A 144,179-nucleotide genomic window follows, 5' to 3' on the forward strand; every position below is an offset into this window, starting at 1 on the left:
CAGCAACGATCACCTCTGCGCATCAGGCGCGGTCACCAGTAGTAAGAGCTGCTTATGATGAATAAAAATCCTCCCCAGCCACTAATGTTATTAGAGATATAATAGTAACCGCATCAGACAAAATTACATTAGTGGCCACCATATGCAAGATGATCAGTAACGATCACCTCTGCGCATCAGGCGCGGTCGCCAGTAGTAAGAGCTGCTTATGATGAATAAAAATCCTCCCCAGCCACTAATATTATTAGAGATATAATAGTAACCGCATCAGACGAGATTACATTAGTGGCCACCATATGCAAGATGATAAGCAATGATCACCTCTGCGCATCAGGCGCGGTCGCCAGTAGTTAGAGCTGCTTATGATGAATAAAAATCCTCCCCAGCCACTAATATCATTAGAGATATAATAGTAACCGCATCAGACGAGAATACATTAGTGGCCACCATATGCAAGATGATCAGCAACGATCACCTCTGCGCATCAGGCGCGGTCGCCAGTAGTAAGAGCTGCTTATGATGAATAAAAATCCTCCCCAGCCACTAATGTTATTAGAGATATAATAGTAACCGCATCAGACAAAATTACATTAGTGGCCACCATATGCAAGATGATCAGTAACGATCACCTCTGCGCATCAGGCGCGGTCGCCAGTAGTAAGAGCTGCTTATGATAAATAAAAATCCTCCCCAGCCACTAATATTATTAGAGATATAATAGTAACCGCATCAGACGAGATTACATTAGTGGCCACCATATGCAAGATGATCAGCAACGATCACCTCTGCGCATCAGGCGCGGTCGCCAGTAGTAAGAGCTGCTTATCATGAATAAAAATCCTCCCCAGCCACTAATATCATTAGAGATATAATAGTAACCGCATCAGACGAGATTACATTAGTGGCCACCATATGCAAGATGATCAGCAACGATCACCTCTGCACATCAGGCGTGGTCGCCAGTAGTAAGAGCTGCTTATGATGAATAAAAATCCTCCCCAGCAACTAATGTTATTAGAGATATAATAGTAACCGCATCAGACGAAATTACATTAGTGGCCACCATATGCAAGATGATCAGTAACGATCACCTCTGCGCATCAGGCGCGGTCGGCAGTAGTAAGAGCTGCTTATGATAAATAAAAATCCTCCTCAGCCACTAATATTATTAGAGATATAATAGTAACCGCATCAGACGAGATTACATTAGTGGCCACCATATGCAAGATGATCAGCAACGATCACCTCTGCGCATCAGGCGCGGTCGCCAGTAGTAAGAGCTGCTTATGATGAATAAAAATCCTCCCCAGCCACTAATGTTATTAGAGATATAATAGTAACCGCATCAGACGAAATTACATTAGTGGCCACCATATGCAAGATGATCAGTAACGATCACCTCTGCGCATCAGGCGCGGTCGCCAGTAGTAAGAGCTGCTTATGATAAATAAAAATCCTCCCCAGCCACTAATATTATTAGAGATATAATAGTAACCGCATCAGACGAAATTACATTAGTGGCCACCATATGCAAGATGATCAGTAACGATCACCTCTGCGCATCATGCGCGGTCGCCAGTAGTAAGAGCTGCTTATGATGAATAAAAATACTCCCCAGCCACTAATATTATTAGAGATATAATAGTAACCGCATCAGACGAGATTACATTAGTGGCCACCATATGCAAGATGATCAGCAACGATCACCTCTGCGCATCAGGCGCGGTCGCCAGTAGTAAGAGCTGCTTATGATGAATAAAAATCCTCCCCAGCCACTAATATTATTAGAGATATAATAGTAACCGCATCAGACGAGATTACATTAGTGGCCACCATATGCAAGATGATCAGCAACGATCACCTCTGCGCATCAGGCGCGGTCGCCAGTAGTAAGAGCTGCTTATGATGAATAAAAATCCTCCCCAGCCACTAATGTTATTAGAGATATAATAGTAACCGCATCAGACGAAATTACATTAGTGGCCACCATATGCAAGATGATCAGTAACGATCACCTCTGCGCATCAGGCGCGGTCGCCAGTAGTAAGAGCTGCTTATGATGAATAAAAATCCTCCTCAGCCACTAATATTATTAGAGATATAATAGTAACCGCATCAGACGAGATTACATTAGTGGCCACCATATGCAAGATGATCAGCAATGATCACCTCTGCGCATCAGGCGCGGTCGCCAGTAGTTAGAGCTGCTTATGATGAATAAAAATCCTCCCCAGCCACTAATATCATTAGAGATATAATAGTAACCGCATCAGACGAGATTACATTAGTGGCCACCATATGCAAGATGATCAGCAACGATCACCTCTGCGCATCAGGCGCGGTCGCCAGTAGTAAGAGCTGCTTATGATGAATAAAAATCCTCCCCAGCCACTAATGTTATTAGAGATATAATAGTAACCGCATCAGACGAAATTACATTAGTGGCCACCATATGCAAGATGATCAGTAACGATCACCTCTGCGCATCAGGCGCGGTCGCCAGTAGTAAGAGCTGCTTATGATAAATAAAAATCCTCCCCAGCCACTAATATTATTAGAGATATAATAGTAACCGCATCAGACGAGATTACATTAGTGGCCACCATATGCAAGATGATCAGCAACGATCACCTCTGCGCATCAGGCGCGGTCGCCAGTAGTAAGAGCTGCTTATGATAAATAAAAATCCTCCCCAGCCACTAATATTATTAGAGATATAATAGTAACCGCATCAGACGAGATTACATTAGTGGCCACCATATGCAAGATGATCAGCAACGATCACCTCTGCGCATCAGGCGCGGTCGCCAGTAGTAAGAGCTGCTTATGATGAATAAAAATCCTCCCCAGCCACTAATATTATTAGAGATATAATAGTAACCGCATCAGACGAGATTACATTAGTGGCCACCATATGCAAGATGATCAGCAACGATCACCTCTGCGCATCAGGCGCGGTCGCCAGTAGTAAGAGCTGCTTATGATGAATAAAAATCCTCCCCAGCCACTAATGTCATTAGAGATATAATAGTAACCGCATCAGACGAAACTACATTAGTGGCCACCATATGCAAGATGATCAGTAACGATCACCTCTGCGCATCAGGCGCGGTCGCCAGTAGTAAGAGCTGCTTATGATGAATAAAAATCCTCCCCAGCCACTAATATTATTAGAGATATAATAGTAACCGCATCAGACGAGATTACATTAGTGGCCACCATATGCAAGATGATAAGCAATGATCACCTCTGCGCATCAGGCGCGGTCGCCAGTAGTTAGAGCTGCTTATGATGAATAAAAATCCTCCCCAGCCACTAATATCATTAGAGATATAATAGTAACCGCATCAGACGAGATTACATTAGTGGCCACCATATGCAAGATGATCAGCAACGATCACCTCTGCGCATCAGGCGCGGTCGCCAGTAGTAAGAGCTGCTTATGATGAATAAAAATCCTCCCCAGCCACTAATGTTATTAGAGATATAATAGTAACCGCATCAGACAAAATTACATTAGTGGCCACCATATGCAAGATGATCAGTAACGATCACCTCTGCGCATCAGGCGCGGTCGCCAGTAGTAAGAGCTGCTTATGATAAATAAAAATCCTCCCCAGCCACTAATATTATTAGAGATAAAATAGTAACCGCATCAGACGAGATTACATTAGTGGCCACCATATGCAAGATGATCAGCAACGATCACCTCTGCGCATCAGGCGCGGTCGCCAGTAGTAAGAGCTGCTTATGATGAATAAAAATCCTCCCCAGCCACTAATATCATTAGAGATATAATAGTAACCGCATCAGACGAGATTACATTAGTGGCCACCATATGCAAGATGATCAGCAACGATCACCTCTGCACATCAGGCGTGGTCGCCAGTAGTAAGAGCTGCTTATGATGAATAAAAATCCTCCCCAGCCACTAATGTTATTAGAGATATAATAGTAACCGCATCAGACGAAATTACATTAGTGGCCACCATATGCAAGATGATCAGTAACGATCACCTCTGCGCATCAGGCGCGGTCGGCAGTAGTAAGAGCTGCTTATGATAAATAAAAATCCTCCTCAGCCACTAATATTATTAGAGATATAATAGTAACCGCATCAGACGAGATTACATTAGTGGCCACCATATGCAAGATGATCAGCAACGATCACCTCTGCGCATCAGGCGCGGTCGCCAGTAGTAAGAGCTGCTTATGATGAATAAAAATCCTCCCCAGCCACTAATATCATTAGAGATATAATAGTAACCGCATCAGACGAGATTACATTAGTGGCCACCATATGCAAGATGATCAGCAACGATCACCTCTGCGCATCAGGCGCGGTCGCCAGTAGTAAGAGCTGCTTATGATGAATAAAAATCCTCCCCAGCCACTAATGCTATTAGAGATATAATAGTAACCGCATCAGACGAAATTACATTGGTGGCCACCATATGCAAGATGATCAGTAACGATCACCTCTGCGCATCAGGCGCGGTCGCCAGTAGTAAGAGCTGCTTATGATAAATAAAAATCCTCCCCAGCCACTAATATTATTAGAGATATAATAGTAACCGCATCAGACGAGATTACATTAGTGGCCACCATATGCAAGATGATCAGCAACGATCACCTCTGCGCATCAGGCGCGGTCGCCATTAGTAAGAGCTGCTTATGATGAATAAAAATCCTCCCCAGCCACTAATATTATTAGAGATATAATAGTAACCGCATCAGACGAGATTACATTAGTGGCCACCATATGCAAGATGATCAGCAACGATAACCTCTGCGCATCAGGCGCGGTCGCCAGTAGTAAGAGCTGCTTATGATGAATAAAAATCCTCCCCAGCCATTAATATTATTAGAGATATAATAGTAACCGCATCAGACGAAATTACATTAGTGGCCACCATATGCAAGATGATCAGTAACGATCACCTCTGCGCATCAGGCGCGGTCGCCAGTAGTAAGAGCTGCTTATGATGAATAAAAATCCTCCCCAGCCACTAATATTATTAGAGATATAATAGTAACCGCATCAGACGAGATTACATTAGTGGCCACCATATGCAAGATGATCAGCAATGATCACCTCTGCGCATCAGGCGCGGTCGCCAGTAGTTAGAGCTGCTTATGATGAATAAAAATCCTCCCCAGCCACTAATGTTATTAGAGATATAATAGTAACCGCATCAGACGAAATTACATTAGTGGCCACCATATGCAAGATGATCAGTAACGATCACCTCTGCGCATCAGGCGCGGTCGCCAGTAGTAAGAGCTGCTTATGATAAATAAAAATACTCCCCAGCCACTAATATTATTAGAGATATAATAGTAACCGCATCAGACGAGATTACATTAGTGGCCACCATATGCAAGATGATCAGCAACGATCACCTCTGCGCATCAGGCGCGGTCGCCAGTAGTAAGAGCTGCTTATGATGAATAAAAATCCTCCCCAGCCACTAATATTATGAGAGATATAATAGTAACCGCATCAGACGAGATTACATTAGTGGCCACCATATGCAAGATGATCAGCAACGATCACCTCTGCGCATCAGGCGCGGTCGCCAGTAGTAAGAGCTGCTTATGATGAATAAAAATCCCCCCCAGCCACTAATGTTATTAGAGATATAATAGTAACCGCATCAGACGAAATTACATTAGTGGCCACCATATGCAAGATGATCAGTAACGATCACCTCTGCGCATCAGGCGCGGTCGCCAGTAGTAAGAGCTGCTTGTGATGAATAAAAATCCTCCCCAGCCACTAATATTATTAGAGATATAATAGTAACCGCATCAGACGAGATTACATTAGTGGCCACCATATGCAAGATGATCAGCAATGATCACCTCTGCGCATCAGGCGCGGTCGCCAGTAGTTAGAGCTGCTTATGATGAATAAAAATCCTCCCCAGCCACTAATATCATTAGAGATATAATAGTAACCGCATCAGACGAGATTACATTAGTGGCCACCATATGCAAGATGATCAGCAACGATCACCTCTGCGCATCAGGCGCGGTCGCCAGTAGTAAGAGCTGCTTATGATGAATAAAAATCCTCCCCAGCCACTAATGTTATTAGAGATATAATAGTAACCGCATCAGACGAAATTACATTAGTGGCCACCATATGCAAGATGATCAGTAACGATCACCTCTGCGCATCAGGCGCGGTCGCCAGTAGTAAGAGCTGCTTATGATGAATAAAAATCCTCCCCAGCCACTAATATTATTAGAGATATAATAGTAACCGCATCAGACGAGATAACATTAGTGGCCACCACATGCAAGATGATAAGCAATGATCACCTCTGCGCATCAGGCGCGGTCGCCAGTAGTTAGAGCTGCTTATGATGAATAAAAATCCTCCCCAGCCACTAATATCATTAGAGATATAATAGTAACCGCATCAGACGACATTACATTAGTGGCCACCATATGCAAGATGATCAGCAACGATCACCTGTGCGCATCAGGCGCGGTCGCCAGTAGTAAGAGCTGCTTATGATGAATAAAAATCCTCCCCAGCCACTAATGTTATTAGAGATATAATAGTAACCGCATCAGACAAAATTACATTAGTGGCCACCATATGCAAGATGATCAGTAACGATCACCTCTGCGCATCAGGCGCGGTCGCCAGTAGTAAGAGCTGCTTATGATAAATAAAAATCCTCCCCAGCCACTAATATTATTAGAGATATAATAGTAACCGCATCAAACGAGATTACATTAGTGGCCACCATATGCAAGATGATCAGCAACGATCACCTCTGCGCATCAGGCGCGGTCGGCAGTAGTAAGAGCTGCTTATAATAAATAAAAATCCTCCTCAGCCACTAATATTATTAGAGATATAATAGTAACCGCATCAGACGAGATTACATTAGTGGCCACCATATGCAAGATGATCAGCAACGATCACCTCTGCGCATCAGGCGCGGTCGCCAGTAGTAAGAGCTGCTTATGATGAATAAAAATCCTCCCCAGCCACTAATGTTATTAGAGATATAATAGTAACTGCATCAGACAAAATTACATTAGTGGCCACCATATGCAAGATGATCAGTAACGATCACCTCTGCGCATCAGGCGCGGTCGCCAGTAGTAAGAGCTGCTTATGATAAATAAAAATCCTCCCCAGCCACTAATATTATTAGAGATATAATAGTAACCGCATCAGACGAGATTACATTAGTGGCCACCATATGCAAGATGATCAGCAACGATCACCTCTGCGCATCAGGCGCGGTCGCCAGTAGTAAGAGCTGCTTATGATGAATAAAAATCCTCCCCAGCCACTAATATTATTAGAGATATAATAGTAACCGCATCAGACGAGATTACATTAGTGGCCACCATATGCAAGATGATCAGCAACGATCACCTCTGCGCATCAGGCGCGGTCGCCAGTAGTAAGAGCTGCTTATGATGAATAAAAATCCTCCCCAGCCACTAATATTATTAGAGATATAATAGTAACCGCATCAGACGAGATTACATTAGTGGCCACCATATGCAAGATGATCAGCAACGATCACCTCTGCGCATCAGGCGCGGTCGCCAGTAGTAAGAGCTGCTTATGATGAATAAAAATCCTCCCCAGCCACTAATGTTATTAGAGATATAATAGTAACCGCATCAGACGAAATTACATTAGTGGCCACCATATGCAAGATGATCAGCAACGATCACCTCTGCGCATCAGGCGCGGTCGCCAGTAGTAAGAGCTGCTTATGATGAATAAAAATCCTCCCCAGCCACTAATGTTATTAGAGATATAATAGTAACCGCATCAGACGAAATTACATTAGTGGCCACCATATGCAAGATGATCAGTAACGATCACCTCTGCGCATCAGGCGCGGTCGCCAGTAGTAAGAGCTGCTTATGATGAATAAAAATCCTCCCCAGCCACTAATATTATTAGAGATATAATAGTAACCGCATCAGACGAGATTACATTAGTGGCCACCATATGCAAGATGATAAGCAATGATCACCTCTGCGCATCAGGCGCGGTCGCCAGTAGTTAGAGCTGCTTATGATGAATAAAAATCCTCCCCAGCCACTAATATCATTAGAGATATAATAGTAACCGCATCAGACGAGAATACATTAGTGGCCACCATATGCAAGATGATCAGCAACGATCACCTCTGCGCATCAGGCGCGGTCGCCAGTAGTAAGAGCTGCTTATGATGAATAAAAATCCTCCCCAGCCACTAATGTTATTAGAGATATAATAGTAACCGCATCAGACAAAATTACATTAGTGGCCACCATATGCAAGATGATCAGTAACGATCACCTCTGCGCATCAGGCGCGGTCGCCAGTAGTAAGAGCTGCTTATGATAAATAAAAATCCTCCCCAGCCACTAATATTATTAGAGATATAATAGTAACCGCATCAGACGAGATTACATTAGTGGCCACCATATGCAAGATGATCAGCAACGATCACCTCTGCGCATCAGGCGCGGTCGCCAGTAGTAAGAGCTGCTTATGATGAATAAAAATCCTCCCCAGCCACTAATATCATTAGAGATATAATAGTAACCGCATCAGACGAGATTACATTAGTGGCCACCATATGCAAGATGATCAGTAACGATCACCTCTGCGCATCAGGCGTGGTCGCCAGTAGTAAGAGCTGCTTATGATAAATAAAAATCCTCCTCAGTCACTAATATTATTAGAGATATAATAGTAACCGCATCAGACGAAATTACATTAGTGGCCACCATATGCAAGATGATCAGTAACGATCACCTCTGCGCATCAGGCGCGGTCGCCAGTAGTAAGAGCTGCTTATGATGAATAAAAATACTCCCCAGCCACTAATATTATTAGAGATATAATAGTAACCGCATCAGACGAAATTACATTAGTGGCCACCATATGCAAGATGATCAGTAACGATCACCTCTGCGCATCAGGCGCGGTCGGCAGTATTAAGAGCTGCTTATGATGAATAAAAATCCTCCCCAGCCACTAATATTATTAGAGATATAATAGTAACCGCATCAGACGAGATTACATTAGTGGCCACCATATGCAAGATGATCAGCAACGATCACCTCTGCGCATCAGGCGCGGTCGCCAGTAGTAAGAGCTGCTTATGATGAATAAAAATCCTCCCCAGCCACTAATGTTATTAGAGATATAATAGTAACCGCATCAGACGAAATTACATTAGTGGCCACCATATGCAAGATGATCAGTAACGATCACCTCTGCGCATCAGGCGCGGTCGCCAGTAGTAAGAGCTGCTTATGATGAATAAAAATCCTCCTCAGCCACTAATATTATTAGAGATATAATAGTAACCGCATCAGACGAGATTACATTAGTGGCCACCATATGCAAGATGATCAGCAATGATCACCTCTGCGCATCAGGCGCGGTCGCCAGTAGTTAGAGCTGCTTATGATGAATAAAAATCCTCCCCAGCCACTAATATCATTAGAGATATAATAGTAACCGCATCAGACGAGATTACATTAGTGGCCACCATATGCAAGATGATCAGCAACGATCACCTCTGCGCATCAGGCGCGGTCGCCAGTAGTAAGAGCTGCTTATGATGAATAAAAATCCTCCCCAGCCACTAATATTATTAGAGATATAATAGTAACCGCATCAGACGAGATTACATTAGTGGCCACCATATGCAAGATGATCAGCAACGATCACCTCTGCGCATCAGGCGCGGTCACCAGTAGTAAGAGCTGCTTATGATGAATAAAAATCCTCCCCAGCCACTAATGTTATTAGAGATATAATAGTAACCGCATCAGGCAAAATTACATTAGTGGCCACCATATGCAAGATGATCAGTAACGATCACCTCTGCGCATCAGGCGCGGTCGCCAGTAGTAAGAGCTGCTTATGATGAATAAAAATCCTCCCCAGCCACTAATATTATTAGAGATATAATAGTAACCGCATCAGACGAGATTACATTAGTGGCCACCATATGCAAGATGATAAGCAATGATCACCTCTGCGCATCAGGCGCGGTCGCCAGTAGTTAGAGCTGCTTATGATGAATAAAAATCCTCCCCAGCCACTAATATCATTAGAGATATAATAGTAACCGCATCAGACGAGAATACATTAGTGGCCACCATATGCAAGATGATCAGCAACGATCACCTCTGCGCATCAGGCGCGGTCGCCAGTAGTAAGAGCTGCTTATGATGAATAAAAATCCTCCCCAGCCACTAATGTTATTAGAGATATAATAGTAACCGCATCAGACAAAATTACATTAGTGGCCACCATATGCAAGATGATCAGTAACGATCACCTCTGCGCATCAGGCGCGGTCGCCAGTAGTAAGAGCTGCTTATGATAAATAAAAATCCTCCCCAGCCACTAATATTATTAGAGATATAATAGTAACCGCATCAGACGAGATTACATTAGTGGCCACCATATGCAAGATGATCAGCAACGATCACCTCTGCGCATCAGGCGCGGTCGCCAGTAGTAAGAGCTGCTTATCATGAATAAAAATCCTCCCCAGCCACTAATATCATTAGAGATATAATAGTAACCGCATCAGACGAGATTACATTAGTGGCCACCATATGCAAGATGATCAGCAACGATCACCTCTGCACATCAGGCGTGGTCGCCAGTAGTAAGAGCTGCTTATGATGAATAAAAATCCTCCCCAGCAACTAATGTTATTAGAGATATAATAGTAACCGCATCAGACGAAATTACATTAGTGGCCACCATATGCAAGATGATCAGTAACGATCACCTCTGCGCATCAGGCGCGGTCGGCAGTAGTAAGAGCTGCTTATGATAAATAAAAATCCTCCTCAGCCACTAATATTATTAGAGATATAATAGTAACCGCATCAGACGAGATTACATTAGTGGCCACCATATGCAAGATGATCAGCAACGATCACCTCTGCGCATCAGGCGCGGTCGCCAGTAGTAAGAGCTGCTTATGATGAATAAAAATCCTCCCCAGCCACTAATGTTATTAGAGATATAATAGTAACCGCATCAGACGAAATTACATTAGTGGCCACCATATGCAAGATGATCAGTAACGATCACCTCTGCGCATCAGGCGCGGTCGCCAGTAGTAAGAGCTGCTTATGATAAATAAAAATCCTCCCCAGCCACTAATATTATTAGAGATATAATAGTAACCGCATCAGACGAGATTACATTAGTGGCCAGCATATGCAAGATGATCAGCAACGATCACCTCTGCGCATCAGGCGCGGTCGCCAGTAGTAAGAGCTGCTTATGATAAATAAAAATCCTCCCCAGCCACTAATATTATTAGAGATATAATAGTAACCGCATCAGACGAGATTACATTAGTGGCCACCATATGCAAGATGATCAGCAACGATCACCTCTGCGCATCAGGCACGGTCGCCAGTAGTAAGAGCTGCTTATGATGAATAAAAATCCTCCCCAGCCACTAATATTATTAGAGATATAATAGTAACCGCATCAGACGAGATTACATTAGTGGCCACCATATGCAAGATGATCAGCAACGATCACCTCTGCGCATCAGGCGCGGTCGCCAGTAGTAAGAGCTGCTTATGATGAATAAAAATCCTCCCCAGCCACTAATGTCATTAGAGATATAATAGTAACCGCATCAGACGAAACTACATTAGTGGCCACCATATGCAAGATGATCAGTAACGATCACCTCTGCGCATCAGGCGCGGTCGCCAGTAGTAAGAGCTGCTTATGATGAATAAAAATTCTCCCCAGCCACTAATATTATTAGAGATATAATAGTAACCGCATCAGACGAGATTACATTAGTGGCCACCATATGCAAGATGATAAGCAATGATCACCTCTGCGCATCAGGCGCGGTCGCCAGTAGTTAGAGCTGCTTATGATGAATAAAAATCCTCCCCAGCCACTAATATCATTAGAGATATAATAGTAACCGCATCAGACGAGATTACATTAGTGGCCACCATATGCAAGATGATCAGCAACGATCACCTCTGCGCATCAGGCGCGGTCGCCAGTAGTAAGAGCTGCTTATGATGAATAAAAATCCTCCCCAGCCACTAATGTTATTAGAGATATAATAGTAACCGCATCAGACAAAATTACATTAGTGGCCACCATATGCAAGATGATCAGTAACGATCACCTCTGCGCATCAGGCGCGGTCGCCAGTAGTAAGAGCTGCTTATGATAAATAAAAATCCTCCCCAGCCACTAATATTATTAGAGATAAAATAGTAACCGCATCAGACGAGATTACATTAGTGGCCACCATATGCAAGATGATCAGCAACGATCACCTCTGCGCATCAGGCGCGGTCGCCAGTAGTAAGAGCTGCTTATGATGAATAAAAATCCTCCCCAGCCACTAATGTTATTAGAGATATAATAGTAACCGCATCAGACGAAATTACATTAGTGGCCACCATATGCAAGATGATCAGCAACGATCACCTCTGCGCATCAGGCGCGGTCGCCAGTAGTAAGAGCTGCTTATGATGAATAAAAATCCTCCCCAGCCACTAATATCATTAGAGATATAATAGTAACCGCATCAGAAGAGATTACATTAGTGGCCACCATATGCAAGATGATCAGCAACGATCACCTCTGAGCATCAGGCGCGGTCGCCAGTAGTAAGAGCTGCTTATGATGAATAAAAATCCTCCCCAGCCACTAATATCATTAGAGATATAATAGTAACCGCATCAGACGAGATTACATTAGTGGCCACCATATGCAAGATGATCAGCAACGATCAACTCTGCGCATCAGGCGCGGTCGCCAGTAGTAAGAGCTGCTTATGATGAATAAAAATCCTCCCCAGCCACTAATGTTATTAGAGATATAATAGTAACCGCATCAGACGAAATTACATTAGTGGCCACCATATGCAAGATGATCAGCAACGATCACCTCTGCGCATCAGGCGCGGTCGCCAGTAGTCAGAGCTGCTTATGATGTATAAAAATCCTCCCCAGCCACTAATATTATTAGAGATATAATAGTAACCGCATCAGACGAGAATACATTAGTGGCCACCATATGCACCATGATCAACAACGATCACCTCTGCGCATCAGGCGCGGTCGCCAGTAGTAAGAGCTGCTTATGATGAATAAAAATCCTCCCCAGCGACTAATATTATTAGAGATATAATAGTAACCGCATCAGACGAGATTACATTAGTGGCCACCATATGCAAGATGATCAGCAACGATCACCTCTGCACATCAGGCGCGGTCGCCAGTAGTAAGAGCTGCTTATGATGAATAAAAATCCTCCCCAGCCACTAATATTATTAGAGATATAATAGTAACCGCATCAGACGAGATTACATTAGTGGCCACCATATGCAAGATGATCAGCAACGATCACCTCTGCGCATCAGGCGCGGTCGCCAGTAGTAAGAGCTGCTTATGATGAATAAAAATCCTCCCCAGCCACTAATATTATTAGAGATATAATAGTAACCGCATCAGACGAGATTACATTAGTGGCCACCATATGCAAGATGATCAGCAACGATCACCTCTGCGCATCAGGCGCGGTCGCCAGTAGTAAGAGCTGCTTATGATGAATAAAAATCCTCCCCAGCCACTAATGTTATTAGAGATATAATAGTAACCTCATCAGACGAAATTACATTAGTGGCCACCATATGCAAGATGATCAGTAACGATCACCTCTGCGCATCAGGCGCGGTCGCCAGTAGTAAGAGCTGCTTATGATGAATAAAAATCCTCCCCAGCCACTAATATTATTAGAGATATAATAGTAACCGCATCAGACGAGATTACATTAGTGGCCACCATATGCAAGATGATCAGCAATGATCACCTCTGCGCATCAGGCGCGGTCACCAGTAGTTAGAGCTGCTTATGATGAATAAAAATCCTCCCCAGCCACTAATATCATTAGAGATATAATAGTAACCGCATCAGACGAGATTACATTAGTGGCCACCATATGCAAGATGATCAGCAACGATCACCTCTGCGCATCAGGCGCGGTCGCCAGTAGTAAGAGCTGCTTATGATGAATAAAAATCCTCCCCAGCCACTAATGTTATTAGAGATATAATAGTAGTCGCATCAGACGAAATTACATTAGTGGCCACCATATGCAAGATGATCAGTAACGATCACCTCTGCGCATCAGGCGCGGTCGCCAGTAGTAAGAGCTGCTTATGATAAATAAAAATCCTCCCCAGCCACTAATATTATTAGAGATATAATAGTAACCGCATCAGACGAGATTACATTAGTGGCCACCATATGCAAGATGATCAGCAACGATCACCTCTGCGCATCAGGCGCGGTCGCCAGTAGTAAGAGCTGCTTATGATGAATAAAAATTCTCCCCAGCCACTAATATCATTAGAGATATAATAGTAACCGCATCAGACGAGAATACATTAGTGGCCACCATATGCAAGATGATCAACAACGATCACCTCTGCGCATCAGGCGCGGTCGCCAGTAGTAAGAGCTGCTTATGATGAATAAAAATCCTCCCCAGCCACTAATATTATTAGAGATATAATAGTAACCGCATCAGACGAGATTACATTAGTGGCCACCATATGCAAGATGATCAGCAACGATCACCTCTGCGCATCAGGCGCGGTCGCCAGTAGTAAGAGCTGCTTATGATGAATAAAAATCCTCCCCAGCCACTAACATCATTAGAGATATAATAGTAACCGCATCAGACGAGATTACATTAGTGGCCACCATATGCAAGATGATCAGCAACGATCACCTCTGCGCATCAGGCGCGGGCGCCAGTAGTAAGAGCTGCTTATGATGAATAAAAATCCTCCCCAGCCACTAATGTTATTAGAGATATAATAGTAACCGCATCAGACGAAATTACATTAGTGGCCACCATATGCAAGATGATCAGTAACGATCACCTCTGCGCATCAGGCGCGGTCGCCAGTAGTAAGAGCTGCTTATGATAAATAAAAATCCTCCCCAGCCACTAATATTATTAGAGATATAATAGTAACCGCATCAGACGAGATTACATTAGTGGCCACCATATGCAAGATGATCAGCAACGATCACCTCTGCGCATCAGGCGCGGTCGCCAGTAGTAAGAGCTGCTTATGATGAATAAAAATCCTCCCCAGCCACTAATGTTATTAGAGATATAATAGTAACCGCATCAGACGAGATTACATTAGTGGCCACCATATGCAAGATGATCAGCAACGATCACCTCTGCGCATCAGGCGCTGTCGCCAGTAGTAAGAGCTGCTTATGATGAATAAAAATCCTCCCCAGCCACTAATATTATTAGAGATATAATAGTAACCGCATCAGACGAAATTACATTAGTGGCCACCATATGCAAGATGATCAGTAACGATCACCTCTGCGCATCAGGCGCGGTCGCCAGTAGTAAGAGCTGCTTATGATGAATTAAAATCCTCCCCAGCCACTAATATTATTAGAGATATAATAGTAACCGCATCAGACGAGATTACATTAGTGGCCACCATATGCAAGATGATCAGCAACGATCACCTCTGCACATCAGGCGCGGTCGCCAGTAGTAAGAGCTGCTTATGATGAATAAAAATCCTCCCCAGCCACTAATATTATTAGAGATATAATAGTAACCGCATCAGACGAGATTACATTAGTGGCCACCATATGCAAGATGATCAGCAACGATCACCTCTGCGCATCAGGCGCGGTCGCCAGTAGTAAGAGCTGCTTATGATGAATAAAAATCCTCCCCAGCCACTAATATTATTAGAGATATAATAGTAACCGCATCAGACGAGATTACATTAGTGGCCACCATATGCAAGATGATCAGCAACGATCACCTCTGCGCATCAGGCGCGGTCGCCAGTAGTAAGAGCTGCTTATGATGAATAAAAATCCTCCCCAGCCACTAATGTTATTAGAGATATAATAGTAACCTCATCAGACGAAATTACATTAGTGGCCACCATATGCAAGATGATCAGTAACGATCACCTCTGCGCATCAGGCGCGGTCGCCAGTAGTAAGAGCTGCTTATGATGAATAAAAATCCTCCCCAGCCACTAATATTATTAGAGATATAATAGTAACCGCATCAGACGAGATTACATTAGTGGCCACCATATGCAAGATGATCAGCAATGATCACCTCTGCGCATCAGGCGCGGTCACCAGTAGTTAGAGCTGCTTATGATGAATAAAAATCCTCCCCAGCCACTAATATCATTAGAGATATAATAGTAACCGCATCAGACGAGATTACATTAGTGGCCACCATATGCAAGATGATCAGCAACGATCACCTCTGCGCATCAGGCGCGGTCGCCAGTAGTAAGAGCTGCTTATGATGAATAAAAATCCTCCCCAGCCACTAATGTTATTAGAGATATAATAGTAGTCGCATCAGACGAAATTACATTAGTGGCCACCATATGCAAGATGATCAGTAACGATCACCTCTGCGCATCAGGCGCGGTCGCCAGTAGTAAGAGCTGCTTATGATAAATAAAAATCCTCCCCAGCCACTAATATTATTAGAGATATAATAGTAACCGCATCAGACGAGATTACATTAGTGGCCACCATATGCAAGATGATCAGCAACGATCACCTCTGCGCATCAGGCGCGGTCGCCAGTAGTAAGAGCTGCTTATGATGAATAAAAATTCTCCCCAGCCACTAATATCATTAGAGATATAATAGTAACCGCATCAGACGAGAATACATTAGTGGCCACCATATGCAAGATGATCAACAACGATCACCTCTGCGCATCAGGCGCGGTCGCCAGTAGTAAGAGCTGCTTATGATGAATAAAAATCCTCCCCAGCCACTAATATTATTAGAGATATAATAGTAACCGCATCAGACGAGATTACATTAGTGGCCACCATATGCAAGATGATCAGCAACGATCACCTCTGCGCATCAGGCGCGGTCGCCAGTAGTAAGAGCTGCTTATGATGAATAAAAATCCTCCCCAGCCACTAACATCATTAGAGATATAATAGTAACCGCATCAGACGAGATTACATTAGTGGCCACCATATGCAAGATGATCAGCAACGATCACCTCTGCGCATCAGGCGCGGGCGCCAGTAGTAAGAGCTGCTTATGATGAATAAAAATCCTCCCCAGCCACTAATGTTATTAGAGATATAATAGTAACCGCATCAGACGAAATTACATTAGTGGCCACCATATGCAAGATGATCAGTAACGATCACCTCTGCGCATCAGGCGCGGTCGCCAGTAGTAAGAGCTGCTTATGATAAATAAAAATCCTCCCCAGCCACTAATATTATTAGAGATATAATAGTAACCGCATCAGACGAGATTACATTAGTGGCCACCATATGCAAGATGATCAGCAACGATCACCTCTGCGCATCAGGCGCGGTCGCCAGTAGTAAGAGCTGCTTATGATGAATAAAAATCCTCCCCAGCCACTAATATTATTAGAGATATAATAGTAACCGCATCAGACGAGATTACATTAGTGGCCACCATATGCAAGATGATCAGCAACGATCACCTCTGCGCATCAGGCGCTGTCGCCAGTAGTAAGAGCTGCTTATGATGAATAAAAATCCTCCCCAGCCACTAATATTATTAGAGATATAATAGTAACCGCATCAGACGAAATTACATTAGTGGCCACCATATGCAAGATGATCAGTAACGATCACCTCTGCGCATCAGGCGCGGTCGCCAGTAGTAAGAGCTGCTTATGATGAATTAAAATCCTCCCCAGCCACTAATATTATTAGAGATATAATAGTAACCGCATCAGACGAGATTACATTAGTGGCCACCATATGCAAGATGATCAGCAATGATCACCTCTGCGCATCAGGCGCGGTCGCCAGTAGTTAGAGCTGCTTATGATGAATAAAAATCCTCCCCAGCCACTAATGTTATTAGAGATATAATAGTAACAGCATCAGACGAAATTACATTAGTGGCCACCATATGCAAGATGATCAGTAACGATCACCTCTGCGCATCAGGCGCGGTCGCCAGTAGTAAGAGCTGCTTATGATAAATAAAAATCCTCCCCAGCCACTAATATTATTAGAGATATAATAGTAACCGCATCAGACGAGATTACATTAGTGGCCACCATATGCAAGATGATCAGCAAGATGATCAGCAACGATCACCTCTGCGCATCAGGCGCGGTCGCCAGTAGTAAGAGCTGCTTATGATGAATAAAAATCCTCCCCAGCCACTAATATTATTAGAGATATAATAGTAACCGCATCAGACGAGATTACATTAGTGGCCACCATATGCAAGATGATCAGCAACGATCACCTCTGCGCATCAGGCGCGGTCGCCAGTAGTAAGAGCTGCTTATGATGAATAAAAATCCTCCCCAGCCACTAATATTATTAGAGATATAATAGTAACCGCATCAGACGAAATTACATTAGTGGCCACCATATGCAAGATGATCAGTAACGATCACCTCTGCGCATCAGGCGCGGTCGCCAGTAGTAAGAGCTGCTTATGATAAATAAAAATCCTCCCCAGCCACTAATATTATTACAGATATAATAGTAACCGCATCAGACGAGATTACATTAGTGGCCACCATATGCAAGATGATCAGCAACGATCACCTCTGCGCATCAGGCACGGTCGCCAGTAGTAAGAGCTGCTTATGATGAATAAAAATCCTCCCCAGCCACTAATGTTATTAGAGATATAATAGTAACCGCATCAGACGAAATTACATTAGTGGCCACCATATGCAAGATGATCAGTAACGATCACCTCTGCGCATCAGGCGCGGTCGCCAGTAGTAAGAGCTGCTTATGATGAATAAAAATCCTCCCCAGCCACTAATATTATTAGAGATATAATAGTAACCGCATCAGACGAGATTACATTAGTGGCCACCATATGCAAGATGATCAGCAATGATCACCTCTGCGCATCAGGCGCGGTCGCCAGTAGTTAGAGCTGCTTATGGTGAATAAAAATCCTCCCCAGCCACTAATATCATTAGAGATATAATAGTAACCGCATCAGACGAGATTACATTAGTGGCCACCATATGCAAGATGATCAGCAACGATCACCTCTGCGCATCAGGCGCGGTCGCCAGTAGTAAGAGCTGCTTATGATGAATAAAAATCCTCCCCAGCCACTAATGTTATTAGAGATATAATAGTAACCGCATCAGACGAAATTACATTAGTGGCCACCATATGCAAGTTGATCAGTAACGATCACCTCTGCGCATCAGGCGCGGTCGCCAGTAGTAAGAGCTGCTTATGATAAATAAAAATCCTCCTCAGCCACTAATATTATTAGATATATAATAGTAACCGCATCAGACGAGATTACATTAGTGGCCACCATATGCAAGATGATCAGCAACGATCACCTCTGCGCATCAGGCGCGGTCGCCAGTAGTAAGAGCTGCTTATGATAAATAAAAATCCTCCCCAGCCACTAATATTATTAGAGATATAATAGTAACCGCATCAGACGAGATTACATTAGTGGCCACAATATGCAAGATGATCAGCAACGATCACCTCTGCGCATCAGGCGCGGTCGCCAGTAGTAAGAGCTGCTTATGATGAATAAAAATCCTCCCCAGCCACTAATATTATTAGAGATATAATAGTAACCGCATCAGACGAGATTACATTAGTGGCCACCATATGCAAGATGATCAGCAACGATCACCTCTGCGCATCAGGAGCGGTCGCCAGTAGTAAGAGCTGCTTATGATGAATAAAAATCCTCCCCAGCCACTAATGTTATTAGAGATATAATAGTAACCGCATCAGACGAAATTACATTAGTGGCCACCATATGCAAGATGATCAGTAACGATCACCTCTGCGCATCAGGCGCGGTCGCCAGTAGTAAGAGCTGCTTATGATGAATAAAAATCCTCCCCAGCCACTAATATTATTAGAGATATAATAGTAACCGCATCAGACGAGATTACATTAGTGGCCACCATATGCAAGATGATCAGCAATGATCACCTCTGCGCATCAGGCGCGGTCGCTAGTAGTTAGAGCTGCTTATGATGAATAAAAATCCTCCCCAGCCACTAATATCATTAGAGATATATTAGTAACCGCATCAGACGAGATTACATTAGTGGCCACCATATGCAAGATGATCAGCAACGATCACCTCTGCGCATCAGGCGCGGTCGCCAGTAGTAAGAGCTGCTTATGATGAATAAAAATCCTCCCCAGCCACTAATGTTATTAGAGATATAATAGTAACCGCATCAGACAAAATTACATTAGTGGCCACCATATGCAAGATGATCAGTAACGATCACTTCTGCGCATCAGGCGCGGTCGCCAGTAGTAAGAGCTGCTTATGATAAATAAAAATCCTCCCCAGCCACTAATATTATTAGAGATATAATAGTAACCGCATCAGACGAGATTACATTAGTGGCCACCATATGCAAGATGATCAGCAACGATCACCTCTGCGCATCAGGCGCGGTCGCCAGTAGTAAGAGCTGCTTATGATGAATAAAAATCCTCCCCAGCCACTAATATCATTAGAGATATAATAGTAACCGCATCAGACGAGATTACATTAGTGGCCACCATATGCAAGATGATCAGCAACGATCACCTCTGCACATCAGGCGTGGTCGCCAGTAGTAAGAGCTGCTTATGATGAATAAAAATCCTCCCCAGCCACTAATGTTATTAGAGATATAATAGTAACCGCATCAGACGAAATTACATTAGTGGCCACCATATGCAAGATGATCAGCAACGATCACCTCTGCGCATCAGGCGCGGTCGCCAGTAGTAAGAGCTGCTTATGATGAATAAAAATCCTCCCCAGCCACTAATATTATTAGAGATATAATAGTAACCGCATCAGATGAAATTACATTAGTGGCCACCATATGCAAGATGATCAGCAACGATCACCTCTGCGCATCAGGCGCGGTCGCCAGTAGTAAGAGCTGCTTATGAAGAATAAAAATCCTCCCCAGCCACTAATATTATTAGAGATATAATAGTAACCGCATCAGACGAGATTACATTAGTGGCCACCATATGCAAGATGATCAGCAACGATCACCTCTGCGCATCAGGCGCGGTCGCCAGAAGTAAGAGCTGCTTATGATGAATAAAAATCCTCCCCAGCCACTAATGTTATTAGAGATATAATAGTAACCGCATCAGACGAAATTACATTAGTGGCCACCATATGCAAGATGATCAGTAACGATCACCTCTGCGCATCAGGCGCGGTCGCCAGTAGTAAGAGCTGCTTATGATGAATAAAAATCCTCCCCAGCCACTAATATTATTAGAGATATAATAGTAACCGCATCAGACGAGATTACATTAGTGGCCACCATATGCAAGATGATCAGCAATGATCACCTCTGCGCATCAGGCGCGGTCGCCAGTAGTTAGAGCTGCTTATGATGAATAAAAATCCTCCCCAGCCACTAATATCATTAGAGATATAATAGTAACCGCATCAGACGAGATTACATTAGTGGCCACCATATGCAAGATGATCAGCAACGATCACCTCTGCGCATCAGGCGCGGTCGCCAGTAGTAAGAGCTGCTTATGATGAATAAAAATCCTCCCCAGCCACTAATGTTATTAGAGATATAATAGTAACCGCATCAGACGAAATTACATTAGTGGCCACCATATGCAAGTTGATCAGTAACGATCACCTCTGCGCATCAGGCGCGGTCGCCAGTAGTAAGAGCTGCTTATGATAAATAAAAATCCTCCTCAGCCACTAATATTATTAGAGATATAATAGTAACCGCATCAGACGAGATTACATTAGTGGCCACCATATGCAAGATGATCAGCAACGATCACCTCTGCGCATCAGGCGCGGTCGCCAGTAGTAAGAGCTGCTTATGATAAATAAAAATCCTCCCCAGCCACTAATATTATTAGAGATATAATAGTAACCGCATCAGACGAGATTACATTAGTGGCCACCATATGCAAGATGATCAGCAACGATCACCTCTGCGCATCAGGCGCGGTCGCCAGTAGTAAGAGCTGCTTATGATGAATAAAAATCCTCCCCAGCCACTAATATTATTAGAGATATAATAGTAACCGCATCAGACGAGATTACATTAGTGGCCACCATATGCAAGATGATCAGCAACGATCACCTCTGCGCATCAGGCACGGTCGCCAGTAGTAAGAGCTGCTTATGATGAATAAAAATCCTCCCCAGCCACTAATGTTATTAGAGATATAATAGTAACCGCATCAGACGAAATTACATTAGTGGCCACCATATGCAAGATGATCAGTAACGATCACCTCTGCGCATCAGGCGCGGTCGCCAGTAGTAAGAGCTGCTTATGATGAATAAAAATCCTCCCCAGCCACTAATATTATTAGAGATATAATAGTAACCGCATCAGACGAGATTACATTAGTGGCCACCATATGCAAGATGATCAGCAATGATCACCTCTGCGCATCAGGCGCGGTCGCTAGTAGTTAGAGCTGCTTATGATGAATAAAAATCCTCCCCAGCCACTAATATCATTAGGGATATAATAGTAACCGCATCAGACGAGATTACATTAGTGGCCACCATATGCAAGATGATCAGCAACGATCACCTCTGCGCATCAGGAGCGGTCGCCAGTAGTAAGAGCTGCTTATGATGAATAAAAATCCTCCCCAGCCACTAATGTTATTAGAGATATAATAGTAACCGCATCAGACAAAATTACATTAGTGGCCACCATATGCAAGATGATCAGTAACGATCACCTCTGCGCATCAGGCGCGGTCGCCAGTAGTAAGAGCTGCTTATGATAAATAAAAATCCTCCCCAGCCACTAATATTATTAGAGATATAATAGTAACCGCATCAGACGAGATTACATTAGTGGCCACCATATGCAAGATGATCAGCAACGATCACCTCTGCGCATCAGGCGCGGTCGCCAGTAGTAAGAGCTGCTTATGATGAATAAAAATCCTCCCCAGCCACTAATATCATTAGAGATATAATAGTAACCGCATCAGACGAGATTACATTAGTGGCCACCATATACAAGATGATCAGCAACGATAACCTCTGCGCATCAGGCGCGGTCGCCAGTAGTAAGAGCTGCTTTTGATGAATAAAAATCCTCCGCAGCCACTAATATTATTAGAGATATAATAGTAACCGCATCAGACGAGATTACATTAGTGGCCACCATATGCAAGATGATCAGCAACGATCACCTCTGCGCATCAGGCGCGGTCGCCAGTAGTAAGAGCTGCTTATGATAAATAAAAATCCTCCCCAGCCACTAATATTATTAGAGATATAATAGTAACCGCATCAGACGAGATTACATTAGTGGCCACCATATGCAAGATGATCAGCAACGATCACCTCTGCGCATCAGGCGCGGTCGCCAGTAGTAAGAGCTGCTTATGATGAATAAAAATCCTCCCCAGCCACTAATATCATTAGAGATATAATAGTAACCGCATCAGAAGAGATTACATTAGTGGCCACCATATGCAAGATGATCAGCAACGATCACCTCTGAGCATCAGGCGCGGTCGCCAGTAGTAAGAGCTGCTTATGATGAATAAAAATCCTCCCCAGCCACTAATATCATTAGAGATATAATAGTAACCGCATCAGACGAGATTACATTAGTGGCCACCATATGCAAGATGATCAGCAACGATCAACTCTGCGCATCAGGCGCGGTCGCCAGTAGTAAGAGCTGCTTATGATGAATAAAAATCCTCCCCAGCCACTAATGTTATTAGAGATATAATAGTAACCGCATCAGACGAAATTACATTAGTGGCCACCATATGCAAGATGATCAGCAACGATCACCTCTGCGCATCAGGCGCGGTCGCCAGTAGTAAGAGCTGCTTATGATGAATAAAAATCCTCCCCAGCCACTAATATCATTAGAGATATAATAGTAACCGCATCAGAAGAGATTACATTAGTGGCCACCATATGCAAGATGATCAGCAACGATCACCTCTGAGCATCAGGCGCGGTCGCCAGTAGTAAGAGCTGCTTATGATGAATAAAAATCCTCCCCAGCCACTAATATCATTAGAGATATAATAGTAACCGCATCAGACGAGATTACATTAGTGGCCACCATATGCAAGATGATCAGCAACGATCAACTCTGCGCATCAGGCGCGGTCGCCAGTAGTAAGAGCTGCTTATGATGAATAAAAATCCTCCCCAGCCACTAATGTTATTAGAGATATAATAGTAACCGCATCAGACGAAATTACATTAGTGGCCACCATATGCAAGATGATCAGCAACGATCACCTCTGCGCATCAGGCGCGGTCGCCAGTAGTCAGAGCTGCTTATGATGTATAAAAATCCTCCCCAGCCACTAATATTATTAGAGATATAATAGTAACCGCATCAGACGAGAATACATTAGTGGCCACCATATGCACCATGATCAACAACGATCACCTCTGCGCATCAGGCGCGGTCGCCAGTAGTAAGAGCTGCTTATGATGAATAAAAATCCTCCCCAGCGACTAATATTATTAGAGATATAATAGTAACCGCATCAGACGAGATTACATTAGTGGCCACCATATGCAAGATGATCAGCAACGATCACCTCTGCACATCAGGCGCGGTCGCCAGTAGTAAGAGCTGCTTATGATGAATAAAAATCCTCCCCAGTCACTAATATCATTAGAGATATAATAGTAACCGCATCAGACGAGATTACATTAGTGGCCACCATATGCAAGATGATCAGCAACGATCACCTCTGCGCATCAGGCGCGGTCGCCAGTAGTAAGAGCTGCTTATGATGAATAAAAATCCTCCCCAGCCACTAATGTTATTAGAGATATAATAGTAACCGCATCAGACGAAATTACATTAGTGGCCACCATATGCAAGATGATCAGTAACGATCACCTCTGCGCATCAGGCGCGGTCGCCAGTAGTAAGAGCTGCTTATGATAAATAAAAATCCTCCCCAGCCACTAATATTATTAGAGATATAATAGTAACCGCATCAGACGAGATTACATTAGTGGCCACCATATGCAAGATGATCAGCAACGATCACCTCTGCGCATCAGGCGCGGTCGCCAGTAGTAAGAGCTGCTTATGATGAATAAAAATCCTCCCCAGCCACTAATATTATTAGAGATATAATAGTAACCGCATCAGACGAGATTACATTAGTGGCCACCATATGCAAGATGATCAGCAACGATCACCTCTGCGCATCAGGCGCGGTCGCCAGTAGTAAGAGCTGCTTATGATGAATAAAAATCCTCCCCAGCCACTAATGTTATTAGAGATATAATAGTAACCTCATCAGACGAAATTACATTAGTGGCCACCATATGCAAGATGATCAGTAACGATCACCTCTGCGCATCAGGCGCGGTCGCCAGTAGTAAGAGCTGCTTATGATGAATAAAATTCCTCCCCAGCCACTAATATTATTAGAGATATAATAGTAACCGCATCAGACGAGATTACATTAGTGGCCACCATATGCAAGATGATCAGCAATGATCACCTCTGCGCATCAGGCGCGGTCACCAGTAGTTAGAGCTGCTTATGATGAATAAAAATCCTCCCCAGCCACTAATATCATTAGAGATATAATAGTAACCGCATCAGACGAGATTACATTAGTGGCCACCATATGCAAGATGATCAGCAACGATCACCTCTGCGCATCAGGCGCGGTCGCCAGTAGTAAGAGCTGCTTATGATGAATAAAAATCCTCCCCAGCCACTAATGTTATTAGAGATATAATAGTAGTCGCATCAGACGAAATTACATTAGTGGCCACCATATGCAAGATGATCAGTAACGATCACCTCTGCGCATCAGGCGCGGTCGCCAGTAGTAAGAGCTGCTTATGATAAATAAAAATCCTCCCCAGCCACTAATATTATTAGAGATATAATAGTAACCGCATCAGACGAGATTACATTAGTGGCCACCATATGCAAGATGATCAGCAACGATCACCTCTGCGCATCAGGCGCGGTCGCCAGTAGTAAGAGCTGCTTATGATGAATAAAAATTCTCCCCAGCCACTAATATCATTAGAGATATAATAGTAACCGCATCAGACGAGAATACATTAGTGGCCACCATATGCAAGATGATCAACAACGATCACCTCTGCGCATCAGGCGCGGTCGCCAGTAGTAAGAGCTGCGTATGATGAATAAAAATCCTCCCCAGCCACTAATATTATTAGAGATATAATAGTAACCGCATCAGACGAGATTACATTAGTGGCCACCATATGCAAGATGATCAGCAACGATCACCCCTGCGCATCAGGCGCGGTCGCCAGTAGTAAGAGCTGCTTATGATGAATAAAAATCCTCCCCAGCCACTAACATCATTAGAGATATAATAGTAACCGCATCAGACGAGATTACATTAGTGGCCACCATATGCAAGATGATCAGCAACGATCACCTCTGCGCATCAGGCGCGGGCGCCAGTAGTAAGAGCTGCTTATGATGAATAAAAATCCTCCCCAGCCACTAATGTTATTAGAGATATAATAGTAACCGCATCAGACGAAATTACATTAGTGGCCACCATATGCAAGATGATCAGTAACGATCACCTCTGCGCATCAGGCGCGGTCGCCAGTAGTAAGAGCTGCTTATGATAAATAAAAATCCTCCCCAGCCACTAATATTATTAGAGATATAATAGTAACCGCATCAGACGAGATTACATTAGTGGCCACCATATGCAAGATGATCAGCAACGATCACCTCTGCGCATCAGGCGCGGTCGCCAGTAGTAAGAGCTGCTTATGATGAATAAAAATCCTCCCCAGCCACTAATATTATTAGAGATATAATAGTAACCGCATCAGACGAGATTACATTAGTGGCCACCATATGCAAGATGATCAGCAACGATCACCTCTGCGCATCAGGCGCTGTCGCCAGTAGTAAGAGCTGCTTATGATGAATAAAAATCCTCCCCAGCCACTAATATTATTAGAGATATAATAGTAACCGCATCAGACGAAATTACATTAGTGGCCACCATATGCAAGATGATCAGTAACGATCACCTCTGCGCATCAGGCGCGGTCGCCAGTAGTAAGAGCTGCTTATGATGAATTAAAATCCTCCCCAGCCACTAATATTATTAGAGATATAATAGTAACCGCATCAGACGAGATTACATTAGTGGCCACCATATGCAAGATGATCAGCAATGATCACCTCTGCGCATCAGGCGCGGTCGCCAGTAGTTAGAGCTGCTTATGATGAATAAAAATCCTCCCCAGCCACTAATGTTATTAGAGATATAATAGTAACAGCATCAGACGAAATTACATTAGTGGCCACCATATGCAAGATGATCAGTAACGATCACCTCTGCGCATCAGGCGCGGTCGCCAGTAGTAAGAGCTGCTTATGATAAATAAAAATCCTCCCCAGCCACTAATATTATTAGAGATATAATAGTAACCGCATCAGACGAGATTACATTAGTGGCCACCATATGCAAGATGATCAGCAAGATGATCAGCAACGATCACCTCTGCGCATCAGGCGCGGTCGCCAGTAGTAAGAGCTGCTTATGATGAATAAAAATCCTCCCCAGCCACTAATATTATTAGAGATATAATAGTAACCGCATCAGACGAGATTACATTAGTGGCCACCATATGCAAGATGATCAGCAACGATCACCTCTGCGCATCAGGCACGGTCGCCAGTAGTAAGAGCTGCTTATGATGAATAAAAATCCTCCCCAGCCACTAATATTATTAGAGATATAATAGTAACCGCATCAGACGAAATTACATTAGTGGCCACCATATGCAAGATGATCAGTAACGATCACCTCTGCGCATCAGGCGCGGTCGCCAGTAGTAAGAGCTGCTTATGATAAATAAAAATCCTCCCCAGCCACTAATATTATTAGAGATATAATAGTAACCGCATCAGACGAGATTACATTAGTGGCCACCATATGCAAGATGATCAGCAACGATCACCTCTGCGCATCAGGCGCGGTCGCCAATAGTAAGAGCTGCTTATGATGAATAAAAATCCTCCCCAGCCACTAATATTATTAGAGATATAATAGTAACCGCATCAGACGAGATTACATTAGTGGCCACCATATGCAAGATGATCAGCAACGATCACCTCTGCGCATCAGGCGCGGTCGCCAGTAGTAAGAGCTGCTTATGATGAATAAAAATCCTCCCCAGCCACTAATATTATTAGAGATATAATAGTAACCGCATCAGACGAGATTACATTAGTGGCCACCATATGCAAGATGATCAGCAACGATCACCTCTGCGCATCAGGCACGGTCGCCAGTAGTAAGAGCTGCTTATGATGAATAAAAATCCTCCCCAGCCACTAATGTTATTAGAGATATAATAGTAACCGCATCAGACGAAATTACATTAGTGGCCACCATATGCAAGATGATCAGTAACGATCACCTCTGCGCATCAGGCGCGGTCGCCAGTAGTAAGAGCTGCTTATGATGAATAAAAATCCTCCCCAGCCACTAATATTATTAGAGATATAATAGTAACCGCATCAGACGAGATTACATTAGTGGCCACCATATGCAAGATGATCAGCAATGATCACCTCTGCGCATCAGGCGCGGTCGCCAGTAGTTAGAGCTGCTTATGGTGAATAAAAATCCTCCCCAGCCACTAATATCATTAGAGATATAATAGTAACCGCATCAGACGAGATTACATTAGTGGCCACCATATGCAAGATGATCAGCAACGATCACCTCTGCGCATCAGGCACGGTCGCCAGTAGTAAGAGCTGCTTATGATGAATAAAAATCCTCCCCAGCCACTAATGTTATTAGAGATATAATAGTAACCGCATCAGACGAAATTACATTAGTGGCCACCATATGCAAGATGATCAGTAACGATCACCTCTGCGCATCAGGCGCGGTCGCCAGTAGTAAGAGCTGCTTATGATGAATAAAAATCCTCCCCAGCCACTAATATTATTAGAGATATAATAGTAACCGCATCAGACGAGATTACATTAGTGGCCACCATATGCAAGATGATCAGCAATGATCACCTCTGCGCATCAGGCGCGGTCGCCAGTAGTAAGAGCTGCTTATGATAAATAAAATTCCTCCCCAGCCACTAATATTATTAGAGATATAATAGTAACCGCATCAGACGAGATTACATTAGTGGCCACCATATGCAAGATGATCAGCAACGATCACCTCTGCGCATCAGGCGCGGTCGCCAGTAGTAAGAGCTGCTTATGATGAATAAAAATCCTCCCCAGCCACTAATATTATTAGAGATATAATAGTAACCGCATCAGACGAGATTACATTAGTGGCCACCATATGCAAGATGATCAGCAATGATCACCTCTGCGCATCAGGCGCGGTCGCTAGTAGTTAGAGCTGCTTATGATGAATAAAAATCCTCCCCAGCCACTAATATCATTAGAGATATAATAGTAACCGCATCAGACGAGATTACATTAGTGGCCACCATATGCAAGATGATCAGCAACGATCACCTCTGCGCATCAGGCGCGGTCGCCAGTAGTAAGAGCTGCTTATGATGAATAAAAATCCTCCCCAGCCACTAATGTTATTAGAGATATAATAGTAACCGCATCAGACAAAATTACATTAGTGGCCACCATATGCAAGATGATCAGTAACGATCACTTCTGCGCATCAGGCGCGGTCGCCAGTAGTAAGAGCTGCTTATGATAAATAAAAATCCTCCCCAGCCACTAATATTATTAGAGATATAATAGTAACCGCATCAGACGAGATTACATTAGTGGCCACCATATGCAAGATGATCAGCAACGATCACCTCTGCGCATCAGGCGCGGTCGCCAGTAGTAAGAGCTGCTTATGATGAATAAAAATCCTCCCCAGCCACTAATATCATTAGAGATATAATAGTAACCGCATCAGACGAGATTACATTAGTGGCCACCATATGCAAGATGATCAGCAACGATCACCTCTGCACATCAGGCGTGGTCGCCAGTAGTAAGAGCTGCTTATGATGAATAAAAATCCTCCCCAGCCACTAATGTTATTAGAGATATAATAGTAACCGCATCAGACGAAATTACATTAGTGGCCACCATATGCAAGATGATCAGCAACGATCACCTCTGCGCATCAGGCGCGGTCGCCAGTAGTAAGAGCTGCTTATGATGAATAAAAATCCTCCCCAGCCACTAATGTTATTAGAGATATAATAGTAACCGCATCAGACGAAATTACATTAGTGGCCACCATATGCAAGATGATCAGTAACGATCACCTCTGCGCATCAGGCGCGGTCGCCAGTAGTAAGAGCTGCTTATGATGAATAAAAATCCTCCCCAGCCACTAATATTATTAGAGATATAATAGTAACCGCATCAGACGAGATTACATTAGTGGCCACCATATGCAAGATGATCAGCAACGATCACCTCTGCGCATCAGGCGCGGTCGCCAGTAGTAAGAGCTGCTTATGATGAATAAAAATCCTCCCCAGCCACTAATGTTATTAGAGATATAATAGTAACCGCATCAGACGAAATTACATTAGTGGCCACCATATGCAAGTTGATCAGTAACGATCACCTCTGCGCATCAGGCGCGGTCGCCAGTAGTAAGAGCTGCTTATGATAAATAAAAATCCTCCTCAGCCACTAATATTATTAGAGATATAATAGTAACCGCATCAGACGAGATTACATTAGTGGCCACCATATGCAAGATGATCAGCAACGATCACCTCTGCGCATCAGGCGCGGTCGCCAGTAGTAAGAGCTGCTTATGATAAATAAAAATCCTCCCCAGCCACTAATATTATTAGAGATATAATAGTAACCGCATCAGACGAGATTACATTAGTGGCCACCATATGCAAGATGATCAGCAACGATCACCTCTGCGCATCAGGCGCGGTCGCCAGTAGTAAGAGCTGCTTATGATGAATAAAAATCCTCCCCAGCCACTAATATTATTAGAGATATAATAGTAACCGCATCAGACGAGATTACATTAGTGGCCACCATATGCAAGATGATCAGCAACGATCACCTCTGCGCATCAGGAGCGCTCGCCAGTAGTAAGAGCTGCTTATGATGAATAAAAATCCTCCCCAGCCACTAATGTTATTAGAGATATAATAGTAACCGCATCAGACGAAATTACATTAGTGGCCACCATATGCAAGATGATCAGTAACGATCACCTCTGCGCATCAGGCGCGGTCGCCAGTAGTAAGAGCTGCTTATGATGAATAAAAATCCTCCCCAGCCACTAATATTATTAGAGATATAATAGTAACCGCATCAGACGAGATTACATTAGTGGCCACCATATGCAAGATGATCAGCAATGATCACCTCTGCGCATCAGGCGCGGTTGCTAGTAGTTAGAGCTGCTTATGATGAATAAAAATCCTCCCCAGCCACTAATATCATTAGGGATATAATAGTAACCGCATCAGACGAGATTACATTAGTGGCCACCATATGCAAGATGATCAGCAACGATCACCTCTGCGCATCAGGAGCGGTCGCCAGTAGTAAGAGCTGCTTATGATGAATAAAAATCCTCCCCAGCCACTAATGTTATTAGAGATATAATAGTAACCGCATCAGACAAAATTACATTAGTGGCCACCATATGCAAGATGATCAGTAACGATCACCTCTGCGCATCAGGCGCGGTCGCCAGTAGTAAGAGCTGCTTATGATAAATAAAAATCCTCCCCAGCCACTAATATTATTAGAGATATAATAGTAACCGCATCAGACGAGATTACATTAGTGGCCACCATATGCAAGATGATCAGCAACGATCACCTCTGCGCATCAGGCGCGGTCGCCAGTAGTAAGAGCTGCTTATGATGAATAAAAATCCTCCCCAGCCACTAATATCATTAGAGATATAATAGTAACCGCATCAGACGAGATTACATTAGTGGCCACCATATACAAGATGATCAGCAACGATAACCTCTGCGCATCAGGCGCGGTCGCCAGTAGTAAGAGCTGCTTTTGATGAATAAAAATCCTCCGCAGCCACTAATATTATTAGAGATATAATAGTAACCGCATCAGACGAGATTACATTAGTGGCCACCATATGCAAGATGATCAGCAACGATCACCTCTGCGCATCAGGCGCGGTCGCCAGTAGTAAGAGCTGCTTATGATAAATAAAAATCCTCCCCAGCCACTAATATTATTAGAGATATAATAGTAACCGCATCAGACGAGATTACATTAGTGGCCACCATATGCAAGATGATCAGGAACGATCACCTCTGCGCATCAGGCGCGGTCGCCAGTAGTAAGAGCTGCTTATGATGAATAAATATCCTCCCCAGCCACTAATGTCATTAGAGATATAATAGTAACCGCATCAGACGAGATTACATTAGTGGCCACCATATGCAAGATGATCAGCAACGATCACCTCTGCGCATCAGGCGCGGTCGCCAGTAGTAAGAGCTGCTTATGATGAATAAAAATCCTCCCCAGCCACTAATGTTATTAGAGATATAATAGTAACCGCATCAGACGAGATTACATTAGTGGCCACCATATGCAAGATGATCAGCAACGATCACCTCTGCGCATCAGGCGCGGTCGCCAGTAGTAAGACCTGCTTATGATGAATAAAAATCCTCCCCAGCCACTAATATCATTAGAGATATAATAGTAACCGCATCAGACGAGATTACATTAGTGGCCACCATATGCAAGATGATCAGCAATGATCACCTCTGCGCATCAGGCGCGGTCGCCAGTAGTAAGAGCTGCTTATGATAAATAAAATTCCTCCCCAGCCACTAATATTATTAGAGATATAATAGTAACCGCATCAGACGAGATTACATTAGTGGCCACCATATGCAAGATGATCAGCAACGATCACCTCTGCGCATCAGGCGCGGTCGCCAGTAGTAAGAGCTGCTTATGATGAATAAAAATCCTCCCCAGCCACTAATATTATTAGAGATATAATAGTAACCGCATCAGACGAGATTACATTAGTGGCCACCATATGCAAGATGATCAGCAATGATCACCTCTGCGCATCAGGCGCGGTCGCTAGTAGTTAGAGCTGCTTATGATGAATAAAAATCCTCCCCAGCCACTAATATCATTAGAGATATAATAGTAACCGCATCAGACGAGATTACATTAGTGGCCACCATATGCAAGATGATCAGCAACGATCACCTCTGCGCATCAGGCGCGGTCGCCAGTAGTAAGAGCTGCTTATGATGAATAAAAATCCTCCCCAGCCACTAATGTTATTAGAGATATAATAGTAACCGCATCAGACAAAATTACATTAGTGGCCACCATATGCAAGATGATCAGTAACGATCACTTCTGCGCATCAGGCGCGGTCGCCAGTAGTAAGAGCTGCTTATGATAAATAAAAATCCTCCCCAGCCACTAATATTATTAGAGATATAATAGTAACCGCATCAGACGAGATTACATTAGTGGCCACCATATGCAAGATGATCAGCAACGATCACCTCTGCGCATCAGGCGCGGTCGCCAGTAGTAAGAGCTGCTTATGATGAATAAAAATCCTCCCCAGCCACTAATATCATTAGAGATGTAATAGTAACCGCATCAGACGAGATTACATTAGTGGCCACCATATGCAAGATGATCAGCAACGATCACCTCTGCACATCAGGCGTGGTCGCCAGTAGTAAGAGCTGCTTATGATGAATAAAAATCCTCCCCAGCCACTAATGTTATTAGAGATATAATAGTAACCGCATCAGACGAAATTACATTAGTGGCCACCATATGCAAGATGATCAGCAACGATCACCTCTGCGCATCAGGCGCGGTCGCCAGTAGTAAGAGCTGCTTATGATGAATAAAAATCCTCCCCAGCCACTAATATTATTAGAGATATAATAGTAACCGCATCAGATGAAATTACATTAGTGGCCACCATATGCAAGATGATCAGCAACGATCACCTCTGCGCATCAGGCGCGGTCGCCAGTAGTAAGAGCTGCTTATGAAGAATAAAAATCCTCCCCAGCCACTAATATTATTAGAGATATAATAGTAACCGCATCAGACGAGATTACATTAGTGGCCACCATATGCAAGATGATCAGCAACGATCACCTCTGCGCATCAGGCGCGGTCGCCAGTAGTAAGAGCTGCTTATGATGAATAAAAATCCTACCCAGCCACTAATGTTATTAGAGATATAATAGTAACCGCATCAGACGAAATTACATTAGTGGCCACCATATGCAAGATGATCAGTAACGATCACCTCTGCGCATCAGGCGCGGTCGCCAGTAGTAAGAGCTGCTTATGATGAATAAAAATCCTCCCCAGCCACTAATATTATTAGAGATATAATAGTAACCGCATCAGACGAGATTACATTAGTGGCCACCATATGCAAGATGATCAGCAACGATCACCTCTGCGCATCAGGCGCGGTCGCCAGTAGTAAGAGCTGCTTATGATGAATAAAAATCCTCCCCAGCCACTAATGTTATTAGAGATATAATAGTAACCGCATCAGACGAAATTACATTAGTGGCCACCATATGCAAGTTGATCAGTAACGATCACCTCTGCGCATCAGGCGCGGTCGCCAGTAGTAAGAGCTGCTTATGATAAATAAAAATCCTCCTCAGCCACTAATATTATTAGAGATATAATAGTAACCGCATCAGACGAGATTACATTAGTGGCCACCATATGCAAGATGATCAGCAACGATCACCTCTGCGCATCAGGCGCGGTCGCCAGTAGTAAGAGCTGCTTATGATAAATAAAAATCCTCCCCAGCCACTAATATTATTAGAGATATAATAGTAACCGCATCAGACGAGATTACATTAGTGGCCACCATATGCAAGATGATCAGCAACGATCACCTCTGCGCATCAGGCGCGGTCGCCAGTAGTAAGAGCTGCTTATGATGAATAAAAATCCTCCCCAGCCACTAATATTATTAGAGATATAATAGTAACCGCATCAGACGAGATTACATTAGTGGCCACCATATGCAAGATGATCAGCAACGATCACCTCTGCGCATCAGGAGCGCTCGCCAGTAGTAAGAGCTGCTTATGATGAATAAAAATCCTCCCCAGCCACTAATGTTATTAGAGATATAATAGTAACCGCATCAGACGAAATTACATTAGTGGCCACCATATGCAAGATGATCAGTAACGATCACCTCTGCGCATCAGGCGCGGTCGCCAGTAGTAAGAGCTGCTTATGATGAATAAAAATCCTCCCCAGCCACTAATATTATTAGAGATATAATAGTAACCGCATCAGACGAGATTACATTAGTGGCCACCATATGCAAGATGATCAGCAATGATCACCTCTGCGCATCAGGCGCGGTTGCTAGTAGTTAGAGCTGCTTATGATGAATAAAAATCCTCCCCAGCCACTAATATCATTAGGGATATAATAGTAACCGCATCAGACGAGATTACATTAGTGGCCACCATATGCAAGATGATCAGCAACGATCACCTCTGCGCATCAGGAGCGGTCGCCAGTAGTAAGAGCTGCTTATGATGAATAAAAATCCTCCCCAGCCACTAATGTTATTAGAGATATAATAGTAACCGCATCAGACAAAATTACATTAGTGGCCACCATATGCAAGATGATCAGTAACGATCACCTCTGCGCATCAGGCGCGGTCGCCAGTAGTAAGAGCTGCTTATGATAAATAAAAATCCTCCCCAGCCACTAATATTATTAGAGATATAATAGTAACCGCATCAGACGAGATTACATTAGTGGCCACCATATGCAAGATGATCAGCAACGATCACCTCTGCGCATCAGGCGCGGTCGCCAGTAGTAAGAGCTGCTTATGATGAATAAAAATCCTCCCCAGCCACTAATATCATTAGAGATATAATAGTAACCGCATCAGACGAGATTACATTAGTGGCCACCATATACAAGATGATCAGCAACGATAACCTCTGCGCATCAGGCGCGGTCGCCAGTAGTAAGAGCTGCTTTTGATGAATAAAAATCCTCCGCAGCCACTAATATTATTAGAGATATAATAGTAACCGCATCAGACGAGATTACATTAGTGGCCACCATATGCAAGATGATCAGCAACGATCACCTCTGCGCATCAGGCGCGGTCGCCAGTAGTAAGAGCTGCTTATGATAAATAAAAATCCTCCCCAGCCACTAATATTATTAGAGATATAATAGTAACCGCATCAGACGAGATTACATTAGTGGCCACCATATGCAAGATGATCAGGAACGATCACCTCTGCGCATCAGGCGCGGTCGCCAGTAGTAAGAGCTGCTTATGATGAATAAATATCCTCCCCAGCCACTAATGTCATTAGAGATATAATAGTAACCGCATCAGACGAGATTACATTAGTGGCCACCATATGCAAGATGATCAGCAACGATCACCTCTGCGCATCAGGCGCGGTCGCCAGTAGTAAGAGCTGCTTATGATGAATAAAAATCCTCCCCAGCCACTAATGTTATTAGAGATATAATAGTAACCGCATCAGACGAGATTACATTAGTGGCCACCATATGCAAGATGATCAGCAACGATCACCTCTGCGCATCAGGCGCGGTCGCCAGTAGTAAGACCTGCTTATGATGAATAAAAATCCTCCCCAGCCACTAATATCATTAGAGATATAATAGTAACCGCATCAGACGAGATTACATTAGTGGCCACCATATGCAAGATGATCAGCAACGATCACCTCTGCGCATCAGGCGCGGTCGCCAGTAGTAAGAGCTGCTTATGATGAATAAAAATCCTCCCCAGCCACTAATGTTATTAGAGATATAATGGTAACCGCATCAGACGAAATTACATTAGTGGCCACCATATGCAAGATGATCAGCAACAATCACCTCTGCGCATCAGGCGCGGTCGCCAGTAGTAAGAGCTGCTTATGATGAATAAAAATCCTCCCCAGCCACTAATGTTATTAGAGATATAATAGTAACCGCATCAGACGAAATTACATTAGTGGCCACCATATGCAAGATGATCAGTAACGATCACCTCTGCGCATCAGGCGCGGTCGGCAGTAGTAAGAGCTGCTTATGATGAATAAAAATCCTCCCCAGCCACTAATGTTATTAGAGATATAATAGTAACCGCATCAGAAGAGATTACATTAGTGGCCACCATATGCAAGATGATCAGCAACGATCACCTCTGCGCATCAGGCGCGGTCGCCAGTAGTAAGAGCTGCTTATGATGAATAAAAATCCTCCCCAGCCACTAATATCATTAGAGATATAATAGTAACCGCATCAGACGAGATTACATTAGTGGCCACCATATGCAAGATGATCAGCAACGATCACCTCTGCGCATCAGGCGCGGTCGCCAGTAGTAAGAGCTGCTTATGATGAATAAAAATCCTCCCCAGCCACTAATGTTATTAGAGATATAATGGTAACCGCATCAGACGAAATTACATTAGTGGCCACCATATGCAAGATGATCAGCAACAATCACCTCTGCGCATCAGGCGCGGTCGCCAGTAGTAAGAGCTGCTTATGATGAATAAAAATCCTCCCCAGCCACTAATGTTATTAGAGATATAATAGTAACCGCATCAGACGAAATTACATTAGTGGCCACCATATGCAAGATGATCAGTAACGATCACCTCTGCGCATCAGGCGCGGTCGGCAGTAGTAAGAGCTGCTTATGATGAATAAAAATCCTCCCCAGCCACTAATGTTATTAGAGATATAATAGTAACCGCATCAGACGAGATTACATTAGTGGCCACCATATGCAAGATGATCAGCAACGATCACCTCTGCGCATCAGGCGCGGTCGCCAGTAGTAAGAGCTGCTTATGATGAATAAAAATCCTCCCCAGCCACTAATATCATTAGAGATATAATAGTAACCGCATCAGACGAGATTACATTAGTGGCCACCATATGCAAGATGATCAGCAACGATCACCTCTGCGCATCAGGCGCGGTCGCCAGTAGTAAGAGCTGCTTATGATGAATAAAAATCCTCCCCAGCCACTAATGTTATTAGAGATATAATGGTAACCGCATCAGACGAAATTACATTAGTGGCCACCATATGCAAGATGATCAGCAATGATCACCTCTGCGCATCAGGCGCGGTCGCCAGTAGTAAGAGCTGCTTATGATGAATAAAAATCCTCCCCAGCCACTAATGTTATTAGAGATATAATAGTAACCGCATCAGACGAAATTACATTAGTGGCCACCATATGCAAGATGATCAGCAACAATCACCTCTGCGCATTAGGCGCGGTCGGCAGTAGTAAGAGCTGCTTATGATGAATAAAAATCCTCCCCAGCCACTAATATTATTAGAGATATAATAGTAACCGCATCAGACGAGATTACATTAGTGGCCACCATATGCAAGATGATCAGCAACGATCACCTCTGCGCATCAGGCGTGGTCGCCAGTAGTAAGAGCTGCTTATGATGAATAAAAATCCTCCCCAGCCACTAATATTATTAGAGATATAATAGTAACCGCATCAGACGAGATAACATTAGTGGCCACCATATGCAAGATGATCAGCAACGATCACCTCTGCGCATCAGGCGCGGTCGCCAGTAGTAAGAGCTGCTTATGATAAATAAAAATCCTCCCCAGCCACTAATATCATTAGAGATATAATAGTAACCGCATCAGACGAGATTACATTAGTGGCCACCATATGCAAGATGATCAGCAACGATCACCTCTGCGCATCAGGCGCGGTCGCCAGTAGTAAGAGCTGCTTATGATGAATAAAAATCCTCCCCAGCCACTAATATTATTAGAGATATAATAGTAACCGCATCAGACGAGAATACATTAGTGGCCACCATATGCACCATGATCAGCAACGATCACCTCTGCGCATCAGGCGCGGTCGCCAGTAGTAATGGAAAACCGCTTTGCCAATATGGCATGCCTCTACATCGGTAATGCTTTAACAGGTGTAGCTGCAATGCCCCTAGGACCGAGTCAATATAAGTGATGGCGAGGGGCGCTGCCCTAGACGAACCCTGGTACTCTCATGCCATAACATAGCACCAAAGCTATGTAATTAGAAAAGCATTGCCAACTCAACAGCGCTTTACCACACCACACCAACATACATTCAATTCCTGTTAACTTAAACATATGGCATCATCATGTGCACATCATATCAAAACTATATGTTTGGTCACTGTGTGGCCAATAAACTGGTGACGCAGTTTTATCAACAAAATATATATACATATTTTTTAAACACACTTTATTAGTCTTTTAGTTACGTTCAGTACAACGGATCATAATATAATGATGTTTACAGTATTCCACATCTTGTTTGAGGATTAAGCATTCTCTAATTGCAGTGAACAGTAAACAGTTGTGCAGTCTGTGCAAATTGCAGCTAGCGTACTAGTACATAGGATTACCCAAGCGGTCTGGATATCTGAATTATAGAAAAACTCTTAACTAATGCAAACTAACTAAACCCCGGCCCCCCTCCCACTAACGTTCTTTCCCACATCAACGTGTTGTTCACGTCTTGTGTCATTGACATGAAATTGCAGAATCTTGTGGGCGTGGTCCCCAGCTCGGTCATCCATGCTCTGTCATCTTGCGTGCCAGTGTACCAGAATGTGTCCGGGGTATTTTATCAACAAAACAGTCTTCAGTGTTGTTTAGTGTGTGACGTCACTTGTACGGTACTTGTAGGAGCATCTTTGGCCTCGCATCCCGCAGAGGCTCGGGGTAGCAATGCTCTGCCGCTGGCCCCATGGCCTGCAGGGCGACACACAGAGGATGGACTCTTAGCGCGGCTTCCCTGCGAGATAGGATCTGGGACGTTCCCCCAAAAAGGTTACTATAGGTAGAGGGCGGCTCCGCCTCTGTTCATTGCCTTACTGTGTCAGAAGTGGCAGGGTGAGGCCATGAGATTTTATATGGGGTCGGGAAGTGGGGCAGAACCTCTTTTGTGGTTGGGCTCCCCACTCAACCCACCCTATATAATAAAGAAAAAGAAAACTAAAGAAAAACAAAAGAAAAATACATTTTGTTTTGAATGTGTTCTTTTAGTGTTGCAAGGAGGGCTAACAGGGGGACCCTTAAGCTTTCTACAATGACAAGGACCTCCAGGTAGTGGATCTTGGAGCCAAAAGTAAATTCCACTGGAAGTCCTGACAGCGGGGCCTGGGAGGTAGTGACGGAGCTCTTTAGCCCTCAAGGGACTGCTGGATTCCTGAGCGCCTGTGGAGACTGCCCTGGCCTCGTCCTGACTTGTCAGGAGCATCACACAAACATATGATGAGGGGGGCAAACTACGTTAAGTGAATGCTCTGTAAAGAATTGAAGTGCATTGGGGCCGATACCACCAAAAGGATGGGCGTCAGCTGGGAGGAGGTGTGGCGCAGCGGCCAGGGCAACTGACTCCGGAGACCGGGGGCTCACGGTGCTGTGGCAGATCAGCCCAGCCCCAGGTGACTCTGGGCAATAGCTCCTTTAATCTTCCCAACGGACCCCAGCGCCTTGACACCCTCCGGTAATTATTCGCGCTTTACAAATACAGGACACCTATTCGATGAACTCGTCAGTTTCACCTGGATAGTCCGTAAACGAACCCAAGCTGCGTGATCAATAAACTTACTTGAAGTGGCGTAACACAGGCCCCTGCAGTGCGGGGGGGGATGGGGGGAAACCATTAGGGGGCCCCCACAGCACAGTACTCTGGCAGGAGAGCTCCCAAGTTCGTCCAGAGGGGGCCCCTTCACGTACCTTAAGGGGGGGCTCAAGTTTCGTTTGCCAGTGCTTACTTGCAGCACAGTTATATCCAGAAGCGAAAGAGTTGTCAGTGTCATTTATTGTGTGACTTGTGTTGTATTTAGTTGTACGATCACCTTTGTCCTCAGATGCTGAAAGGGCCAGGGGTAGCAGTGCTAAGCCTCCGAGGCAGTCTGTGTGATTTGCTTTGAAGGTCATTCTCAGACGTTTTGGGGGCACTGATCTCTTCTGAGGTCATGCACCGACCTCATTGGGTCACTGATTCCGCCCCCCTGAGGACAACCATTCCAACACACAACACGTGGTGAAGTTTAGCATTGTTCAGACCTAGAATGCATGTCAGTTCCCGCACCTCTTACCAGATGTATGGTAATTAAAGCTTGTTTTTCTCTGCAGGATTTGTTAACCTCACTCTTGTGACAGCACTTCCTCTTCTTGAGGACAGGGGGAGTTCCCAGTGCGGGTAGAGATTACGATATAAGCGGGAGGGGGGCTGGGACATGGTAAACCCATCTGAGCAGACACTTGCCTGAGGCAGAACACACCTGAGAAGCCGCTCGGTGACAACCCTCGGATACGACTCACAGACCCCTCGTTGCAGGTAAGGAATGTTGCTCGCCCAAGTAGACATATTTTACTTTGCCCCCCTTTGAATGAATGTTTGCTATATAAATGAGTGAAGCAGTCAGTGGTGCAGCCGGTGCAGTGGCACCGGGACAGCGAGGTTGGAAGGTCCTCGCCTGCCCGGCATTGTTTCCTGTTATTTAAGAGGCTTTTGGGTCCCATTTTCAAAAAAATACAAAGCTTGTCTTGAGCCTGGCTCTGTGTTTATCCCTTGTGAAGTTTGGGTGGGGCACGAGGAAGTAAGTGGATAAGGGATAAAATGAGATGACAGAGAAATGGTATGAAATGAGTGGGTGAAAAACAAAAAGGAGAGGCGGTAAGCAAAAGGTAAAAGAAGCTAAGGACGAACAAAAGAGGCAGCATTAGAGAATGAAGAGGCCAGAAAAAACAAGATGTTAGGAAGGAATGAGATAAAGACCAGTGAGAAAAGAGAGACGGGAAGAAGAGGTGAGGGTAAAAGGAAGAAAAGGGATGAGTGGAGAGAAGGATCAAGAGAGAAGAAAAGAGAAGGAAACACAGGTACAATAAATAATGTAGAGACCCGTAAACAGGGACGTAGCTATCATTAGTGAGACAGGTGCAGTGAGACTGGAGTCCACAGTGTGAGGGACCAACTGAACCCCAGATATGTCTGGCTTTTAATTGCAGACTCGGTGGGGTGTGGGGTATTTTTGTTGCTTGAATTAGGACCCCTGACCTCTAAGCTACAGGCTACATCCAGGCTGTATGCCTAGATATGTTTCTTTAAGGGCTGCACATATGTTACAGACCTCCCCTCTGCTAGCTGGAGTGATGTTACAGGGTTCCATGCCAGTGAGGTATTTAGTGCTAGGTGGACTGGGTCTCCTAGGGCTGCTTTGTAGCCACACCTTAGTTTGCGCTTGTTGGCTGTGTGCGTATATGATTAACTTATTTGGACGGAGGAAGGGGAAAGCGACAAGACATATATACAGGATGCAATCCCACAACCCACCAGTACCATCTTGATGCCCTTAACAGGAGGGGAGAGAGGCAGCACCACTGGAAAAGGGTAATGAGCCTTGGTACCGCTTCAAGGAGCTGCAGATTATGCAGTCCGAGACGGGTGTGGGAGCTGCTGGCAGAGAACATTGGTGTATACCCTGCCTCAAGAAGTAAAACAGCTGTGCTGGAGTCAGGATATAGTCTGATAACTTCCCTCTAGGTGATAAAGGACACTGTTTTCAATTCTGGACCTTTGTATGATAACCTAATGCATTCTGGGTGGTGTAGTCTTGTTACACTTCCATTAAACAAGTTAGACTAACACCCCTGCAAGGAATGATTTGTACATGGAAAGTTCAGGGCTAGAGACATCATCAGTAATGACCTACAGTGAAGTGGTCGCTCTGTGGGGATGTCGCTGCTGTCTGATGAATGAGCAGTCACATCATCTGGAAAAAAAAGTGCAAGAAGAGAAACCGAGTGAGCTAATGGTCTCTTTTATACAGTGCTTTCAACTCAGCTCCCCTAATCTGCCAATGTGTATCAGGCCTCTCTTTTGTGTAGTGGTGACTTTGGGAAATGGAGGAGCCCACACATGTCACATGAGCTTCATCAAGGCTCAGTGTCCAAAATAAAAAGACCCAGCAATGACTCCACTCCGCAGACCCCTGCCGCATGCAAAAAACACGAACTTCTTCATTTTGTATAGCACCAGCCAACGAGCACCAGGCACCCAAGCTTGTTCACCTTCAAGCCAGACAGAAGTGAAAAAGCCTCAAAATATCTGGGGGACTAATTATCCTCGACTACTTGCAATCATAGCACTTGCTCGGAGGAAGAGGGGTCACAACCTTCTCTGACCTTCACTTGAAGGGCAATGGCTCTATGTCTACTCAAAGCTGTAGTACAAACCTTCCTAAATATATGTTACATGGTGTTTAGACAAAATGTAGGAACCAAAAATATTGTGGGACAAAATATCATATCAAGGACACAAACATTGTGAAGACACGTTTCTACAGGTAAGTAAAGTTTTACTGCATATAACTCCACATATATGTACCTTGATGATATATGTATCTTCAACGCATGTACATGTGGAGTTAACAATAGTACATCTATAGTTACCTATTTGCACTCACCTTCTCGATTTTTTGGTCCTCCCTACTTTTGACATGATATTCTGTCCACACAATATTTTGGGTTTTAATTAACATATACATTTAAATATATGCACAGTACATTTTCTTTTATGTTATTTTTGAGTTTTATAGAGCACAATCCATCTCAATCACAACTACAGAACTCTTGCCACAGAAGGCAGACATACACAAATCTGTATAATTCACAATATCATAGGCACACATGGGGCAATAATAAACAGGTAGACTAACACGAACAACACACAAACATATACCTAAAGAGCGACCATCTTATCCTAGACTAGCAGAAGGAGCAGAGTGATGGTAATAAAGGAGAAGTCGATTTGCATATCTGTTTTTTCATAGTGTTAACACATGTGACCCCACGATAATGTTAATAAACATAGTCTTCTGGACTTCAGGCTAGTTGGGGGTGTGATTATATAAAGGATATGCTGCACATTATAAGGATATTGCAAGTCACTGTGGACTTCCATAACCATATAGAGGAACGAGGCCGGGTTCATTTGTAAAGTTATGGACCTCCGAGGGGACTTGCAATATCCTTATCATGTACGCCATGGGGTACTTTATCCTAAATAATACATGGTCACACCATCACCTTTCCCACAAACCACTTACAACCTTGGTTTGTAGCTCTTTCATATGAAAGAGCAAGCATGTTTGCAAACATGGAGAATAAAAATAAAACCTTTAGTGCAAAATTAAACACATCAAAAACATGATAAATAACAGACAGTGTGCCTTCCTCACAAGAATTAACATCAGACCTTAAGACCTCACATATGTTTAGCAGCTCTATAACAAGTTTATTTGGGCACATTACAATATTTAACAAATTACATTTTGCATTGGGGTTGTGGCAAAATATTGACAACCAACAAGCAAAATCTGGGCCTCAACTTATACAATAAGTTGTGTTTTTTTAACCCTTCCACAAAGAAATTGTCAACAAGGAGAATTGTGGGAGTATATCTGTCCTGCTTAATTGGTTCAAATGTCTGTATTTTAAAATATCTTATGGGGTGAGGGCACCTGCTGCAGGGATATTTCTGTGCCAACTAAATCTCAGAGAATAAGAATAATGGTAAAATAACTATGGAGGACAACGTATTTGCTGGAGAGATCTCCGTTTTGCCTAATCCTAGTTTTAAATCATAGTAGCATAGAGGGTTAATATGTCTCCTGCAAAGCACATTATGTAACACACAGATGACAGATTTTTATTTTATGTAAATGGGTAAGTGGGTTACTGCTTTTAAGACAGAGATCATGTTACTTGCAGTTCATAAATTGTAATCCTCCTAATATAACACAGTGAGGTATGAAGGGCATGTGGCACCCACACCTCGTAACCCTCACTGTCTCATGTAACACATCATTTATACTGATATACACACATCTGATTTATTGTCAATGTATAATCTGTATGTGTGATGTAAAACGCTCTGACACCCTGCATTGGGATGAGTCGTGCCAGTACTCATCCCAACGAAGGCTGTCAGAGCGCATTAAATCACATCTACAAAAAAACTATTTATTTTGTTTTATTTCTTTTATAACACTTTAGCACAACTGTACTGCTAAAGCGCTATAAAAGAAATAAAACGTATTGAAATTGTTATTTGGGTAAATACCAGGGTGACCAACACATCTGATATTCTTAGAGTGCATGCATATATATCTCTTGTATACAGGCCAGGGACTGAACAAAGTCAAAATAATGTCTCTCTTAAGTGCCTGTAAAGTGATGTCTTTGTTTGCACTGCATTGCATCTAGGTGTGAAGCTCCCGAAATCTGCCCACCCCCCACCATGATACTCCAACAAACGGAGGCCTCACGGCCCCTTAACCTCGGCCCTTGTTATGGGTCTATCTTGCATCTGAGAAGCAGGGCACAAGTCCTAAACAAGCATTTACAATGCAACGGTCTCGGCATTGTTAAAGTTAGAGCTATTGGCATTGCTCGTGACATTATTTTTGTTTATGTTTTTAAAACATTTAAAGAAACAGCATTGTTATTTACAATGTCAATAGCTTAATCACTCTCAAAAGCGAGATTTATTATGCGAGCATTATTTGGGAAGTTTGGCAAATCCATAATTATGAGGAAAACGCTGCAGCATCGCAAAATGCCAGTGGCCCAGACTAATATGCATGATTAGTATGTGGATTCCATGCCCATTCCATCTTTGTCCTCTCTGCTGAAACTGCTGTCTGAAGTGTCAAATTTTATTAATACTAAACAAAAATCGCACTACCGTGCCAGGGCCAGACTTGGCGTTGATAATGATTGTTTGAAAAGGGAACTTTGAAAGGATACGAACTTGACCAATTCTGGTTTCAAAATATAAGAGAACACTGTAGAGGCATGCGTTTACCGACTGTTATATATAATTTGGGATATATTTCTTAATCTGTCGAGTTCAGCCACTGCATGATTATATTGTTGTCTCTTTTTGAAACTCATGAGCAGTAACATTGTCGTGGTGTCACTAGGGCTTCAAGTGGATGCTTTTTCAATATTATATACAAGCCACAGTTACTGCTAATTTATCTTATGCAACTAACAACGATTGACAAAGCCAATAGTCCTAACTTGTTGTAGGTATCATGTTACTTGTTGTATCATTATGCCTGGATGCAATGACAAAAGAGACAGCAAAATACAAGTCGTATAGACCCCGCGCAACACCGCCCCCCACCCCCACCCATTTGTTTGTATCCCACTTAAAGCCCTGGGTAGGATACTCAACAACAGGGCCGAACTGGAACCCCAAAGTAGGCCTGGCAATTATGTCGGACCAGCTGGAGGGTCATGGGGGAGGTTAACTGTGAAGCACTTTTGCTACAGGAAACGCCCGATGCCCGGGCAAGCTAGCCCGGCCCTGCTCAACAACCCCGTTCTCTCCCGCATTTACCTGTGATCAGGCGCGCAACACCCATTGAACTCAAAGGGCTTCAGCCCCCCCCCCCCGTGGTGTGTGGCAGCCCGGGATGAGACCGCTTCCCGGGCAGACACAAAGCCGCGCCTGAGCAGTTCACAGGTCTTTAAAAAGACCATTTGCATGTTAATGAGGCCTCGCTGTTGCTTCACCCCTTCTAAGAACCCCCGCAGCTCCACTCAGCCTAGATTCAGCCCCCCCCCACCCCCGAAATCAGCGCCACTCTGCCTACTGTTTAAAGATTCAGCGCCCCCCCCCAAATGTTCGCTTATCCCCCCCCCCGAACATTAACTAGCAAGTGATTTCGCTGGTCGCTTTTTCACAAGCTCTGAACTTTGGCAGTGATGTTTCCCCTTGATAGAGAAGTTTCAGTTTCTGTATTTGGATTCCATGCCCATTCCTTCTTTGTCCTCTCTGCTGAAACTGCTGTCTGAAGTGTCACATTTTATTAATACTAAACAAAAATCGCACTACCGTGCCAGGGCCAGACTTGGCGTTGATAATGATTGTTTGAAAAGGGAACTTTGAAAGGATACGAACTTGCGAGTGCTTGCGGCCTGAAACAACAAGCGAAGTACCAGCAGCAACCCCAGAGGTCCGAAGTTGCTGCGGGACCTGGAGAGCAAATTACCCGAGTCACCTCGAGGTGCAGGCATTCAACGCTGACTCTACAGCCTCGAACGGCCGAATGTAAAGCTATCGGCTGGGCCTGCCGATTCCGGACCCGGACTGCGGAGCTTGTCGGATCCGCACTGAAGTGCACTAGGGGACAGTGCGGGGACGTGCTGGTCCCGAGTCATGTAATAACCCGGACAGATTGGCCATTGCACTCGGAGGCTGTGGTGGAAGTACGCGGTTCGTCGCAAAATGGCGCCGAGTTGTAGCACCACAACATAAAAGGAAGTTAAGGAGGTCGAAGTACTGTTTGCCAGAGCGGAGACCATAGTCCAAGCATGGTTCATTGTGGCAGAGAAACCAGAGTTCTATAAAATAAATGTTCGTGAGGGAGGGGGTGGTTTTCGTAAAACGTGCCTGGCGCTCGGTAAAACATCTTGAATTGTGTAACGATGACCCGCGAGCCGAGAGAGCGTGTACAAATGTTGATGTGAGAGACTGAAGACATTGAGAGTTAAAATCTGCAAGCGACAATTACTTTTATTTTCTTTGCTACATAAATGATCGAATTTAATGGAGGGCACCGAAAGACACCACCGCCTTTCTCCGAGGCACAGCAAAAATGCCTCGGAGAAAGGGAGCGTCCTTTTCGGATTCGGGGGCGTGTTTTGCTGTTGTCTCCTCCCTGAGACTTCTCGCAAAAAACACGCCCCCGATCCGAAAAGGACGGGGCATAATCTGAGTGACTGACCTCTTCTCCAGTGGCTGGCCAGCATTTAAGAGGCCAGCCAATGGAGAACAGGAGAGAAGAGGGGCGGGTGCAAGCCCCTCTTCTCAAAGACATTAAATCTCCGGACTTCCGGTCTGCCGACCGGATGGTCCCGAGACCTAAAAAGAAGTGGGGGGACGCTCGAGTTAGGTTGTGTCAACGGAAGTGACGTCACGACAGGAATTGATGTCACGAAATTTGCTGGTCTACGTCTGAAATGCGTGAATACATACAAGATACAAGTAGAGGTATAATACATAAGTGGCAGTCACTCAAAACACAAGAACACACTATACACAGGACCCATTCCTCGGATTACACGGTTATTACAGACTCGGGCCGTAGGCAGTAGGGCATCTGAGACTGTCACAGAAGTGACATGCTCGGCGTGTTGATAGCGCAGCTCCTTGAAACCTTCGCGCCTCGGCTTGGCTCTGAGAAAGGCTGGCAAGGGGAGGGCGCGAGGTGGAAGGGGAGATTATTCTGAGCCTCGGGTGCATTTGAAAGGCATTCATTCGCACGCAGGTGCAGACTCGGACACCGGCTACATCTTTTGGGCAGGGGGGACGGCGTTCACCCGGTAAAAACCCAGTAAAATAAGTGGGGGGACGCCGTCCACCCGCGTGGTACCCCGACTCGAGCCCTGCTGAGAAGCCCCTTCTTCCTCTGCACATTGCTGCTCAGAACAAAAGCAGACAACTTGCAGGCACTCCTGGCCGGGGATGAGTTTGGCATATTTCTGTAAATCCGGTTAAGTAGGAGGAACGTGGCACTCCGCTGAAGTAGACAATGCATGAATGTTTACCCTGTGAAAATAGTGGGTAGATGGCTTCTACCCACAACTCGGGCCTTGCTTATGCCACATGGCTCTTTCACCCATTTTTTGTGTTTTTCTCTTAAGATCTGTGAATGCTTTGTCGCACCAAAAACTGAGACAAAGTTAAAATATTGAGTAAAATGAAGGACAAGCATTTTGCGAACACTGGCGTAATTTCCTGATATTTCACATAATTATGCAAGAGCAAATTCTGAGACTATTGCACACCTCTGATGGTAACAGAAGTGCAGGGCCTCCAGTAAGTGCGGCGTCTGGGGCCCTCTGTGACTGTCCTGCCTCAGGTAAAATCTACAACAGTTTAGTGCAGTGCAGTCGAACCCCATCCTTTTTAGGTTGAGCCCAGCAGGCAGCAGCGCGCATGCGCTAACTCTGCGAGGCTTCTTGTCTACTCCGTGTGGGTCCCATCTGTTACTCCGAGCCCTCCACATCTGGTGTGCACTTTGCAAATCTGTCCAGTTACGCCAAACAGCCTTAGTTGGCACATATAGACCACCTACTGTGTTCATGTACGTGGCTAACGCCATTTATAGGTGTTATTTCATGTGTCTAAGGCGCTTCAACATGATGAACAGCTGACTCGGCCAGGTTGAATTTTAACCTCCCGGCTACAACTGATTTTAAATGTTCCTATATCAGGTGTAAGCAGCTTGTCCACGTCTGGATAATTATATACATTCTGCTATGGGTGTTTTCACCTTTACCTTTGTACGCGATTAACTGCTAGCGCCAGGATGCCGCCTCATGTTGGATATATTCACACCTGATGTGGTTACTTGGCAACTCTGGCTAGTAGCGGCTACTCGACAGAGTGAAATAAATCCCTTACCGGCAGGCTTTCTATGGCAGTGTCTCTCAAGGTAGAGTAAAATGGCATTTTCCTGCATTTGAGCTTCGTCCATCTTAAATAATATTTCTGTCCACATCGCTTTCACCGCTTATCTGGGGAATGCTCACCTTTTACCTTCTAACGCGGAAACATACTAATGGCTTTTATGTGGTAAAATAATTCATTGGATTATTATACGCGGTGCAGACATATGGGTGTAACGTGCATATCACAGGTTCGGAGTTGACTCAGCTTTCACGATTACTAATTGAATTTGTAGTAATCAGACATATTGTTCGTAGAGGTCAGAAGCCGCAGGACTCTTGGTGGAAGCGGCATACACATTTTTTAAGTCACCTTCCAGATTAATGATTTCAGCAGGTACCAAAATAACAAAAAATGGGAGTAGAATGGTAGGGAAAAAACGAATTGTACTTTCGACGTGTAGCAAAAGTTGAATAACGGCCAGCTGCAGCGTGGTGAATGGACAAGGCGCATTTCAGTTGTAACTAAGGAACATATGCAGTCAGTTTTACACTGTGCAGTGAGTGCACCACAGCAGTCCTCCTTCTCTTATTTTATCCGGTTTCGTTGCCACTCAAGGCCACCCTGCACTCCAAATATCACTGAGCTGCAGAGAATCTCGATTTTCAAACCATCCCGTAGTTGCTAGAAATGGAGGGAACGCACAGAAAAACAGAGGGCGCTTTATGCTTTTACATCCTAAATGTCAATGCCTAGTTTGTTGTATAGTCCTTCATACTCAGGTTAGCCTTTTTCAGTGCACTTTCAATCCTGTCAGCTGAACGGCGCAGAGAGGAGACATGATTCGCCCAGGAGCACAGCAGCAAGATAAATGAGGACGCTAGGATTAGGATCTTGGGTTAATTAATCAACAGACCAGGCTACATCTCTTCCCCTCACTCAATGTGTGTAGGCTTAACTATCGCACAAGGGGCTTTTAAATCCTTTTAACTACCTTCATACTGTTTGTCAGTGGGCTCAAAAGTTTCAGTTCCTTACACATGGGTACTACGTTGGTCTCGTATTTGTATGAGGTTGAAACAGTGGGGTGGCAAGCACTTTGACCCCCGTGGCGGTCCCTGTGTTTGCCGCCCGTCTGCGGCCGCATCAAAGAGCAGAGATATGGGTGTGGGGGGAGGGGGGGACTCGTGCCTCCTGGGGCGCACCACCTGCCCCCCCATTGCTATTTATATTTTTAAAGTTTTATATAGCGCTAGCTTGACCCGTGGGTATCAGAGCACTTTACATACACAAAGGAAATAAAATTGCATTACATAGCAGGACATAAGGAAGCCTAAAGATATAAGCAAAACATAATGATTAGGTATACAGTGAAGGGGGGCAGAAAAACGCAGGTGGTTGAAACAGTCAAATAACCACCCATCCTTGATGGTCAACTAGGTTATTGAAGTCTAGGTTAGTTGACTTGTTCTGTAAAGTATTTGTTGAGGAGAAGGAGTTTCAGGTCCCTTCCGAAGCAGGAGATGCATCTTAGGTCTATAGGGAGTGCGTTCCACATCCTGGGTACGTTACCAGAAAAGGATCGGCACCGAGTGGTTTTCCTTTTCAATTTCGGGGGGATGAGAAGAAGTGAGTTGGAGCTTCTCAGAGTTCTGGATTTTCCTGCTCTTACCAGTTTGCCGTTTAGGTAGTTGGGGGAATGTGAGTGAAGGGTTTTGTGTGTGATGCAGGCCAATTTGTAAATACATCTACCTTCCATGGTAAGCCAGTTCAGGGAGTTAAGGGTTGGTGTGATGTGTTCAAATCTTTTTACACCAGTTATGAGTCGAGCTGCCATGTTAAGGACTGACCTTGGTGGGGCTAGGTGAGCTTTTGGTGTCCCTGATAGGATGGCGTTCCCATAGTCCAGTTTAGAGAGGACTAGTGATTGTACTATTGTCTTGAGATCATCCTGGGGAATGAAAGGTTTCGTTTTCTTGAGGTGTTTTATTGAGTAAAGGGCACCTCTTGCAGAGTTTTTGATGTGGTCCTTCATTGATAAGGGTAATGCCTAGTGACTTTACCGAGTCGGATAGGACGAGGGAGCAGTTTAGGGCATCAAGATTCTTAAGCCAGCCTTGGATTGGTCAGTGGTTACTTTTCGGAGAGAACAGTGTTAATTACGTTGTGTCCGGGTTCAGCTTTATATGGTTTGCGTTAAACCCAGCTTGGATCTTGGTTAGTGTGACATTGAGGTTTTGGATGTCACTGGGTGATTTGATTTTGTAGTAGATTTGTGTGTCATCTGCATATAGGTGGTATTTAACTCCTGCTTGTTTCAGAATGAATGTAAGGGGTTCCATGAAGAGATTGAAGAGGGATGGTGAGAGGATCGAGCCTTGCGGGACCCCAAGTGTGACTTGTGTTGGCATAGAGAGACAGGAGTTGATTTTAATTTGTTGCGAACGGTGCTGAAGGAAGGAGGTGAACAATTGTAGTACTATGCCATTAATGCTAGAGCACCTCTTCAACGTCTCAAGTAAAGCTGGATGATTTATTGTGTCGAATGCCGCTGATATGTCAATAAGGATGAGGAGACAAGCTTCACCTTCATATAAGGCTGTGGATATTGTCTGAAATATTGAGCATAGCTGTTTCGGTGCTACAACCTTCCCTGAATCCCGATTGAAAGGTGTCGAGGAGGTTGAAATCATCAATATGTTTGTTAAGTTGTTGGAGAATGCACTTCTCCAATGTTTTAGCTAGGAACGGGAGGTTGCTACACCACTGGGTCGAAATCAACATACTTGGATTAAAAAAGAAAAAAGTGCCGAAGTCGGTAGAGTATCAATGGTAATAGCCAGCGCTTGAAATGGGAAAATAGAAGTGCAGGTACTCTGTACCAGAGTACCTGCTCTGCTTGCTTCTGAGAAGTGCCAGTACTCTCCAATTAAAACTATTACGTCTGTCTTGAGAAGTGCCGGCACTCCCCCTCTCGAAATAAAAAAGTGCTGCTACTCCGTACCAGACTGTACCGGCCCATTTAAAGCACTGGTAAGAGCCCCATTTTCCGGAAAAAAAAGGGTCATACACGACATGTAGCAAGTCACAGTAAAGCGTCCAGGATCCTTGGGTTCCTCAATCGTGGGAAGCTTTGCCCAGGGCCCTAGCACCTTTCACCGTTTGTAAATTGGTCCCCAGACTTTATTTAATATCTTCCAAGTGTGTCTCTCTTAGTGCAAAAAGTGCACAACGTCTGTGGCCTTTGTTTCTTTCTCAGCTACATTCTGAGCGGTGGGGGGAGGCTAACTGGGAGTGGGGGAGAACACAATAGGACCCCCTTCTTCAACATTCATTTTGGGTTCGCAGGTGATATCAGTTTGCTCTGGGAGGCTGTGGCTACATTTCCGACTGTGGAGTGAGCTAAGATAACTTGGTTGTATTCTCAGCTTCTCACTTTGATAACACTGTGTGGTCCTGGGCAAATTCCTCAACTTCCCTGTTCTCTTACAGACCAGTATTGGGAGCACTTAGGAGAGGGTTAAATGACACTAGTAAGCACCATGTAAGCAAATAGGCCTACATCACGCCAGCTTGCATCAGCATGGCCTACTTAAGTGATAAACCACGAACAACCCCTGCCCTTCCTCCCAGGGCAGTCATTCACCAAGCTGAGAAACACATATGCCCTTTACATCACCCACTCTATACCGTATCTACCTTCCTGACAGAGCACCTGATGAAAATATTCAACCGCTCCAAACTGGACCACACACCTTCAACAAATATCTCGAAAAGACAACCCTGTCCAATAACCGTAAGTGGACTATGGGAATAACTAATACCGTAAGGGGGCCCGCAGAGCTATTCAAAGCAATGAAGATTCGTAGGAAGGAGCGCCAAGTTCACAAAAGTTTGTATCAGTCTAATACTGAAGTCCAAAATGTTTATTAATTTTCAAGATTTTTTCTAAAAATTCAAAATTCCAAGAGAATCCAATGTTTTCTAAGAGATTTTTGTCACAAAATTCAAGTTCCGTCAGAGTCCAATATGAACATATGTTTCCTCCAAATTCGATACTTTCTTGAAAGTGAATAATCACAACTCAGAAACAGCCTACGCGTTTCGTCCTTATAGGACTTCATCAGGGCCAAAAGAATCCTGTTATTTCACTTTTCCTGGTCCCAACATGTTTTGTAACTTGTTCCAATATCTGCAATCTTTAAAATCCGTGTGAGTATATTGAGTCAAAAATCTCCGCACCGACAGCAACAGATTATGATAAATACACAGCGGTTTCATCATGATTTGTTGCTGTCGGTGCAGAGATTGCAGATATTGGACTCTGTCGGAACTTGAATTTTGTGACAAAAATCTCTTGGAAAACATTGGATTCTGTTGGAATTTTGAATTTTGTGAAAAGATCTTCTTGAAAATTAATAAACATTTTGGACTTCAGTATTGGACTGATAAAAACATTTGTGAACTTGACGCTCCTTCCTACGAATCTTCATATTTTGGAATAATTTGGTCTTGACGGTAGACCATTGGAAGAGGAGCGCCCGAATTATACATATAATCTTGTACTATACATGTATATCTCACCAGTGCATACCTAGCATTACCCTTACCATTGTTTGTAAGCTATTCAAAGCAGTCAGCTTTTCGAAACCCATAAGCTGCATGTCTAACTCAGCCTTTCACACTTCTTCACCCATCACCTGCTAAGCACTGCATCCCGGAACATGATAACTGCACCTTAGTAGTCGTCGCGCTTGACATGGAAGCAATTCCCACATAGGATCAAAACAAAGTCTGCAAACTTCCAAACCAGACACCTTACACGGTGTAGAATGCTACCCATGTAGGCTAGCACATCTGCACGCACACATGGGTATGAAGATCTATATAAATATTGCAAATACAATATTACTGCAACACTCCACTGCTATGAAAGCTGAACATACATATGGAGCTCTCTCCTGTCACAGTCACCCTGACCACCTTCTCTCACCACAACCACTGTTTTTCTGCGCGTATCTACAATTTTGACTGTGCTGATGTTAGAGACCCCTAGTTGTTTTTATGGTCGAGCACTCCAGTCCAAAACAATCTGCTCTGCCCCACTCCAATCCAAAACAATCTGCTCTGTCCCACTCCAATCCAAAATAATCTACTCTGTCCCACTCCAATCCAAAACAATCTGCTCTGTCCCACTCCAATCCAAAACAATCTGCCCCACTCCAATCCAAAACAATCTGCTCTGCCCCTCTCCAATCCAAAACAATCTGCTCTGCCTCACTCCAATCCAAAACAATCTGCCCCACTCCAATCCAAAACAATCTGCTCTGCCCCACTCCAATACAAAACAAGCATTGGCATAGCCAATAGGTCTTGCCTTTGGGACCTTATAAGTGTTTAGTTATGCAGCACAATATCCTTGGTGCAACAACATCAAGTGTTGCATGGCTAAACACTTATAAGGTTCCAAAGGCGAGACCTATTGGCTATGCCAATGCTTGTTCTGGCATGCTGTAATCCTACCAACAGACCAGCTTTGCTTTTAATAAGAAGATTTGCCACCTTAAACATGAGTCTCCCCAGGCGATCAAATAATGAAACACATGTTAATACTTGCACCTAAACTTGCAGATTCATTTCTTCGAACAAAATACTGACAGTTTCACATTTCTCTCTACATGTTGTGCACTATTTTGATTTTTAAGATGGAAAGGTAGTAAATGCCCAACAGCCACTGGATGTATCTCAATACAAGAGAGTATTATATGCCTCGACCTGAACAGGAAACGTAAACTGTAAAAACATTCAAAGACCTACATTAAAAAAAAAACAGGACAATTCATTTAGCAAATGTTCAATGTTCGTTCAACAAATGGAGAAGGTTGCAGACCACCTCTGCAGCTTTCAGAAGGAGCAGGTTTGTTATTTTCTTGTGGAGATACAGAAATGCCATCTCTTGTGCACTCCTTGCTTTTGCTTGCACGCTTCACCACTGTGCTTGCACTGACAGAAGTACAGGTTGAGGGACTGCAGAGCTGGCGCAAGATTTGGTCAAACAAACCTTTAGAACTGTGTCACAGCTATAATACACAAACATTACTTTATATGAAGTGTCTGAACAGGACTCATTGGTTCAGCATCTATACGTGTGACAAAAGACCTAACCCATTCTACTTTTGTGAGAATGCATATGGAGTTTGAAAGCATTCACCCACCTCAGCAAATACTTATTCATTCAAAGTGCTGGGTATCCACTACAGGTCCAGAAGGTTTGGACCGATGATTACAAATTTCCACTCTATATAAGTTTACATTAAAAGAATATAAAAACAGCGCTTATTTACGTGGAGAGGATTTCCTGAAAACAACTGGAATAATTTGGCTCTCCTGGACAGCCTGGCTCCAGAGACCTGAAGCTGTAGCTCGCAAACCAACTTTGGCTTCACAGAAGACCGAATAAAACCTATCGCGCCGGGTCATCGCTCATAAAACTTTACTTTATCACGCTCATGGTATAGCTTACAAGTCAAAACAGTCACTCTATCAACAAAAATACGTTTGAAATATTCATAGAATAAGCAATATTTGAAATCATAAATTTTCAAGGAAAAACCTTATGGAAGGGTAGTAATGACGGTATCGTACTCTAATTCTACTTTCCTTTAGGTCTTTGTGTGGAGACAATCTGCTATGTACAGGGTCGAAACCTTTTGTTCGTCACCTGACACAATAGAAGCATGTGAGAACCGTGCAACACTACCGCTGCCGGCCAAACTCTTGCTCGAGGACAGTGTTCAGCACGCGTTATGCAATACATGCCACAGTAAGTGTGTGGGGAAGTACAAAGCCCCATTGACAATATCCCCCAGTTTCTCTGCCCAAGAATAATAATATGCTTAATGTATTCCCAAATAGCAGGGGGAAACATCCTTTACCACGAAACCGTTACAACGCGGTATGGTTACATGTGGTTTTAACAACGAAAGTCGTTACGTCAACTTGCACTGGAGGGCGCTCTAGACTAAGGAATAGTGTGAATTACTGTTCCAACACCTTCCCTACTGTACATAGACTGGAGTTGGAATAGTAATTCACACTATTCCAAAATCCAGCGTCCTCCACAGCGCAAGTCGATGTAACGACTTGTGTTGATAAAACTGCGATGGAACATACCGCGTTGTGATGGTACGCGTTGTATCATCATACATCCCCGACAATGAAATAACTTACACACTAGGCTGTTAAGAATCCACACCATTGACCAACGTATCTAAAATGTGTATACACAGTAGTATTTAATGTTGTATTAGCAACTTGTGCCACAGATCAGAAGGGCGCATGTTACCCAACATTGAATGAGCAGGTTATGAGCAAGATAAGGTTGCCTGCAAAGGGCCAAACTTCTTTCATTTGACACCAGTCACAAGACCGAAGGAAACAACAGGTCTTTGTTCATACTTCACATGCCCCTTGTCTCCGTTCTCATACTGATCAAAAATAGGCTGCACTTTTGTCTTCCGGTGTCTGGAAATATCAAACAGTCACAACCCTAAAACTGTGCGGTGAGGACAGGATCCTATTTGCTTCTAGCGTTCACAAAGCGGTAACTTACAGTATTTGAGGGACATCCAAAAGGGGACGACTGCTTTCCCCATCCACCACTCAAAGTGCAATTCGAGTGTCTATGTCATTCAACGCCATGATAATTCGTGCCAGGCGAGCTCTTTGAAAATGCCAACACAGCAAGGCTTAAGGAGTGACCAAGGCACCAGGCAACCAATGCACTAGTAGGCATGACCGTGTCTACTGATGTGGCACCGCAAATGCTTCGATAACCAGCAAAGCCACGCTTATAACCCAGATACGCTGCTGCGAAATTGAAGTTTTTGTGCAGACAGACCATGCACATCTCAGATCAAAGACTTTTTAAACTTGTAACTAGAGGTACCGAATTATTCAGTAAACAAGATAAAATACATAAAAGAATGGGGAACTGACAAAATATACTAGGTGTAGACACTCCGTTCTGTTACAGGTTCTAATTCATATTTTTTTAATAAAAAAAAAACAAGTATTTAGGAAAAGTCGATTAGAAAACCAAATGGTGCTGACAAAAAGAGTATGTGTCTCTCCGCTTGGCAGAGTATGCTGAAGGTCGACAGTCCAATTGGCGCCGTGCTCCCAATGACGCATCCAGACTGAAAGCTTCGAGTAAGGGCTGGACCTCTCGCTCTTTGGGTCCGGACCTCTCTAGTCCCAACTACTCAGGCACTGCTGCTTCTTTGGCGCGCCTTCTATCGGGCGGCAATGACAAATTATTTGTGTTTTTTCCCCCACCCCCAAAAGTGTGCGCACACAAAAAAAAGTATAATTTGTTGATAAATTCCAGTTCAATTCTGATAAACAATTTCTAGCCACAGCAATACAAGTTTAAATGTTGAGGCGATTTGAACCCGAACAGAAGCAGTTAGTCTGCATCTTGAGGTAAACACACAGGCTCACCTCAGATAATAGTTATTAAACTATAGTACAGGATATAGATTGCGTATGATGGCATACAATTAATTTACGAGTCTACGAAGTGGGATCAAATCGGAAGGTGAGAAAGTGCAATTAAGCTGTAACATTCCTCCTTGGGAGCCCTTCAGTTCAAAACTACAGGTCGCATCAGAGGCCTACTAGCATAGAGCCAGCACTACTGTCCCTCCTTGGTAAAAGCGGACATTAGCATCCCACACTAAAAGCAATAGTACTTACCTAGTAAGGCTTGGCATTTTACACTCCAACGGTGAATTCTAGTGCTCTCTCCTGTCTTGACAATACCTGGCCTTTCAGCCCTTTGCAAGCCCCCGAAGCTTCAGCAGCAGTGATCTGTGTATTAACAAGCATTGGCCGCGCGGGAAACAAGCATTGGTCGCGAAAGTGAAACTGATGATTGCCGCGAAAGTGAAACTGATGAAAGTCATTGCGTGGCCAGCTGCAGTATAGAGGGAGGGGGGGAGTGGAGGCAAGCAGAGTGACGCGATCTGTGGTGGGGGAGTGGGAGGGAATTGAAGCACAGAGAGAGGCACTCAAGGGGGGGAGGGAATTAAAGCGCAGAGAGAGTCACGCAAAGCGCATGCCCGCGCACATGCACTCAAGCTCTAGGCCGGCCATGGCAGCATTTGGTAGCACTTTTTTTACCCCTTACTAAAAGTCGAGCAAGCAGCGCATGCGCTGCTCTAGGCTCGACCTAACAATCTGCTCTGCCCCACTCCAATCCTAAACAACCTGTCCCACTGCAATCCAAAACAACCTGTCCCACTGCAATCCAAAACAACATGCTCCACTCCAATCCAAAACAACATGCCCCGCTCCAATCCAAAACAACATGCCCCGCTCCAATCCAAAACAACATGCCCCGCTCCAATCCAAAACCACATGCCCCGCACCAATCCAAAACCACCAGCCCCACTCCAATCATAAACAACCTGTCCCACTCCAATCATAAACAACCTGTCCCACTCCAATCCAAAACAACCTGCCCCACTCCAATCCAAAGCAACCTGTCCCACTCCAATCTAAAATAACCTGCCCCACTCCAATCTAAATAACCTGCCCCAATCCAATCTAAAACAATATATCCCACTCCAATCCAAAACAATATATCCCACTCCAATCCAAAACAACGTGCCCCACTCGAATCCAAAACAACGTGCCCCACTCCAATCCAAAACAACGTGCCCTACTCCAATCCAAAACAACGTGCCCCACTCCAGTCAAAAACAACGTGCCCAACTCCAACCAAAAACCACGGGCCCCACTCCAATCCAAAACAATCTGCTATGCCCACTCCAATCCAAAACAATCTTCCTACTCCAATCCAAAATAATATATCCCACTTCAATCCAAAACAACCAGCCCCACTCCAATACAAAACAACCTGCCCCACTCCAATACAAAACAACCTGTCCCACTCCAATACAAAACAACCTGTCCCACTCCAATCCAAAACAACCTGCCCCACTCCAATCCAAAACAATGTGCCCCACTTCAATCCAAAACTATCTGCCCCACTCCAATCCAAAACTACCTGCCGTACTCCAATCTGCTCCACTCCAATCCAAAACAATTTGCCACACTCCAATCTGTCCCACTCAAATCCAAAACAATCTGCACCAATCGAAAACATTCTGCCTGGATCCAGTCCGCCTGAATCCAGTCCTCTCCACTCCTATGCACCCTACTCCAATCCAATCCACCTCACTCCAATCCAATCCACCCCACCCCACCCCACTCCACCCTACTCCATTGTAATCTATCCCATTCCAAACCACCCCACCCAAATCCAATCCACCCCATTTTATTCCCCCTACTTCAATCTAAACCAGTCCACCGCAGTCCAATCCACCCCACTCCAATGCAGTCCAATCCACCTCACCCCACCCCATCCTACCCCAAGCCACTCCATTCTAATCCACCCCACTCCAACCCACCCCCTCCAGCCAATCCAATCCACCCTCTCCAATCTAATTCACCCCACTCCAAACCACCATACCCAAATCCAATACATCCCACCCCAAACCAATCTAATCCACCTCACTCCAATGCACTCCACTCCACCTCATCCCATTTCAACCCACCCACTCTAATCCAATCCACTCCATCCTGTCCACCTGCTCCACTCTACCCCAATCCAATACCCCTAATCTACTCTAATCCAATCCATCCCCCTACCTCAACCCACTCCACGCCACGCCACTGTACTCTACGACACACTCGGCCACAGAATCACTAAACTTTACTCCCTTCTACTCAATGACACTCTACTTTCCCTACTCCACTGTACGACATTCTACTACAACAAATCCAGTCTACAACACTACTCCACCCACCCCACTCTAGGACACTACACACCACTAACATTTAGCCATGCTGAACAGCAGCCACACTGGTGTACAACATAGCAAAACCACATTGCCAAAGCCAATTGCTCTTGTAAAGGCGAGACCTATTGGCTCTGCCAATGCTTGTTTCTCGAGTAGTTAGGAGGGTAGTATGGTGTGCCATATCAAGTATCTTCCTGATACAACCTTACAGGTAGCCCCATTGTTTTGAGCCTGAGAGGTCGTTTTCTGGATATGGTTTTTTTTGTCAGGTGACTGCTCGCAACATTTTCCAACATTAGATATCTTCATATATAAGTTACACATTCACATCTATTGCTTTTTTTGTCCATCACTACAAAGCAGCAGCGTATCTGGGTGGTGATCAGTATTTAATTTAAAAAAAAAAAAAAATTGCCAGGTCACTTGCAGAAGGCCACTGCAGCTTGCACCACCCATTGCCCATGCCAGTGCTGCTATAACAGTACCAACAAAACTCACCATCACACTCCTACAAGTGAGAATATTTAGACTTTAAATATACCCTAAAAGTGACAAACACCTGCCGTCCAAGCTATTCTTATAGTTTTGGGTGGCAGGTATGAGTCACTTAAATGTTTATTGAATTATTAAAAACTGTTGCTGTGCTCGTCACAAAATTAAACAGCGCCGTCATATGGCAGGCGTTGTAAATGCCATTGTTGACAAGAAAGTGCTGCTGCTGAGCACCAGAAACCACAGCCTCAAATTAAGCACTGGCGATCATGCATGACCCAACAATAAAACACATGAAGGCAATATATATATAATATATAATACATATATAATATATATAATATATATATATATATATATATATACACATACAGCTTTGGGTCTGGGACTTGTTCTTTTACAAATTAGGCACTGGATTTAATATATATATATAGTTATTTATTTTTAAATCCAGTGCTTAATTTGTAAAATAGCTATATATGAAAAACACAGATTCAGTCACACAATAGAACCAATATTAGGGATTGCAGAGGCTTGAGCAACAAGCTACACATTCTTATGTTATCTAGGATCCAATCAAATGAACATGACTTAGCATATGACGTTAAATGCATGTACTTGTGTCAGAGGTTTGTGATCATGTTCAGTTTTTATTAGTGCTCTGACTCCGCCCTCTCATTACGTAAGCGCTATGCAAAACAAACACATTAGGTGTTAATGGACACTATAGCTGTTTGTGTTACTCATCATTCTGGTGTCCAGGCTGCAAGAAGATCACTGAAGTGCTATTTTCATATAAGGGACGTTGTTGGAGACCTTTACAGAGTGTTCAGAGAGCAACACTGTAAATAGATGAGGTCTCACATGATTGAACTGCTCCCATTTAAAACAAACATTGAAAATGCAATAGGTCTCGCCTTTGATTAAGTTAAAGCCATTTTCTTTGCTAATGGTATTGTATAGCAAAGCAAATGGCTTTAACTTAATCAAAGGAGAGACCTATTGCATTTTCAATGCTTGTTGCTATAATGCCTTTAAACCTTAAAAAATGAATTTCCCTTGTGACATCAAACTGATTCCTCCTAAATGCCCAGTGGTAGCCCCATCACTGATCATGTATTTCCCGCCCCTTGTGCCCAAGGAGTACCATCCATTGTGACGTCACACAAATAGGCTTGTTTAACATCCAACCAATCATCCCTGTCTCGCAACTCACCTGGCTATCTGGTTTCGTCGGATGTGCCTCACAAAGCCGTGGCTCATGTCCAGCCTGCCCCCGGGGCCAGTCTTTTCCAATCCGCCTGGCTCCTCCCCCTCTTCCATGATCCGCCCTTGTCGGACAACCATGGCCTAAATTCACGTGAAGACCAACTGTCCCCAACCCGCGTGCAGTTTCTCTGGAGAAGCAGGGTTGTGCGGGGGCGGAACGTCTGCATGCTGAGTGGCAGCACAAACTGTACTGCTAACAATTAGCAGATGGCGCTGGCCACCACCTTGTCAGCGAGCCTTAACCGTAGCTTCCTGAAACACTATACCGCTCGTGTCTAAATAAAGAAGAGCGTTGTGGTTAACAAAAAGATAAGACAAGACATGTATGTACCCTGCTCTGGACTGTCATTTTGTGATATTTCAGCTGTACTGACTGGGTCTCAGTGACACGCAAGAATCTAGAATTAATAATAACATTTAACTGTGGACAATGGTAAAACTATCAAGCGGATACAAGTTATGATTCAACAAAGAATTTTCAATCCCATGTTTTTTTCAAACTCCTTCGCTGTAGCGAATAAAATTCAAAGCCTTTTCGCTGGGTTTCAAATCATTCAATTTCATCGAGGTACTCCTGTTCTCTATATAATCAGCACATTTAGAAGAAACCCACCGTAACAGCTTCTATCTGACATGGATATGGCTGATCATGGCGTCTTCCGGAGTTTTTGATGCTTTGTAGTATTGGGGTCCGGCAGCCAATCAGCTTTGTCAACTTTTTGTGTCAAGCCTCGTTCTTGCAGTCTATCCACCAATCAGATTCAAGCAATCAGTGTGCTTACCGAGTGAGGCTTGTAACGCAGACGCGCAGTGTTCGTAACCTGGACCTATAGAGCCACTGACCGGGACATGGCGACCAGGCTACGAGTAAAACGCGAACGGGAATTGGAGGATGATGATGATGAGGAAGGTGAGTGTTCCTCAGCAGGTCAAAATGGCAATAACACGTTAAACGCCCAGGAATCTGCAGGGTAGTAGAATCCGAGCTGTGTCACCGGGTTATCCCTATTTGGGCTGGTAGCCTCAACCAGTGACCTATACAGCACGTCATAAGCAACACAATTAACATTTTCAATGCATTCGCATCTTCGGCGGTTATGACGTCGAGTCATGTTCAATGGCTGCCTGCAGGTGGAACTTTCTTTGTTACCACCAGATTTTTCGGCAATGAATGAGTGCAATTTTGACAAGCTGTGACCAGCGTGACAGAAGTTTGAAATAGCTGCATACACGAAGCGGCATTTTCGTTGCCATGACAATGAAAGCTTCGCAAGATGGCGTCGAACTGTAAGCTTTGGACAAACGGCGAGAGCAGCCATCTTTGTCCATCCCTACGCGTGCCTGTAAGCCTTTGAGAGAATTGATTACAAAAGGCACTCGCATGGCGAGTGCAGCGCATGCGCTGCTATCGCCAGGCGAGACCTAAAAAAACCTAGACACTTTAGTCTTTGAAGTGCAGTATGCATTCTCCCTCCACTGAGCTATAAGGGTTGAAAAGAGATCTGAGGACCAAAAGGAAGCAGGGATGCATGGATCTCACACTATCTCTACGAGGTCTAACTTGATGTCATTAATTATGCTATGGTGTGGCGCGGTGTGGCTTGTTGGGTGAATTTCTTTTACACTGTAGCAAATTGCTGCAGACTTGCCCCCAAGCCTGTCGGAAGCAGAGTCCACGGCACACTGACACTCCAGACCAAGAAACCAGCTTTAGTTTAAATAGTCACTAAGGTGCATCATGGTTACAGCGCCGTTGACGAAGCGCTATTTTGCGTAACTTCGCATTTCAGTGCAGTGATGGGGACCACCGCACAGAAATGCATTAGTCTAACGCCTGATGCGTGGTACTTGACAGGACTGCTCATTGCTCACAATCCTGAATTTACAATCTGGCAAGTGCATTAAAATGTAACTTTGCAGCCAGAACTGGCCATGCGAGCTAAGAAACAAATTCAGGCTGAACATGTCACACATGAACAGGGACACACTGAGGTCACTGAGGAGGCATACTTGTCTGGCAAGTCAAATCTTGATTTATACATTATTTTCAGAGCTGGCAGGGGCTTGTGCATCTGTGTTCACTGACATGAAATCTGGGGTAGGTTACAGGTTGCATCCTGTGTTTGGTAAACACCAGTTAAACTGTGCTCACTCACCACTACAGTTCCCAAAATGCATCTCTGCGCCATATTGAAGGAGCAGCGTGGGCTTTAGTTTAGAAAAACTGTCATTCGAGTACTGTTTTTGAAGGATCCTGCTTGGTGCCTCTTCTTATGTTTTTGTGTTTTTTCCTCAGAACGCCGCAGATTTCGTTGGTGTATGCGATGGAGACTGGAGCGATGCAGCTGTACAGGAGCCCAGGCCCTTTTGACTGCCTCGAACCGGCCATGTTACTGACCAGGTAACTGTTCACGCTTGCCAGGACCTTGGCACTTTAGTGAAAAGGCCCCAGGCTTTCGCTCGCGCCAGTGACAGAAACAGGCTTTTTAGGGAGCAGGTGGCAGGTACTTATGTATACCTAGGACTGGCCTCGTTAGAGAACAGCGGCCAGTTTCACCCCTGCCAAGAACTGGACTTGTTACAGGACAGGTACCAGTTTCACCCAGTGGCGGCTGGTGACATTTTAAAGGGGTTGGCGTATCAGTGCCTAAATTAGTGTAATAGACAAGACAGAGAGAGTATGGAGATAGAAGTGCATACATGGAATATACTAGCACTGAAGAGTTGGGTCCCCACTGCCCATAGCACAAAGCTGTTTTAACACATGCACTGTGTGAATGTGTGCAGCTCCTGCTCTGGCCCTATCCATACACAATCCCCGCCCACTCTGCCTGGAGCTCCTGGACTCACCCTGCTGCCTGCCTGACAAGGGTGTTAGCGTAATGGTCGCAGCTGACACCGTTTATATAGAAATGCCCCCTCACCTTGGAATCCGGTCCGCCAGAAACTCCAAACCCGCGTTGAGACTCTTAGGCTCATGGAGATGAAGGAATTTGTAAGGAGTCCTTTCTTTTGACCCACAGGCTCTATGTCAACCAGCCTTGATCTTTATGCCCCAGCACTGCCTGCCGCCTTGATGCATGCTGCGGTCCCGGCCCAGAGCTGTGTACTAGTGTTGCCCGCTGGCGACAACTATACACCAATCCTGATGCTGCTGGCGCGAGTGTGGCAACTCTTCTCAGCCAATACAGACGCTGCTCCAGCAGCGCCAGGATTGGCTTAGCAGGGATACTCACCGCCCATTAGGAGACTGAGGGCTGCGGCATTGATCAACCCTCGCTCTCCTAATGCGCAGCTGCCAGCCACAGCAAACACTAGTGCGCATGACTGGGCTGGTCGGAAAAATTCTCCGACCCAAACCCAACATGCGCACTGCTGCCTGCTGTGCGCTCCGTGCCACCCCCTGGCCTGCTGAGTCTGACAATGACATGTCAGTCAGCATGACGCCAGGTGAGAGTCAACCTGCTGGCTGCCCCGCCCACCCTCTTCAGACAGAGCCGCTGAGGGAACTGAGCCTCTGCTAAATGACTGCCTTGGGAGTCGGCAGGCGCGGCTTGAGGGTAAACGCCCCAGCGCCCTAATGGACAACAGCACAGGGTTCGGTTGAAGATTTACACAGCAGCCAGTAATATGCTTCAAGGGTACATGTGCATGCTGTTGAGATCTTTGTGTGATCTGCAGATCCGTGACCCCAAACCGCATAAAACAGCTGCGTGTTTTCAGCCTGGGGGCTGCCCCTAGGAGCTGCCCCTAGGAGGCCTGAACAGCGGTCCGTGGTTGCACGAGGGTGGGTCAAGGAAAAGAACTGAAGCGCCTTGATACTCCTCAAGGGCGAGTAGCCATGCTATACAAACTCCTGATTGATTGACTAAGGCAACGCAGCGCAAATTGCTATGTCGCCTTATTCTGCGCAAGGGATGCGTTCCATGGGTGTTGCACTGGGTATTCCCACACAACTTTCATGGGTTGTGACGCATTCCCAGATTTACAAGGACTTGTAAACCTGGGAATGCGTCAAAGTCTTACGCCTCCCCAGGGCAGGCGTAACAAAGAGAAATGTCTTTATTCTACAGCACACATAGAGGGAGGAACACGTCTCTATGGATTGTTTTCTTGCAGGAAGGTGCCCCTTCCTGCACAAAAACAATCCTGCCTACAACACAGTCACCCTTGCATGGTGCAAAGGTGCCTGCGTTGGCGCTAGGCTGCCGAAACAGCGCCAGCGCTGAGGGTAAGTACAAGAATACACTATATTGGATGCATATGGTGCACTCCTGCCCCTTCACTTTGATGTAGGGCAGCGCAGCAAGGTGACTTGCTGCGCTGCCCTACGCCAAAACCCCATTAATGAGGCCAAACATAATTTGATGTAGTCGTAGGCCGTCCATAAAAAAATGGAAGACAAACTAAGCACACTCGAGTGCTTACTCAGCCTGCTGCTAAAAACTACACATAATCTGGAAATCACTAATAACAAACGTAGCCTGAGCCACACATGTCTGAAATGCTCACGAGCCACCAGCAGAGATCTGGGGGCAACTTTGTGATCATGTTAAATTCCCTGCTGGGCTGGCTCAGCCTTTCATCTTTTCAAAGTCACTCTAAATCCGGTCCAATTGAGCTGGATAGTACTAACAATAATACCTGTTGTTTTGGCTCCAAGAGAGAGTTCACTTTGAGGTGTGCTATATAAATATAAATGGTCATTATTATCCAGGCTGTCAACCTACTGCAAGATGTTCAGAATGGGTGGAAGGTAAAGGGCCGAGGGTGGATGCATCCTTTTACACCTGCCCTGTCCCATTAAATAGCTACCATCAGTACTTTACATAGAAGTAAAGAAATTCATTGGGGTGGGCCTGAAGTTGGGTCGCGTCTTAGGGGGCGGGGCTTGTGGCTGCCAGCCAGATATTTAATAACATCAGCCTTTTCTTGGCGTCTTTGAGAGTGTGGCGATCCTTAAGCTGAGTAGTGCATTTTGCAGCAACATTTTCACATACATTTGCAAAAAAAATGCTATCGTTTTTGAAAGGGCGCAAAATAAACATCTTGTAGCATACACAAAAGTTAAAGAGTGTTGCAGTGAGGATGCAGTCTAAGAAATGACTACAAACTTGTCACCAGGAGACCCACACTTTAATTCCAGTTGCCTAAGTACACCAAATGTATGTTTTCTTTAGGCACAATTAGCCAAAGGAGCTTATCTCGCAGGCTGCCAGATTTCTTTCTACCCACCTGACACTGGTACTGTGCAGCCTTCATGTCCTACAGCCACACCTCAGGCTCCTGAACTGTGGCCTTCTATGCCATTAGGATGCTGAGATAGTGCAGCACAAGCTGAGACGCTTCATTGGGAGATCTCTGTATGTGACAGAATAGAAGATTCATCCTTTCATCCAGCATTTTGTGCAATGGTAGCCATCATCTGTGTATTGATGGGTTGTCTATATCAAATATTCTGTACAAAATGCAATACAGAAGAAATATTACCCATACTCTGGAAATGGAGGTGCACATTTGCCCTGTGCAAAACTGCTCAAGCCATTGTGATTTGCCTGAAAACATATCGCCAATTGTTTATTTGCATTTTATAACTCAATGTTTCTCTCTCTGATCTAGAAAAACTTTTCCTTAGTTGCAGTAAAGTAATTTGCACTATGTAGAGTATGTGAGCACCAAAGCATATTAAATCAGTAAGCATTCAGACATTTTTAATAATAGTGCATTTACTAAGGTCTTACGGTTTCTCAGCGCTTTAACGAGGTAAGGATGTAATCAGACTGGGACAAATTAGAGGCTTAAGCTATCCTATCAGGATTTTAACCCAGTGGCTGAAAGCAGATCTCTGCAGCAGGTGTGCACTTTTGAAATGTGTGTAGACAGTCTCTCTCACACACACAAAAAGCTCTGAAAACGAACCGCTTCCCCCACCCCAGACCCTCGATGCCTACTACCAGCAGTTTAAGAACAAGTATTGGCATAGCCAATAGGTCTCGCCTTTGGGACCTTATAAGTATTTAGTTATGCAGCACAATCTCCTTGGTGCAACAACATCAACTGTTGCATGGCTAAACACTTATAAGGTCCCAAAGGCGAGACCTATTGGCTATGCCATAATTGTTTTTATCATTGTTTTTAGGTATGATACACAGCAGCGCTAGGTGCTGTGCAGCATGTCTTAAAGTTACATATAAAACCACTATGGCGCGGTCATCATTGTCCACATTCTAGCTCTTTTTTTAAACGTTAACTCATGTTGTACAGCAGCTAGCGCTGCTGTGCAACATTGAAAAAACAATAGATTTTGCAGAGGCAAAACCTATTGGTTTTGCCAATAGCTGTATAATCTAGACAACAGAGGATGTGGTGTAACGGCTAGAGCAGCAGACTTTGAGGCTAGGGAACCGGGTTGGTGTTGAGGTGGGAGGCTCAACATCCCGTATTCTGGGCAAATCACTTAATTTTACCGTGCCTAAAATAAATGTGTCTTTCACTAAAGCAACTGGTGCTCATGTAAACGCAGCGCTCCAATACCTTCGGGTCGAGTATACGCTATGTAAAACTTCAAAAATTAAACTCATCAAAAAATGTGTACTCTTTCTCAGCCATTAAAAAAGAAACGTGCATGGTCTTAACCAGCAAAGTAAAGTAAACGTACAGTTTGTATTCAATTATAAAAAGGTAATCTGCGTCATTTTATACAATAATGAAAGGAAATGACAGTGTTCATTTATTAAAGAAACCATGCATTTTTTCCATTAACGTGCTGTCATTAAAGTGATAAAATGAGCAACTCCAGAAACAGAATGCTCTGCTCTGTTTATTCAGCAACGAAAAGGAATGCGCACATCATTGGTCAACAACATAGAGGAATCTCCACGGATGAAAACAGCCCGAAGTGAAATAGCTAACTCGGGATCCTACCTCCGAGCTTCGGACGGGTCTCCGGAGCCAGCTGGAAGTAAACAGTGATGAGCGGAAGTGGAGCTGCCTGGCCCACAGATGTGTGGGTGGAGTACAGGGCGGCTCGACTTCACTCCATACGAGTAAAATGATAAACACATTACATAAAGATTAATGCTGTACCACAAAACATGTAGCAAACTGAACACGCATTGGCCGCGCGGCAGTAAAAGTAACGCCGCGCGGCCGTAAAAGCGAAAGTCATCGTGATCGCGATCACTCTGAAAGCACAAGTGATTGCGATCGCGATGACGCGCTAAAGCACGCTAGGGATGCGCGCGCTTGTGCGAGTGACAGTAAGCTGGTGGCCGCTTTGGTAGCACTTTTCAAAGCAGCTACTAAATGTCTCGGCCAGAGCAGTGCATGCGCTCGATCAGGCGAGACCTAAAAAAGGGATTTAAACTAACGAGTATAGAATTTACTCTTGACACATTCAACTGGAACTTCTTAAAGAATGTTTAAAACTATTAAAGCAAATCTGAATTAGCAAAATGAAGCTTAAATTTAATGTTTTTTTAAAATTATATAAAATAAAAACAAATTTAAAAAAAATACTTTGAAGTACTTCAACGTAGCCACATCGCTGTCTCAAGGCATGTGCTTTGGCTGTAGCCGAGGTCCATATATTATCGCGAAAAAAGCACCTTTTAAAATAAAATCTACAAAGAGAGCCCGTAAAAGTCAACTCTGTCACTCCATTCTATTAGCAGCCATAACGTGCACACTATTTATCGGGTGTCTTGGGTAACACTGGTTTTCCTAAACCAGGGTATATGTATCTGTGCCTTATTGTTGGGAAAGGAACCTGTTAAAAGCCAGACAACATAATTTCACTCTACCTTAGCTTTGATAAACTACTTCTCCTTTACTTACTCGAAAGTAGCATTTTGCTAAACGGTTTTTGCATTTCATTAACTTTTCTTGTGAAAATGAGCTTGCCTTACTACGTTTACACTGCGAGTGACAACTCTAATGAAGGTTCGAAATGAGGGGAAAGTTATGGAACAGGCAGGTCCGTGTTTTTCTAAACCAGCAGGGCGAGGGGGCCTCTTCTATGGCTCATGTGCACTAGTGAATGAGGGCATAAAAGTCAGAAAGGCCCTCTGCACCATGCTACGGGCTACTATTTGACTGTGTGACTGATAATTAAAGACGAATTGGTAGGGAACCCACCTCCCTACTATTTTTTGGGGCAGAGGGGATTCTGGGACTCTCAAATGGACACACGTGTGTTCCATTCTAGCGACTGATGTCTCCTGCTACCTGGAAGCAGTAGCGATTTTAAGGGCTCTCAGTGAACACAGTAAAGGGCGCCATGCTACTGGCGTTACAAAACGTGAGGAGTGAAGTCTGCTAAGTCCATAAAATGGTCACTCAAGCCATGACAGACTGAGTGCAAAGTGGCTCATAACGCATGACTAGGAGACGGAAGGCCCCCTGCACGGGTAATGCTACGTGTACAGTGTGCAAACATTTAAAATACATTGTCTTTTTTGGAAGTTAAACACTTTTCAGACTTGTTCCACTATTCACTGACGTTCATAGGCAATCTCAAAGATCCAGAGTAATAAGAAAACGCGGGGAGAATCTACTGTCATTTACTGCGAGGTCCAAAAGACTGGAACGCGCACGCCCACAAGCCACACAGCTCCATGGACATTTTATCAAAAACGTTTCACATCAGGCTAGGCACATATGCCATCCGTTGGCATGCCGATTTTCCCTGGGAAACTCCACCATTTCCTCAAAACATGTCGTGACTAACTGCATAACGATGCTCTAATTTACAGGCAGCCTCACTTTAAACATTGCTAACATCAAGAATGTCACCTCTCAAAGACACTCAACAATCAGATGTTTCCCGATGCCGAGAGCTCAATGTAATGTAGTTGGCACATTTTTTTTATTTGTTTGTGTCTTAAGGCCTTGATTGGCTCTCTGACACAGAGGGTCGTGCGTCTATGATGATTTAATGGGTGGTGTCGAATCGGGGATGATTTGCCGCAGCAATGCACAAAGGGCAAATACTGCGATTCGGAAATCATTTTAAATTGCATTATACTTTTGGCTTCTACTATTAAACACGTCAATGCAATATTTATTCACTCGGATTTAGTTTCCGCATTTCGGTGTCCTGCATCGAGTTTGTTTGTATATAAGCAGATTTCTCAGTATGTTTCAGTCAATGCAGTTTTTTGTATGCCCAACAGAGTGTGCTGCTTTCACCGCTGTCGGGAGAAAGTATATGAACAGCGGGCGACCCGATCATTAAGCTGTGTTATGGCAAACTATACACATTTGAAGCTCCCTTCACTAAACACCTCTCTTAAAAAGTAAGAAAACAAGCAAAATTCATATCTGGCATGTGGGCATCTCCAGAAAATTGTCATTTGCTCGAATTTCGTGGTTGTCCAGGCACGCATTTACTGCAAACCAGCCAGCATGTAGGCGCGGGCGCTGACAAGGACACTCTTAATCGAATAAACATTTGAAATCTTTGCAGGTTTCTACAGCCTTGCTTTGCTGTACTGTTCGTGCCAAAACACAAGAAAGAAGAACGCGCCCTTCAGCAAATACTTTTGCAGGGAATGAGCTCAGGCAAAGCCCAACAACAAGTTTGGAAGCAGGCTACTTATGAAGCAGATGTTCTCGAAAGAGCCAAACGCTCCTGGCAAAACAATTTCATCCGGACTAAACAACGTGTAAATCTTTATTTTTTGTAAAGTAAGTTACTCTTTATCAGTACACGTTATACTTAATTTTTAATTAAATGTGTCAAAAGTACTACCTCACGTCTATATGAAGTTTAAGACGACAGAAAGCAAACGTGTGGGTCACTTTAGTGATCTGCTAAATAAAAAATTAAATAAAAACGGTAGGCAAAATGAAACGCCATCTGTTGAATGGGTCTTGCTTCTTCCTTATTAAGGTAAAGACAGGCCTGTTCCGTTTCTCAAAACACTAATGACAGCGGTAAAGCTAATTAGGAAACGCGAGAAATCATTAATGGCGCGCGCACAGGCTCTCAGAGAAACGCTCTAGGAACCAGGCCCGACGCTTCACTGAGAAGCAGGACACATGCAGCAAAGAGATTATATAGGGAGGGGGTGGAGAGAAACGGTTAAAAATGAGGGGAAAGTGTTAAAAAATGACAGTCCATGCTGCACTTACCAGTGTCTGAAGTGTCCCATTCTCTTCAACGTTGCGCCTCTTCTATGCACTCTGTATACAGTTTTTACTTGGTTTAAATTACTGGAAGTTTATAAGCATTCATAAAATGGCTGCATTGTTCAGTCAGAAGAAACGTGATATTAAGTTGAGCTGCAATTGTTAAGAACATTAACACACAAGCATGGTCCGCTTTAACTTTCGTCTGTTGTGAAAGCTTTCTTGTCTTTATCGGGCCATATGTTTGAACACATGGCCCCATAAAGATAAGAAAGCTTTCACGACGCACGGAAGGCAGACGAGACCGTCCAAATGGGACGGCTCAAAAAACCAAACAAAAACGTAATGAACAGCTCTTTTCCAGTGGCTGGCCACTGTTTAGTATAAACGGAGATGCCAGCCAATGGAAAAGAGGGGTGGGGCTTAATGCCCTTTACAGAAAATAACCAAAGTCATTAAATCTTGCCAGCAAGACTGCGCATGTGCGCTGCCCTCGCCAGGCGAGACCTAAAAAATTGTCTTCAAAGGTGGCAGGCAGCGAGTGACTCTGCAGGGGTGCCGAGACCTTCAGAAATGGAGCATGAGGGAGTATCTGCCAGTTTGTCTCTTCCACATCTGTCACTACATGTGGGCCTTTGCCAGCATGGATGGGCACATACACACACATACATGTAGACCTCTCAAATGGGCACTTGCAGCAACGTTCAATACTTTTTTATTTGTACACATGGTTGGGGTCTCGATTAGGTCTGCTGTACCTGCTCACTGCCACCTGGCTCTCCTTTGCCACACAATGCTCACAACACACACAAAACACAAATGTGCATGATGCTATCCAAGTATTGTGTGGCCATTGGCACAGGGATATTAAGTGATTTCTCCAGAACCAGAGGATGTTGAGCCAACGCCAGGATTTGACCTTCCCATGACATAAAAACAAAAAAGTATGGTTTAATGTAGATGTTCTGCTCAGTGGTGTAGCAAGGAGGGGGCGGGGCAAGTTTGGGGGGTGGCAGCCTACCCGCCCGCTCTTACCGGCGGCCAGTGTGGGGCAGCAAACACAGGAATCGCCAGCACCCCCCCCCCCCCCACACACACACACACACACTCTTCTATGTGGCCGCCGTGGAGCAGCAAATGCAGGGACCACCACCGGCAGCCAAAGGTCTAGCTACACCGCTGGTTCTGCTGTTTGGGTACTCAAAAGGAGAACACCGAGGAATGGCTCATTACCGATTAATACTGCCCCATTTAAAGCACTGGCTACAATCATGTTAAATATTTCAGCAGTAAATGTGCAGATTGTGTCACAAGATACAATTCCACAGTTTTGCAAAGTACTGACATACAATATGTTTATGTATCAACAGTGTATCCCATGAAAGCGACTATGAAATGGTCTGCACGTGTGAAACGAAGGTGAGCGCTTTAACAGTACTACGAGGTATCTGGGGAAAGGGGTTCTGGAGGCAGAAACCTTGAAAATGCAAGAGTGCATGTGTAAGAAAAGGGGAGCACCTGTTATGGTCAGTCTCATGAAAAAATGTAGGGAAAGACAGCTAAGTCATTCACCGACTGCTTCAGGACAGTCCCTTCATCTCTACTGACATTTACTTAATTTTTTGCGTGTTTTAAAACACCACATACCACCTTACAACAGCTGTGTGTGTAAAATGAACTCTTATCCTCACCCTAAAAAATCCACAGAATGTTTACCCTTGAGGAAGAGGAGCTATGTTCAGTGTGTACGCGACTAGCCCCCTCACTATGAATGGTCTGTAAAGGGCTACTGAGCACTGGCAGGGGGTGTTAGTGGAGCTTCGAAAATGGACCTTGAGTCTCCCTTTTGGAATTAAGGAACAACAGGAGGAATCAGAAATTCCTTCTTGCATACCCAGTAATTCAAGCTTAACTGATATTGTTAATACCAAAGCCATCCTACCCCACCCCTATCCCTTAAGTGACCTACCACCTTGAGTCTACTAGCCCCCTCCCCCGTCCGTCAAGTCCAAAAATGCAACCTGCTCCACCATTCCTCGAAGCCCTCATTAGACTGTCACCTCCCTTTACATACTGTTCCTAGACCCTTCTCAACACCTACCTAACCTTGATCTCCTAGATCCTGAACCTATCCATCTGGTCTTCAATCCCCAATGACCTCCTGCACGCTCCTCCTCTAAAACCACTAGACCTAGAGGTCCTCGCAGCCTACCAGGTATCCATGCTCCCTCCTTCATGAACCGTTCTTCACAGTTTTCAGGCCAGACCCCCTTTGCCATCTCTGTTCGCAAGTCAACTGTATAATCTTCAACTTACAAACACCAAACTCTGCGCCCTGAGTCTAGCAAAAACATCTAACATCCTAGGTAGTTGAATTCCGATCGACTCCCTTCCACCAACATCACCCCACCAGTGGCAAAACTGCATCTGTGACCAAACACAAATATTCTGTTTCACAGAGATATCTCCAAAACAACTACAAAACATATGTATGTGGCCCATAGCTTAATTTTTTAAAGAGTGCTGGTACCCTAAGTTCTGCTCAGAAGCCGGCAGCTAGTGCAATTAAACGTCAGCAGCCCGCATACCAAGGCTGAAAGTCTTCAATCCACTACCAGACTCTCCCTGCCCCTTGCTCTCACTCTTGCAGGTTCCTGCTTTCTTCCTTTGTGATGGTTTTGACATTCTTCTTCCCTCTTTCCCAATTGTGTGTTTTTCCCTCTCTTGCATTCGGGAAATATTTAATGTGGAAAAACAAGTGTTGGTCCCCCAAAAAAAAGTATTGGTGCCCCCCAGTGACAACCACTGCCTCACCTAAAATACCCTGATCCCCACCTTCTGCAAATTACATGGTAAATGTACCAACATCACTGCCCAATCCAAACAATCATTCACAAAGCCAATAGGTCTGGAATTTGGTGCCAGTCTCTTAGATTTGTCAATGCCTGTTTTGTTTTGTCATGATTTTTACAAAACTTTATTATTGAGGAAACTTCCAGGACTTTATCAATCAAAAAAACAAAACTTGATTAAAAGCAAAAATATATTTTGGTCTTAAAAAGGATACATTGCCATAGAAGTCCCTGGCACTGAAGGGAACTAATTTGTGTGCAGATGTGCTCCTTGTGAAACAGCAGAATGCTGTCACTCACAATGAAGTTAGCAAATGGCTGAATGGGCTGACCAATTGCTCCATACTATAGGCCACAGATTTCCAAACTTTTCATGTTGGTGACACACCTTTTAGTCAATCTTCATCTTATAACACGGTAACGCAAGCGAGCGCAGCGACCGAGCCTGAACCACCTAAGGGGGATTCGGGGGGGTTCTGCCCCCGAGAAAAGTTTGAAAAAAAGTGGGCAAATGGTGCATTTTCAAGCAAATTTGAGAAAGCAGGAAGGTTAATAAAGCAATTGTGAATCTGTTCTAACAAAGACAGTGACTGACAAAACTGGGTGTAAGAAAGGTTAGGTTTGTGCCTGAAACAAGAATATAATCATGCACACATTGACACATGCCCCAGTGATTTACGGCACAAAAAGGGCGGGTGCACGCACTGCCAACCCTTTCAACCATGCACAAAGCCCGCCTGCTGCCTTGCTGAATATGAGTTGCCTCTTGGCACCTGCACCCCTTCGAAATCGCCAAAATAAAAAAAGAACATTTAACACGGAAAAAGTCAGTCTTAGAAAACATGTTTCACCTGTAGCCCATTTGAAATATGTTCATGCATACCGTACCACAGAAGTGGGTACCTGGGGTATGTAAACGTGTTTCTCATACCTCCCCCTCATACTCTGCTTACAGAGCTGGAGTATGTAAATGTCTCCCATACCACCCCCCATACTCTGCCACAAGCATGCATAAATATACAGACAAAGGATGACCGACACATGTTTAAAAACAAACATACAATCACATGCATAGAAATATGTGACATTTCCAGACTCTAGCACATGCTTTCTCACACACATACACACACTCATGCTCACACTCATAGAGATGACCCAAAGGACCGATGGCATGGTGAACACAAATTCTCAGACACGCGTATACACAAAAGCTTGCACTCTCCTAGACACAAAGGGCAATTGACTAACAAACACACAATGCTGAAATGCGACAAACTCTCCGGGAGCAGCCCAAAACAAAACCGGAAGCACCTGCACTTTTGACAGTACACCCTCAAGTAACTGAAACCATGTCTGCCCTGCTAGATGTTTCAAATACAACTGGCTTTAAACTCGCATACAGCTCTGAAAAAGCACGCAAAACAAATGCAGAAACCCTCGCAGGCAGACAAACACACTCAGCAACTTGCACAGAAGAAAAAGCTTCGGAAACAAAAAAAACAGAAAGGCAAATAAATGCAGGTTGAAAAGCCTAAACATTAATGTAACCAGACATGCTCCCCGGATCACACAGTACAATCAGAGAGGTCCAGGGCTACAAATGGATGGCAACATGACGTGGGAGGCAGGTCTAAGATGCTGTGTACTATAGATGGCTGACTCTGTGTAATACCATAGTAGTGACATTATTGGGAGGACTGTAATAGCCCCTTGCACATGTTTTTTTCCTTCTCCCTCCTTGTTTTCTTCTCTGTATAGTTCTTTGTAATTCTAAAAATTTGTAACTTGGAGACCGAACCTCAGAATGCTAAACTTGAACACCATGAGGCCTGCTGCACTAGATAGCAGGAGGCCTGCTGAGCAGCGAAAGCCTTAAACTGGAGCAAACAGTCAGAGACAGGGGTCTTGTGCATGTAGCGTAGAGTCTGAGCCATGGGGTTAATAATGCCAAATCTGAGGCGTGCTGCACACAGAGTTTGATGCCTGGGCGCACTGCATGCTGACGGAAAGCCTGCTACCCACAAACATCCATCCTCATGTAGGCAGAGTCTGAGAGATGAGGCCTGAGGCATGCTATCCATGCACACAGACGCAAGCCTCCTTCCTGCATACAGCATTGCGCACAGCTACACTGTGCACAAAGACACAAGCCTCAAGTATGCACACAGCATTGCGCACAGCTACACCGTTCACACAGACTCAAGCCTCCTGCACACATACAGCATCACATGGCTGCAGACTCCGTGGTGCCTACTGCTACACACAGAACAAACTTGCATTCTATAATACACAGAAAGTAAGCAGGCCTGCTGCCAAAAGGCAGCACGAGGACTACTGGAAAGTTTGAGGTCGTCTGCACACGGGGTAAAAGGGCTCACTGAAAAAGCCAAACTTTAAACTACAGCAAACAGAGCATATTAACAAACGCAGTGGGTCAGGTCAGGGAAGGAAAATGGGACAAAGCCAATTCTATTCCTTTATATCACATATTTATTTGCTATTTGCACACAGTTGTTGCGGGTTTAATTGACCAAACAAAGTTTACTACTACAAAACATTAGTGCATTTACACTAAGACACAGAATAGGGGCAAATGCAAACAGAAGGCACACAAACATCGGGTGATACCCACAGAAAACCTTGCGCACACAAATCAACACAGACAACTATGCACACAGGCCAACAGGTGTAACGGCATATGCAGATGTCTATGCATTCGCTGAAAACAAAACACAAATACACACAGACAACACGAATGTCAGTACACATTGAGTCACTATCAACAGAAGTAGGATCGTACAGGATGAATGCACTGGCGGGGCTGAATAGATTTAGTGATGGTGGATACATGGAATACTTGGACGAAAGGGGTAGGGCTGCCTTGATGGATGGCTTAGGTGAGAGAGCAGATTAAAAGCATCGTGATGATGCAGAAATGAAAAGATATCAGTGTGCCCATTGGGAGGATGTGTGTGCTGAGGGGAGGGGGCAGACTTATGTAAAAGGGTGTGTGCATAGTTGAAGAAATAAATGCTCTGCTCTAATAAATAAATGAAATGGCTAACCTAAATCGATGCTATTTTCTAGTAAAATGTTTGCCCAACACCAAATTAAATGCACACGCAATGGCAATCTGTGAAGATCATCTGGCCCCGCCAAATGTCCTTTGCTTGCTGCACAGATCACTGGCATGTAAAACCCTTCAGAGGTAATAATGCCTCTGTTGACCCCCAAGGCCTTTGTTAAGGCAATGGCAGCATTGTACCCCCCACACCCACACATGACGGCAGCCATACTGTGCCCCTTGACCTCTTACCTGGGGGCTGCCGAGCAAGCACTTCTGCTGCAACACTTTTGTGACTGCCACATAAGGCATCATGCACTCATGCCACGCTTTCTAACATCATGGCATCCACCCAGACACGCAAACAAGCACCCCTCACCTGTGGGATGGTAGACAAAAGGCACAAAGGAGCGTATGTACAGACACAATTACATCCCGTCATCAGAACCTCTTATGCGTCACATAAAACCTGTGTTCGTACAATACATGTGAGTGATAGAGCAGTACATTAGTAACCTCCGCGATATGGCTACTGTCACAATCGCACATAACTAAAACCAATGTGTAATTATTCTCACTCTACGGAAAGTTTTAAAATATCGAAAATTTACCTTACCTGTGTACCTGGGGAGCAGAGGCGGCTCCGTGGTCACTGCGTCGCAAAGGGAACAAGGCCGCGCGCTCAGCTCACGCTCGCCTAACGCTTCTCCTACCTCCACGTACGCCGTACTGCGTCACTGAAGGCAGAAGCCCCAGAGAGCATTCGCCCTAATCAGCCTGCAGACTTCATCGTCCTGCGACACACCCACGCATGGGAGGCGACACAGTACTGTGTCGTGACACACACTTTGGAAAGCACTGCTATAGGCCATAGTGGGTGGAAGAAAAATGTGAATGGCACAATAACAGACCAATGAATGAATAGTGCTTGCTAAAACTACCTATACTTTGGTATATTGCACATGCAATTTGTATATAATTAAATGATCTTGACTAATGTCAGACATAAGAAGGGGGGACAGAATAAAACTCAAATGATGAAATGGAGCTGAACAAAATGTTTACACCTTTAAATGACTCTTGCCAGCCTGGCTCCCCACAGTGACACAATAATATGTTCAAAGTAGGTCTGACCACTTTCCCAAAATGGCCAACTTTCAGTTGTCTGCTCTTGATTCAATGGCTTTCCTAACTATTCTTGTGCTTGTCCTACCCAGGAACACATTGGTCTCACAGTGTTCTAATTAGATGAGTTGCATCCGTTCACTGCATACTCTATGGTACTTTTATTAGGTCTCGCCTGATCCAGTGCTTGCGCTGGTCTGGCCGAGACATTTAGTGTACGGGTTTTCAAAGTGCTGCCACACGGCCTAGCGCTTGCGTTCACGCGAGCGTGCACGCGCGCAGCCGGCAGCTTTCAGCGCCCGAGGCGCCATCTGGAACACTTTTTCCGCCCGCGTCGCGTGGCCAATGCTTGTTTTCCAAGCTTTGGCCGCGCGCACACACAACTCCCGCTTCTCCCCATCCCCCACCAGATATGGCGTCTCACGCGCGCGGCCAATGCTTCTTTTACTTCAATTCGAGAACGGCACGTTTTTCAAAGAAATTGTTTTTCTTGTTTAGACCTGAGTTTGATGCCGACTACTGAATGCCATCTTTTGGGCCTAAGAACATTTCAGTTGTAACTTCCATTAAAATGTTTTGTAGAAGTTGCTCTCTCAGGGCCCGCCACGGGTGTGCCTGATGGGATGTACACTAATTATACATGTGTGGAGCACAGAAGGCAAGGTGCTGGGGGTGCAGTGTGCTGTGGCTTCTTCTCATCGGTTTTGTCACATGACCTCAGCCAGATATTACTCACACTGGTGTGCCCTGCAGGTCGCAGAAGCTTGGTTATGCTTTGTGAGGGCTGATGTCATATGCTGAGGTAAGTCCTGGATGAGGTACGGGCCAGTAATGACCATGTAGGCCCTGTTGGGGCCTGCCTTTTACCGCATCACCTTTCCTGTTCCTCTGACCCACTACACATTCCCAGGAATCCAGTACAGATGAGAAGAAACCGGGGAAGAGGAAGGTTTTGTGTACCATAAGCCTGAGAATGTTCTGGAAAAGCACTCTATGAAGATACAGGAAAGAGGCCTGCCCCTCAAGGTTAGTACAAGCCTGCCATGTCCTCAGCTAAGACATTCCTTGTTGAGAGGACCAGGGTCTGTCTACAAGTGCTTCCTCACGCCCTGCCGGTGGTGAGAAGTGCTGCAGTTTGCACACTTGCTTCCTTTACGTTTACATTCTGGATTCTGACTTTGTTTTTGCTCCACGGTTACTCATAGTACGGCCCGCGGGCCGCCAGCAGCCCGGCAAGCCTTCCTTGGCGGCCCGCGGACTTTGCAGACATCCTACCTGTGTTTTAAAAAAAAAATTAAATTGTGTTAGCAAACACTGCCGGGCGCAGCAGCCCGGACTCTGAGACTCTGCTCTGTGGGGGCCGGGGGATACCAGTGATTGTCAAAGTGGAGATGCAGGGGCCGAAGAGGTGAAATACAACAAAGCTTTATTAACTGTAAATGGTCTTTTAAAGACCTGTGAAGTATTCGGGTGAGGCTGTGTGTGCGCGCTGGGAAGCTGTCTCAGTGCGGCTGTGTGTGCGCGCTGGGAAGCTGGCTCAGCCAGGGCTGAGGGCTGACACACACATGGGGTGAGATGACAGAGGGTGACAGGGGGAGGGAGAAGGAGACAGAGGGAGGGAGACAGAGGGTGACAGAGAGAGGGAGACAGAGAGGCGCAGTCTGGGGGAGACAGAGGGAGAGGGAGGGAGGCAGAGGAAGGGAGACAGAGAGAGACAGAGAGAGGGAGGCAGAGAGGGAGACGGAGGGAGGGAGACGGAGGGTGAGGGAGGGAGGGAAAGGGAGGGAGAGGGAAACAGAGGGAGAGAGACAGAGGGAGGGAGAAATAGGGAGAGAGAGAGACAGGGAGCGAGACATGGAGAGAGACAGGGAGAGATAGAGGGAGGGAGGGAGGGAGACAGAGGGAGGGAGGGAGACGGAGGGAGACGGAGGGAGACAGAGGGAGACGGAGGGAGACAGAGGAAGGGAGGGAGACGGAGAGAGACGGAGGGAGACAGAGGGAGACGGAGGTAGAGGGAGGGAGACAGAGGGAGAGAGACAGAGGGAGGGAGACAGACAGGGAGACGGAGGTTGACAGAGGGAGGGAGGGAGGGAGGGAGACAGAGGGAGACAGGGAGGGAGACAGAGGGAGAGAGACAGAGGGAGAGGGAGGGAGACAGAGGGAGGGAGACAGGGAGAGATAGAGGGAGGGAGACAGAGAGCGAGACGGAGGGAGGGAGACGGAGGGAGGGAGACGGAGGGAGGGAGATGGAGGGAGACAGAGGGAGGGAGGGAGACGGAGGGAGACAGAGGGAGGGAGGGAGAGGGAGGGAGGGAGGGAGACGGAGGGAGACAGGGAGGGAGACGGAGGGAGACAGGGAGGGAGATGGAGGGAGACAGGGAGGGAGGAAGACGGGGGGAGACAGAGGGAGGGCGAGGGAGGGAGAGGGAAACAGAGGGAGAGAGACAGAGGGAGAGAGAGACAGAGGGAGAGAGAGACAGAGGGAGAGAGAGACAGAGGGAGAGAGACAGAGGGAGAGAGACAGAGGGAGAGGGAGGGAGACAGGGAGGGAGACAGAGGGAGAGAGACAGAGGGAGAGGGAGGGAGACAGAGGGAGAGGGAGGGAGACAGAGGGAGGGAGAGAGACAGGGAGGGAGACAGAGGGCCCGATTCACAGAACTAACTTAAGACAAAATCCTAAACTTACTACCATTTTGGTATTCACAGAAGGCACTTACTCATTTCGGTATTCACAGAAGTTGGGAGTCCTAACTTTAGGAATCCTAAATGCCTTCTGTGAATACCGAAAGTCTTAAAATTAGGATTTTTCTCAGTTTAGTAGTAGTATAGTTAGGACTCCTAACTTTAGGACTCCTAAATGCCTTCTGTGAATACCGAAATTCTTAAAATTAGGATTTTTCTCAATTTAGTAGTCCTAAGTTTAGGACTCCTAACTTTAGGACTCCTAAATGCCTTCTGTGACTACCGAAAGTCTTAAAATTAGGATTTTTCTCAGTTTAGTAGTAGTATAGTTAGGACTCCTAACTTTAGGACTCATAAATGCCTTCTGTGAATACCGAAATTCTTAAAATTAGGATTTTTCTCAATTTAGTAGTCCTAAATTTAGGACTCCTAACTTTAGGACTCCTAAATGCCTTCTGTGACTACCGAAAGTCTTAAAATTAGGATTTTTCTCAGTTTAGTAGTAGTATGGTTAGGACTCCTAACTTTAGGACTCCTGAATGCCTTCTGTGAATACCGAAATTCTTAAAATTAGGATTTTTCTCAATTTAGTAGTCCTAAGTCTAAACTTAGGACTACTAAATTGAGAAAAATCCTAATTTTAAGAATTTCGGTATTCACAGAAGGCATTAAGGAGTCCTAAAGTTAGGAGTCCTAACTATACTACTACTAAACTGCGAAAAATCCTAATTTTAAGACTTTCGGTATTCACAGAAGGCATTTAGGAGTCCTAAAGTTAGGACTCCTAACTTCTGTGAATACCGAAATGAGTAAGTGCCTTCTGTGAATACCAAAATGAGTAAGTGCCTTCTGTGAATACCAAAATGGTAGTAAGTTTAGGATTTTGTCTTAAGTTAGTTCTGTGAATCGGGCCCAGAGGGAGGGAGACAGAGGGAGGGAGACGGAGACAAGGAGGGAGACGGAGACAGGGAGGGAGACTGAGACAGGGAGGAAGACGGAGGGAGGGAGATAAAGGGTGAGGGATGGAGACAGCGGGAGTGAGACGGAGGGAGACAGAGGGAGGGAGAGAGACAGGGAGGGAGACAGAGGGAGGGAGACGGAGGCAGGGAGACAGAGGGAGTTGTTGAAAGCCATTTAGTGAACGGTGTTATTAACTCAAAATATTTCTAGTAAGTGAGGTTGTTTGAAGCTCTGTTGTGAGTGTGGTTATTTTGCGCATTCTGGTGATTGTCTTTATTAGAGGCATTGGAGTGAAATCGTTTGTTGGCAGACATTAAGTGAACAAGCTTGTTGGAAGCCCTTTAGTGAACGGTGTTATACTTCTAGTAAGTGAGGCTGTTAGGAGCTCTGCAGTGAGTGCGGTTGGTTTGCATGTTCTGGTGATTTTCTTCGTTAGAGGCCTTGGAGTGAAATTGCTTGTTGTCAGACATTAAGTGAAAATCTATGTTGGGAGCCCTTAATGAACGGCGTTATTAAATTAAGATAATAATAATAAGTGAGGCTGTTAGGAGCTCTGTAGTGAGCGTGGTTGTTTTGCGCGTTCTGGTGATTGCCTTTGTTAGAGGTCTTTGGGTGAAATCGCTTGTTGGAAAACATTAGGTGAACATGCCCTTAAATGAACGGTGTTATTCAATTAAAATACTTCTAATAAGTGAGGCTGTTAAGAGCTCTGTAGTGAGCGTGGTTGTATTGCGCTTTCTGGTGATTGCCTTTGTTAGAGGTCTTTCGGTGAAATTGCTTGTTGGCAGACATTAAGTGAGCATACATGTTGGGAGTTCTTTAATGAATGGTGTTATTAAATTAAAATACTGGTAATAAGTGAGGCTGTTAGGAGCTCTGTAGTGAGCGTGGTTGTTTTGCGCGTTCTGGTAATTGCCTTTGTTAGAAATCTTTGGGTGAAATCTCTTGTTGGCAGACATTAAGTGAACGTGCCCTTAAATGAAGGGTGTTATTAAATTAAAATACTGCTAATACGTGAGGCTGTTAGGAGCTCTGTAGTGAGCGTGGTTGTTTTGCGCATTCTGGTGTTTGCCTTTGTTAGAGGTCTTGGGGTGAAATTGCTTGTTGGCAGACATAAAGTGAATATGCATGTTGGCAGCCAGTGAGTGAAAGGCCAGTGCTGGCTGTGGAGCTAAAGCACATGATGGTAACCACTGAGTGAAAGCACATGTTGGTGTTGTTAAAAGCTCTCTGCGGCATGGAGTTGTTGGACGCCCGTGAATATGCACTTTGGTACAGTTACAATTCTTTTGAGTAGGGTGCTGATCTTCAATGTCACCTTATATAAGTCATTGTCTTTGTGAAAAAATCAAGCACAAATAAAGAGCGAGTGGAGACAAACTCGTTCAGCAGGAGAGTGTCATGAAGCTGTGAGATCATGTGGTCTAATTCTGGTACATTTTCACAAGTATCCGGCCAAAGCACAATGAGGTAGGGTGACAAAATTTCTATGACAACTTCTTCATCATCAAAATTTAAAAAAATTAATTGAATTACCAGAACAACAACTGGACTGTATATTCAGTTTTGTTTGGGAAAGAATAAGGCGTTAACCATGTTTCCCAACTTACAGTGCTTTATGTCAAAACCAGATGTTAAGAACCATGTTATTGTAACAAAAATTGGCTCAGTTCCTTAGACATACAATCTCCCCGTAATTAGAATATTGGAATGTTGAGTGCTCCATTGAAGACAACGGAGTGCTACAGGCTCCTAATGCCTGGTAGAATCCCAGAGCATCAACATTCCAATGTTTGTTTCACAACTGGTGCTGTGAACAAAGGCCTTACAGGAGCCTGAGGAGATTTCCAACCACCTCGGGTGCCGTGAGGCCTTTGTTTAAAAAATTCTCTAGTGTCTGAGTGTTCTAATAGCCTTTGGCTCGGGCCTTCAGCGCTGGAGCGGGCCTTTAGTGGCCAGGCTCTAAGGCTATAATATAGGTTTATAGCCTGCCGTAGCGGGCTGTACCGGCTATTAAAATCCAGCTCCAGCGTTAAAGGCTCGAGCCGATGGCAAGGAACTTTAACAAGGGAGCAGGACTTTAATAGCCTGTATAGCCCAGCTATGAAGGGTTATAAGGCTATTAGAACATTCTGCCACTAGAGGGTAGAATGTTCTAACAAATTTAAAAAAGGCCTCTCGGAGTTCAAGGGTTTTTAAATCCCTTCGGGCTCCGAGAGGCCTTTGTGAAAACAACATTGAAATGTTGCTTTGCGGGCCTTTACCGGCCCGTAGAAGAACGGAGCACTCCATTGTCTTCAATGGAGTGCTCCACATTCCAATGTTCTAATAGAAAATATTCGAAAATGTAGGCTAGTCATACCATAGGTCAAAAATCAACATAACATATGATACACTGAAACAAAGTGGAACATGCTAGGTCAGAATGTTAAAAGAAATACATCTCATTTAGAGCACGTGCAAAATTGGAACGTGAGCACTGATAGAGCAAGCCTTTGTTCTGTTGGGCTTCGTCCCTCTATTAGACATTTTGTGGAAAGTATGAAGTGATGCAACATCACTATAGCATGTGTTGGCACATTTTAATTTCACCACTGCATTTACTACCAGCGTTTTGGTCATGGTGAATTGGCTCTGCGGTAGAATATTCTAAAGTGGCTGTATCTTATTATTGATGTCTGTGTGTATATATATATATATATATATATTTCTCCAGCAGTGGGCCTCCATGTGTTGCGTCATATTATGGTTGGTGGGCGACTCCGTGCCCACTGTGTGAAGAGGTCACCCTGAAGGGTCGGAGGCTCCGGTACTCGGAGGGTGTTTTTGAAATATTGATTGAGGAGCATGACCCACTTGCCCGCTCAGACCTTACGAAAGGACATGCTATCAGCGAATCCTGAGAGTGCTTGGAAGGGATTCGGGAAGGGAGACACCTTTCCTGATCGTGCTGGAGAGGAGCATTTTTTCAGAGCACGGTCCAACTGCTATTTTACAAGACCAGCAACAAATATACTTATTGATACTAACATCGTGCAGGTAAACAGAAAAAGATTTTCCTAATAGCACTTTGAATATAACTTACCTGCATTATGGGAAATGAAGTTTCAACGGTCTGGTCATGTGACCTAATGACTTTTAAAACGCGTACTTTGCACTTTGCATGATTTACAGCTTCCACCTGTGATCAAGGCGGCAGTGTTCGCTGAAACGCGTAAGGAGACGGAAGCGCGTACGTTGTTGTGCCATGAATAAATACCTTTTCTCCAGCAGTGGGCCTCCATCTGTTGCGTCATATTATGGTTGGTGGGCGACTCCGTGCCCACTGTGTGAAGAGGCTACCCTGAAGGGTCGGAGGCCCCGGTACTCGGAGGGTGTTTTTGAAAAAAAAAAAAAAAATATATATATATATATATATATATATATATATATATATATATATATATATATATATATATATGCAAAACAACTTTAATTCTCCGCATTTCCATCCGGCAAACAGAGACTCGAACCCAGCAATATGAGGCAGATGTTATTTTATTGTAATCCTCAAGCCTAATATATATGTGTGTATGTTTATATATTATATACACTATTTTCTTTCTTTGTCATTTAGCTGTCATTTAAAAGTTTTGCCTGTACATTTTTTTTTAGGGCTGGGCGTAATGCCACGGAGACAGAACCAATCTCCGCACACTCCGCGTAGCTCCGCTACGCGCCACCTGCCTCCCACCCGCGCTATTAAAACATTTTAAAAAATCTATTTAAAACTCCTTACATTATCGGCGGCGTCCCCTGGCTTCCCTCTTCCTCCATCGCGCCTTCTTCATGAAAATTGCGCATGCGCGGGTGAACGCGCATGCACAGTTTTCATAAAGAAGTCGTCGGGCATCGGCCAGCTCTCCCTCATACAAGGCTTTGACCCCAGTTATTATTATTATTTTTTTTGCATCTTTTATATAGCGCGAACTCGACCCGAAGGTATCGGAACGCTGTACATGAGCACCGTATTTACATTACATATTCAGGCACGGGGAGATTAAGTGATTTGCCCAGAATCACAGGATGTGGACGCGACCCAGAGGCTCGAAGCCTGGTTTCCAGCACCAAAGTCGGCAGTCCTCTCCCCAGTTACCTACAAAGGGAGGATAAAGACAAATATTGACGACTTGATAGGGCATGTCTGATGTCATACAAGTACTGAAATCCCAATACACAAAACCAAACAGATCACTAAAATGGAAACAAACAAGAGCAGCCAGCGATATACAAATAAACATCTTCTAATACAGCAGTCCATTGATCACATTAACAAGCATTAGGTGATGCTAATAAAGGACATACAGGTACATGATGTTTTAATAGTGCATCTCATACTCATGTAATTACAGTGATGGGCAGACGATGTGGGGTTTGGCTATTGGCTCGCATTGAAATTTAAATCTCATCTTGCATTAAGAACTGCAGCTGCTGTCCTCGCACAGGGAAAGTGACGTTCTCGTAGACGATGTCGGAAACTAAGCATTGATTGTATGAACAGTGGTGTAAAACTTAAGTTCTCACTGCTGAACAAGTCAAAGATGCTATAGAAAGAACTAACAAATGCGAAGGACCACTGATGAGTGGCAAGTTAGGCATAGTGCAGGAGTCCTTTGTCTGTTTTTGCCACCACCAAACTGCACATGACAGATTTGCCTATGTCCTGATTGTGTGACGTCAGCAGCTGACCTGCGCTTCCATTTTAGCCTGGGTCTGTTCCATAGGCCATAGATTGAGGGCAGGTAAAAGCACAGCTGTCGTCTCCAGTCACCTGGAAACAAAGGCCGCTCGTTGTCTGTGCAGAGTCCTTACACATGACCTAATGGGGCTCCAGGTGGTCTCTCTATCCGCACTACAAAGGAGCTGGATAGGGCAGCATATAAAGCGGCTCTGCAGGTATATAAGACCCAGCTAAGAAGCGCTAAAGCAAAGTTCTTGGAAGATACCTTGGCGAAGGCCTCTAATAAATCGCAGACTCTATTCAAGCTGGTTAACAACCTATCTAACCCGTCTTGTACAGTACCAGCCATTCCGGCTTCCCAGGAACTTTGTGATTCTTTGGCCCTCGCGTTCGAGGAGAAAATTAGGACCATTCTGAATGGACTTTCAGTACCTGGACAGTCTGTGCCGTCTTTATCCCTCCCCTTGGAATCCCCCTGTCATTCGGTACCCGCTTGGGATAACAACAAGGTAAACTCCTCTCAGATGTCTTGTTTTCCTATTCCCTCGCTAGAGGAATTCTGTGTCTTGGCCAATGGCGTATCCTCAGGTTCACCACTTGATCCAATGCCTCATAAGATCTGGAAGGAATTCCAAGATGAGTTGTTTCCTCCACTCTATTCCATCTGCTGCCAGTCATTGACTACAGCGCTAGTCCCAGACAGTTGGAAGTTGGCAATAGTAACTCCATTGCTAAAAAAGGCTTCTCTAGACCCTCTATGCTCGGCAAACTATAGACCCATCTCGCTTTTACCATTTGCGATAAAAATTCTCGAGAGGTGGGTCACGAGAGCCTTGTCCAACTTCCTGGAAACAAATTCCTGTCTGGATGCAGCCCAATTTGGCTTCAGACCGGCCCACGGCACTGAGACCGCATTGGTTACCGTGTTGGACGATCTACGAACGCGTGTTGACAGGGGTAAGTCAGCATTTTTAGTGCTGCTTGACATGTCGGCCGCGTTCGACACGGTGGACCATGAGGCTCTTCTGGGCCGTCTTCAAAGCGTGGGAGTAAACGGTCTGGCTCTAAGTTGGCTAACATCTTATCTCTGCAACAGACAGCAAGCGTGGCGTTACCACCATTTCGATCGGCCACACAACAGGTGAACCATGGTGTCCCCCAAGGATCGGCGGTCAGCCCGATCCTTTTTAACTTATATCTCCGACCCCTGGTAGACCTGATTAAGTCATTTGGCATATCAGTCATCAATTATGCCGATGACACTCAATTGATTTTTTCATTTGAGGGCACTGAGATAGTTTCGAGGGACACCTTTCACCGCTGTATGTCGGCTACAGCAGAATGGCTGCGAGCTAACTCACTCCAATTGAATGGGTCGAAAACGGAAGTACTCCATTGCTCCCTAGACCGTCTCCCTCGCGTGCTACCGGATGACTTTTGGCCAACCTCTATTCCGGGCTCGGTGGAAGCTGCAGAATCGGCTCGTAATTTAGGAGTTTGGTTTGAACCCAATTTACAGCTGGATGCCTCTGTAAATAGGACTGCAGCGACCTGTATGGGCCTGCTTCATGCCCTACGTAAGATCCTACCAATACTCCCCCGGGGAGCCAGAGCAGAGGTAGTGCGAAGTTCTATCCTCAGTAGGCTAGACTACTGCAACGCACTACTTCTGGGAGCTCCTAAAATCCTGATCCTAAAGTTGCAGAGGATCCAAAACATGGCTGCTAAATTGGCTCTATCTCGGCCACGTTCTGCTTCTTCATCTGCAGCACTAGCCGATCTGCACTGGCTACCGGTCCAGCAGAGGATTGCCTTCAAGACTTCATGCCTTGTATTCAGAGCTCTGCATGGACTAGGACCAATACCACTCCAAAATCTTTTTTCTTGGTATCAAACTGCCCGACCTCTGAGATCCTCCTCGGCGTTCCTGGTAAGGATTCCGAGGATTAATAGAGTAAGGATGGGCGGCCGCGCTTTTAGTTTCACGGCCGCCACATTATGGAATACTTTACCTCTGGCATTGAGGAGTAGCCAAGATCTGCCCTTTTTCAAAAGGGATCTTAAGACCTACCTGTTCCCAAGAGCAATGTAATACACCTCACCTGATGGTGACAGTTGCGCTTAATAAGCATTAAATTCATACATACAAAGCGTACCCTTAACTGAGGGGCATATTATCAAGAACGGCGATAAAATTATCGCCGTTTTAGCGGCAGGAAACTGCACATCTAACCTGGGCTTCTCTTGGAATTCTATAACGTATTTTAGCAAGCCCATTATCGCCGTTTTAGCGACAATTTCCTGCCGCTAAAACGGCGATACTTTTATCGCCGGTCTTGCTAATATGCCCCTGATTTTTTTTTTGAAGACAGCAATCTGCATTCCTAAAATTATCTTGGCGTCGCTATGCTTCACAGAAAAAGTTATTCCGAAGGTCAAATAGTTTAAATGTCTTGGTGCACGCCCCGTGTCCATTTCTTTGCAGTGGGGCGGGCGTAGACTCGAGAGGCTGCACCCTACGGGTCCCAAATCACTTCAGTGTCCGCTGCATGACGAGTTTTACCTGCTAAGTCTTTTCATTATATCACAATACCGACAGCATTGTACCAATGCGACCCGTACTGCCGCCTCAAAGCACTAGCGCAAAAACATATTGCAAAACAAACCTCTCTAGACAGCGCCTGAGGGTTTACAATATTGCTTTGTAGGATATTTTTGGACGGCACGTTTATGTCCAAGTCAGTTCAGAGAAACTTCTCCGGATAGTGAGGGGAAAAAAAACACAATGGCCACAATGTTAACAGATGCAAATTCGTATGCATTGTACCGACTGGGCATCTTTAAGGGCTGTGATAAATACATCTTCAAAACGGAGGCAAAACTATTTGCTTCCAGGGCGTCTGCCATTTAAGTGAAGACAATTTCATGTTCTGTCAGGCATGTAGTCACCTAGTGGTGCGAAGGAGCGTTAGATCTCATTACACGTGGGGGGTAAGATGGTGTCCAAGCGACTCCTAGTGGAGTTTAAACTGAGTTACACTTGTAAAAGTTGACTTTTTAGAATAAGCACAGCTGTTAAACCAGAGGCAAAAATAGCTCCCATTCTGATTGGTGCCGATGTGTAACATATGAAAGAGCACCATTCAGGGCCCAGAGAAGCTGATGTGTGATCAGTTATGGACACAGTGAGTGGGGCGCCAGGTAACTAGTCTGGCACTGCCTATGGAAGTTGTTTCTGGGGGTCATTCACGGTGCTGAAACAGTAAACCGGGAGTAAATGTGAGCTAGGAGCAGCTGCAAGGTGCATACAAAGCCTATTGGAAATGAAAGAACATAGTGCACTTCACGGTACTGATGCTAGGGTTCCAGGGCGTGACCTCCGGGTCAGAAGAATGAAGAAACAAAGCTTCAGCGACTTCACAAGAATCTTAGTGTATTGAGCAGTTCAGGCTATAACTAGCAAAACTGGCAAATACAAGCAAGTGGCCCAAGAGAACGGCAACACTCAAGTACAGTTCTATAGTACAGGACACAACACTCCACACGTCCTCCAAACTGGATAAATGTTTTTGATAAGATGTTAATAAAGGGGGTGGGGGCAACACACCAGTTATGTCTTGAAGCACTTGACCAACACACCCCAGTTAAACCCTTACTACAGAAGAGGGCTTGTATATGGATGTGATCGTGGGCGGTCGGCGGGCTGGAAAAGCAGGCAAGGAGGCCGGGTATAGTGGGCAATATTGTCCTTTTATTGCACACAAGGCAGTTCTTACAACAAGAGAGGAAACCAAGATATGGCTAAAAAAAAAGGTTGTGCAGTCTTCTTCCGCCTCTGCCGCATGGGTTGGGGGTCCAGTGGGCTTCCCGGTCTTGGGGCCAGATGTCTGTAGGAGGTCGGGAAGGCTCCTCGGAGGGCAGTAAGAGAAAGAGAAGGAGCCGTTAGTCCTACTGGGGCTAGAGGCCAGGTACCGTAACCATAACCAGGGGTGAGAAAGTAGAAAAGATCGTGAGGAAAAAAGGGCGGGGAAGGACAAGGAATGGCAAAGAAAGAGGGGTGCTCGAAAAGGTTCGTGTGGCGGCAGTATTTACACAGTGCAAGGTGCTGTATACTATATACAAGGTGTCTAACCGTTATATGTGGCGTGTCTAAGATAGAGGGAGTAATTACACAGGGGCCGTACTGTTTACACAGAGCACCTAGCGTGCTTTTAAGAAGGTAGCTGGTACTCACGCGCTCCGCCGTAACTCTCCTCCAAGTTACGGCCGCTCTTCAGCCACCTCTGGGGGATTCCAGCAGTCTTCGGACCGCTCCTCGATTTCTCCACTCCCGTCCTCTCCTTCCGCCGCAGCTCCAGTCGAAATCTCCTGCCACGATACTCCGACCTCTTCTGCCTCTCGTCTTCCGTCTTTTCTGTGTCCGGCCATCAGCATGGAGGGGGGACTTCCGGGGTCAAGGGGTAGTCTTTCCGGTCCGTCGTCTCTCCGGATTGGATCCTGCAACAGAGAGAGGGGCGTGGTTCCCGTTGTCACGGACGCTTTTGTGGTTGTTTCGGATTGCGCGCCCTGGAAGGGAGAACATCGGAGGGGTGATAACCCTGGCGGGGTGAGTAAGGGTCTCGGGACCCGTGGGGCTATATCACATCCCCTTCCCCTAGCTGTCCTTCTTGTACAGGGTGGGGACACGGGGTAGCGGGAAAGGTAATCCGCATTACCCTGGTCCACACCTTTCCGATGTACCGTTTTGAAATGGTAGGGTTGGAGCGACAGAAACCAGCGGAGGACCCAGTCATTGTGTCCTTTGTTCCGAGCCATCCACTCCAGGGGGGCGTGATCTGTGAATATGGTAAAGTCCCGCCCTTCCAAGTAGTATCGGAGACTTTCCACAGCCCATTTGATTGCCAGGGCTTCTTTTTCCACCACGGCATAGTTTTTTCTCGTGGGAATAGTTTCCTGCTGAGGTAGAGGATGGGTTTCTCGTTCCCAAAGGGGTCTTTTTGTGACAGCACCGCCCCTAGTCCCTGTTCCGAAGCGTCTGTCTGGAGCAGGAATGGTTGTGAGTAATCAGGACTCACTAGCACGGGACTGGATGTCAGGGCGTTTTTCAGATCGGAAAAAGCATGCCACAACGATGGCGTTGGATTTTGAAGGATTGTTTCGGTTTTTGTGGATTTTTTCAACAGGTCAGTGAGCGGGGCTGCTCTTTGAGAGCAGTTAGGTACAAACCTCCGGTAATAGCCTAGGAGGCCCAGGAACGCACGAAGGTCTTTTCTAGTCTGGGGAAACGGGAGGGAATGGATGGCTTCGGTTTTGCTTTTCTGGGGTCGTATTAGGCCCTCACCCAGGAGGTATCCCAGATATTTAACCGTTTGGGCTGCCAGGGTGGTTTTGGCGGGGTTTATTGTGAACCCATAAGACCCCAGGGAAGTGTTGACCTTGTGAAGATGTTCCAGGTGTTGTGTCCAGTTATCACTATAAATGACAATATCGTCCAGATATGCGCCCGCATACAGGGTGTGGGGCCTTAATATGTGGTTCATTGCTCGTTGGAATGTAGCGGGCGCGCCATGAAGGCCAAAAGGGAGGACTAGGAATTGGTACACCCCTCAGGGGTGGAAAACGCTGTCTTCTTTCTGTCCTCTTCTCTGAGGGGTATCTGCCAATACCCCTTACAGAGGTCTAACGTGGAGATATACTGGGCCTTCCCTATGCGTTCGACCATCTCGTCGACGCGCGGCAACGGAGAGGTGTCAAAGGAGGAAATCTTGTTGACTTCACGGAAGTCAATACAGAACCTGACAGACCCGTCAGGTTTGGGTACGAGGACAATCGGAGAGTTCCAGTCGCTCACCGAGGGTTCTATTATACCCATCTTTAACATTTGTTCTGTTTCCCTCTGTATAACCGCCCTGCGGGCTTCGGGGCCCCAGTAATGGTCTTTGTCAAACCACCTTCCCAGGTACCGTTTGTATGGCGTGTTCTGTGATGGTGGTACGACCGGGTGAAGACGAAAACACCTGGCGTAATGGATATAGAACATTCTTAAGTTCAAGACACTGCTGTGTGGTTAGTCCTGTGTCTATGCAGGGGGAAAAGGAGAGGGGAGCATGAGCAACAGAGCCGGATAGGACGGGACGAGGGCCTTCCCATTTCTTTAGAGGATTCACATGATATATTTGTGTGGTACCACGTGTGGGATCCAGGTCTACCTCGTATGTGACAGGGTCACCTTTCGAAGGATGGCATAAGGGCCCTGCCACTGCCCTAGGAGTTTCTGATCTGAGGACGGCATCATTAACAGAACCAGATCTCCCACGGAGAAGACCCGTGTTTTTGTACCCTTGTCGTATTGACCTTTCTGTTTATTTTGTGCGTTCTCTAGATTTTGGCGTACAATGTCCCTTATCACAGATAAGTGTGTCTTTAGGTTGTCCATATATTCAGGGAGGGGACGAGTACGGTCTGATTCTGCTTCCCAGGCTTCTTGGGCCATGTCCATTAGGGTACGAGGGGGTCGGCCATACAGTAGTTCATAGGGTGAATAACCGGTGCTGCTCTGTGTCTTACAACGAATGGCGAACAAGGCAAGAGGTAGCATATACTCCCACCTTTTTGCTTCTAATCCCAGCAATTTTTTTAGTGTCTGTTTCAGCGTGGCGTTATATCTCTCCACTAAACCATCTGTTTGTGGATGGTACGCCGAGGTTCGGATCTGTTTGATCCCAAGTTGGGAGCAGACTTGTCTCATCAGAGCCGAGACAAAAGGAGTGCCCTGATCGGTCAGGATCTCCCAGGGAAACCCCACCCTACAGAACAAAGAGATGAGGGCTTTGGCGATGTTCTGGGTAGTGGGTTGACGCAGAGGCAGGGCTTCAGGGAAGCGCGTGGCGTAGTCTACGATAACTAGGGCGTATCGACAGCCGCTTCGAGAGGGTAACAGGGGCCCTATAATGTCCATCCCTACTCTGCTAAACGGGACGTCAATAACAGGAAGGGGCTGTAGGGGTACCCTAGGGGGTCGATATCTGCTATGTTTTTGACACACAGGGCACTCTCTGCAATACGTCTTGATGTGTTGGTGTACCCCGGGCCAGTAGAATTTGTCTAAGATTGCTTGGCTGGTTTTTTCATCACCAAAATGACCCCCCAGGAGGTGGCTGTGGGCAAGGAACAGGACCTTATCTCGGAAGGGGCCAGAGATCAGAAGTTGGGGCTTTTGCTGGGTCCCTCCCTTGCGGTATAACAACCCATGTTTCTTGTAGAAGTAAGGACCTACGGTAAGGGGATCCTCGTGGTCTAACGCCTTTGCCCATGCTTCCTGCAGAATAGGATCTTCTTGCTGTGCTGCCCTGAATTCCCTGTCGGTCTGCCAGGGGTGTTGTTCCAGGATCACTGGGAGAACACAGGCGTGCTCTCTCTTTTCCTTCTTCTTTTGGGTTTTGGTTTTAGGGGTTTTGGGTTCAATCGCAGGGGAGGATGGCCCCTGAGGGAAAGGGGCTTCTTCCCACCATCGGGTCAGGGAATCGGTTGTGTCCTGTAGAAGTCCTGGTAGGCCGGAATAGTCGCTCCCCAATATGGCCTGTTCCGGAAGAGCTGGTAGAAGACCTACGGTGAGGGTGGTTCCTGGATCCTTGGGGTGTTGGACACGCACTTGGGTGGTTGGGTATCTTTTCGTGTCGCCGTGAACGCATTGAATGGCGACCATACCAGACGGGGGCTAACAGGGGTATGCAAGTCCTGAGGCCTGAGAACGCTCTGTCGACACCCGGTGTCTGCCAGAGCCATGAGTGTTTGTCCGTCAATGTTCACCGGACAACGGAACGGGGGTGGTGCAGCACCTGGAACCGAGCATACATAGTTCCGGGTAAGGCCAATCTCCATCGGCTCTTCCTTGTGGGGGCACACCCGAGCGATGTGACCAAAACCCCCACAACTGTAGCATTGGGGCCCGGGGTTGGTGGGTCGCTGCAGTATAGGGATGGGAAACAGAGGGATAGGCACCGGTCTTCTTGGTAGAGGAGGACGGTGAGGTCGGATGCCTGTGGAGGGATGTGGTTTATGTGGGTGCTCCTCCTTGCCTCGCTGCGCCTCCTGCGCACGACTGTAGGCGCTTGCTATTTCCACTGCGGCTTCCAGTGAAAGACGGGCATGCTGTCGCACCCACCTTTGAGTGCCTGGATGCAAAGACATCAGAAATTGTTCCAGGTATATTTTCTCGAGGATTTCCTCCTTGGTGGAGGCATCTGGTCTCAGCCATCGATTGGTCAAATCTTTGATCCTGAACGAAAGGGCTCTGGGGGTTTCTTGTGGCCCTTCCTTGGCCTGGCGTAACTTTTCACGGTACGGTTCATCATCGATGCCCAGCCGTTCGAGGATACACTTCTTGATATCCGCATAAGGATTGTTTCCCTGTATGTTTGCCTGTTGATACGCGGCTTGCAAGTCGCCAGTCAACAAGGGTCCCAGGTAGTGGCCCCAACGGTCGATAGGCCACGAGGCGGCCTGTGCTAGCCTTTCGTAATTGGTAAAGAAAAAGTCTGGGTCCTCCCCCGGCACGTACTTTTGGAGAACCACGGAAGGCAGGGAGGCCATTGGTCTCTGATGTTCCAGAACGTCGGTCAGTTTCCCCATGGCTTGCTCGTGGGTGTCCCCCTGTCCCTTCAGTACATCGTGGAGCTGACCTCGGCCGTCTTCGGCGGTCTTCAGGATCGCTCCATTAAGGTCCCCAATTGTTCTTGGGAGTCGGCCATCTTCTTCATCACGGCCTCCATGCCTCCAGGCAAACCCACTTCTGACACCAGCTGTGATCGTGGGCGGTCGGCGGGCTGGAAAAGCAGGCAAGGAGGCCGGATATAGTGGGCAATATTGTCCTTTTATTGCACACAAGGCAGTTCTTACAACAAGAGAGGAAACCAAGATATGGCTCAAAAATAAGGTTGTGCAGTCTTCTTCCGCCTCTGCCGCATGGGTTGGGGGTCCAGTGGGCTTCCCGGTCTTGGGGCCAGACGTCTGTAGGAGGTCGGGAAGGCTCCTCGGAGGGCAGTAAGAGAAAGAGAAGGAGCCGTTAGTCCTACTGGGGCTAGAGGCCAGGTACCGTAAGCATAACCAGGGGTGAGAAAGTAGAAAAGATCGTGAGGAAAAAAGGGCGGGGAAGGACAAGGAATGGCAAAGAAAGAGGGGTGCTCGAAAAGGTTCGTGTGGGGGCAGTATTTACACAGTACAAGGTGCTGTATACTATATACAAGGTGTCTAACCGTTATATGTGGCGTGTCTAAGATAGAAGGAGTAATTACACAGGGGCCGTACTGTTTACACAGAGCACCTAGCGTGCTTTTAAGAAGGTAGCTGGTACTCACGCGCTCCGCCGTAACTCTCCTCCGAGTTACGGCTGCTCTTCAGCCACCTCCGGGGGATTCCACCAGTCTTCGGACCGCTCCTCGATTTCTCCACTCCCGTCCTCTCCTTCCGCCGCAGCTCCAGTCGAAATCTCCTGCCACGATACTCCGACCTCTTCTGCCTCTCGTCTTCCGTCGTTTCTGTGTCCGGCCATCAGCATGGAGGAGGGACTTCCGGGGTCTAGGGGTAGTCTTTCCGGTCCGTCGTCTCTCCGGATTGGATCCTGCAACAGAGAGAGGGGCGGGGTTCCCGTTGTCACGGACGCTTTTGTGGTTGTTTCGGATTGTGCGCCCTGGAAGGGAGAACATCGGAGGGGTGATAATCCTGGCGGGGTGAGTAAGGGTCTCGGGACCCGTGGGGCTATATCACAATGGATCTGCACACTATCCAGGTGTCACATCTTCTGATATGGGCTTTTTTTTTTTTTTTAATCACCCATCTCCGTCTACACAAATATTAACTTCATTTTCCATGGCTGTATTAGTTTGCCCACGTTCGTACCACCGCCCCAGGACGAGGAAGCGTGCACTTCAACTGCACATGTCATTTCATAATGTGTTTATAGACGTCACTTGTAGTGTACTATTACTGATCACTGTCCATTCTGTGTGGAAAAAGTATTATAAAACACCCCCATATAAGAGTGGAAACAATTGGATTTTCATTTTATTAATCGAAAATCTTCAAGTTGATTAATCAAACGCCGTAGCCATACACAACAAGCATTGGCATAGCCAATAGGTCTCGCCTTTGGGAGTTTATAAGTATTTATTTATGCAGCACAATATCCTTGGTGCAACATCAACTTGTTGCATGGCTAAACACTTATAAGGTCCCAAAGTCGAGACCTATTGGCTATGCCAATGCTTGTTTTATTTGTTGCTTTGCGTGCCCTTTCGCAAAGGCTTGCTTCTCTGTGGTCAATGTTGGTTATATGTACCTCCTTTTTGTGTGTCGACCCCTCCCAAGGAGCATGCCTGTATTACTTGTAGTCTTTTCCTTTGTGCATGCAGGTCTTTTTAAGTGCACAATTTTTTTATTTTGTGTTCGCCTGTGTTTTTTAAATGTCCAGTTTTTTTTCCTGTACCCGTTCACCTGGCGAGAGCTCAGCAACGATTGCTGTCGCACTAATAAACATACCTATTGGCTTTTGTCATTTTGTTTCTTTTGTAACTGAAGAAAGAGCTGTCGTCATAGGTAGACCAGGAGCCAGGGATGTAGTTAGGTAGATTTATTGTTCAAGTAAGATGGTACAGGGTGCCCCACCGGGAGCAGCATCCTGCTGCTCAGCCCCTTCAATCTAACTGATCACTCTTTCAAAGCATGCACACACTCCCAACATTCCATGACATCACACTCATACAGGCTGAGCAGCCAGGACTAGGAAGTATAGGATATAACAGTTTCCATTGCGTATTTTGTTTCTAATCTGCTTTTTTTGTGTTTCTCCATTCCTTCATTTTATTTTTTCCGATCGGCATTTCTCCGTCTTGCTTTTTTTGTAGGCACAGGGAGAGCCAATGCTGAGACTCGAACCCGGTTCCCCAGTTCCAAAGTCAGCAGCTCTGGATGTTATGCCACATCCTCTCTCCAAATATTGCTGGGCATAGGAGTCATCCCAATTTTTGTTTCATTGCGTTTGGCTAGGAGTGGCTGAGTTTCTTTCTTTATTTTTTCGCTTGAAGCGAGCTTCCGTGATGTGCTCTTTCTGTTATTATTGCTACCTCGGACTAGTGGGTGTGGAACACGCTGCCCCTCTTCGTGCGCACCATGAGCTTCCCGCTTGACCTGTTTCCCCTCACAGTCAGTTGCCGCCACCCACTAGGGCTCACGAGGGTTTGGCTGCGCCTATAATGGCAGGCTTCAGAGTGTGATGGAAATCCCAAGACTGGCACACACGTGCCAGGCTATTTCCTTGTTCAATTGGTAGCCCAGTACAGATAATATATGATTACTTCATAAATGCCTAAACCCATTGTTGACTCATGAAACACTTATTTATGGGCCAGACATGTTGCCATTGAGTGTGCAAATTGGTTTCTAGCTCAAAAGTGAATAAAACGCTAATGCACACGTGCCGTGCAATGGAAGGTTGTTTGCAAAGGTTAGCTAGTCACCTTTCAGTTGCTAAATGCTGTATTTAGGTGTTAAACAGCAAAAAACACATTGCGCTTCTGTTTTTTAAAGCAGCATATATGCTGCTCGACAGGGGAAGTAGCAAATATGCCTATTTTACAATTATAGCACAGTACAGTAGCGCCCTCTAGTGTGGTGATGAGGAAACGCACCCCAACATAGCACTGTACCCAGGCCTCACAGTTTACTATCTGCAAATCATCTTCAAAACTAATGAACAAGAACTGTGTTCTCATTTAGGTCGAATACTGTGAGATTTTCAGAAATGGTTCAATAACATGGGATTGCAAAGGCATGATGTATAAGTTTCTCTTTTATGTTATATTATATTGGTGGTTGTAGAATTGCTCGCCAAAATAACCCAAAGCCTCTAGAAATAACCCTAAGCCCTTTGTTGGGAACTTCGAGGAAGCGGGAACACATTTTAGGAAATAAAGAAAAGCATTGTGTAAGAAGAGCTCCTCCCATAAACGTTAGCATTTCACTGGTAGATGAGGTAGTCAAGTTGCTCTTAACCTTTTGACTTCTGTGGACCCCCACTTAATCATTACTGGAAACCGAGGACCCCCACTGAATTATTAGAATATGGGGACTCCCACTGAGTCTTTACTGGAAGCAAGAGACCTCGGCCTCAGTAATTTTGATGATTTGAACTGCAAAGAAAATACACAAAAAACAGAATCAAGAATTTAATAACAAACATACAAATGATGAAATGTATATTTATTCACAAACATATAAACAAGAATCAAAATTCTGATTTTAATGGGAAGGTTGGAGGTTTTCTAAATTCAATTGAGGTCTTACATCATCCATACTGTAGTGTGTCTGATGCATTTGCACTTTTCCTACAAATTAATCTGAGCATGATAAATTAATTTTTAGACTCCATTTTCAAAATCATTCACATTTACAGAACATTTTAAAATGTTCAATATTACATTTAGCATATATCTATCTATATATTACCTACTGGCGGTCGCCAGTAGGTAGTTATAGTTAGGACCCCTTTTCCATAGGAAAACCTCAACATTCTATTTTGAATAACTTTGGCGCCAGTCGATGAATCCTCGCGAATTTCTCAAAATAGGTGGGGCGCTACGCTCCGCTCCTACCCTGAAAGTCTCGGGGGGATTCGTCAAGCGGGGGCTGAGATAAAAGGGGGGTCCCAAAACGCGTTTTTCCCATGCATTTTTCCATAGGACCTTTAGAACGAGCTACAGCCCGAACGGCTGAACAGAATTACTAGAAATTTGGCAGAGAGGTAGTCCCTAGGTCAAGGAAGTGCCTTTTGTAGGTTTGGTGTAAATCTGTTCAGTAGATTCTGAGAAAATAGCCTTTAAATCAATATATATATCTGAGCCCGCTTACGGTACGCTTACCGTACGCTTACCGTAAGCGTACGGTGGCGTGCGCGAGCGCGATTCTGATTGGCTCTTAGATCTTAGTAAACATTCGAATCGGCCGAAACCAGGAAGCGGCGTCCGCCATTTTGTCTCTCGCACTGAGTGTTGTTTATCAAACATGATGGCCAAAAACATGTTACCGGGCTGTTATGACAACTCCCTCCCACATAGTCCTGTTGAGGGAGTCCCCAAACATCCCCCAAGAGCAAAAACGGTTTTATTTTTTTTTCGGCAATTTCGCCGAGTACGCTTAACGTACGCTTAACGTAAGCGTACGGTAAAAAAAAAAAAAAAAAAAAAACACTATCCACACTTACCCCACCCCCTGTGCTTTTGGTGGCCGTAGGCCACCAAATGTACAGGGCTTATTAATAGGTAAAAAAAACTAAATTTTGGCAACATGAAATTATAAAATCGAAATAAAAAAAACACTATCCACATTGACCCCACCCCCTGTGCTTTTGGTGGCCGAAGGCCACCAAATGTACAGGGCTTATTAAAGTTGATAAAAACCGTGCACGGAACGAACTGCGTTAAGTGGGCGCGCACGCCTCGAATGGCGTAAAGTAACTTAGCATTTAAAAAAACGTACAAATTCACTGAAAAAACCATAGGTTTCACACACGTTATAGTTAGGAATTAGCATTTAAAAAACCTTGCAAATTCACTGAAAAAACCATAGGTTTCACACATGTTATAGTTAGCGGAAATTTTACTGATAAAAAACCAGTGAAATTGCCCCGTTATATAACTCACGCGACCGCAATCTTCTGCTGATGACATATGTGTCTTTATGAAAAAAAAATATTTGTAATATATGTATAGCTAAAAATGTATGGAAGAAGACATGGGCAAATAAGTGTCTAAATACAGTATTAGCATCAGCAGAGGATTGCGGTCGCGTGAGTTATAGTTGCCAGCACTAACTATAACGGGGCAATTTCACTGGTTTTTTATCAGTAAAATTTCCGCTAACTATAACATGTGTGAAACCTATGGTTTTTTCAGTGAATATATATATATATATGTATCCAAAGGGGTGATGCTTGCAGCCAATCCCTTCCTTACGACACCGGTGCCTGCAGCGACCGCCGATAATTATGCAGAAATCGTTTGTTTTGAGAAGTCCCAAAATAAGAACAGCGGCACACCAACGGACAACACAATTAATTTATTGTGTCCACAACAACGCGATTCGATGTAGCCTTTTTCAAGTTGATGACCTGTGCCCAATCCCCCTTAGAAATACGGGTCAAAGTATGACAAACAGAGAAAACATACTATCATATTCATTATGATGCTTGAGCAAAGATTAAATATAATTCATTTAGCTTAACAAAGCATGTGCCAAAAATAGGTAAGGCATAATACATTTTAGACAACCTCATATTTCCGGCAGTTAGTAATGGCCTTCTAAGACCATAATGCAATGGGAAAGTGCTACTAATGTTGACATTCTCATTACTTTTTTTCGACATTTTGGTAACTAAATTAATTCAATTACCCTCAAATCATCCATAATAACAAATTGATTATATCGCAAATGCATCCTTATGCCTCATATAAATATACTTTCAATCCGGTAATGCACCGAATAATACGATTGCATTTTGCCATTATTTTATAGAATCCACATTCATTACGCAAACTACATGATAATTAATTCTATATCTATAGACAAATCTCCGGTAATGTACCAAATGCCAATAAAAAAACTTAAGAATTGTCACATGCTTTCAACAATAAATTGCATAATAAATGTAAATGTAATGTAATGTAAATTGAAACTTATAATGTGCTAACTGTCACTCCGCGAGGAGTATCCGGGTGCTGAGGAGATTGAGGTGAGAAGGGGTCCAGGGCATACTCGTATTTGCTATGTTAGATCATTGTAGGACCGCAAGCATCAGGGGTATTATAAATCCATGTCTTCAAAGCCTTCCTGAATTGAGTTTCTGTTGTTTGTAGTCTTAATTTGAGTGGGAGGGCATTCCAGGCCTTGGTTCCTAGCGGGGCGACAGTTTTTCCACCTTTTGTTATTAGTTTAAAGGTGGGAGGTTTCAGGAGGTTAGCTGTTGAAGATCTAAGAGTCTTAGTAGTAATATAAGGGGAGAAACGGGCTGAGAGGTACTTAGGTCCTGATTTAATTGTGGCTCTATATGTGATTAGGAGGATTTTGAAAAGGATTCTCTTGTGAATCGGAAGCCAGTGTAAGGCTTTGAGAGCAGCAGATGCTGAGGCTCTACGTGGGAGCCTCAGGACAAGCCGTGCAGCTGCGTTTTGGACCACCTGCAATTTTTTTACTGCGGATTTGTTGGCTCCTGCGAAGAGGCTATTGCAGTAGTCTAGATGCGATAGAATGAGGGCCACTGCAACCGTTTTATTTGCGTGGAGTGGAATCAGATCAAAGAATTTTTTTAGTGATCGGATAAGGCTGAAGCCGGACCCGGCGATTGCCGAAGCGTGCGGGAGGAAGGAGAGTGCAGTATCGAACTGTACCCCTAAATTCTTAGCTACCTTAACCATATCTGGAGGGGAAGTAGTTCCCTCTGGCCACCACATATCTGGCTGGAAGGTTACATCTTTCTCAATGGAAAGGATTTCAGTCTTATCGGTATTACATCTAAGGTGATTGTCCCTCATCCACTGGACGACTTTAGAAAGGCAGCATTTGAAGTTCCGTTCGGCGTCCGTATTGTTGTTATCGAGTGATACAATCATTTGAGTATCGTCTGCATAGGACGCTACTTCAATTCCGAAGGAGCTTATGAGGGAGATGAGCGGGGTCATGTAAATGTTAAACAACAGCGGGCTCAGTGAAGAGCCTTGTGGAACTCCCGTTGTTATACTTTTCTCTGTTGAAAGGAAGGTACCAAGAGTCACTGCTTGTCTGCGGTTAGTAAGAAATGATTTAATCCATTCCAGCGCAGTCCCTATGATTCCGGCACGTTCGAGCCTCTTTAGAAGAATGTCGGGCGAAATGGTATCGAACGCGCCCGACAAATCGAGTAAAATAAAGACTGCTTTCTTGCCTTTGTCTGCCAGCATTTTTAAAGCGTCACTGACTTCCAGAAGGACTGATTCTGTTGAGTGCTTGGGGCGAAAACCTGATTGTTGTGGTTGCAGGATATTAGCAGTTTCAATGAACTTAGTAAGTTCCCTATGTACACATTTTTCTGTAATTTTACCTAGTAAAGGGAGCAATGAGATGGGCCGGAGATTGGAGAGCATGGAGGGATCGATGTTTCGTTTCTTTTTGAGAGGTTTTACCAGTGCCAGTTTCCACTCATCTGGTACTATCCCCGTGCTTAATGAGGAATTAACTATTTTATTTACAACCGGGTTGACTATATCAATGATTTTATGAAAGATTATGGGGGGCAGGCATCTAATGGAGAGCCAGATTTGCAGGATATGATAGCCTCATAGGTCCGTTCTAAAGGTACCAGCTCGAAGGTTTTAATGCAGTGAGCAGTATCGAAGGCAGCTGCTTCAGTAATAAAGATGCAGAATTGGTCCGTTCGTCAACAGGGGGAATGGACTCACAGTACAACGTGGTACATTAAATAATTCAACGTGAATAATGTGAGAGATAGAAAAGTAATAATAGTGATAATGTGGAAACAGAAAAACATGGAAGTTAATCAACTACCCTTGTTGCCCTCTAGGATGAATTCACATAAATTATATGTGTCTTATGAATCACTAAGATATTGGATTCCAAAGGGAGGTGTGTCAAACTTTGTACTCACGCCACCCAGTCATTCATCCTGCACCAACCTCAATTTTTATATATATATATATATGTATGTATATATATATATATATATATATATATATATATATGATACATACATATGCACACACACAAACTTTATCTGTTCATAATATTTAATTTTTATAGCAGTCACAGACCTTCTGAGTAGGCTTCTCAGAATCCCAGGGTAAGAACCACTAAGCCAGTGCCTTCAGAATGGCTGAGTTAAGGCGTCCGACAAGCATGACGGGATTGAGGCTGGGAGACAACAGGAGAGGTAAAGATGGGTTTAGGGGAGGGTGGGAGCAGGAGATAAGAGGTGGTAAAATTCATGGGGGTTAAGGGAGTGCAGTGAGTGCAATCAGGGCATGACAGAGGTATAAAATCAAGGTAAATGGTTTGAAAGATACCAGGCTTAGTGCCTCATGCACTAATAGTCTAAATATGAAGTAGCGAATTGCAACAACTACTAATATGCAATTTGTGTTTTCTTGATTGGAATATATTACAACTGATTACAATGAAGTTGTCATAATTTGTGCACTGACTTCTACCAAATACATTGGTATTTTGTGACCCAACCTGTGTATTAATAGATTGGTTCGAAAAATACTGAATCATAGTGGTTCATAATAGAACCTACATGCATGAGGTAGATCACAAATTGCAACCCACTGCGTTTGGCTAGTCACAGGCATGATGGCTTGCTAGGGTGAGAAAGCTAAAGATACACAATTGATAGACGGAATGCAGAACAAATCAAAACATTCACCCACAGTCAAGGAATCTGGGTTAAATCCATCTTTCTTTTGCTAACCATGCCAACCCAGTTTAGACCTGGCCATATGCAAATCAGTCTTGACTCTGAGCCTCATGGGAACAGTCCAGCCCGAACTGCCAAGCCAGGTCCTCCCTGGACCGGAAACAAGCATCCTAGGGCCAGTTTCGGGGTTTCACCCCTCATCAGCCAGGATAGCTTGATTGCAGTGGCACAGTGAGCCCAGGACCCACGTCTGGGCGTACCTGGCGCACTTAGGGCGAGAAAGCAAAAGACACACAATTGATGATGGCCTGGCATTTTGGGCTGGACTGTTCCCATTGGGCGGAGGGTCAAGACTGATTTGCATATGGCTGGGTCCAAATTGGAATGGCATGGTGAGCAAAAAAACAATGGATTTAGGCCCAGAGCTCCGTACTGGGGTGAATGTATGACATTGTTCTGCATTCTGTCCATCAATTGTTGTTTTTGGCTTGCTAGGGTCAGCAGACCACCAGGTCTGTGAGTGTTTTTAAATAAAACAGTCTTACTTTTTATTTTTAAATGCAGCCCATTTGCATTTAAAAAATAAATAAACATTGTACAACTATTTTAAGCAGGCAGTGGCCCCAGGGACCACTGCCCGCTCCTAAAAATGTTTTTGTTCACCTTTACAAACAGGAAGAGGTCCCTTGGTGTCCCCTTCCTGATTGTGAATGGTTACCACCTTTTTTGACTTGGTGGTAAAACATTAATGGCTTGCAACTGGTTTCAGTCGAAACACAATAATACATAACTTAAGAAATTGCTATGTGGAAGGGACCACCCACACACCCCTTCCAAATACCAATTCAGTATTTACTCACAAACCCAAACTGCGATTCGGTAAAGTTTTCAAGAGTGAAGGCGGCAAACTGATCTGAAATTTAAGAGGGCAGAGACCCTGCTGCAGGCAGTCACTCACTGTATGTGCTATGATAGGGATGCCTGGGTGAGTCCCTGAGACCTCTTGTATACACTCTCAAGGGCACCATTGAAAGTTGCCCTGACTTTGCACCAGCTCTATGTGGTGCACACTCAGTGCACTCCCCGATGGCATCTGCCACTTCATCTGTAATATGGTGCTAGCATAAAGGCAATAGCTTCCCTCATTTGCATAAGGCCATATCACCATGCAAATGGAAGGCTTTCCTTTGGATATGCACCAGTGCACATTTATCACTGGCCCAATATGTATTACAGAAGGAGCCCCAAGTGTTTGTGTCCCCTTCCGTTATCCCAAAGTGCCCTGGGGGTGCAAATAATGTGCACACATGCGTATTGCATGTTAGTGGCACTTTTTATGTTACCATCTCTGATTCACTGCACTTTAAATGCACAGAATTCCAGGTAAAGAGTTTCGGGTCTTTGCAGCTTGGGAAAGTCACCAAAGATTTTGAATTTGTGATTCACTAATGTAGAGAAGAGAAGATTAGGAATATGTGCTCCTCTGAAAATGACCCCGTCTTTAATGACCGAAGTAGAGTCTAGAGAGAGCCAAAGATTACCAACATTTTTGAAGTCATGTTCAGGGTGAACTTAACTGGTAATGTACATTTGCAGCTATGTTGCGGATGTGAGCATGAAGGATGAGTCTGGAATCAAAAAAGATTTCAAGGGATGTAGTGCATTCAGTGATGGCATGTGAGCAGCCAAGAAAATTGAAAACACAAGCAAAATGTATGGGGAATGTGGAGAAAGTAAAGGTAAATTATCCCCAGCACATGTAAACAGTCATTTAAGCTAGTAAAAATGCACGTTGTGAGCAACAGTTAAGCAGAGTTGAGTAAAGTCTTGTGATTTTCTTTCTTTTATTGTCAAGTTCTTCCGACAGCCGACACGTGTTTCGTCGCTAAAGGGGCAATATCCCGCGTCTTTATCAAGGCTATGTCTTTCTTGCAAGGAATTTGTTTTGTGGTGATAATTCCATCCCACAAAAATGGTACTGTTACTCGCGACGTCTCACTATGTTGAGGAAAGACCGAGGGATCCAAATACGTCCCCGATATCAGGATTCCTGCGGTATGATGAGTGTTCCTATTCCAGACGTCGCTCCTCGTGTATACCCGAGTACAGGGCATTTTTGAAGTCATGTTCAGAGGTGAACTTAACTGGTAATGTACATTTACAGCTATGTTGCGGATGTGAGTATGAAGGATGAGTCCGGAATCAAAGAAGAATTTAAGGGATGTAGTGCATGTGAGCAGCCAAGAAAATTGAAAACACAAGCAAAATGTATGGGGAATGTGGAGAAAGTAAGCAGAGATAATGATGAGTGATGCACACTTGGATATCACTGAGGGTAAAGCCAAGGAAAAATATCTCATTAGGAAAGGAACCTCTTTATAGAGTCGCCAATATGATGTCATTGGCATACTGCTGGTGAGTTATGGTGAAGGTGTGGGGATCACCAATTAGTTTAAAATAGAAGACGAAAAGTGTTGAGAACACAATAGAGCCTTAAGGGGACAGACAGACAGACACAAACACACAGTCGCTTTACCTCTGCAGAAGTAAGTACTGAAGCATCCAAGATCTGCGCTCATACTGTCTTGTAGAGTATCTAAAAGAATATTGAGGTTGATGGTTGCAAAGGCTGCCACGGCTAAAGAAGGACCGAGACACAAATCACCAATGTCCAGGAGTCATAAGACATAATTAGTTATGTGAAGCATGGTCGTTCTCATGCTGGAGGCCTGACCTAAACCCAATTTGTATGTCATCAAGGAAGTGATTACATCCAGTGAACTAAGTAGGGTGTCAACACTGCTCCCAATTAGGTTGGTCAGCTACTGCTGGAGACGGACGTATCTCAAACAGCTAATATGGGAGAGATTTGTCCAGTCCCACGTGTATCGAGGGAGGTGTACCCCGTGGGGTACTGAACTGCATGTGTCTGGCCTGTCAAGGACTGGGCTTGGCATCAATGCTCAAGCTCTTTATCTAGGTTTTCCCATTGGCTGTTCCAGTGAGGTCCATGTGCTTTCAGTCCAGCACGAACTGGAGTCTGCCCCAAGCTCGGCCTCACATCTAGAGAGTAGTTGGGTCTCTGGAAGTGTACAAAAAAGAACTGCTTTGCTTCAGGATTCCTGAACAATGAAAAAAAGGCAGGTTTTGCAGCACTTGGGCTGGCTAGCAGATAGCATGCACTATAATGGGAGAGCTTAGTATTGCAACATAACTCTATTGAATGCAAACCCTTTTCTTGGCAAGACGACCCTGCAAGTTTCACCAAAGTAAGCTCTAGAGGAACCAGGGGCTCCTACACAGGTGATGAAGTTTATGTTGCCCAGCCACGCTGTTTCCTGTGAAATACAACTTTTTCTGTGGTCAAGGCCCTATGGAGTCTCCTTCCTCAACTCTTTTGGTGATGTACAGGAATAAATTCTGCACTTCTCTCTTTCTCCTTAGAGATGAGCATCAGCCATACCAAGTTTGGCACCTCAACTGTATATCACATCTGCTTACACAATGCTGTGCAGGTGCAGCCCCAAGCCATCCTCCTCCTTCACATAGAGCCAGTGGCTGAAATGGAAAAATAGGAGTGCATGTACTGCTTGCCCACTTCTTAGAAGTGACAGTACTCTCCTATTAAAAGTATTGAACCTCTCCTGAGAAGTGAAGGTACGCTCCCGGTCCAAATAAGGAAGTGCATGTCCTCCGTACCTGACAGTACCGGGCCATTTAAAGCACTGGATAAAGCACTACTCACCGCTGGGGCCATAGGCATCTGCCTCCCTTCCTCTGCTTGCAGTGTTCTCTTTGGCCTAAGAGAGTTCCTGGATCTGTTTTCAATGTCACGTGTCTACATCAGTTAGCCCCTGGGAAACAAGAGGACAATTACCCCGCAACACCAAAAGAAGGAAGCCTCTTTGGGGTGGTTGTCCCTGGGCACGCCGATGGGGGAGTCAGGCAAGAATAAAAGACTGCTGGGCTGTCATTTCAAAGTAGTGTCATGGATTACAGGCTAGCTTGTGAGTACAGGACCTTTCTCAGATCTGATTGGTCTGATTGGGGTTGTCTCTTTGCCTGTCGCTTGTACCCAGGTCATTCTAAAGAAGTACCGTAAACACTAAAAAACCAGTCTAGAGAAACAGCACAGTTCCTTGTAGATAGGCGAGTAGACTAATGAAATACTATGGACAGGACAGAGTTTCTCTAGAGTCAGACATGTAGGCCTCGATGGAAATAGTGATCTAGCCAGATATGCCGCGGCCTATATGGGTCGACAGGTGTGGAGCAGATCAGACACGCATAGACCTGAAGTGGAATGTTCCCCAAAGTAGCATCTCACTCTGTTTATTTCATCCTCAGCCACCCTTGCCAGATGCCAACTGGGGTCTCTACTCAAAGACCTGCGCTAGGTGCGGAGGATCCTGCCAGGTGAATCCGACCATCCCCAAGCAGCCCTTCGTTTTCCGCAGGATGGTGGTGATCGTGGTGGCGGTGAAGAAGATGAAGCGTGGGGTGACTGCCAGGTGTCTGTTTGGGGACAGTGATCTTCTGGAGATGCTCAAGAACATGCTAGTGGATGGTAAGACGCTGCTCTTTCGGAAGTCTTTATTTCAGGACCGCGATTCAGCGACATTGGGGGATTATGCTCTAAACTACTGTAAGACAGTAATGCAATTAATTTTGAACTACAGAAAACGATAGGAGTCTAACCTTCCAAACACTCAGAGGGTTCAGTGCTAATTTCGGTTCTCTTACAGCGACAGTCCACTTGGTGGTGTGATCTACACAAATGGTCCATCACATTATATGTTTGCTATTTTATCAAAAGCAGTCATTTTGAAAGTCACACTTTATATCCTTGAAATATCGTCCATATCTACCGAAAATGGCATCCAGACAGTTAATGATGGAATTAATCTAAAATGGTAGCTTCTCAATCTGACTCCATTTCTCATCAGCGAATGACTCTGAGCCTGAGAGCGCATTTAGATAATGAGAACATTGAAAAAGCAGCTTCATCGTTGCCCTTTGTTCCATCAGTATTTTCGCCACCAAAGGTAAGCAGAACCTGATGATTTTTATGGGAGCGGCTCATGTCAGGGAAAAGAGGCGGGTGGTGGGTGGTAGGCGTGCATGGTGCGACAGAAAAAAATAAAAAATAGAAAAAAACAACTTACCTGCCGCCCTCCTGCGTTGTGCTTTTCTGCTCCTCTCCTTTAACTGCAAGCAGGCACATGCTACCTGCCCTGTGGCCAATCCTGAAGCAGCTCTCATGCATAAGAGCAGCTTTTGGATTGCCCTACGCGCCGATGATTTGCGCTCCCAGACAGACCGGGAGCCTGTGCCTTCTCTCTCCAATCTGGCAATTCAGCTCGGGTTGGAGAGAACTTCACTGCGCATGTGGGTTTGACCAGCCTGAAACGGTCGGCCAAACCCACATGCACAGTGAAAGCAGTGCCCAACACACCCCCTCGAGCTTGTCATCACCCTGGCCCCGCCCCCAACACTCAGCACAAGAAAAATAAAACGGGTTTTAAACCCGTTTTTTCGTTTTATTTTTCATGTTTTTGAAGGTGCAGGCGGGGGGAGGGAGGTGCCGCTCCACCGCCATAGCGGTGGATTCACCACTAGATTTATAATTGCAGCCAGATGCCCATTGTTAGCTGAGCATTGCAGAGATCAGCTGTAAAACCCTCTTGGGCTATTGACGACTATACCTTCAGGGGTAACAAACGTGTCTGAAACAACATCATCAGACTTACTTTTATAAGCCTTTTTTCCTGTTATAAGACACATCTAAATAGTATAGCACTCTATTCAACTGATTATTTTAAAGAAAATGTTCTTGCTTGACATCAAGTGTCTTTGGTCAGAGAGCTGGTCCAGATTAAACATTTAGGGGACTGGTTAAGAGTTTGGCGGAGGGGGACCCTGTCACCAACACACTTATAATAAACAGATGGGACATCCGTCACGTTTGTGACAGGGTAACCATTTGCCAACATCTAAATTAGCCCCATATTACAAAAAGGTGAGGAAAATTGTTGTCTGCAGTAAAGGTCCGCCTTCCTGCACCAAAACTTTTTTTCCCTACCCCGAAGGACCTCCTTTATACCCCAATGGATCACGTTTATGGCCCTGGAGGGCCTACTTCCTGCACCCAAGGAAGTTCCTTCGAGTCCCCCAGGAGACTCCATCCTCAACTCATGGGGGCCCTTCCCAGCCAGAGGATTTCCTTTCTACAAAGGGTAATGGAATTCCAAAGTCAAGTGGGTTTGGAAAGATTTAGTGCAACTTCCTGGATCCCAGATGCAGGCCAAATCCCTATTCCCTGCACCATATTAACCACCTGCCACTTTTTTCCAGAAGACATCCCCTACCAAACGTGTGAGGACACGTCCATGGCACAGTCGGATTACCGGTACTCGTTATGCACTCAATACCGGATCACCGACACAGCCAACAAAACCATGCTGCTGCAGGAGTTCTCGGATCAGGCCCAGCTGGTGGCCATCTATCTGCAGGGCCCCAATGCCTCGCGGCAAGGTGAGCATCAAGTTATGGCTATGAAAAGCGGTATTTTATGAGGAGTGGGGAGGAAAGGTATAAATACCAATTTGAACCACCCTTCAATGGGAAGTTTGAAGAAGGAACACTAGGTTTGCAATTTAGAATCCCTAGTGTGCCTTATGGCGGCATACAGTGACATATTAGGAGCACCCAGGCACACCCCTTTTACTATATAAAGCCGTGTCTCTCATCATTTCTCCAAGGCCTTCTTTAGAGTGGGCCACAAATTCCAATGTGCCCAGGGGCAGGAGTTACCGTCATTATGTCCCTGCCCTTTGAATCACTAAGACCTCAGGTAACAGTATTTCCAGGGAAGGGAAATTAACAGGTCACTTGTAATCATGGTCTAAAATGAGGTGTGTGTGCTGAGAGTGTGGGGGCTGGTGGTCAGGACCTGCCCCCAAACAGCCTTATACAGTATGACTAGCGTGATTGCTATTAACCCCATTTCTTCTTTCTAAACCTGCAGTCAAGTTTAACATGACCTCCTACAAATCACTTCCGCCACCAAGAAGCAGGAAGTTGCCTGTGACCCTGGGCATTGTAGGAAAGAAGCTCCATCTATCCTGCATGATGGTGGGTGGGCATCCCGAGCTCCGGCTGGAGGTAAGCAGGGAGGGGAGGGTGCTTCACAACTCCTGCCCCTGTGTGACTGATGCTCACGAGTGGCTGGCACAGTCCCTATACCCCTGTGCACTTTCATGTTCACACTTGGCATGCTTCTCAGCTCGCACTACCACGAGAATTATGGGATTCTGTAGCCAGTGGATTTTCTGCGTGATTATGGATTGACTGGATTTGCCACATAATTCACTATCAGCTTCATACATTACAGATTTCAGCCAAGCAAGCTTTTGTTTCTAGCACAAAGGGATCAAACACGGTCACAAAAATGCCACACCTGGTGCCTTGCAGACCTTTCTGTGGCAAGCCCTCTGCAAAGGTTCACTGGTCGTCTATTAGCTGCTGTTTTTAAGCGTTTGTCTGGTACCAATGAAATGAAAGCTATACCCAAAGAGTACTAATTTGCTTTAAAAAGTCATAGGGCCTGATTAAGATAATGGCTAATGGGATTCTTCATCACAAACGTGACGGATATCCAGTCCCCGGTATTACAAGTGCATTATATCCTATGGCAACTGTGACAGAGTATCATATCCGCCAAGATATAAATCAGGCTCATGGTAATGAAATAATACTGCCACCGAATGTTCCTCATAGTACCACATAATTTGCCTTTTCTTGACCATTTTTTTACTCAACCTGTTGCATTATTTGAGCCTCCAATGCTGCATAATTGCTGTGGTCCTGCTTGTAGCTCAGAGTCCAAAATTCACCTGTTCCTTTGCCCTACTGCACCTTAAGACCCACATTTCATGTGTTCCCAATTCATCTCAGCAGTTCCTTCTCTTCCCATTTCCTTAGCAGCACAAGATCTCTCTCTCTGTACTGAGGAGCGCCTGGGTGGGATAAACCCCTTTCCAAATGGCTCTGATGCAGTCTTAGCCCTAATCCCAGTGAACAGGGTTGAGTCAGTAAAATACATTAAGCCTCTTTCGTGGGATGGCAAAGATGGAGCAGGGTGTCTGCTCCCAAAGGCTCTGTTTAACCTCTGCAACCAAACTGCTCTCTGGGGATCTAAAGGAAACCCTGAGCCATTAGCCAAGGTTTGCAGCTTGTCGTAGTAGATTTGCAGTTTGGTCTTGGGCTTCTGTGTTCGCATAACAGAAAACACAAACCCACTGGGGACTTGCGTTGTATTGAGATAAAAAAATGTAATGGAGCATTATTCAAGTCTAAAAGAACAGATGATTGGCGGAATGCTGAATCAAACATTCACCCCCAGTCACAGATCTGGGTTAAAGCCATTGTTTTTTTGCACGCCACGCCAGCTGTATTCAAATCAGTCTTGACTTTGCTCCCAATTGGAACAATCCAACCCAAACTGCCAGGCCAGGTCCTCCCTAGAGCAGAAAAAAGCATGCTAGGACCGGTTTCTGGGTTTCAGCCTTCATCAGCCAGGCAAGCTTGAATCTGGTGACGTAGCAAGCAAGGGACCCACGTCTAGGCATACCCTTCCCACATAGGGTGACAAATGCAAAAAGAACAGATGATGGACGGAATGCTGAATCAATCAAACATTTACCCCCCCCCCCCCAGTCACATATCTGGGTTAAATCCTTTGCTTTTTTGCATGCCACGCCATTCCAGCTTAGATCCAGCCATATGCAAATCAGTCTTGACCCTGCTCCCAGTGGGAACAATCCAGCATGAACAGCCATGCCAGGACCTCCCTGGACCAGACAAAAGCCATCCTGGGACCAGTTTCGCGTGTCACCCGTAATCAGCCGGGCTAGCTTGAATGTGGTGGCGTAGCCGGCAAGAGACCCACGTCTGGGCATTCCCCTCCCATATAGGGCGACAAGTACAAAATGTGTGTCTGTTGCTTTCTTGCGCAAAGTGCGCTTCGTATACCCAGATCTGGGTCCCGGGCTCACTGTGCCACTAGATACAAGCTAGCCTGGCTGATGAGGGGTAATACCCCGAAACCAGTCCCAGGATGCTTTTCCCGGTCCATGGAGGACTTGGCCTGGCAGTTAGGGCTGGACTATTCCCATGAGGAACAGGGTCAAGACTGATTTGCATATTGCTGAGTCTAAACTTAGGTGGCATGGTGAGCAAATGAACAATGGATTCAAACCAGATCAGTTGACTGGGGGTGTGAATGTTTGATTTGCTCTGCATTCCATCCATCATTTGTGTGTCTGTTGCATGATTCAAGTTTGGCTTAAACAAAAATATGGTAGCTCCTCCTGTGCCCATATTTCACACTCAGGAAGATATTAAGGAACCCTATTATCCCATCATTGTGTGTGTGTCCCACTCGTTCTGCCTCAGAACTTGCTGCACCTGTTGGTGCAGACATCATCAAGTGTACACTTTCCTTCTACACCTGGTGGGCCAAAAGGTGAGGTGCCAGAGGCAATGCAGCAACTGTTTTGACTTGCAATATAAGGTGTCCCCTTTCTTCAGCACCTGGTAGTCATTCTCCACAACAACAGATGGTCTACACTTCAGGGGTCACAGGCAATACCTGCACCTCGAGGTCCACTCTTACGGTGCGTCTTTCCAACCCTCAGCACCACACTTCATGGTCTTGCCTCATCAGCATCCTTAGCTCAAACCTCAGGTTCCCTATAATCTCTTCCAAGCCTTGAGATCCAGCTCTTCTACTCCTCTTCTGGCGCTTTATGCTTTGGGCATCTGCTTACGTATCTTGAGGCTTAGACTTCCGCTAGCCCACAGTCCACCAAACCTCTTCTGCCCAAGCCTTCTCACCACCTCGAGATCAAAGGTTCAGGTGCCCACCTCCGATACATCATGAGGGCCACATGTTACCTCATCTGTTTACTCTCAGCACCTCAAGGTCCACATTTCATGTACCCTAAGAACTTCTCTGCACTTGGTGGTTCAAGCCGCAGGTGTCCAAAGCCCTTTCTTCACCTCGAGGTCCAGATTCCATACATTCCCGGCCTGTTGACTAACCTAATCCCACCATTTTGATGGATTTTACTCTACACCCAGTTAACACACTTCTCTTTTTGTACTCCCAAGGAAGTGAACTCCACATTGATCAACATCAAGAGCAACTTGTTGCACTTCCTTTTCTTCAAGGCAGACTTGACTGGCAGTGGCACCAGTTGCACCTTCGAGTCTGCCGCTTGCCCGAGTTGGTACATCAGCACCTCGCAGAACGAGAACGAGCGGGTGACGGTGAGGAGCCAAACGGACCACAGGGCCATCCAAAACTTTAAGCTCTTCAAAGAGTGAGTGGTGAATGATGACAACATACTCGCTCCACTGCCAGAGGAACAAGCAATGTTCACTGTTGTAAGTTACTCCATGTTGACACAACAGCATCAGTGTGTGCAAGAAGAACAAACAGAGCAATGAAAGGTAGCAAAGCGCTTGAATCTTCATGCCATGCATACAACCCAGGGGCCCGCTTCAGCATCATTTCAAGGATTCGTGTTATCTGAAGAGGAGACAGTCTCAGTTTTTAGTATGAGACACTCGGGTTCAACCAGCTGGACAGCGCCAATTTCAAGATAGGCCTTCCGCGTAAAGAGTTTTTATTTCATATTCCAGGGAGATAATGTTCTAATTTTGAAACTGTGTTTTCTGTGCTTCTCCCTTTTCTCCACACCATCATAACTCTGGTGATTGAACCCTCAGAACTCCCTGTACTGTAAGCACAAGCTATTTAAGAACCTGTGTGAGACCCACTATCTGACCATGTTCTACTTTTTACTGTGTTGCAGCTATAGTATTCATGTTTGTTTCTAGTGAATACATGTTTAGAAATATAGTTAACTTGGTATTACTTGTTTTCACTGTAGAAAGTGGGGCTACTTTTTTCTCTCTTTAGGGGGGCATTAAGTATGATTTGTACTACTTTTGAGTTGCCTGGGAGAATATATTTCAGCGCTCAAACATTTTGCAATTCTTATAACTCTTGCCATTTAATTGTTGTACATTCCTGCTAAATTTATGTTGACATAAAAAAATAAAAAAGATTGTAATACAGATAGTGGTTTTCGGAGTCCACGAATCTAAGTAGCCTCATTTGCCCTTGAATGTCCCAACAATCTAAACTTCCACTCATTCTTTTCAATGCACTCGTTATCTGCTGTGAAGCAAGATTTTGGCCTTGGTCACACAGCACTGTTATGTTCATTAAGTTTAACGGTAGATAATATGCAGCAACTGGACAAGCATCATAATGCGAAATACAAATTATCCTCATCCAATAATCATAATCCACCAAACACATCAACCATCGCATTCAGTTCAGGGGAGGCCGAGATGCCTCTCACAGGAGATCCACTGGCTGGAAAACCCACGCATCGAAGACTATAGCCTGTCCACACGAAGCAACAGGAAGAAGACCACTGGTAGCATCACTGTCCGGAGGCTTTCAACCAGAATGGGGATAGTCCACAACATGCACGGTGTAGCGGGGCAAGATGGTAAGGCATCAAGCAATGCCCCAAGGTAGGGCATGGCCCGCCATCTTCCTTGTGAGCCAAGCGCCACAGGCAGATCTCACAACGTCAGGAGGAGCTGATGGGCATGGCCTAAGGTCAGCAAGGTCAAAGGTTGACGTGAAGTAGGGATCGGGCTATTTGTTTCTGCCCTCCTCGCCATAAGCACTGCTTCCTCCAGCAGACGGTAGGTGCCACTGCAGGCAGGAAGCATCTTTGCCCCTCCCTGGATCTCTGCTGCTGATGCCATCTGCTGCTTCAATTGGCTGGGGGTGTGAGGGACTGCTACAGAAGCATAGGTGGCTCAGCCTCTGGATCTCTGAAACTGGGATGGGGGATTTTTGCTAAGCTCCAAATTTTCTACCTGGAGGCGCCTGGTAATTCTCCTTTTTGGTGTCCCTGGAAGAATGGTACCTAGGGGGATTCCAACCCCATTCCTGCCGATAAGGCATTTGGGGGCGCAATAATTTAGTGGAGCAAGGGTGCATACACTTGTTTGATCCACTTGTTGCAGAGGTAATGAGGTTAGCGAAGCGTTTCCCAGCTGCAATGATTGCATGGTCACACATAGTGCCAATGCAGGCGTGCCAGGGAGGGTTGTCTGCTCCGATACTTACCGAACCAACAAAGTGCCTGAACAGAAAAATCTCAAAATCCCTGAAGGCATCAAGGCTAGGGTGCAACCACATGTATATATCGGGAGTGGGGGGGGGGAGTTTTTTCTCCCCGATGGGGTGCACCTGTCGGAAGTAGGTAACATTTTGTGAATAATGTATTATGCCCAACGGCACAATCTCATTAAATGACCCCTGGCGTCTGTTGCTTACAATGTCCCACGTACTTATAAGTCCCATCAGCACTAGTCCAGTTGATCAGGAGACCTCAAAGTGGGCCTAAACTCAGCAAAGTACCAGTCCAACCTCACAAGTGGAGTTCTTGCTCAAGTAGTAAAAGTAAAAATAAAAGTTTATTTAGATCATGGTCCATTAAACAATAAAAAATATTCCATACATATAACGTTTATATTACATAAATATTCACCAAACTTTTTTTTTTATAATCAATAAAATTCATCATATAGAGATTAAACCAAAGTTTGATCTACAACTACATTTTATTTAACAAACATCCTTTAATCAAAACCAGTTAAAACTTTTTTTTAAACGTGTGGATCTACCATAATCAATAATGCACCCAATGTTATATATATGCTGATAAAAACTTACCCAACTTACAGGTTACATCCAAATATTGCATATCATAAAAATTGCAGAGATTCCAACAGAGTCTTTACACCATATTTGACAAGGACAGGTTTAAAAATGTGCGGCTTATGTGGTAAAATATAAACAATCCATTAAAACATGAACACTGGAGCATTGCGCTTTTAACCCACACCCGCAACTCCTGTCTTCATCCATCAGGGCTTTCGCCTCAATTTGAATTACATATGAGAGATTTAGGCCTATCCGGAATGTCAATAATGCTCTCCTCATCATCTCGGAGTTCAGCAGGCTCCTCACATAGGGGTATGCAGTGCAATTCAACAAGGAATGTTTTTGTAAATTGTTGAACACTTTGCGTTGCGATATCTCAGATCTTCAGCCCTTGATTCCACAACAAAAAAAAAAAAAACAGCCACCATTGCTAAAGCTGGTGTCCCACCAGTGCTCTTTAGATTAATTAAGCAAAGAGTTCTCCTGAAGTGCTAATACAAGCAATACCGTAACAACACACATAAAAGGTCCAGTCCTGATAGGATGTTACAAAAGAAGACAGGGAGGTACTAAGGAGGGACTAATAAGCATATTAACGGATCAAAAAACAACATTTACAAAGAACAGTCACAGCAGCCAATTGAAAAGATGGACAGAGAGTGGGCGGAGCTTCAAGTCCATACCTGAATACAGCATGCCTCACAGAGCAGCGCATGCAATGCCCAGGCTCGACCTAATAAAGGAAGTAAGCAAAAATCGGAGAACTACAGGCCCATCAGTTTAAGTGATTGATGTATTACAGAAAATCTACGCTAGGCAGCTCCTGAACAGGCAAAACGAATGGATTGATGATAACATACTATCCTCATATCAGACAGGATTCAGAGCTCGCACAAGCACGGTAGACCAAGTATTTAAACTCTTATGCATTCTCTGGAGATACACTAAGATAAAGGAGGGGGTCATATTGACATAGCGTTTGTAGATCCAAGGGCAGCATTCGATCTTTTACCCAGAGGACTACTGTGGGCTTCACTGTAAAGCCAGCAAATACCTGCAGATATTTTCGACCAGATAGCAAGGCTGCACCAGGACAACTACGCAAGAGTCGGCTATGGTATGAATGGAGAGCTTACCGAACCAATTCCCTTACACCGGGGAGTGAGACAGGGATGCGCCAACCCTGTTCTCACTCTACATCAATGATGTGGTCGACTGCCTTAAAGAATCCAAAAATTAACCCCCTAAACTCAGCGGTAATCTGGTTCCAGCGCTACTATTTGCAGACATCATCATCTTGATCTCACAGACGCCAAAGGTTCTCCAAAATCTATTGGACGAATTTAAGACATATTGTAAGGAAAAAAGTCTTAGAAATAAATATTGGAAAAACCAAAAGATGGTCATAAATCCTCACCAGACTTTCAGAAGAAATATCAGGGTGGGCGATCAAAAACTAGAACATGTACTAAATTTCATTTTTTTAGGTATAACACTCGATTCAAAGCTGTTATGGAAATCTCAAATAAACCATTCCACAATGGTTCTTACACAGGGGTCTGGGGCTATCCTCAATAAATACAACCATCGACGAGTAAACTGATTAAACCAGTGTTAGAGATTTATAAATACAAAGTACAGGCAGCTGCCTTATATGGATCTTAACTGTGAGGCATTGGTAGCACTAAACAACGCACATCTGGGGAGAACAAGTTCCTGAAAAGGATATTGGGGCTACCATTAGCAACACCACTTATCCCGATGATCCATGACCTAAATATTAAGTGGATAGTGCATATTGCAACACTACGCCCGCTGCATTATTGGATTAGAATATGGACAACCCTAGAGTTGGGGGATTATAGAGAGGGTATCAAAGACATTTTAGAACTTGATATACACCTAACCTTTCCTTGGCTTAGATATGTTAATAAATGGTTTATAGAACTCGGCCTTACCCTCCTATTGGATGGAACCACAACAGCTAGTACACAGTTCTAAGAAAACCGTCAAACAAATATACTGGGAACATGTTATAAATGTACTCCATCGGAACCCCAATCTAGGCAGACTAACAACACAATTTCTTCATGTCAAACCAAACCCATGTCACGAAGAGTTTCTTGACATCATTCAGCCACACTTGGCAAGAAGCAGAATGGGAAAACACAGAGAGAATTAACCTGCACTTCATGTACCTTAGGCCACACTGAAGATATTGTGCATATTCTGCTCTTCTGCCCAGCATCTGCTACGGCGAGGAAGAAATGGATTCGCCCGTTATGCAATAGGCTACGGTTTAGGAAACATCAAGACACCCTCACAGTGATAATACAAAATACAACACCATATATAATGTTTACCATTTCCTAATATTTATTAGCAGTAGGATTTGCACGGGGCAAGATGGGGCTGAAACTGTGATGATAGAGTGAGCAATATATTCCTCCCTCTCAAGTACTGTATAATGGATGATGATAGTTTTAACGTAAACTTTGTATATAACTTATTGCATTATTATTAACTGATTTTTACATATACATGCACTTTTAATGGTTTTAACCGAAACAAAAAGCCATCCATTGTGTAGTAAACCATGGTTTTTACAACACAAATAAATGATAGGCTCAAGAACAAACATTTACTCTTCATTTAGGTATGTGGACCATATAAGGTTTTTGTCTATGGCTTTGTCCTTGTTTTAGTATCTTGGGCCGATATTTAAATATAAAAGTCTTGTATGTTATACTCACCGAGTGGAAGTTCACCATGAAAGATATGCAGCTTGATGCCAACAAATTGTATTTTAACTTTGTTTTACTGCGAAACATTTATGGCCTGTGGCCGAAATGAGTGACGTCTTTGAATTTTGTCACATTTGCCATGTGTTCAAGGACGTGGAAAAATGCCAGGCCATGTCTTATGACGAATTGCTGCTTATTCTTTTAACTGGTAAACAGACTTTAGTGCGCGGCTGCTGGTGCGCCTACCATTACTACAACAAGCGTTACTACGCTTGCGATGTTACAACGCGTACCATTAGTATGCAAGTTGTTACATCGCAAGCGTTGTTACAATGCATGCGTTGTAATGGTATGCGCTATCCACATCGTTTGGAAGGAGCTTCCGTTTCCAAACAACGACGTGCAGATCTGACGTTGCAGGAAGCCGCTGGAAGCCGGAGAAGAGAGGAACCACGGAGGAGAAAGAGGTAGGTGTCGTTTTTTTGTGTCATGCAGGGGTAGTCTTTGAGGTTGTAGGGTTGTGTTTGAGTAGTGTTGGGTCGTGCTGGGGCCAGTGTTCTTAGGGTAGTGATGTGGTGTATGTGTAGTGCAGGGTAGTGTTTTAGGGTTTAGGGTAGTGTCGGGGGTTGTGCAGGGTAATGTTTCAGTGTAGGGAAGGGACTGGGGGTAGGGGCAGGGTCGTGCTGGGGGTAGTGGTTTAGGGTTTAGGGTAGTGTTGTGGTGTTAGTGTAGCATATGGTAAAGTATTAGGGTTTAGGGTAGTGTCGGGGTGTAGTGCAGGGTAGTGTTTGGGTGTAGGAACTGGACAGGGGGTCGGGGGAGGGTTGTGCAGGGGGTAGTGTTTTAGAGTTTAGGGTAATGTTGTGGTGTTTGTGTAGGGTAGTGTTTTAGGGTAGTGTTGGGGTGTCGTGCAGGGTAGTGTTGTAGTGTAGGGAGCGGACTGGGGGAAGGGTGAGGGTCATGCAGGGATTCGTGTTTTAGGGTTTAGGGTAGTGGTGTGGTGTTTGTGTAGTGTAGGGTAGTGTAGTGTTATAGAGGTTTAGGCTAGTGTCGGGGGGGTTGGTGAAGTGTAGTGTTAGAGTGTAGGGTCCAGGCAGGGGGAAAGGGGAAGGTCGTGTAGGGGGTAGTGTATTAGGGTTTCGGGTAGTGTAGTGATGTTGAAGTAGTGTAAGGAAGTGTAGTGTAAGCATGATTTTAGTGCGATGTTTTTAATTAGCATAAACCATAGTACATTTATAACCATTTGCCTTATAAATGCATGCGCAGTTAAAACTTGCGAACTAATGGTTTATGCTAAGTAAAAACATGTGAAGTAATGGTTTATGCTAAGTAAAAACATCGCACTAAAATCATGCGAAGTAATGGTATGCGAAGTATCGACATACATTCCTTTTAACTTGTAGATTGGTGTTTACTTTTCTCGGACTGCAATGTTCGAGGTTTTTGTAAAGCAGTTTTTGTCAGGACTATTATAGATGTAATGCTTCCTTGCGTAACTGTTATTTCATATAAAAAATAGATTTCAGAGGTCTAATAACTGAATCTTAAACTTTGATTGTGCGGACTTTTAGTATTATTAGCCATAAATAATACATTTTGTGATTTTTTTTTTTGTACTGTTACATTTTGTACGTGGATATCAATATACACTGTAAAAGGAGTAGCTATTAATAGCATCTGTTCATCTATCTATATAACATAATTTGTGGGTTTTTTCTGGTTAAATGTATGCAACGTACGTTATTTATAGCCTTGAAAAAATGGTGCGGTCCCACAAAAACATGTGTTGGCTGCATTGCTATTGTTTTTACGTGCAGACATCATTTCAAGCTTTGAAGTAAGAGGCCAATAATGTTGAGCCTTAATTAATCATGTACAGCCAAATTCATAAAAAGAAAATTATTTTGCATATAAACGCTCAAATTAATCTTTTAGCATTAAAGGAATTTGCTTACACATGGTTCTTTTTAAATAACGTCCAATAAAAGAACCCTTCAGATTTCAGTCTCACACTTTGATCCTGTGCATGTTACCTAATTGTTGATATGTACTTCATTTTTGTGGGTGTGGCTTATAAAAACTGATTTTGTAATTAATTCATGTATCACACCAGTGGGTATCTAGTGTTTCAGAGCTGCATCATTCCACTGGGCCACAGAACCTACCTACCTCCATTTATGATATAATGTATTATCATAACCTTACAAATATTTATCCAGCCAGGCCATGCACTCTAATAGGGAGTCTGATCAGTGGACTTTAAACCGTGGGGTGCTTTAACAAAATCTTTTTTTGCAGTTTTATGTAGCACAAACTTGACCGAAGGTACTGGAGTGCTTTACACAATCGCCAGTTACATTAAACAAGGACACATTCATTTTTTTAGACACAGAGAGATGCAGTGTTTTGCCCAGAATCACAGGATATTGAGCCGACGCGAGACTTTAACCTGATTCTCCAGTTACAAAGTCGCCATCTCTGGCCGTGACATCACATCCTCTCCACAAAGATCCCGGCCAGTCTTGGTGGTTAAGTCTCACCGGGCCTGGAGAAGGGTGCGGGTGGTGCCATATCAAAAGCCATTAAAACGGGCCAGGTGGTCGTTGGCGGCTCTCCTTTCATGGAATGTGCTATTACCTGAATATAACAAGCATTGGCATCGCCAATAGGTCTTGCCTTTGAGAACTTATAAGGGTTTAGCCATGCAACAGTTGATGTTGCACCAAGGATATTGTGCTACATAACTAAATACTTAAAAGGTCCCAAAAGCAAGACCTATTGGCTATGCCAATGCTTGTAATGGAATGGCAAGACAAAGTAATGGAGAAGACAGCAAACAGCAGAATGGAAATGGAAGCAGTAGAATGAAAAAGGAAACAACACGGCGAGAACAGAAAGAATAGTAATGAAGGTATTCATATTTACAATGTGCAATACATCACTGAAATATGGGCATTAAACCTACAATGTTTCCAAGAAACACAAATCCTACAATTTTGCTTGAAGTGTAACTTTGTCATTACAGTCTAAGACCGAGAAGTCGTTTATTTTCTTTGTCAGCTGGCAATCAAATTGTAGTTCCTTTACCTTCTCCTTGACCTGGATTGGGTTTCCGTTTGGGAAATGTTACCCTCCACCTCACAATATTTCTTGAGGGGCACAGGGAAGGGGTGGAACTGCTCCTCAAACCAACTCCTTCGGGTTCAAAAGATGTTGAACATTACAGAAGTCCTCATCATCTGGACACCTATAATCCATTCCAGTGGCAAAGGCGTTTTGTAGGTCATGAGAGAATGTTCTGTGGTTGATTTTATAGGTAGAGCTCCTCTGAAATCGAAGTGTCTGACCTAAATGCTTATTTGTTAAACAAACAACGCGGGCTCCAAGTGTCAACTGCCACAAACACAAACAAAAGGCTTTTCCTATTACAGCTATTCACTCAAGTAATGATTTTAGCCACGCTACACATCATGAGAATACAAATGGACAATAGATTATGGGGGTGCAACCAGAACACGGAGGGTGGGCAGGAGGGGCTGGAAAAGCAAGCTGACAACAGAGTACCGGTGGAAGGGAATGGGGGAGCAACCGTACAATTGTGAGCAAGTGGGAGGGACAGGGGAGCAAGCTGACAATGGGGGAATGGTGGGAAAAGATGAGAGATCAAGCTGACAATGGAAAGCAGGTGGTAGGGGATGGGAGAGCAAGTGATAATGGAGTGCGGGATCGAGGGATTGGGAAGCAAGTGATAACGGCGAGTGAGCACGCTGAAAATGGTGGCCGGAAGGTGCTGGATTTGTAAGCAGACAATTAAGGGCATGTGGGAGGTGTTGAGTTAGCAAGCAGACAATTGAGGGTGGGTGGGAGGCGCTGGTTTGGAAGCAGCAATGGAGGGCTGGTGGGAGGGGCTGGGTTAGCAAGCAGGCCATGGAGAGCGGGTGGGAGGGGCTGGGTTAGCAAGCAGGCAATGGAGGGGGGTGGGAGGGGCTGGGTTAGCAAGCAGGCAATGGAGGGGGAGGGAGCGGCTGGGTTAGCAAGCAGGCAATGGGGTGGGTGGGAGGGGCTGGGTTAGCAAGCAGGCAATGGAGCGTAGGTGGGAGGGGCTGGGTTAGCAAGCAGGCAATGGAGGCAGGTGGGAGGGGATGGGTTAACAAGCAGGCAATGGAGGGTGGGTGGGAGGGGCTGGGTTAGCAAAGTGACAATGGAGGGTGAGTGGGAGGGGCTGGAGTAGCAAGTTGGCAATAAAGGTCCCGTTGGAGCGGCTGTGGGCGCAAGCTTGCAACAGAGGGGAGGCCAGAGGAATGGGGCCGTAAGCTGACAATGGAGTATGTGAGGAAGGGGATAGGGCAGCAAGCTGACAATGGAGGGCAGGTGGGATGGTCCAGGTCAGCAAGTTGACAACGGAGGACAGGCAGGCTGGGGGTTGGGGCAGCAGGCTGACAACCAAAGGGTGCAAGAGGCGATGGAGATGTAAGCTGACAATGGGGTCCGGGCAGGAGGGAAAGCAAGCTGGTGACTCATGGCAGGCGGGCAGGAAAGGGGCAGCAATCAGACAACGAAGGGCAGGCAGGAAAGAATTGAGAAGCGCATGGACAACGGACAGCAGGTAGGAAGGGATGGGACCACAGGCAATGAAAGGTTGATGGGCAGGAATGGGGAGCAAATGGACAAGGATGTGGTGGGGAAGCCAGAACAGCAACAGAAGTTGGCTGGAAGAGTCGAGAACACCAGCTGAGAAAGGGAAAGAAAGAGGAACGTGGTGGGAGTGCGGAGTACACGAGGGAGGAACCTGGAAACAGCACGCTTTAGATGAGTGCTTAAACAACAAGGCAGAGCTGAAAAGGAAGAAGAGCGAAGGAGGGGCATGACACTGGAAGCTTGTAATAAGAGACCCAGCGTCTGATTCAGAAACACGCTAGTGATGCACGCGTGCCCAAAAATCACACTGGTGATGAGCGGGGCGATGGAGATGTTAGCTGACAATGGGGTCCGGGCAGGAGGGAAAACAAGCTGGTGACTCATGGCAGGCGGGCAGGAAAGGGGCAGCAATCCGACAACGAAGGGCAGGCAGGAAAGAATTGAGAAGCGCACGGACAACGGACAGCAGGCAGGAAGGGATGGGGAAACACAGGCAATGAAAGGTTGATGGGCCGGAATGAGGAGCAAACGGACAAGGATGTGGTGGGGAAGCCAGAACAGCAACGGAAGTTGGCTGGAAGAGTCAAGAACACCAGCTGAGGAAGGGAAAGAGAGAGGAACGTGGTGGGGGTGAGGAGTACACGAGGGAGGAACCTGGAAACAGCACGCTTTTGATGAGTGCTTAAACAACAAGGCAGGGCTGAGAAGGAAGACGAGCAAAGGAGGGACGCGATGCGGGAAGCTTGTAAAGAGACCCGGCGTCTGATTCAGAAACACGCTAGTGAAAGTTTTCTTTTGTTATAATTTCTCCTCCCTTCGGCCGTGAAAGCGAAAGTGATGGCAGGGACGCGCTCTGTGGTGGGGGAGGGGCAGAGCGAGGCACTTGGGAGAGCAAGGCTTAATGAGCCATTAAAGCCACATGGCGGCTACGCGCGTGCACGCGCACGGGCTTGTGAACGCAAGCTTGAGGCCGGGAAAAGATTGTGGTAGCACTTTGAAAAGCTACTAACTAAATGTCTCGCAGGACAGCGCATGGGCTGGCTCAGCAAGACCTAAAAAGAAACTGCTGGAAGAGGGCCTTTGCTTCTCAAGCGCTTGTTTTCTCTCTGTCTGCCATCAACCCCACCTGCCTGTTGGTTGAGGGTGAAGGCCTGTTGAGCCCCTGGGTGACATGGAACTACAACACTTCGACAGAGGAGACCATAAACCAGCTCCTGTTGCATTCCTCATCCCAGGAGGGGTGCGAGGTGGGAGGGGGCAACGACGGCTCCTCCACAATGAAGGAGGATCGTCGCCCCACTGCCAGGCTCACAGCCAATGAATGACAAATAAAACAGTGTTCTTGCAGTTGCCGGCACTTAGGTTACTCCAGCCCGGCTGCATTGAGCAGTCGGGCTGGAGAAACCACCACAGACTCCCTGAGCGGAGCGTCTTTCTAGCCCACACAGGCCAATCCCTGAGCTGCTCTGCAGCACGGGGATTCAATGCGAGTCGGTCCCAGGGGCTGCTGGGACCAGGAAGAGGAGAGGCGGCGTGACGCTGGAGGTGGCTAAAGGTGATTTTTTATAAATATATTATTTCTAACCCCACCCCCCCCCAGGTGACCGCCCCTGCCCAACCACCCTTTGGTTGTGGCAGCCACCACTGGGAGGGGGGGGGGATGGAGGCAGTAAGGTAACTGGTTACACCACTTTCTGGTGCAACAGGAGGGTGGCTGTCAAGACGACCTTGAGCATGCTGGGGTACAAAGGGGGGTAGCTGGTACCGGGTATACCGGTGCTGTCATGTCTCTCCCTTTAGAAGGGTGGGATCATATGCTTCTGCCCCTGGTAGGCCTCTGGGGTACCAATGCCCTTGGTACATAGTATACCATATACTGGGGACCTATAAGAGTACCCCAGAATCCAATCTCTGGTGTACCTAAGGTACATGGAATCAATTTAGAGAGGAAGCAGCTAGGCTGGGGTCCTGAATAGCAGGGCCCCAGTCAGACTAAAGGCAAAAAACCATGAAACATCAGCAAAAAGTGAGGGTAACCATAAGAAGCAGATCCTACTCCCCTATAGTTATTATACAGAAGATGGCAATCCTGCTGTGATACTAAGAATCCTCATGCATAATAAATGAGGCTAGTTTTCCAAGAAAACCACACAACATTTATTCGACACATAACTAGGTAAAAGGTCAGTGCCAGAACAGTTATGTAGAGCAAGGTAGAACAAATGTAGGTAAAAGGTTGTGCATCTCCCTAGGCCTATATGGGGGTACATTGGAGCTCATAACAAGGTAAGAACCAAACACAACAATGGGAGGGATGGAGTGAGGGTGCAGACAGACATGGGAGTTATACAGGACAGAGCCAACTACAAATGATGCACTCTGTAGTGTGCATCAGCAAAAAAAAAATTGTTCCCAAAAACGCAAGCAGTGTAAGGACACAAGTACTTTGGCCATGCTGTAGGGGAGGGCCACACAGAAGAAGAGGATGTGGCGACTGCAGTGCTGACCAACCGAATGCAAGCAATTGAGATGCAGAATGATGCCAACCAATGGCAATTACTGGGTGACCTCCAAGTTCACTGAATAGTAAACAAAATGTCTGGAGGAGGCAGCGCATGCTCCGTCTAGCCGATACCTAAAAATGCCTGCATATTTTGGACATGGCGCGTCTGCTGTCAAACACACAGTGGTAATACTGGTCACAGGCACTGGAGCAGCAAAGGTCTCATGGGGCCTGTGTGAGAAGTTGGCCTGGTATATGATGTCCACTAATTAAAGTGGGCACCTTGCACCAGTCCAAACAACCCTTATGGTGATTTAAGAGGTCAAAGATAACCTTAGAAAGCTATCCAAGTGGTAGCTGTGGAGAGCAGCCTTCAGGCTTAGTGTTGAAGGAATGTTAAGCAGCTTGTTTTAACAGAATATAACCTTAATGTATTGGTTAAATGAAAAGAGAACCAGACAGTAGTTATAAAAATATGTATTTATTAATATAACACACTTTAAATACCTCACAGTATCTGCTACATGCAGATAAACACAAAGTACAACAAACGTAAGTTGCACTAATACACAGTGGGCTCCAGGGGGAGACAAAACCATATACTAAAATAGTGATATAAGAACCATGACTTGAGTCAAGACAGTGTCTAGAGCTTGTAGAATTGCTGGGACCCCAAGGACCCACCCAAGGTGAACAAGTAGGGACCCCACGGAGAACGGGTGCAGTGTGAGAACACGACCGCGTGCTACGTACAATCCAATGGGAGAGTCGCGGTAGTAGTTTTAGTGTTTAAGGACCCTTCCAAGTGGATTACGAAGAAACCCTTTGGAACTTAGAAGGTTGGAGAGCCACCACACTCGTGGATACTGAAGTACCAGAGTTACCTATCTCAGGGAAGCCGGGTGCATAGGGTCGAAGTGGTGTCAGAAACCGCCATTGTTCTCAATGGGAGCCTTTAAAGAAATGCCACTGCTGGAGAGAAGAATAGTGTCCGGTGGAACCCACAGGTAGATTCTTGAAGGAAGGAACCTGAAAGCAGAGGGGACACTCAGGAGTGACCAGGGGCTCAATAGACGAATGCCAACCAATGTTGGGTGCTTCGGGTGCGAAGAGGGAGACCTTGACTCCGCAGCCATGGGGACCAGTAGATGTCGAGGACAACCAGGAGCTGGATGCGAGCTGTCCCACGAAGGATGTCGAGTGCTGAGGGGTCGGGGTCTGACTGGAGCACCAACAAGCCTTGGCAGCGGAAACCCACAAAGATGGTAGAGGAATTTCACGGTCTAGCCCAGCAAAGGACCAGGAGACTCACCACAGCAAGGGGAGTCAGGGCAGGCCTGGAGCAACCAGGGGAGCCGAATGAAAAGCAGTGTTGTCCCTCAAATGGACCCACAGACCGAAGGCATCAGTCACAAGGGGACCTCTAGCAGTTTCACAAAACAACAGCTTGCAGGACACAGGGTGTGAGGAGGCCAAAGTCCTTTGTACGAAATGTGTGCAGAGGTTGGGGCTATTGATAGCCCAATGTACTTAGTTGGAGAGCGCCAACAAGCATACGCACTTGCAAATGTATGCAGTGCACAGAGGTTCAAGGTATGCAGTCCACACGATGGATCCTGGCCTCAAACTCGGTGAGAAAGCAGCTCAATCTCAAGGAATTTAAGAACCCACCTCCAGTGTTGCTGGAGCCTTCGGAGTCCGCAGGAGCTCAGGATCAGCAGACAGGTCAGTTGCGTTACTCCCCTGCATTCACATGTACCGTGAGTCCTTCACCCCAAGGGTGTCCTTGATGCTGCACAGGTCCTGCACAAAGCCTGTATGGTGCATGGGCACAATGAGGGTTTGAATGGAAAGGGAGACGAAGTCGGGCCCAGTCGAAGTCCAGCGAAGTCCGGAGTGTCCAGATGGTCGAAGTTCAGTGGTTTCTTGATCAGAATCTTGTCCATGTCAAATCTAGGGTTCTACAGCCACGTAAGCCCTTTTGTACCCACGGGAGAGGGTTGGACAGATTCAGGGGACCCTCCCAGGGGAGGGTCAGCACAGTGGGGAGGATACTCCCATGTCCTTTGTCCAGTTTCATGCCAGAGCAGGAGCCAACGGCTCCCAGGACTGGTTTGAACTGGACTATGCACAGGGACACCAACTGTGGCCCTGACGCAGACTTTCAGGCACTTTGGAAGTGCACCCACCCAGCCCCAATACACTAAATCCGGTCTGGGAGGTGGTCACACCTCCCTGTGACAGGATGCCTATTGTCCTGCCTTTCCCTGCTCGAGCTTGGCTCAGCAGCAGGAGGGCAGAAATGTGTCTCTGGTCGGCAGCAACCATTTTGTGCTGCCCGGGTCAAGAAGGCTGGTACCAGAAAGACCAGTGTCCCACGAAGCTTGCTTCAGAAGGGTGGAATCATACCTCCCACACCAGTTACCAGTGTGGAAGTATGATTCCAAGGTGTTTGATACCAAACACGACATGTTTTGTTGAAGCCGTTTTCGAAATAGCATTTGAAGCGAGCATATAATGTACCTCTACCTATGTGTCTGGCTGCGTCACCGACAACCCGGGAGAATGGTCTCTGAAGGCTGCAGAGGGGCTCTGCTCAGACAGTGGCACCCTCTCCCGTAAAACCCAGCACATTGCCTTCAGAATTTTCAAGGCCTGCTATAGGGGTGACTTATAGGTTTTACATGTAGAGACCTATACAAATAGTAGCCCCTTATCGTAAGTGGTGCAAGCACCAGCTTACACAGACTGCAATCGCAGGCCTGTAGTTCCATTTTGCATGGCATCTCATGGGTGGTATAATACATGTTTCAGCCCATGGGAGGCCTCTGGGGTACCTATGCCCTGGGTACATGTGTACCATATACTAGGGACTGACAAGGGTACCTCAGAATCCAATCTGGAGTGTACCTAAGTACATGCATAACATTTTAAGGAGAAAGCAGATAGACTGGGGTCCTGATTAGCAGGATCTCAGTCAGACTAGTCAAAAACCAGCAAAACACCAGGCAAAAGGTGGAGGTAACCATGCAGTCAGATCCTTCCTTCCTACACCCTGGTACAAGGAGGGTTAATTCCCTCCAACCAGTGGTTGAATAATCAAATAAAGCCATTCCTAAGGGGGCAGGGGCCACAAACACACATTGGGCTAGTGCCACTACACCTTCTCACTATATACCTATACTTGTGGCCACAAAGTATTTACATGAGGCACAAACACTGGTTGGTAAGCATTGCATGTTGCTGCTGGGCACACCTTCCTTATCCTTGGGGCACAAATGAAGAAATACATGCTCATTGTTAACCCTGAGATCAAAACCGTATGGAGGGTGAATGTTTGTAGTAAAAGAAACAGTATCTGTGCCATTATTAACACACAATATGCATGCAAAACATTTGTCGTGTGCACACAGATTAAGGTAGGTTTATACTGCAAACAAAGTATAGATGAGTTGCACTCAATGTTTCTATGGCCAACAATTATAATACCAAAGCGCAGTACCCAGCACACATTTTTACTGACCACAATACCCAGTGTATACTGCACACAAAATGCTTTCACTGGGTGCACATGACTTGAGATAGGTGCACTGCCTATGGCGGGGACACTATTTAGAGTTTGTGCACTACTTTTTATAGCAGTCCTTATTTGTATTTCCTTCATTGAAACCAAAAATAGTACAATGTAAACAAGGGCAATCAAGCATTTGTTAATCAATATCTGTGTTGTGCAGATTTAATGCACGACTTGGTAGAGGTTTTCATTACTGTACACATCTCACAGAGAATTAGGCATTAATGGCAACAATCCCATCTTTACCAAGTTGGTGCACTGTTTTAAGCTGGCCACACATGGCTAACTGCGACAAATAATTTTCTTATACTGGGCGCAAAAAGGTTGCTGCTGCCGAAGAGGAATATATATTCTTCATCCAATACTATTTAGGTCAAAGCCTACCAGACAGCGCAGCTGTCTTGTTGCTAAAGCATTCTTAGGGACATTCTGAAAGCTGATCTAAGAATGCATTCCACCCATTGCTTACCATTGGCTTTGTGGTTTGTAACTCACATGTGCTTACTTTTTATTTGCTGGCTTTGTTTAGTGCTGTCTAGCATGTTTTTGTCCCTCCCATGGAGCATAGCCTGTTTACTCTATTCTTCCACAATGGCTTGCTTTCTGTAAACAGGCCCTTATATTTTGTTCTTATCTTGTCACATCTGCTGTGCATTCAAAGGCAGAGGTCAAATGTCAGGCTCTGTCTTCCAAGGGAGCTTGGTGTTTAATTTGCTCTCTATGATTTCAAACGGAGAGGATTCATATGAAAATATGGGGGGGGGGGGGGGGGGGGGAGAAAGGCTTTTTTTCTGGCACATAACTAAATGTAAAGGGCTGTAAATTAACTGTCCAATTACTTCAGTCTATCAGGATTAGGAAAACACAAAGCACATTTTTGTAGTTCTAAAGTGTGCTGGAAACAAATCTTTTAATGCGATCACAACAAATCAATACAATAGGTGATGCCATGTCCACACATTATCGGTTGTGCACTGTATATTATTATCAGTAAAACTGTATTTGTGAGCAAATGTAATGGTCATTTTAATTGAAAATGTGTTGTCTGTAGTGGCAATTTACTACCACACCATGTATACTCCACTCTATGTCCTTCCACCCTACACTACTCCACTATATGCCACTTTACTGCACTCTATGCCGCTCTACTCAACACTATTCTACTCCACTTCACTCTACTCTATGACACTATTCTACTCCACTCGTCAACACTCTACACCACTCCCCTCTACAACACTCTACTCCACACTACTCTACACACTCCACAATACTCCACTCTATCCCATAACACTGCATGCCATTCCACTATACACTGTTCTACTCCACTCTACGCCACTCCATTCCACTCTACGATACGACACTCGACGATATTCTACTCTCTAATACACTAAGCAAGTCCGCTCTATGACATTCTATGGCTCTCCAATCTAGTTCACTCTACTCAACTCTACCCCACAACTCTACTCCACCCTACTCCGCTCTACGACACACCACTCTATGGCGCTCCACTCTATGGCGCTCCACTCTACAACACTTTACTCTACTATATGCCACTCTACGACACTTTACTCCACTCTACACCAGACCACACACACTAGGCCACTCCACTCTTCTTCAGTCTATAACAGTTTACTCTATGGAACTTACTCTATGCCACTCTACCCCACTCTACAACACTTTCTGCCACTCCACTCTACAACATCCCACTCCACTCTACTGTATGACCCTCCACTCCACATCCTTCCACTCTACGACCCTCTACACCACTCCACACCGCTCCACGAGCCTCCTCTACACTGTACGCCACTCAACAACCCTCCACTTTACACCACTCCACCACACTCTACACCACTCCACTCTGACACTTTACTGCACTCTACACCACTTCGCTCTATGACACTCCACACACCTCTCCTAGATGCCACTACCTTTTAGTTATGCTGAATAGCAGCCATGCTGATGTACATCATGGCTAAAACACATAGGCAAAGGCAATAGCTCTTGCATTGACAAGACCGATTGGCTTTTCCAATGTTAGTTAAGAGGGTTTCTGTGACTTCTTAGGCGCCATATTAGAAAAAGCTGCACAAAGTGTCATTGGGGTGTAGCTCAGTAAAGGGCAACTTTCAGGGGGCTCCCTTTCAACCAAAGACTATGAGTATCTGCAAGATCTTAGTCTCTGTGATTCTACTGGTTAGGCAGCATTTACGTTACACCCATGAATAGAATGTCCTGGAATAAAGGAGTCTGCACAAAGGCCCCGAGACCAGCACTGCAAAGGGACATAGAGGGCCACAGAGAGATAAGGGCATAACCGGACCAATGTCCAAAGGTCGGAACCGAGGAGGGAAAAATAACACCAGTGTTGATTGCCCCAAGCATGGGGAGGATGGGAAATGTGTGAAAACTGTAGCAATTGACGCGAAAGGTGCATCTTTCCATTGGCCGAGTCCCTCGCTGCAACTTACAAACTGACCTATTGGTCCTGGGTTGGTGCCACAGCACATTTAGCAGCAAGCGGACCCCACCCGCACAATCACAGCCATTAAAATGAGACCCACGCACATACGAACAGGTAAGAAGGGGGCAGAGCAAAGTCACAGTCGAAGTTTAATAACTTCCACAGCAGGGATAATGCACCCAAGAGAGGTAGAAATGGGTGCCTGGTGACCCAGTCGGACCTTGGCATGTCATACAGCAAGGTCCAAAGGACTACAGTAGAGGGACCCTGAATAAGTTAATAAGCGAGGAAGAAAACCGGGAAAAGTACTATGCAAAAAACAAAACTTCCTACACTTGTCTAATTCAAAAAGGCAATATGTCCACAAGATATAATAGCACCCACAGACAACGGTGTACAAAACAATGTTACTTAATTTATTAACTCATTTTGTTCATTTTTTCATTTTTTCATTATTTTTTAGGAAACATATACAGTTATATTTGAAAATATCTCTTGATGCATAAAGTGCATATAGCATCACAATGATAGAACAAGATTGTAACTATCCTTAACAATATATAAACATGACATCTATAAAAAACATATGTACGACATAAATTCCAAAACATTCAAGACAATAGGCCTGAAAAACACAAACAAACAACAATATAATAGTGGTTAAAACCATGGGTTGTAAAGTATAAACATGAGACCAGCGCCAACGCGCATTTCGGAGCTCATATGTTGCTTTTACAGGCTCCTTCTTCAGGGCCTGCTTAGGTGGTCTTTCAAAAAACCAAGGCTTCAAGGCCTAGTTTGGTGTCCAACCTCATAAGGTAAAGTTACACATTCAACATTGACAGCCGTTAGTCTGTGGGTATAAAGAACCTCAATGAGTAATTTATAATAATCATTTAAATTAGCAATTTCTTAGAAACGGTAGAAGGAGCTTATACAAAGAATGAAAAAGTTAAGGGCTCATATTGGCCCGTGATAAAAAACAGTCACCCGAAAAGAAGGAAATTGTGAGGGAGTAGAATTCCAAGTACCAATCACCTAGATGAGCACAGTAAGAACTGTTAGAGTAAATATATACACACATACTTGTCATACAACGACTCTTTTATAAGAGGATACCAGGTGGGCAGCGACTTCGTTCTTTGACTTAACTTTTATGGAGAAACTAAAAAAATGAATAAAAAACAAACAGTGACCCTTTAGAAATCTAAGGACATACCAGATTGATAAGTATAAATCTGGGAAGTTTAGGAGTGAGGGTTAAAAAACCTAGAAAATTATCGTACTATGTTAACGCAGGGTCTTACGAATGGTGGAAAGGGTTACTAACTGCTGCTGTACCCTTGATAAAGATGGTGTGACAGGCTGCGTCTAACGGCAATTATAACAAAAAAGTAAAAGAACATGTTTACTCTAATTATAATCCTAGATCTAGAAACATGGATGGCGATTAACTGTAAGAATATCTTCGCGCAGTGAGATGGAGGTAGCGCGTATTGCTAGGAGGACTAAAGCCAAGATATGACTAACCCAATCACTTAATCTACTAGGGTATCATCGGATGTGGTGGCAGTGTCCGGGCCGATAGGTTTCAAGATCGAAAACTGATTTTATCCAGATGAGTTGTACGAATGAGATTAGTATAAATGGTCGCGTGGTTAGAAATAACCTGAAAATATAAGGACACAGACTGAATAAAGAAATCACGCGATATGTAGGCAGAGTTGATGTGATAGAATCGAATCTAAACTGCTTACCAAGCTGGGTCATCGCCGACCACATTAGTAATATCCGAACCTGGATATGTGTAGAGTAAGTCAGGGAGATTTCTTATCAACTTTGACAGTCCCGCAGAGATGTCATGATGGAGGGATATAGATAATCACCAGGTTAAACAAGGCCTGAAAGTATGTATAAAACAGGCTTTATTACGAACAAAAGGGAAATGAGTACAATTTATAGACTAAAGTTGTTTAATAGATGGTACAAAAATATACCTGAGTGGGTTTCTATTCAATAGTTTGGCAGGCCGTTATCTTTAGAAAAGTTGAAACACGGACTAGACAAATGAGGTACGAGTCCTTACAGTTATCTAAGAAACAAGACATACACATTGTGTAGAATACGCATTCAATGATAATGTGGGCATAGTTAGAAAGGGTAATAAAACGGCTTCCGGTAGTATCGGTAAAGTCCTTACCAGAGGTTCTAAAAGTTACGCATCACGGGTCCCGCTGCTGCCACTTTCTGCCTAGAACGATATGGACTCTGGCGTCTTCCTTATATGGAAGACCAGGAAGTGATGAAACGGGGCCATAGACAATAAGGAGGGACTCAAAGTGTCTATAGAGTGGTATACTAAAAATAAACAATGGACTACGGACGGGTTTCAAAGCATTATGGGTCAAACAGCATGAAAAAGGAAGATAACGGCCTGCCAAACTATTGAATAGAAATCCAACTCAGGTATATTTTTGTACCATCTATTAAACAACTTTAGTCTATAAATTGTACTCATTTCCCTTTTGTTCGTAATAAAGCCTGTTTTATACATACTTTCAGGCCTTGTTTAACCTGGTGATTATCTATATCCCTCCATCATGACATCTCTGCGGGACTGTCAAAGTTGATAAGAAATCTCCCTGACTTACTCTACACATATCCAGGTTCGGATATTACTAATGTGGTCGGCGATGACCCAGCTTGGTAAGCAGTTTAGATTAGATTCTATCACATCAACTCTGCCTACATATCGCGTGATTTCTTTATTCAGTCTGTGTCCTTATATTTTCAGGTTATTTCCAACCACGCGACCATTTATACTAATCTCATTCGTATAACTTATCTGGATAAAATCAGTTTTCGATCTTGAAACCTATCGGCCCGGACACTGCCACCACACCCGATGATACCCTAGTAGAGTAAGTGATTGGGTTAGTCATATCTTGGCTTTAGTCCTCCTAGCAATACGCGCTACCTCCATCTCACTGCGCGAAGATATTCTTACAGTTAATCGCCATCCATGTTTCTAGATCTAGGATTATAATTAGAGTAAACATGTTCTTTTACTTTTTTGTTATAATTGCCGTTAGACGCAGCCTGTCACACCATCTTTATCAAGGGTACAGCAGCAGTTAGTAACCCTTTCCACCATTCGTAAGACCCTGCGTTAACATAGTACGATAATTTTCTAGGTTTTTTAACCCTCACTCCTAAACTTCCCAGATTTATACTTATCAATCTGGTATGTCCTTAGATTTCTAAAGGGTCACTGTTTGTTTTTTATTCATTTTTTTAGTTTCTCCATAAAAGTTAAGTCAAAGAACGAAGTCGCTGCCCACCTGGTATCCTCTTATAAAAGAGTCGTTGTATGACAAGTATGTGTGTATATATTTACTCTAACAGTTCTTACTGTGCTCATCTAGGTGATTGGTACTTGGAATTCTACTCCCTCACAATTTCCTTCTTTTCGGGTGACTGTTTTTTATCACGGGCCAATATGAGCCCTTAACTTTTTCATTCTTTGTATAAGCTCCTTCTACCGTTTCTAAGAAATTGCTAATTTAAATGATTATTATAAATTACTCATTGAGGTTCTTTATACCCACAGACTAACGGCTGTCAATGTTGAATGTGTAACTTTACCTTATGAGGTTGGACACCAAACTAGGCCTTGAAGCCTTGGTTTTTTGAAAGACCACCTAAGCACGCCCTGAAGAAGGAGCCTGTAAAAGCAACATATGAGCTCCGAAACGCGCGTTGGCGCTGGTCTCATGTTTATACTTTACAACCCATGGTTTTAACCCCTTCCATGCTGCGCAGATTCCGCCGCTGTGCTGGCGGAATCTTGCGCGGGCGGGGTCATGACGGAATGGTTCCGTCATGAGCACAGCTCAACCGTGGGTCATGACGGAACCATTCCGTCATGAGCACCGAAGGGGTTAACCACTATTATATTGTTGTTTGTTTGTGTTTTTCAGGCCTATTGTCTTGAATGTTTTGGAATTTATGTTGTATATATGTTTTTTATAGATGTCATGTTTATATATTGTTAAGGATAGTTACAATCTTGTTCTATCATTGTGATGCTATATGCACTTTATGCATCAAGAGATATTTTCAAATATAACTGTATATGTCTCCTAAAAAATAATGAAAAAATGAACAAAATGAGTTAATCAATTAAGTAACATTGTTTTGTACACCGTTGTCTGTGGGTGCTATTATATCTTGTGGACATATTGCCTTTTTGAATTAGACAAGTGTAGGAAGTTTTGTTTTTTGCATAATACAGCAAGGTCCACCCAGCCCCGGGCTGCAGAATGGGAGACAGACAAATCAGTAGCAGGATTAAGTCCAGAGGTCATAGTGGGCAGGATCTGAGGGAGTACGACGAGACCATACATGTTTTAATTGACAAAAACTGCTCCCCTACTTTGTTAAAAGGCAACCTTTCTGGGACAATTAATTCTTGAAATTTGAGATGCCTCAGTTGAAGTGGAGCGGAGAGAGTCTCTTGTTTTGTGAAGCAGAGGGAGGAACGGACAGATGAACAAGAAACAGGCCTTCTCCTTCTTGCCAAGGTGGGTGTTTCCTGAAAGAAATGTAAATGTGCGCATTTGGTTACTTACTCTGCAAATGCAAAGGCTGCTTTGAAGCCTGGACTGGCTTTAATTGATTTAATTGATGGAGTCACTTGAAAAGAATCCGTTTTGGGAGGTACTGTAAGGTAATGCTTTTAATGGACAGTTATACAAAAAATTGCAGCAGGTACACTCTGCATATTACTCAAATCTACATTTGGAAGCACTTTTTTTTATATTAAACCTAAACATTTTGTGCACTTTGTGACAGCCTAAGTTCTGCTATGTGGAATACCGTACACATTCACAGTGCTTTCTGTCACAGACTGGGTGCTCTTAACATTAAAAACACTGCACCAATTAGAATCCAAATCCGTGGCTCTCTGGTAGACACAGATATCTGCAGTGACCACATTAACCAATAGAGATTTCATTTAACGTGACATGGCGGAGTGAAGCCATTTGAGCTGTATATATGCAATTAATATGTATATGTAAAGTATAGCTATACTGTATCATAACATCCTCAAGTTCTCCTCCCACACTTTGAAATTTGCGGAGACCCGCAAATAGATCTTTTGCCACACACCAAAATGAAAAATGCCCATACTTCAACTCCAGGTATCCACACCCGCTCTCCAAAGGCAATGCACTATGGATGAATTGGTTAGGGATATTTGCCTACGCTTTCCCGCCTCTCCCACTTATTCCATTAATGGTTCGGAAACAGACAAACATCCCTCACACTGATCCTAGTAGCTCCCACATGGGCCCGTCAACCGTGGTTCACAACCCTGTTGGCGCTGTCCTTAGTTCCACCTCAAAAGCTACACCTCACATCCATTCTCCTCACACAGAGCCATGGAGGAATCAGACACCCAGATCCCAAACAACTGAAACTCGCGATCTGGCCCCTGAAATCATAGAGTTTGGTTCTCTAAATCTCCCACCAGATGGTATGAACATCATCAGAGAGGCCAGAAGACCTACTACAGGAGCCGGTTATGCAGTTAAATGGAAACGTTTTCTTATCTATTGCAATAAAAATATCAATCCTCTTGATTCTTCAATACAAAATATCATTTGTTATCTTTTACACTTGCAGCAGTCAGGATTAGCTCACACTTCTATCCGACTACATCTCGCTGCAATAGCTGTGAATTTACAAAATAGGCAACATTTATCGCTTTTCAGAGTGCCAGTTATCAAAGCTTTCATGGAAGGACTTAAAAGAGTTATACCACCAAGACTTCCACCTGCCCCATTGTGAAATCTTAACATAGTCCTCACAAGATAAATGGACCCACCTTTTGAACCCATGCATAAAAGTGAGCCACAGTTTCTCTCCTGGAAGACTGCTTTCCTCATTGCAATCACTTTACTGAGGAGAGTGGGTAAACTACAGGCACTAACCATAGAAGAAGCTTTTTCCCAACTTCACAGAGACAAAGTGGGTTTTCATACAAACCCCAAGTTTCTACCTAAGGTAGTTTCTGCCTTTCATATCAATCAGTCAGTTGAATTACCAGTATTCTTTCCTCAACCTGATTCGGTGGCAGAACGAGCTCTACACACCTTTGATGTCAGAAGAGCCCTTTTATATTACATTGAAAGGACATAATCATTTCATAAAACCAAACAACTTTTTGTTGCTTTTGCACCACCACACAAGGGCAATCCCATATCCAAGTCAGGTATTGCCAGATGGAGTGTTAAATGCATTCAAACTTGTTTTGCAAAAACAAAGAGAACTTTAACTATACTCCCTAGAGCCATGCTACCCACAAAATAGGGGCTACTATGGCTTTCTTAGGAAACATCCCCATAGTTGACATTTGTAAAGCTGCAACATGGTCTACACCGCACACATTCACCAAGCACTATTGTGTAGATGTGTTAGCGAGACAACAAGCTAATGTGGGCCAGTCAGTACTTAGAACACTGTTTAACACAGCTACATGTTAACCACCACTTTGGGAGAATACTGCTGTATAATCTATGCAACGCATGTGATCTACAGCACACACGTCTCAAACAAATAATCTTACTAACCCAGTAAACATCTGTTCTTGGCATGTACAGCTGTAGATTCACATGCGCCCACCCTCCTCCCAAGGGTCCTGTAACTGTTGCAGTTCTCTATCTTATTCTACATACATACTCATGGACATCTCTATTTGTTACTTACTAACTCCATTCTAACCCTCTGCAGGAAAACAATCTAACAATGAAGTCGATGCCCATGCGCACTATTGCCAAAAGGAGGAGTCACCTACATTGTGACTTGAAAAGACTTCAAAGAAAAACAACTTGCAAACATCCAGACCCACCAATAGATGGCAGGAGTATGCAAAGCATGTGAATCTACAGCTGTACATGCCAAGAACAGTTGTTTACTGGGTAAGTGACATTATTCTTATATATTCAATATTTTTGGGTGATGTAGGTAGCCATCTTTTACATACAAACCGTAGTCCCAGCTAAATCACAAAAAATATACAATGTGCTCTGCATAACACTCAAAAGGGGCTCATCGTCCATAGTCGCACATATATCACTCGTATTTCTATATAATTGACAAGTTATTACACAAACAATTTTGCCCAATAAGACACTGAATCCAGTTATATATTGAAACGTCATACAGGTTATACATTATTTCCTGAAGTGCGATGCATACATTTTCAAAGTCAATGTCTCATCCTAAATACAACATTAGAATTCATCTTTCAACAAACAGTTAAAGGGCATCGGAGGTGGTCAAAATAAGATCATGAGCCATTCCAGAGGTTTTCATAGTCACACAATATATCTGGGACAGGTTGTATCACACGTTTGTTAGCCCGTAATCTTAGTACTTGTGACATCCTAATGATGTCAAGGCCTGTGCAAGGGCTCAGGAAAATTGTTACTGATGCTGGTGGTGGGATTAATATTTAGAGAGTTATAGTAATATCAACCATTACTCAAAAGAGCCACCTGTCATGAGATTTCCTCCTATTCGGTAAGTCCATGGACTACCGTATCCAGGAGGTGGTTTCATTTACATTTGCGTAAATTCAAGACCTCAAACTCACACCCCGTGGGCTCATACTGATCGTTTCAACTACCAGCCATCTTAGACTGTCTACTGAGTGGTTGAAGATATCAAAATGCACATGTGGTGGCCCCTGTACCTTGCATATAATTCTGCTACAGTGTTTTAGTATTCGCACTTTCACTTTTTGGCGAGTCTGGCCAACATATAAAAACCCACAGGGCCACCTGATCACGTAAATCGCATCCGTACTATTACAGTTAGTATGTCCCTTCAGTGTGAGGGTGTGTTCATTGAGGCTGAATGTCTTTGTTTCTATAGTCCTAATGCATGCCTTTCAGCTCCCACATCTAAAGTTGCCTGTAACTAAGGTAAGTTCCACAGTGTGAGTTTGGAGGGATTTTTTTCTGTGGTGGGGCGGGTCTTATTTCATTGCTGCGGTGCATTATGTAGGTACACAGATCATCCTGACCTGTGCATTCTCACCCCGCTGTTTGGGTTCAAGTAAAACCTCCCTCAGGCAGAACCAAGCCCTTTTACGGGCCTTATTTAGTAGGCTCGTTTGGTAGCCCCTTTCTGCTAACCTCATAAGTTCTACGATTCCCTGAAGTAGTTTGTTTTATATGAGCACGTTGTCCCACAGGTTTCTGGGATGGTGACTTGAATATCAAAGCAAAGGGTTTCTTTCACTACTCATACTGAATAAAGTGGTGTATAGCTGTCCATTATCAACTTTAATTGTTATATCCTGTAAGTCAAAGGTAGTTGAACTGTACAGTAAATTTGCGGTCCTATGATCTATCATTCAACCAATGGTGGAACTTGTGGAGATCTGTCTCATTGCCTGTCGAAATCAACAAGACGTCAATACAACATATCTGTAAGGCGATATTCTCATGGTATGGATTCACATTACTGAAGATAAAACAAAAGTCTCATAGTGATCCATATAGAGAATCGCTAGGTTCCATGCAAAGCTGGTCCCGATTGCAACTCCATTTCCCTGTAGAAAATAGTCCCCTTGAAAATAGAAAAAATTCTCCATTATAGTGATCTCCAACAGATCTATAATGAAACGGATGCACTAAACTGCCCTTCCACACTGTGCAACTCAGTTGCCTTTCAGTATCAAACTAGACACAAACTCGTCAATGAGGAACACACAAACAATACTGCTAAAGCGGCACTCTGCCCACTAAACATCTTATGAAAATCAAACCGTTTATCCCCCCCTGCAATCTTAAGATGGTAGTAAAATCCCTAGCCCTCCTGAAACTTAACTACGACAGCGCCAACCTGACAGGAACCACTAAAATGTACCTAATATGGCTGCCAGGCTTGTCACAGGAATCAAATAGTTTGACCACATCTCACCCGCACTTAAGTATCAATTGGCTTCCCATTGAAGAAAAATGCATCTACAAGACAGCTTGGATCACTCACAAAGCCCTACATACATATAATTCCTATGATCTAGAAACAAAACTTTCGAGAGAAGGAAAAAGCTCTTCTGATCATACTTCTCAAACTTAAAAATAAATCCTCACTGGCAAGGTCCTTCTCTGGAAATGCCCCTAAGATTTGGAAATCGCTCCGTTAAGGACCTTGATGCAACCCGCCCTTTTCGTGCTTCACCTGGAACCTCAAATCTCTTCTGCTCAACAAGTTCTTTATCAATGATTCACTCCTCCCAATGATTCAACCCTATTTGACAATATCGCTCGGTGAGGTTCCCTGACTTACTGACTAAACAGTCTCGTATCTACCTCCATCCACATTTCCCAATTGCTTGATTGTTATGTTTTACTGTATCCATACTGTAGATTACATTACTGCCCTATTGTCCTATATTTATTTTAATCCACTTGATGTGTTCTTGAACTTCTTGTAAACTTATTTCTCAAAATATGTAAAGCGCTCTGATACCCTTGTGTCCACCCAGCGCTATATAAAACTGAAATAAATAAATAAATGATTCATGCAAAGAGGCTGTAGAGCAACTGGTCCCTCAACCTTCAGGGCCCACACCTACATACACATTCAGAGAATACATGCTGTCATACATGCTGCCTGCTTCCCTGAAATAAATTATCACTTAGCACACAAGAAAGAGGTCACAGCACAGGTATGTATTGATGACTTGTAAGGGAGTTTTTAAAGAACTATAGGGCCCGTATTACAGATAGGGTGCGCTGTCCCTGTTTGCACCCTGGTGCACCTTTAAATAGGTGCGCTGGACACAAACAAACGGTGCACCCTATTACAATTAACGTGCTGCCCTCAGGGTAGCCTGAAACCCGGGTCTACACTGGGGGCAGCTCATTCCGTGAAATACAGAGTCGCTGTTAATAAGTATACACATAATGTGTTTCAAAATGCAGTTTGTAGGAGAGTAGGACCTGCTTCTCATGGCTACCCACAGTTTTTGCTGATGTTTCACTGTTTTTCGACTTTAGTCTGGCTGGGGCCCTGCTATCCAGGACCCCAGCCTAGTTGCTTCCTCTCTAAATTGATTACATGTACCTTAGGTACACTCCAGATTGGATTCTGGGGTACCCTTAAAAATCCCCAGTAT

The 144,179-nt window shown here is 44.8% G+C and overlaps 1 protein-coding gene across 2 annotated transcripts; it reads left to right on the plus strand.

Annotated features, from left to right (window-relative positions):
* Positions 1–41,361: 41,361 nt before the first annotated feature.
* On the plus strand, positions 41,362–116,388 carry LOC146784300 (interleukin-1 receptor antagonist protein-like). Of its 2 annotated transcripts, none has more exons than XM_085635644.1 (7): positions 41,362–41,496; positions 64,549–64,653; positions 73,754–73,802; positions 109,592–109,811; positions 111,599–111,778; positions 112,272–112,408; positions 115,418–116,388. In XM_085635644.1, exons 2-7 carry the CDS (start codon positions 64,577–64,579, stop codon positions 115,631–115,633), a joined length of 879 nt encoding a protein of 292 aa, XP_085491770.1. In that variant the 5' UTR covers positions 41,362–41,496; positions 64,549–64,576; the 3' UTR covers positions 115,634–116,388. The 2 variants fall into 2 exon arrangements, with proteins under 2 accessions (XP_085491770.1, XP_085491771.1); XM_085635645.1 differs by lacking the exons at positions 41,362–41,496; positions 64,549–64,653 and adding exons at positions 71,426–71,548; positions 71,719–71,939.
* Positions 116,389–144,179: the final 27,791 nt, after the last annotated feature.

The sequence above is a fragment of the Triturus cristatus genome, chromosome 11, assembly GCF_964204655.1.
Source record: "Triturus cristatus chromosome 11, aTriCri1.1, whole genome shotgun sequence".
Classification (NCBI taxonomy): domain Eukaryota; kingdom Metazoa; phylum Chordata; class Amphibia; order Caudata; family Salamandridae; genus Triturus; species Triturus cristatus.

Excerpts from the sequence above, each read along its gene's own strand:
- LOC146784300 (XM_085635644.1), top strand. The coding sequence starts at position 64,577 with ATGGAGACTGGAGCGATGCAGCTGTACAGGAGCCCAGGCCCTTTTGAC. Across the intron at positions 111,779-112,271 it reads CCCCAATGCCTCGCGGCAAG|TCAAGTTTAACATGACCTCC; the intron begins GTGAGCATCAAG and ends CTAAACCTGCAG. Across the intron at positions 112,409-115,417 it reads ATCCCGAGCTCCGGCTGGAG|GAAGTGAACTCCACATTGAT; the intron begins GTAAGCAGGGAG and ends TGTACTCCCAAG.